Source organism: Chenopodium album, chromosome 12 (genome assembly GCF_948465745.1).
Source record: "Chenopodium album chromosome 12, dcCheAlbu1.1, whole genome shotgun sequence".
Taxonomy (NCBI): domain Eukaryota; kingdom Viridiplantae; phylum Streptophyta; class Magnoliopsida; order Caryophyllales; family Amaranthaceae; genus Chenopodium; species Chenopodium album.
Window position 1 is genome coordinate 12,568,911 of NC_137845.1, and position 144,179 is coordinate 12,713,089.

The 144,179-nt window shown below is 34.6% G+C and overlaps 10 protein-coding genes, 1 long non-coding RNA gene and 1 pseudogene across 15 annotated transcripts in view; 4 read left to right on the top strand and 8 right to left on the bottom strand.

The window, feature by feature from the left end:
* Positions 1-7,926: 7,926 nt before the first annotated feature.
* On the bottom strand, positions 7,927-27,021 carry LOC145570354 (myosin-6-like). The gene is made up of 39 exons (XM_081629404.1): positions 26,606-27,021; positions 24,979-25,107; positions 24,470-24,613; positions 23,478-23,623; positions 23,081-23,240; positions 22,873-22,931; positions 22,633-22,792; positions 21,766-21,915; positions 21,527-21,663; positions 21,276-21,422; positions 21,089-21,190; positions 19,232-19,289; positions 19,035-19,136; positions 18,679-18,716; positions 18,452-18,578; positions 18,196-18,366; positions 17,978-18,109; positions 17,771-17,880; positions 17,630-17,690; positions 16,597-16,774; positions 16,284-16,489; positions 15,718-15,837; positions 15,144-15,242; positions 12,788-13,000; positions 12,479-12,618; positions 12,242-12,356; positions 12,106-12,150; positions 11,918-12,001; positions 11,666-11,836; positions 10,845-10,991; positions 10,569-10,760; positions 10,220-10,348; positions 10,018-10,088; positions 9,840-9,939; positions 9,651-9,707; positions 9,407-9,463; positions 8,957-9,037; positions 8,626-8,708; positions 7,927-8,524 (listed from the first exon to the last, which is right to left on the bottom strand). The coding sequence occupies exons 1-39, from the start codon at positions 26,606-26,608 to the stop codon at positions 8,410-8,412; spliced, it is 4,539 nt and encodes a 1,512-aa protein (XP_081485530.1). The 5' UTR covers positions 26,609-27,021; the 3' UTR covers positions 7,927-8,409.
* An 8,308-nt stretch (positions 27,022-35,329) lies between these two features.
* LOC145570356 (uncharacterized) lies at positions 35,330-38,371 on the bottom strand. The gene is made up of 5 exons (XR_014096454.1): positions 38,027-38,371; positions 37,866-37,925; positions 36,118-36,238; positions 35,527-35,650; positions 35,330-35,428 (listed from the first exon to the last, which is right to left on the bottom strand). It is a non-coding gene; the product is annotated as an uncharacterized LOC145570356 (long non-coding RNA).
* A 1,466-nt stretch (positions 38,372-39,837) lies between these two features.
* LOC145570355 (small ribosomal subunit protein mS80 (rPPR6) pseudogene) lies at positions 39,838-41,911 on the bottom strand (annotated as a pseudogene).
* A 2,351-nt stretch (positions 41,912-44,262) lies between these two features.
* On the bottom strand, positions 44,263-55,980 carry LOC145572025 (uncharacterized). Its single transcript, XM_081631042.1, has 14 exons — positions 55,503-55,980; positions 55,338-55,406; positions 55,135-55,242; positions 54,255-54,323; positions 53,218-53,367; positions 51,802-51,831; positions 51,323-51,429; positions 51,053-51,124; positions 49,827-49,878; positions 47,047-47,642; positions 46,172-46,378; positions 45,420-45,540; positions 44,818-44,942; positions 44,263-44,721 (listed from the first exon to the last, which is right to left on the bottom strand). The coding sequence occupies exons 1-13, from the start codon at positions 55,827-55,829 to the stop codon at positions 44,871-44,873; spliced, it is 1,980 nt and encodes a 659-aa protein (XP_081487168.1). The 5' UTR covers positions 55,830-55,980; the 3' UTR covers positions 44,263-44,721; positions 44,818-44,870.
* Positions 55,981-91,739: 35,759 nt separating this feature from the next.
* On the top strand, positions 91,740-92,771 carry LOC145570884 (uncharacterized). The gene has a single exon (XM_081630008.1). It carries the CDS (start codon positions 91,740-91,742, stop codon positions 92,769-92,771), a length of 1,032 nt encoding a protein of 343 aa, XP_081486134.1.
* A 9,417-nt stretch (positions 92,772-102,188) lies between these two features.
* LOC145572026 (multiple C2 domain and transmembrane region protein 10-like) lies at positions 102,189-105,525 on the top strand. The gene is made up of 2 exons (XM_081631043.1): positions 102,189-102,692; positions 102,768-105,525. The coding sequence occupies exons 1-2, from the start codon at positions 102,189-102,191 to the stop codon at positions 105,306-105,308; spliced, it is 3,045 nt and encodes a 1,014-aa protein (XP_081487169.1). The 3' UTR covers positions 105,309-105,525.
* A 912-nt stretch (positions 105,526-106,437) lies between these two features.
* Positions 106,438-115,436, bottom strand: LOC145572027 (uncharacterized). 2 transcript variants are annotated; one of them, XM_081631044.1, is made up of 13 exons: positions 115,251-115,436; positions 115,073-115,115; positions 114,873-114,962; positions 113,485-113,562; positions 113,292-113,366; positions 111,026-111,078; positions 110,450-110,600; positions 108,884-108,994; positions 108,603-108,729; positions 108,376-108,473; positions 107,419-107,557; positions 106,956-107,008; positions 106,438-106,729 (listed from the first exon to the last, which is right to left on the bottom strand). In XM_081631044.1, exons 1-13 carry the CDS (start codon positions 115,337-115,339, stop codon positions 106,616-106,618), a joined length of 1,221 nt encoding a protein of 406 aa, XP_081487170.1. In that variant the 5' UTR covers positions 115,340-115,436; the 3' UTR covers positions 106,438-106,615. The 2 variants fall into 2 exon arrangements, with proteins under 2 accessions (XP_081487170.1, XP_081487171.1); XM_081631045.1 differs by having other exon boundaries at positions 115,231-115,393.
* Positions 115,437-116,465: 1,029 nt separating this feature from the next.
* Positions 116,466-117,461, bottom strand: LOC145570885 (uncharacterized). Its single transcript, XM_081630009.1, has one exon. It carries the CDS (start codon positions 117,459-117,461, stop codon positions 116,466-116,468), a length of 996 nt encoding a protein of 331 aa, XP_081486135.1.
* Positions 117,462-118,486: 1,025 nt separating this feature from the next.
* LOC145572028 (uncharacterized) lies at positions 118,487-126,062 on the bottom strand. 4 transcript variants are annotated; one of them, XM_081631049.1, is made up of 13 exons: positions 125,890-126,062; positions 125,710-125,764; positions 125,294-125,383; positions 124,414-124,491; positions 124,193-124,267; positions 123,408-123,460; positions 122,965-123,115; positions 122,078-122,188; positions 121,195-121,321; positions 120,871-120,968; positions 120,248-120,374; positions 119,057-119,109; positions 118,487-118,929 (listed from the first exon to the last, which is right to left on the bottom strand). In XM_081631049.1, exons 1-13 carry the CDS (start codon positions 125,994-125,996, stop codon positions 118,819-118,821), a joined length of 1,236 nt encoding a protein of 411 aa, XP_081487175.1. In that variant the 5' UTR covers positions 125,997-126,062; the 3' UTR covers positions 118,487-118,818. The 4 variants fall into 4 exon arrangements, with proteins under 4 accessions (XP_081487175.1, XP_081487174.1, XP_081487173.1 ...); XM_081631048.1 differs by having other exon boundaries at positions 120,871-120,971; XM_081631047.1 differs by having other exon boundaries at positions 120,248-120,386; positions 125,890-126,060.
* Positions 126,063-128,100: 2,038 nt separating this feature from the next.
* LOC145572029 (uncharacterized) lies at positions 128,101-133,890 on the top strand. The gene is made up of 4 exons (XM_081631050.1): positions 128,101-128,176; positions 128,305-128,481; positions 130,705-130,862; positions 133,643-133,890. Exons 2-4 carry the CDS (start codon positions 128,319-128,321, stop codon positions 133,748-133,750), a joined length of 429 nt encoding a protein of 142 aa, XP_081487176.1. The 5' UTR covers positions 128,101-128,176; positions 128,305-128,318; the 3' UTR covers positions 133,751-133,890.
* Positions 133,891-138,650: 4,760 nt separating this feature from the next.
* The window catches only part of LOC145570357 (receptor-like serine/threonine-protein kinase ALE2), a 12,572-nt gene continuing 7,043 nt past the window's right edge, over positions 138,651-144,179 (bottom strand). The window contains exons 4-9 of the mRNA XM_081629406.1: positions 143,986-144,087; positions 142,440-142,808; positions 142,111-142,362; positions 140,874-141,263; positions 140,461-140,701; positions 138,651-139,624 (exon numbers count right to left, since the gene is read on the bottom strand). Of these exons, the coding sequence (XP_081485532.1) occupies positions 138,913-139,624; positions 140,461-140,701; positions 140,874-141,263; positions 142,111-142,362; positions 142,440-142,808; positions 143,986-144,087 (2,066 nt within the window). The 3' untranslated portion in view covers positions 138,651-138,912. The remainder of the gene's footprint in view (positions 139,625-140,460; positions 140,702-140,873; positions 141,264-142,110; positions 142,363-142,439; positions 142,809-143,985; positions 144,088-144,179) is intronic.
* Positions 142,741-144,179, top strand: part of LOC145570358 (WD repeat-containing protein WDS homolog) — a 20,613-nt gene continuing 19,174 nt past the window's right edge. The window contains exon 1 of the mRNA XM_081629408.1: positions 142,741-143,096. The gene's annotated coding sequence lies outside the window, so the exon portion shown is untranslated. The remainder of the gene's footprint in view (positions 143,097-144,179) is intronic.

Sequence of the window (144,179 nt, forward strand, 5' to 3'; positions counted from 1 at the left end):
AAAGAGTTTAACACTTTATATTGTAAGCCTAAAGGGTAAAGGGTTGTATTCCTATAACCATATATTGTGACAAAACTTTTTTAATTGGTCTTGTAAAATGGACACTCTCTCTTTATGACGGGTATGGTTTAACTGGCCCAACCCGTGTTTAACAAATACCTGTTGGATTAAAGAGAGAAAAACCATGCTTTTTGATAGTTGATCAGTTTACTCCACAAGCAGGTTGTGGCCTACAATGTTTGCCCACAAGTGGATTGTGGAGTAGACTTTTTATGTTTTCTTTATAAAAAAACCAGTCTACTCCACAAGCAGGTTGTGACCAACAACGATTGCCCACAACCACAGGTGGGTTGTGGAGTGGACTTTTTGATGTCTACATTCATTCATCTTTTGACATTCTTCTTTCATCTCTTGGATTCTCTTGTAAACTCCAATTAAAGTAGTTGTTTATTGTGATTTAATCAACTTCTTCATGATTCAATCACCCCTTGATGTCTAGATTCATCCTCTTGAAGCTCCATCATTCCCTATAAAATTAGCTTGGTTATTCTTCATTGTTCATACACATCATACACAAAAATTAGCTAAACTCATTTGTTCTTTGGGCATAAGTTTACTTTGACTCCACCTCTTACTTTAAAGTGGATTAGTGTATGAGTGGTGTGTAACCTTAGGGAACGAGCCGGCGATTACAATTGTGCACCCCAGTTACGCCGGAATTCGTTTTCATAGGCAGTGATTTATCACACCACACTGAATTTCCTCCATACTATTTTACTTGTTTATTTCCTTTGACTTTTTGTATTAGACCCCTCTTATTTACAAAAATACCTAAAATAGCTTTTGTCAAATATATTAGCTAACTCTCCAATCAACAAAATAAGCCTACCTAATCAACCTTACCGGCTACAATTCTGCATCTCCATATTCTTATAGAAAACGCATCTAACTAACTTTGCAACTAACTAAACTAACTGTAAACCCTTAATTAATTTCAAAGCGTACATTATTTTATACTAATTAATAATGTGGCAGAACAATCCTCAACGAGGGGAACAATTAGAACCTGGTAACTACTGATTGATGCTCTGATAATGTTCTAATTTTTGTTAATTAAAAATTGAAGAAAATTAATTTGACCAACAAATAAAAATTATAATTATGCATAGATTGAGAGATTTAGAAACACATGAGACCACATGGTTGGATAATTATTATAAAATTTATAAGGCTAGAAACTTTGAGAGGGAACAAAAAATTAAGACGACTTTATAATTTATATAATACAAGTTGTTAATTAACCTTGAATTAAAATTTCTTGAATATAACTATCAAACTAAATTATCTTAATTAATTTAATAACCATCTTACTAACAATATTCTTGTATATTTATGAATTATGTGATTGCAATTCTTAGCTATACGTATTGTCAATAATTTGGTGTACCAACCCGCTTAGTGTTTCTTCTCAAGAGACGGCTACTAAATATCATTATCTTACTTAATATAGAACAAAATCTAGAAATAGTTTTATTGTCTTTATTCAAAATTTGGCAATTATATATAAAAAGCTAGTATTGATTTATCTTATTAAATTTATTTAATAATTTAAATTCTGTCACGGCGGCAAATCAACTCAATTATTACATATATACTAAGTGTTTTGACATCTATTATATTATGTGCGACCTCTCCTATCTATTGGCATTAATGACGCAGGTAAAGTGTAGAAAGGGCTTGTGAGCACGAAGCAGCACAAGACTCTCCGCAATCTAGGTATAGAAGGGTTTTTTAGCACAAAAGAACACAAATAAGCATTGAGTTAGACGACACTCTTGCTTATTCGCGACAAGATCACAAGTGTACACACGTATCACAATTCCTCCACGATTGCACCCCTCGAGAGAGAGAAGGGTCCTCTAACTTCGATTGGTACCTTACTCTCACAAAAATGGTACATAAAAAAATAATAATTGGTAATACAATAACATCAATGTATAGTAATCATTTGTTGCCATATAAATTCCATATACTTGGCATACACTTGACCATATATATAAACTAAAAGTGTGATTAGTTGCCATAATAAACTAATATAAATTTGAAGATAGGTATTTTGACTTGGTAAACTAATAATTTAAAGTAACAAGTTGTTACTAGAAATGTCAGTGACTGATCAGAAGAACATATGCAGGCTTATCATCGATCTCATTTAATTGAACATACACTACAAAATATATGCATGAATTAGGACAACAATACGTTATTTTCTTGTCTCATGCATGCATTTGATTAATGCTTAATATTTGATTTGCAGTCTAATTACTTCAATTAATGTCATTGATTTATATAATAAGTTAATAACATGCATTTTGACAAAAAAATTAGGTCAGAGTTACATATATCTGGCAGGTGTTCTCTGCTTGGCTCAGTATATGTCATTTTATGTTTATTATGACTTCTATGATTAGTTACATACAGCATTGCATGCTTCAATTTATAGGTACTTTATTTTTCCGAATAGTTATATACAGCATTGCATGCTCCAATTTCTAGGTACATATCATTTGTCTGAATCATCTCATTATCCCTACAATAATTATGTACTCAGGTTTGACAAGTATAACAATTAAGGATATTACATGATTTTACATATTACTCTGTAATATTCAATAATAAGCCAATCATCATTATTATTTAGGATATGTGAAGAAAAATTTATCTAAATATTTGTTTGTACAATTGTACATGTGACTATTTATCGTAATACAAGTATATATCTAAGATAAAGAAGATAACTACATATTCAACCCAAAAAAAAAAAAAAAAAAAAAAAAAAAAAAAAGCCTACTTAGCATATGAAATTTGAAAAGAGGGGGACATTTACACATAATTGAAAGGTTCATCAGTTTTACGTTAGGGTCGGATCTTTGATAAGGTTGGCAGGGGCCCAACCTTTCTAAGTATTTCGAAATTCTTGATTATAAGTAATATAATATGTAATAATTGCATATAAAAAGTTATGGCATATTGACTTATTAGTGTTATTATGTAGTAATATTTTTAACCAAAAGGTTAGGGGTTACGGTAAGACGGATGTATGATAAATTAATGTGAGGAATATAATGAATCATTATCCTACAAAAAGTTTGAAGTCACCACATCATTATAATACATGTGTCTTGTACAAACTTTCAAGGTTAAAGACGTGCTATAAGAAGATGGGCTCACTGCAATTACTTGATATTCAAAAAATATTGCTACCAAGCTAGCTAGCTAGCTTATCTTACGGAAGGCTCAATTTCTCAAAAGGATCATTGAAGCACTTTTTCAATTGAAACTAGTTAGTACGAAACGAACAAAATTGATGAGTTTTAAGCTATAAATGCAAATAAGTGTCCATTTCAAATATGCCAAAATTGTAAGTAAATCCACACCTCCAAAGAGCTTAACACCACAAATTTGATCTCAATTTCTGTGAGCCAATTATGTCTAGAAGATCATAGAAGAATAAAACTCCAAAAACCTACTATATCTTTTTCATCATATTATTAGGTATTATTATTATTATTATTATTATTATTATGAGCTTACAAGTTAGTCTCCAAAAACAAAGAGTAGTACATTCGTAAAATTGATTACTTTACAACTCTCTTTATCTAATCGCAATGGATATTATACGAAAGAAGACTAAAATGGACAGTTTAAATTGATTTTCTAAATTCAAATATCGCCTTGTTAAACAAAGAGAGCGACTTATTCGCCTAATTTGATTGGAATCAAATCCATACAAGTTCATCCTCCAAGCAAGTATAAAATCAAGTAGGGTAACAAAATTTGAGTGTATCAAACTCAACCACACCTTACCCCTTGTAAATAATTTGTAGTCCTAATTTTCTTAAAACACTTTTAAAATTAAAGAGATTAAATATCTCAATAATTGGTTTAGTGAAAAGGAACAAATATTTAAGAAAAAGATCTCCACAACTTTAACATACATGGGAATTTAATGATAAGGTGAGGGATTAGATTGGTACAGTTCGTTTGTCATATGCCGGAATATATGCATCAGAAAACGATTGAGTTGGACTATTTACATTAATTTCCATGTCATCATTGAGCTGGCAAATAACATCAAATTTTATTTTTAATTTGTAGCAAGACAAATTTATTATTTATGATATGATAGACCAAAAATTTTAATGAGCTACTTAATTGAAAGAATAAACTCACAGTTCCCCTTCTTCAGTCCCTCTCTAGAATTTAAGTACTCCCGGTTGTACGAAAACGACAACTTTAGTTTTGTTTGTATCCATGGTAATGTACTCCTCCGTCTCCGAAAGAACAACCTTTTGGGTTGATTTTGCGGATATTAATAAGGTTAAACAAAAAGAAGTAAAAGTATATTGGAAAGATAAATTTGCATAGGGTTTGTAAAAAAGTAGATAGCAAAAGTATTTAAAATACATGAAAAAACAAAATTTAATATGGGGAAGCTAATTTTATACAAATTATTGTAAATTGGTGGGTATTTTAATGCAAATGGGTCGATCATTTTGGGACTAAAATTAGGTCAAAAGGGTCGAATTTTTGAGGATGGAGGGAGTATGAGATATAATATCTCTTAGGAAGAAAGATAATTTAGATAGTTATTGGAGCCAACTAGAGGGTACTCCATCTTTATATACAGTATATTGTTTAAACTATAAAACATTTGAGGTTTTCAACGTGATTTATGACACACACTGCACAATTTTGTTCTCACAACCTTTATTAGTGTTACCCAAATAGCTTCGGTTTCGCCAGGCTGTTTGGTCACCAGAATCCATTGTCCACTTAGCTACTAATTGGAAGACTCGTAGTAAGCGTGCTCAATGCTGGAAGGCTTCAATTTTATCTTCCAATGTGGTTCCTCCTATGCCAAGTCAGTCAGGGCAGCTCTTATCCTTACAGGGTTTACCTGCTATCGATCCCACTGTCTGTTTGGTTATAAATGGTGCTTGGGATTGTTTATCGAATAGAGCAGGTGCAGGTTGGATAATTCGGGAGGTTGATTCTTCAGAGGTACTTGGGGGTGGATGCCGTGCTTTTTTTGCCGCCTCGGCGTTGCAAACGGAGTTACAGGCTTGTTTATGGGGTTTGGAGTATGCTTTGCGTAAGGGTTTTTTGAAAATTCGTATATATACGGAGTGTGCTGCTCTGTTGGCTGTCCTTCCTCATAAGGGGAATATGGACATTTCGGTTTTCTGGCTCATTCAGGAATTGTGGGTTTCTATTCACAGTCTCTTGGTTTGTCAAGTCCGTAAGGTTCCTCGTTCCTGGGTGTCTCCAGCTCACTGGTTGGCGGGTTGTGCTCTTCGTCGTCAGTTACTGTATTTTGTGTTTTAATTTTTCCCTAGGTTTGTTTGTTGTGTTTTTTTAGCCCTGTTGTCAAAAAAAAAAAAACCTTTATTAGTGTGCAGCGTGTGTCATAAATGACGTTGAAAACGTCGAATTAAAGTCATTTATGACCTGCGTCAAAAGTGGTACTACTCTAAAATTAATGTCACTCACAACCCTTAAAATGATAATAGTTGAACAATTTCCAAACTTTATTTTCCATCACTTAATTTTAGTGACATAACTAATTAAAAACTACTCCGTACTTTGTATTACATACCAATTTAAAAATATTAATAGCATGTAATAACTTTTTTGAATATTCAAATATCATATACGAATTACATAACTATTACTCCGTATATCTAGACAGATCGGTCATCATCATTAATTAGAGAATTTATTTATGTTAACAAGTACATTAATGATGTCCTTTTCATGTTAGTTAGTTTCATAAATATAACATGGCCAAATTAAAGGGATAATAGCAAGTGCAGATCAAAGGAGGACAAATAGAAGACTCCCCTAAAACATAGGCAAACTTAATTATTTACATTCAAAGCTAAAGCCCCTTGGCCCTTACCCCTTACCTAGCTGCTGTCAAACACAGCAATAACCACAAATCCAACCTTGTCCTACATCCCATTCCTTAAATAATGTTACTTTATTTAAAGCACATGTAAGAATATTTATCTTTGATTTTATCAGCTATAGAAGAATTCTTTCTTTTTTGACCTAATATTGAGTTTGAAATTTTGCTTTTACAAATTCTTATAAGTGGTTAGCCACATGTTATTGTCAGACATCATGAGAGTTAGTTCATTAGTGTTATAGGGGTTACTCAATCACAGCTACAGGGATTATTTCATCAGTGTTATAGGGATAACTTTGCTTTCTTATAAGCGGCTAAATGGTGTGGTGAGCACACAAAACACATTTTGCTTTTTAAGTTCTCTTTTCTTCACAAGATATTCACAAAATTTATATTATTTTTACATATTAAAACTTATTTTTACTAATTCATTATTTAATTTGTTCTTTGAACTATGATTAAAATTTATATTTACTAAACTTAAATTGTTAAACTGAAATTTTATTGAAATCAAATTATTTTTACCGAATAGTGTTTTTTAAGGTAAATATTGTAGGCTCCGATCTTAGTCTTTTTATATTTCTTCTCCTCCATTTTTCTTTCTTGTAAAATATGATAATCAATAAATATAACTATAGTTTTCACATGTTGAGCAAATGAGATTATTTTTCAATGATATTAATGAAATTAAATCAAAAATCTTGGATACCACTTCTATCGTTTTTAGATGCTTATATATTAATTAAATTGCTTAAAATTACTCATACTTAAACACATACTCATATACATCTTTTGATGCCAAGAAAGGTGCGAAAATTACCCTCCATATGTGTTTTGGCTAAACATAACTCCAAGCTTCGTTGAGAAACCATTATTACTAAGATGATCACTCATCCACGAAATATGTGGAATCAAAGCTATAAAGAAGTTGGCAATCCAAAATTTTGACCAATTTTAACAAGTTGAGCAAATCCATTCTTAAAATTGGATAAATGGATATATAGTATAGGGTCAAAATCACAACTATAAATGTACATTAATAATGAATTGCATATTATTTTTATTTTTATAGCCGAATATACTAGTAAATGCGTTGAAATAACATGAGCAAAATCAAGGACTATAGGGTGGTCCAATATTAGAGATTTTCTTTTGGGTCCTCAAGTCCATGTGAAGTCCTCATGGCCACTCAAGTCAATTTGGGGCAATAATAATTTTATAAAAATAAAAGATTTTAAAATTGAAAAATTACAAAAAAAAAAATTAAAAAAAAAATAATTGGCGTTTGATTAATATCAAGGGTTCAAGGGTACATGTCTTAATCTTTTTTTTTTTTTTTTTTTTTACACAAAAGCAAGAGATTAAATTACTTGATCAAATAAACGCCTTTCATCATGTCTCAATCTTTTTACTAAGTGTTTGCAGTCTACAAGACTACAAAGTCAATGACTCAATTTCCTCAAAGGTCCTACAATCACTTAATTGTTTAAATGTATTTATATCCCACGTTTTTGATCTTTTTATCATATTTCATAAGACTTGGATTGTGTTTGATTAAATTTTGTTTAAATGGTAATGTTCAATCACAGTATACGAAGTGTATTGATGTTTTTTTTTTGAGGAAACGAAGTGTATTGATGTTCTTTCCGTCTTATATGGTGTTTATCACAAAAGTGTCACGATAAATTTTAGCTTAAAACTACTATTATCCAGTATAGACGATTTAACAGGTTACTTAGAACTGTAGAAGCGTCCAAGAAATTCACTTGTTTTCCAACGCAAAAAAGACATTACTACACAATTTAACAGATTGAAACCACCTTGAAGAACAAATAAAATGTCATAGACAAGCACTTGATCATGCGTGTTTAAGGGTAGTCAATGACCACACACGACTGCACGAGTAAGACGTTTTCTGCAGAAATACAAGATCAACAAATCCTTCTCAATAGGAGTACGCAACAAAAATAATAAAATGCATATTCCATAGCTGATTAATTGTCATTACAATTGCACATTTTCGATATAAGCATTGTTTCTTTGTACAAAAAAGAAAATTTAGGGAGTACACTCTTCAACAACATCTCACCCTAATTAACATGATCAAAATAACAAAACAAACTTGCCCCCGGTACTAATAAATATTGGGAGGCGAAGAAATGAATTGAAGAAATTTGTAATAAAAAATATATACTTGTATGAAAAATAAGCCAATATTGGCAATACAAAAAAAAGGGAGAAAAATTATAACTTTAAGTTTCAACCCTTCCTACACTATGAGAAAATTTACATATATATGATGGGTGTGAAAGAATCAACTAAATCTAACACCACGCGTGAGGAGACTTCAAACAAATAAATAAAATAATTGCACCGTCACCTTAGGCGCCAAGAGAGATGGAAAAAAGGAATGTTCTCGAGTTCTGAGTTTCTGTAACTCATTCATGTAAAAACTGGAACTCGAGGTTCTCAAGAAGCTCCTCAGCTGGTCTTACATCAACAAATTCTTTTGAATGCATTGAACCAGAAATGTCATCGACTGAGAATGGAATGCTGCATCCAAAGATCGTACATAAATTTCATGATTCAGTCATTTTAGTGAAATTATTGATAATACAATATCAAAACGGTAACTTATTTTGCAAAAAAATTACCTGGAACTATCATCTAACAAAAAGGAATTGCTATTGGCACTGTTGGAGTCCTCAGTCATTAGGACTCTCATGCTTCCAATAACCTGCGGGCAAAGGGAAATGGTACACGAGTTTGATGAGCACCTAAGTGATCAAAGAACTATGGAATAGATTGGCAGCTATGATACTCAGACTCTTCATTCTAAGACTCTAAGTATCCGTGTCCAATCCTAAACATTCTAAAATGGGTATGGACACTTGACACTTTTGACTTAGACTCGTGACCACATGAGCACGCAAGTCCAAGTAACACAGGATGGTTATATGAGTACCACAAAGAGAGAATACTTACATCAGGAGATACACTTCGAGTATTATAGTTGTCATCCCAATACAAGGTACATATTCTGTACAGTTGCTGGACACTCAATACCTGAAACATAACCAAAACCACATATCAGCACTGAGCAAATCTGTGCATTCAACATATTTATCTTTTCCCTATCTTTTATACAAGTATATTTTGAAAGAATAAGTCCATGATACAACTTCCAAAATCTACAGGAAATCATTAAAACTCCTAAAATAAAAGGCTATCAGTTCCTGTAGATCAACAATGTAGAATGTTTCCATGGAACGATGAATAGCAAAATTCCAAGCTTTATAAAATATCTATATATCTGGCCAGAATATTTGATTTCTACTACTGGAATAACAAAGTGACCCATAAAATATCCTGTGCTCCTGAGCATTAGACTCATCAGGATATATCCAGATTAGAACAAAGATAGAAGAGACTTACAGGGCAGAGATCGTTAGTTATTTCGTCGTAAGATATTCGGTACTTTTGATGTATAACCTATGATTAAAAAAGCACATCCTTGCATAAGTACGAGACTCGAGCTTCACCAATCAAATAGTAACAAACACAGAAATACAGAATGATAGAGCATATTGCAGACTCAAAGAATTAAAAATAAATTTTATGTATTATATTCTGTTCCTTAAACATAATGGCAACTACAGGTATAAATAAATGAACATACCAGGAACCCGACAGCTTGTCTTATGTGCTTGAGTTCATCCCAGGATGAACCTGCATGCTGTGAAAGTAATAGTATTCTGATATTAGATCTTAAATTTCCACGTAATTAAATTAGCAAGTAAATACATGAAGAACCATGACAATGGCTGCTGATTATTAAAAAACAATTGGTGAAAGATAAGAAGGCTACCTCTTCCTTTGCTTGGGCACACCAGAGTTCTAACTCAGCTAACCCAGATTTCACATACTCTCCATTACTAAAAGTACAGCACTCGCGACGTAGTAACAGACTGAACATTACAGACAAGCTTGTAAAACACATGTTGCAGAAAATCTCATTTACAGGAAAGTGCAAAAACAGGACTTACCTGTTGAAGAGTTGTACGTTGATATATGAGAATATCTGTGTGAAGATTTTCTGACAGAGAACTGGAGGCACCTGCATGAACACCAATTTCCAAAAAAAATGAAGACAAGGCCCCGAACAATACACAACAGATTCTGATTAAGATAGCAAGGGTATATAAAAATGAGAGTATGAAACACAGCAAAGAAGAGTGCTCTGCTTACATAATTTTCTTTCAGCGTGTTGAGAAGTGAGTTAAGACTGTCAATGATACCCTGCCAGTGACTTGGGGCAGACTCTTTACTAAATGATCGGCCTGACCTTAAGGCACCTCCCTTGGATGTTCTAGGAGCCTGAAAAAGGGCAGTGCAAATTTGTGACAAAATTCACTCCTGGACTAAGGATTTATAAATAAATAATAAACAAATAACGAAAGATTAGATATAGAGTGTGAAAGTATGCAGCCTTTCCCCCGTATAATAAGTGTAGTTCATAAAGGCCTTTTTCTAGGCAAACACATACTTTACATAGATGAGTAATATGGAAGAACTAGAAGAAGTTTTACAAGAATACCTGGATACACAAGGAAAGTAATGATGACAGCTCCCTCTTCAAGTTGTCACGAATAATGCCATAAATTTTCTCCACATACGCAGTGAGCTGCTGCTTGAAAAGCAAAGCTGGATATTTGGCTTCCACTTGGCGTACAGTATCAAGAGCTGCAGACGCAGCAAGAGTAGAGGAGGAAGGAGAGGAACGGAAACCCTGAAAATTTTTCCATATAGGTTAGCAAGGAAAATATTCACTCCAAAACAAAGGCTCGGATCACTAGTTATCAGAACCAGGTACCATAGTCATTCTCCCAAAGAGAGATGTAGGGGGCGGAGGTTTCCGCTGCGCCGCACCAGGTGCTTTGAGGCTCCGTTGCAAAAGGAATAACAAAGCCGATGTATTTGATAGCCAGTAAGCCAGATGCTCATTATTATCATCTTGATTCTACAAAACAGCAAACTTATGATGAGCGGGCCAAATTTACTGGTACAACTTTTAAAAGGAAAAAAAGGCAATTATTTTTATTAAAAAAAAAAGTAAGAATAATCATAAGAAAGAGGAATCATAGTTAAAATAACCTAGTATTGTTCCTACTGCTGGGAACTGTTTCAAGTATCTATATGATGGTTGATCACTAATTGTCATTATTATTTACTTCGTACTCAATATTACATTTACATTTTACTGTAAAAAAATTACAAAAGCTCCTTCAAATTTTTTTATTTTTATTTTATTCACCTAGGCCAATCTCAATAAACAGAATACCATAAATGCATAATGCGAATCTAAAGATACCGAATCAATAAAAACAGCTGTAGCAGAGCGATTTCCCAGCTTCTTCACTAAAATCTCTGAGCAAAATTTTGACCAATGAGAAGAACAAAGGAGGGAGTGGGGAAGATACAAAGAACATCGTACACGACACTAGTTGGGTTTTCAAAACATAATTGCAGATAACCTTTACTGATGACAATATAATTGACAACAGAAATTCGAATAGCAACTGAAAGAAATAACAGCCTCACACGATCACACCCTTAATACTCTGCAGCCTAATAACAGATTCTAAAGGCATTTACATGTTTGAGCATCGATCAAATGTAACATAACTTAATTACCTCAATGGCAGAACCAAACATTTGAATAAGGCGGTCAAACACACTAGTCCTCTCTGCTTCAAATGATTTCCAATGAAGGAGACACTTGTAAATTGTAAATGCAGCCACAGGCTTTCCTTGATTAAAGCCAATATTTTTTGTCACACAATTTATTAGAGCATCAACATTCTCCTGCAACAAAGATACATTCTCTGAATTAGACTGTCCACACAAATGACTATTCCTAAGCAGCCAATATTTTCAATATCATACTTGTTGACGCTCAAGCTGAGATCGTCCAAACTTCTGTTCAGATTCAAAATCTAATTTTTTGACAGGAGTTACACTTTGTGGTTCCTACACAAATAATAAAGCACCAAATTTAGAATGCAGTTGACATGACATTAAAAAACATATACAGTAAGAATCTAGAAAATACAACAAACCAATTTAGGCCTTACATTGACTCTGGAATCTTCATTGACTATGTGACCATTTGGCAATTTCTACAGCAAAACAAACATAACGATTTTAAGACAGGACTTGAGAAGTAAGATTGCACAGATACACAGATGAATAGGAGACAAGAGAAAGTACCGGAGTCACAGCTATTGGAGTACTTCCTGAACTTAAGTTTACAGGTGCAGATAACAATGATTGTTGTCGAAGGACCTTATTTTCAGATTCCATGTCAAAAATTTTCTCTTCAAGTCTGTAGAAAAGGACAACCACTCCATAAGCATATTCAAACCACATAGTAGTATGAGTATTCAGTATAAAAAAAGTTCTAGGTGAAATCAAACATGAAAAAAAAAAAAATAGCACTCAAATAACCTTTGCATGTCTGTCTTCAGCTTTATCATTCTTGATTCTGCATCAAGTGCCTGTTTCAATCGTTCTTCGCTGAGTTTACTAGTTTCTACAAATTTCTTCTCTGTTTCATCAATTTTCAGCTCCAGCGAACTAACTAAGGCCTGCCAATAACAAGATTGTACTGAATTAAGATACAGTAGGCTATATCATAAAGGGATTTCAGACATCACTGCCCAAAAAAAAAAAAAAAAAAAAAAAAAAAAAAAAAAAAAAAAAAAAAACACCAAGATAGTAATCGAAAGCAAAAAAAACATAACACGACCAATTAACCTTTAGATTCTCATTTTCAGCAGTAAGCTTCTCCACAACAACACTATCAACAACTGGCACCTCCTGTATAACAGGTACATGTTCAATTACTTTCTTAGCAACCTCACGCTCCTTTGCAAGCAACTCCTTAGTTTCTTTAAAATGAAGCTCCATCTCCTGCAACGCGGTTTTAAGTTTTGTATTCTCTTGTGTTTTTGTTTCTTCCAGATCAGACTGCAAACAAAAAATCCCAACTCAAGAAAAGGAACAGGATAAACTGCAGTAACCACATAATAAGTTTTCAAAGCAGAAAAATATAATAATCATCAAATTAGTCTTGTAATTTTTTTAGCAAGTAAAACCTGAAAGCAATTCATATGTAATAATTCTTCACAAAAACACCTAACAGATACAACCCACAATTGCTAAACTTGATAGGATATTAAGTATCGTTACTACTGGTAATAGTATAATGCACACGATGAGAAAGGAAAATGGAGTAATGATGATGCATGCTGAAGGAGGAAGCTCTTAAGCCTGCTTGATACAACAGGATAAACTTCTTCTAAACTTAGTAAGATGAAGGCATATAAAAGCAATATTTTTTTTTCTTCAGCAATAGCCCAAATATTATCTATCACTTTCGAATAGTCAGCAGATGAAGTGAAATAATTTTCCAATGTCATCCTACATCATTAGAGAACTGCATCTCTTCATCTTTCTGCTACCAGCAAGCAGTAATGAACAAGGATTCTAAAAAATGGATAGCATGATACATTTACAGTTTACATTTACAGATTGAGCAGGCCCCCTTACTGCTCAATCTTAAGTAATGCAAGGACACCATGGGCTCACGTCACATGTCTGTAACAGTGTGATGTTTGATCAAGTCTTTTAATGAGGGAAACATTATTTTTGTTCAAGCATTAAACATGTCTATGTCACTACTCTTAGTGAGAAACAAAGAGAAGTTTGATTCAGATCAGTATTAAGCACAAAGAACATTTCATATGTCCTATTAATATCTACCATACTTTTACAACTCTCTCTCTCTCAACCAGAAGTTAATCTAATGCTAACAGCCAAATCTCTTTCATGATCAATCCTGCTTCTATAGCTTCCTACAGGGCTACAGGATATTGAACTTCAACCGCAAAAACATTTTTCCCCATGAAATATGTAAAATTTCTTTATAATAATTACTAAGTTGATTTAAGCATCTGGTCACTTCTCAAAGTTCACCACCAATACTATGCAGATACGAATAGATAGTAAAAATTACAAGTTACAACATCTTCCCCATTAGTGTTGCTCAAACTTTTTTTTAATAAACACAATCCTCTTTTACCTAACAATATGCTACCTTTTGCCTATATCTATACAATGGGTAGATACCCCAGTAAGAGCCCTAATCGGCCCCAATTATTTCAGGGTCAGACCCAGTATCTTTTTATTTTAGGGAGCCCTAAACAGGCTTTGATGGAGTGGGCTTTTCACTGCCCTTCTAGCTCTCTCCTTTGAATTGTAACCAAGAGTTTCTCCTCTACAGGCTACATCTATTCTCTCTTCTATCTCATTCTCACCGTCACAATCTATAGTAGTTATAGCATCAAGATCTAAAGATCAAATGGCTGAGAATGAAGATGGAGGCAACAGGCCAAAAACAATGTCAGAAGAGAGGGAATTGAATTTGATTATCTTACTGAAGAGAAGATAGACACATGATGACTATCCTTAATTAATGAAGTTTGACAATAATGTTAAAGAAAAAGGCATGTGATCTCACTTCATGAAGAAATAGGATGATGTTTAAGAATGATGCAAGAACTGATGGCTGAACATGGAGTTGATTACAGATTTTTCATCTTCTTGAGCCAAATTATAGTTAGGCCAGACTGAAAAAGATGACCCTTACCATGCCCCACCCCGCCCCGCCTTACACCAGGTTCAGCATGCTGAACAGCTCTACCCTTGCCAACCTTGAGGATGTTAATGACATGAAGCCCATTCCACATATTATAAATGTACTCGGTATCTCAATCAGAATTTAATCTTTATGTCAGTGTTACCAACACAATTCAAATCTTACTAGAATAATATTGAGCTGAATCAGAAGGTTTTTGAAATTGAAATATACTTCATTTGTTCCATAGATAGTGCAACATCGCCAACATGTAGGAGGTGCACAGATTTTAGGTAATGTGAGAGATAGAAAGAAATTAAACACAAACCCATGTGATCATATCATGAGATGAAAAGAAAGCATAAGCAAATAAAGAAACGTTGCAATAATTATGACCTTAACATGATAGGGACACTTCAATATTTAAGGAACAGAAAAAGTACTACACAGCTAGTAGAGGAAAGAAAAACTAACTCGCATGCGTTTCTCCAGTTGTAAGCGCCAAGTAAGCTCCTCAACCTGCTTTTCCAATTTATTTTTGGCAGCTTGAAGAGCACCTGTCTCCCGTGCAGCCTGCATTGCCAGAAAAAAATGTTGGTATATAAACAAGGATCCAACTAGCACCCAATCTATAATAACAGATTAAACAGCACTAAACGTAATTTATTTTTTCAAAACCTTTAAGAAATCACAGAAGAAAAATACAAATGGCTTTAAGAAATCACAGAAGAAAAATACAAATGGCACAACAAAGTTGAAACAAAAGCATTCTGTAAGACACCAGTAACATGAGTGAATCTCTCATTTGTTTTACAGCTTCTCCAATCCACCCACAAAAAAAAAAAAAAAAAAAAAAAAAAAATCTAGAAGTTACAAGCAAGTTTCTGTATTTCTTTTCTTTCAAATGCGATATAGGCCAAATAATTCAGGAAAAGTTCCAGGGATAAGGCAGACAACAAGAATAGGTAGTCATTCAGAAAAAGCAGCAATACATCAGTTACTATAGCAATGATAAATGTTACACTACAGAAAAAGGAAAACAAATCACCATCTTGAGTTTTCGCAATTCAGAACGAGCAACTTTGCATCTCCATGCACATTGGGTGCTGATGACTGCTTTCTTCAATCTCAAGAACCGTGTGCGAGCCAAGAATTTGCGACAGTGACTCTGGAAGTAAGAGATTAAATCAGCACTAATATAAATTTTACAAAGAGCTAAAGAGATAAAGTTAGAAATCTTCTAACTATAATCACAGATAGTTCTACAAATCTACAATGGAAGTTAATAAAAAAAAATCTCTACATTATCTGCTTATGAATTTCACAATGAACTGCAACTAAACTGGAAATGTAAATTTAATACTCCCTCCACTTTAGAATAAACAGTTTGACCGGGCACACATGCCAACGAATAAATTTGACCATTAATACACGAAAATATATGTAAAATAATAAAAATTTGATATTGTAAAAATATAAGTTAATACTGATAACATTTGAAATTTTTATATTAGCATAATGTGCAGTCAAAATTAATAGAAGAATAATGAAAGTTAAAACAGTGCCAATTATTCTGAAATGAAGGTAGTATCAAATTATACTATCTTCTTATACCTGAATAAATATGGCAGCTCTAGTCTGTCTTCTAAAGCGGATTTCATCACGAGAAGCCATACCACGCATACCACTTTGGATGGCGACAGCAGAACAGTAAACTTCCCTGTATGCTTTTTGTGCAAGATGCATCCGCAAAGCGGTTTGTATTCTCAAGGATGCAGATTCTTGCCTCATGCCCTCATACACATGACGGGCAAGTTGTCCTGTATATTAAATAGTGAAGTTATAGCAGATATACATGAGTTGTAGATACAAAGACGTTCATCAGAGAAGCTTGGAATGCAAAGCTTGAAACACTGCTATAATATACCTCTACATAGAGCTTGTACATGTACTGCTGAACGACGAAGCAAGATAAAGCTTCTGCGGGCCAGATAAGAACGGATCTTTCTCTGGATGATACTTGCTGATCGTCCCAACACCTCGCTTCTTCGAGCATCTAAATCAGCCATCTGACCAGCCCTGAGGAAAACCTTCGTCTTACCTATCTGCAACAATTTATCGCAATTAAGGTAAGTAACCAACATATTAAAGTAGAGTAGCAAACCATAACAGAAGACTACATGATGAAAACAAATAGAATTTTTTTCAAGGAGTAGCATTCACAATTTCAAAGAGCTATCAGATGGGGTTTTTCAAACTTTACAATGTCAAAATTCATTAAGAAGTCCAAAATCCTTTTTTTTTTTTTTTAAACAAGTTATTGGTCAAATTTCTTGTGATTATAAAGTGCTAATAGAGTATCAAGGAGCAGCTACAAGTCTACAAGGCTAACTATATGATGAAACCTTAAATCAGGCCAGCCAATTTTACCACAATGAATAGTCAGATATTGTACAACCGAGATTCGCATATCATCAGAGATTTCTAACATACATAAGATGATAAGATCAAAGATTAAATAAACACTTATTCAAACATTAAAATTCATGCAAGGTAATAGATTTAAAAATCATGACAGCAGCAAATGGTCCTGTATGTCATCGCAATTCACAAGTACTAAGAAGACAAAAACAGTCATAAACGTTATGAAGAAGAATAGATTTGTTATCAATCCCATAAGACAAACAGAGCTCCTTTGAACCAATGCCCCTTTTTACGAATTAGCTACCACACAGAAACAAGATACTGGTGTATAATGGAAAAGAGACATATAGAACCAGTATTAAGCTCAGGTCGGTGTAAAAATAGTGAAGATAGTTTGACAGGAACATATGGACTTGGAAAATGCATGCTAGGTCTATTGCTAATGTCAGAATCACAAAGAGTACACCTAACAAGACAAGTAAATAAAACATTTCATCCAGGTAAGTCACGATGATTTCAAAACATAATTCTGGTACCTGGTAGCCTTCAAGTCCCACTTTCTCAAGAAGCCTTTTACATGCTGCGACTTCATCAGAACTAAAATCAAAAAATAAAAGAAATCAGTTTCATACTTTCATTTCCAAGCAACATCACACACAGGAAAAGACATGGTTTACCTTCCATCTAAGACTTCTGGTGCAAGAATTCCAAACCGATCTAGAAACTCAAAAAATGGTTTTCTAGTGGGATACCCAGCCATGCTTATCCTAATAGCCTCCAAGACCCCCTAAAACAGAAGATACAACAAGTCAGAACAAACAAACGGTGCACTTTCAGGTGATGATGTCCAAAAGAAAAGTAGGACATGTAATCCCAATCCTCACCCCACAGCGTAACTGTTGAAGGACATTCTGATTCTCAAAAATTGCCGGCTTAAGAAGATTGTTTGGCTTCACACAGCGAATGTAATGTGGTTCAGTTGCACTCAGCGTTTCAAGAAGTGAAACCAATTGTTGCTACATAAACAGAGAAAAGAACATCACAAAGACAAGCTTTAAATAAAATCATACATATAAGGCAATATAACAAAATATTTGCATACCTTAAAGCGAGTACCTATTGATGAAAACTTTGATGACTTAGAAGACTCTTCAGGTAAAGGAGGAAATAAATTTGCTACAAAGGAACATCTGGAAGCACTTAGAAGTGCTTGGTGTTCAGCAACAACGTAGTCCTTGTTCTTATCCAGGAACAGTTCAGTTTGATAGGTAACCTACAGAAACGTAAAAATCCCTCAAGCTACAGAACTTAATAACTAACGAAACCAACCTACGTATGCAATGAAAACTTTGACTTACATCACCAGCATAATGGCAGATAGTGAAATCACTACGAGCTAATTTAGGCTTGCTGAAACGCTTATGGTTTTTGAATGTCTGGTACAGCTTTTGGGCAAATGTTTCATGTGTAGATCTTGGGAACATACTGTCCAAGGGGGGAAAATCATAAAAAAAAATGAAATATATTTTATCAAGAGAATGCTAAATTCCTGTGTCTATAAAAAAACATTTATCACTCTGCTTACCAAGCTTCATCCAGAAGAGAAATGATTCCACCAGGTTTCTGACACAGAGAAGTTCACAGATGAAGAAAAAGAAGTTACTTGCGAGAACACAGTATAAATTCACAGCAGTGCAAGATAATCAACAGGCTATATCATATACTGCCTATAAAGCAAAAGAATAGCCAAGCATTCACCAACCAACTGAACAGGAGGAAGATAAATCAAAAAAGAGTAACCAAACATTCACAAAGCGACTGAAGGGTTTTGATTGCGTTCTCAGTTTTTAGGACTATCCCTAGTTCCCTACTCAATAGAGAATAATTTAAATTTTAGAAGTACAAAAAATTACAATACCAGGGAACATTCAGCAAACCAACCTTTTCAATGAGATCCAGAACATCTTGATTATCAATGAATTCAATGTAGCTCCAATTTATTTCTTCTTTTTCATATTCCTCCTGTTCCATCTTGAAGACATGCTGCATGAAATATTTTCGATGTGTTACCAAAACATGAGGGAAGGAACAATTCTCAAGCAGGAAAATGTTCGCTTAAATGCTTATTGATACAAAACCTGGTTAAAATGTTGCTGAAGCTTCTCATTGGTTAGATTAATGCAAAATTGCTCAAAACTGCAAAGGCACCAAACTTAGTGGTCACAATGACTAATCATCAAAATTTAATATCAGGAACAGGTAGAAAAGTAAAGAGTAAGACTTTACAAGCTACTCTCTTGAAAGCAATTTCAACTGACAGAAGAATGATCTAAACATAATTTCGTAATACCATATAATTGAATACATACATTTAATTTAGATACTCAACTAGATAAAAAGTAATATCCAATTCTTTCCTTCCCTGTCTTACACCCAGCCACAATGTCATGGAAAGGATAAAGATATAGAAGGTGAGCTAAGAGTTCAGTTTCCCAAAAGAGCATAAATCATCACAGTAACAATTTCAATAATAATCACCACAAAAAATTTCTGAAAAGATAAAACAAATAAAATGAACAAATTAATGATGACATGATCAGCAACAAAGTGGCTACTACCATCGATTTCCATATATGAGTTAATAAATGCATAACAAATCTTTGATTTATGAAAAAGTAGTCACTCCATTCAGAATATTTTATCAACATCACATAAAGAAATCATAAAGTTCACTTTTACTCGCAATATATCCAACAAGGTTTTATGACTCAATTATGTATTGTTTTCCTTGAAATCATTAACCTAATTTATTCAAAAACAGTTAAAGTGAGTTAACTCCTTCTCCATTAAGATGAGCACCATTAATCCAACGTAAACATATAGTGGCTAATAGGACAGTATCTTTTGCACAGAAATGATACTGTTACTAGATAATCTCATGCAAAGCTGTAGTCTTTTCAGAAGCTCAGCTTACAATTCTAAGCTTCTGTTCAGATTTTTGATTTATGAAAAAGTAGTCACTCCATTCAGAATATTTTATCAACATCACATAAAGAAATCATAAAGTTCACTTTTACTCGCAATATATCCAACAAGGTTTTATGACTCAATTATGTATTGTTTTCCTTTAAATCATTAACCTAATTTATTCAAAATCAGTTAAAGTGAGTTAACTCCTTCTCCATTAAGATAAGCACCATTAATCCAACGTAAACATATAGTGGCTAATAGGACAGTATCTTTTGCACAGAAATGATACTGTTACTAGATAATCTCATGCAAAGCTGTAGTCTTTTCAGAATCTCAGCTTACAATTCTAAGCTTCTGTTCAGATTTTTCAATAAACAACAGAATGACAGTATTACTGCAAGTCCAAGTAAGATTCCATACCAAAACAGAACGACAGTATTACTGCAATGCTCTTTCTTGATTAGGAATTCAAATCTCGAAACTTCAGCCACATATGGATCAAATTTGATATTAAAAAATTACACACGGCAATTTTTTTTAATAGATTTTCCATTTCTAATTGGCACAGTTTTTTAAGAATAATGGGTCAAGGGTGACAATTCATATGATTTGACAAGCATCGCTCATGTGATAGCACAGCCCATGTGACCAACTCATAAAACTTACCAAACGGACAAATGAAACAACTATTTCGAAATAATCAAATAAGGGGTACAGAACAACTAAGAAAACAAAAATTGTAGTAATAGAAACTTTTCACATTCTCTATTGTCAACATGATCATTTGATTTGACAAGCATAACTGCAAAATGAAAAGATGCAAATCACTATGAGAGAAAGTAATTGCAGCAAGAAAATGTTAGTAGCTTCAGGGCTGAAGATCTATCGGTCTACTTTACTTCAGAGTAAGTCATTGCATAATGTGCACCATGGACCTCAACTAAACAAGCACGTGTTGCTGCCCCCATGCTCCATCATACATATTCCCATCAACCATAAAATGTAAAGGCATACCAGTTAAGCACCTGTTTGTCTTGAAACTCTCAAATCCATAGATGTCCAGCACTCCAATTATGAACTTTGAATTAGAATCTTGACCAATTGATGTGTTAATATTATCAACAAGCCTACAGCATAAGATGGCAGAGGAATTTATTTGAGCAGAATCTAATAATACCATGATACTAGAAATCACAAGTCTTAAGTTTTTACCAGTCAAACAGCCTAGAGTATACAATTTTAGCCAAGGCATCTCTACTAAGGGCAGCAGACTCCGGATCCAAAGATTTGGTAATGGTTTCATCACGAGTAACCATTATGCGTTTACAAAGAGAATCTTCTAGTGCTTTTGGATCACACCTGAACAGCATAACATGTTATAATACCTGTTTGAGGATAACACTGAAGAAATTTTTTTCTTCCTGAATTGGTGTTCAACAAAATCAACAAAGTGCATGTTTTACATGAAAAGCTCAGCAGCCGTTTGCAGATGGAACCGAGACTTCTCGTCTTTGGGCTCGGATGAATCCATTTCCTTCCCCTTTGCAAATTCAATGTTTCCTAAATGAAGAATTGCTGCCACAACTCGAAAGATTCCATCCTGAAAATTAAAAAAAAAAAAAAAAAAAAAATTTAACTCATGAAAATTTCTACAGTGTGGGTAATCACACTGGGGGAGGGGATGTGGAGGAAATATAAATACCTGCTCATCAGGACTAAGCCCAACCACATCCATAGCTCTTCTGGTTGCAAGATATTCTTCGCCATCATCAACCCCCTCCAACTTGATACAATTCGTTTGATTCAGATAATGAAATGTTTTCGGATCTCCCAGCTTGTATTTTTGAACAACCTGCAAAGAAGAGCCATTACTGAACATAATTTACATATAGGAAAAAGTAATAATGCACAAAAATTCCTCAGCAAATATTTTTCGATAAAGTTTCTAGAGTAGCACACAGCAGCATAGCATGCTTCAAAGAAATTGACCGTATCAATTTTCTGATAAACCTATGATCTAGTTCTTACAAATGCACAGCTGCATGCTAATCAATGTGTTTCTAATCAAGACTAAAAGAAATGACAGACTCTGCAATAGCTGAAATCTTTTTGCACAGAGACAGTGGTCAGTTTGGCTAGATAACCTCGCCCAAACAACAGGAGGTCAAACAACAAAGTGTCCTGGCAGGTCTTACATCATACAATTTTGGTCCAGTTATGAATAAAAGAACAGAATATGGGCCAATGATAAAATCAAGACACTCTACGGCAAAAATCCCTCTCTCTCACATCAAGGTATTACCAAGGAAAAGTGACACAGCAAGGATTAAACATCTACGACATCATAAATAGGACAACTACCTGGCATTCCAAAAGGTGATGTAGAATAAATCTTTTAGACATATTTTTGTCAAATGAAGACAAGAAAGAAGCTCTGGATAACGAGGAGTATTCGCCAACAATGAATTTACCAAACTGATATAAGTCATTGGAGTTTTGCCTTCTACATTTTCCTAACTTATATTTCGACAGCTAATATTGAAGAGGGAAGCCATTGCAATGTACTTACCTCTGTTGGTGCGGCACAGAGCATGTAGAAACAATGATAATTTCTCTCAGGATCGGATACTTGACAAACACGAGATCTTTCCAACAAATATGTTCTTATTGCTGCTCCAGAAATCCTTCCTTTCTGGTCAAATTGGAGCTCCACAAACTTCCCAAAGCGACTACATTTTTTACTCGTTAATCAAACAAATGCTGCTTCAAAAGGTTATAGCATCTCCAGAAATCATTTAAATTAAATTACCTGGAGTTGTTATTTCTGACAGTTTTGGCATTGCCAAATGCCTCCAGAACAGGATTAGACTGCAATATGCAAGGATAAGAACAGATTCATTAATAAGTCAGACAAGATGAAGTCAAACGGCAAATTACCACTTCATTTTCCACTCTATAATAGATATGAGCTTAAACCTATTAAAGCTATACTTGATTGAGGGGGAAAGAATTATTACCTCCAGAACTTTCTGTTCAATACTTCTTCCCTCAGATGCAGCAACTCGACCCCCCATATAAGCGAGATAACGCATCAGCAATTTTGTACTTTCTGTTTTACCTGCCCCACTTTCCCCACTCACTAAAATTGACTGGCTGATTCCCTCCTTCATCATAAGCCTGTAAGCAGATATAACACAATGCTGAGCTTCATAAACAGGTACTGAAGTAATGTCCCATAAGCCATAACTCATCACCCAACAGGTTTTATTTTTCAAAAGCATCCCAAATGAGTAAGTAATAAGAAGTTGCAGAGAGAAACATGTAGGTTCAACTCCTATTTCCCTCTTGATATCTTTCTAGGATTGAGAGCAATAAGAAACCAATATCTTATACAAGCTAAACAGTATACAGTACCTGTAGGAAGCGTCTGCAATCGCAAAAGGATGTGGACTTAGCTCACCAAAACTTGCCCCCTTGTATTGTTCCATCATATGTATGTCATACAAGTGAGGCAGTTTTCTGAAAGGATTTACAGCTATCAAAATGTTCCCAGTATAAGTCTGTAGACACAAAGTTGTTTATCAGGACCAATGAGGTCAAAAATCACCAACAGAGTTTCAACAGACGTGTTGGATGCAATGGAAGGGATTAAATCACACTATAGTTGACAGCATTCTAAGGTTATGCTCTGTAGCTTATTTTAGGTCCTCAATATTTATTGGAAATCAAATCAAACTACATAAAACGATCATATCAAATAATAACAAATTATAGCATCTAATTACAGAATAATATTAATCTCATCATCAACAATTCAACACCATTGTTATAATATAATAAATCAATATTCCCAAAAAAAAAAAAATTTGTTATCAGGACGTCTAAACAAAAGGCAAAATAGGCCTCCCTGAGTATAGCTTGGGTGCACCCAACACCCCGTATTTTAACTAATCACTAGCCACCACCAACTATTGATTGAGGCGCAAAGTGTGCAATTAACATTAATTACCAGAAATGTCTCAATGAGCAATTAATTACCCTTTAATTACCAGAAATGTCTTAGTTTGAGTGCCAAAAAATACCCATTAATAGCACGTGTTGCACCCCAATCAATAATTGGTGGTGTGCAAGCAACTAGTAGAAGTTCGGGGTGTAGGGTGCACCCAACCTATATTTCAAGAGTGTTGAGGCTGATTTTGCCTAAAAAAAATGGTCTAAACATTCAACAGAGATCGTATTAGATACATTCATAGAAGTGATCACATTCACATCTCATTAAAGTTGATACTTGATAGCATTATTCATCAACTACTTCACCACAAACGTGAATGATACAACTAACTATTATTACATGGTAGTATGGTATACCTATAAATTTACACTTATACAGGAAAATATACACTTACGTATATTTCATTGATGTCGTATCTAGATTTCAAATTCTGCAATACCCCTGGTTCATGTAAATAAGCCAGCTTTGTCATGTCATCTACTCCACACGGAGGGGCTTCTGGGTCCTTAGGGTAAACATTTGAAGCGTGAACTACAACCTGCATATTACAAGAAAGCACAAACTCATCATAAAGGATACTATAGAGTAATAAAATTACAGAATTTACAAAAATTAACATTGCCCTTTTTTTAGTCAATAAAACTCATCTAACAAGACAAAAATCATTCTTAAAATTGAACATGAACAGCCAGCAAAAAAGAACTACAAACAATAAGGAACACAAAAAATATTAAAGTGGAAAGTAAGCAGCCGGGTGCACATGCACAATTGAGTAGAGCTCATGGTTCACGAAAGTAGAGAAGATTCATATACGATACGCCTACTTTAAAGAATCATTTATGCTGTAATCAAGGCCATATACATTAAGATATATGCCATGAGACCAGGCAATTCAGCACTCACCGTTTTCCCCGAAGTACAAAGGACCTTTAAATTTTCACCATTAATCTCAACTACTTCGCCATCTATCCAGACAACATCAGGGTCCTCAATCCAAACAAGAGATCCGACAGCTAAACTGACTGAAGCAGCCTGAAAATACAAAAACAATGTTTAGTTCCATTTGGGTTATAGCTCCATCTCAACTTGAGCATCAGTTTATATAGCATAACATTTCTATAAAGTATGCAAAAAACATAAACACCAAAGTAAGAGAATAAGAACATACGATTGGAATGTCAAAGAGGTAAGAGTAGGCTTGTTATATTTAGATGAAGGCTATTTTATAGTCACTAAAGCTTTTCACATAGCATTATAGCACATTAAAAGTTTAAAATTTAGTTGAAAATAACTGTGTATTACATTTTATATTTTATATCAAATCATGACTCAAAACTAATGACCCTCCATTAATCACCGTTCAGATATAAATCAACTATAAGGGGTAAGAGTAGCCATGTTATCTACAGAGGAACATTATTGAATAGGCTAGTAAGACTAATGCCTTTCATATAGCATGTTAGCACTAAATGCGGATCATCCTCTTTTAGAATCACGATATCAGGCATAGCATTTACTAAGTCCACTGATACGGCACGTTCTCAAATGGTGACCGAAAAGATACAGTTCACTACATGATCGGCACATTCTCAAATGGTGACCGAAAAGATACAGTTCACTACATGAGACACAAAATCAGGCAAAGCATTTACGAGGTGCACTGATACAGCACGTGCTCAAATGGTGACCGGAAGTATACAGTTCAATACATTAGAGACTGATGACCCAATCATAAGGTGCAGGGTGGGAATCTAGGAATTTCAAAGCCTTAACTCTTGGTTCAAAAAGGCCCCCGAGCCCCCAAAATGTAAACTTTTACAATGAAAAGTTCTGCCTTCCACAAGTTACGCGCAAACTCTAACACCACCAAAATGTAAACTTTTACAATGTATAGAGGGGAAACAGTAAACTAAGACCAGGAATAATAATAAATTCTTCTCTATTTCATCCTTTCTATCATACCATCATATCGACATCATAACTTCACAAGCAATATAGAACTTCGACAAGCTCGGGAGTGAATGCTGATCAAAATTCCAATTAATTCATTAGGCAGCTCATCTAATCTCAAGTACTCAACCTTCTACGGAATAAAATCATAATTTGAGTACCCTTCTTAGTCAATAAATACTAAATGCACACAATTCAGATATTCTTCGTTTTCTACTTGGTAGGAAAAAATCATTCCATATCAAGTTACGGAACAAACAAAAACAAAAAAACGGAACAACTTTAATAAGCATACTAAAATCGAAAAAGCAATACTACAAGCAAATCAAAATGTATAAATAACTAAATTTAGCAGCGTGACATTAATAAAATAAAATTCAAAATAAGCTCAAATCATTCTCAAATGTAGTAAACACATTTCTCAAGTGAAGAATAGATCAGTCAAATTAAGTCAATAAACAGTATAAATCAGTCAATTGATCAACAAAAATTAAAACAAATGCAACTAAAATTAACAAAATTACAAAAATTCAAAAAAATATTATAAACCCAATAATTAAAAACAATTTTTAAAAATTACCATTTTGCTTTAATTCGGATCGAAGTCCCCTAGTTGCTTCTCGATCTGGGTTTCTTTTTCCTCCTCCTACCAATCAATCCCACTTCATTAAAACTCCAAATTTCCAATTTTTTCCCAAAAAAAAAAAAAAACCCAAATCAAAACTTCAAAAATCCCTCCTTTTTTTCTCCAAAAATGCCAAAATCAAATCAACCTAATCGCTCCAAAATCTGTTTGCTGCAACTCCAAACTTTTCTTCAATTAAAAATACTTTCTTTCACTTTTTATAAAAAAAAAATCCAAAAACAATTAAACCCAAATACTTCAATAAAATGCTGGACCCAAAAAGCTTAAATCTTCTCCCAAATTAATTACTCAAGAAGAGAGAGAAAATTTGATAAAAACCCTGCTATAAGCAAAGAAAAGTTGGGTTTTATTTATTTCTAATTTATATTTTTCCTTCAAATTGCAGATTTTTGGAGTTTTAATTAATAATGAAGCTGCTAATTAAAAGGGAAAATTAAGTGTCAAAAATTAACAAATTAAGCAGCCTTCAACAAGATTTCCGAAAATACCCTTTATTGTGGGACCCAATTTTGTTGTCTGAATCCAGAAATTGAATTGTTAGACGCGGGTCTGAAAACCTATTTCACATTTTTTGGGTCGGTGGTGTTTAGTTGTAGCCAAAACCGCGTCGTTTTGCATGTGTCTTGAATCTTTATTCTATTTTGTTTATTTATTATTTGTTGTAATGCACCAAAATAAAAAATAATTAAGGGTAGATCTTATATTATTAATAATTTTTGGTATATGCTAAAGTCTAGGTCCAAAGATTTTGGCGTCTATTACATCATCATTTAGGACTCAATCTTGATGCATTCTTTTTAATCTTATTAAAATATATCTTAATTTGTACTTTGATGTAAATTGAAGACCTTTTAAATTAAATGGGTGTATACGAAATACTCCGTATTGTATAATAGACGTTACAAACTCATAACAGGGGTATCCAATGTGCACAATGTGGCTAATCCTTTAGAAAGAGTTTATGCAATTAGCCATAATGTCTTACGCCAATATGTATGAAACTTTATTATAATTATTTGCATATATGCAATAAATGTGTTGGATCTTGTGTAACTGTGCAATGTTCGAAATTATAGTAGAGTTTTTTTTTTTTTTTTTGACGCATAGTAGACTTAATTTGGATTTAATGAGGAAGCGGCATAAATTATCAACTTCAGAAAAAAAAAGTAAATGTTTGCTATAATTAAAGTACTTATTAAGACGAATCAACAAAACAACTAAGGCATCACACAAAAATGGAGATATATGGAATAGCTTTGAATGTAATCGAAATAAACATAACTTTTATACAAGAAAAATTAAATTAGGTTACAACTTTTTTTTTTGGTCTTAAAAAAAAGTTACTTTTTTTTTAATGCACAAAAGAGGAAAATATGTAAAGGAACGAACGTACTTAGAGGTATAATCAAAAGTTAACTTGATAAACTTACTATATCTTATACTCTGTAGTCCGTACGAAGTAGAAAAAGTTTAACTTTCACAAAGAACTAGGTTAGACCCTGTGTCATGCATGGAAATTTTTAATAATTAATTTTAAGTTAACATTGTATAAGTAAATTTACATATGTAAATATTATAATGGATTATAAAATAGTCTATTTGCCAAACAGATATTTTATAATATGCATTTGACTATATATTGTATTGTTAATATGCATTTGACTATATATTGTATTGTGGAAGGATACATCAAATATTTTATTAATATAAATTAGTAATTTTGGTTTATACTGAAATTTATAGTTGGCAATAAATATAAGAACGCATCAAATCTTTTATTTATCTATAAAATTTGTTTTTAATATGGATTTTTTTTTAAAAAAATAATTAAAAATATAAGGGACACATCAGAAAATGACACATGTCGCTAGTTTGTCTTTTAGTATATAGTATTAGCGTGGTACCCGTGCGATGCACGGCTTACAAATCTTAATACTTATATTCCTTTAACAAATTTTAAGATAAAACGATTAATTAGTAATAATGAATTTACTTGCATAGGTGTCTTAATCATACATTTTTCACCTTGTTGGTGTGTCTTTTATATAGTATTGATTGATTGATTTGATAAGGTTTTAAAAATATTATGAAATATTAATTTCGAAATTAAATATGTTATTTAATTTGCTTCCATATCAATAAATGTAATCATGATTTTGTCCATTTTTATGTCTACACTAATTGGAAAGTGTATGATTCTTGATTTTTTTTCCAAAATTGACAATTGCTACTAGAGGGTATCATAAATTTAACAGGCAGACATTATGAACTTATTCATTGGCTTATAATATAGTGATAAATGTAACTAATTTTATAATTTTTTTTTTTTTAAAAAAAAAAAAAAAAAAAAACCCCTTAAAAATCACCTCCTAATATACAACTAGTTTTTGCTTCCATATCCATAAATGTAATCATGATTTTGTCCATTTTTGTGTCTACACTAATTGGAAAGTGTATGATTCTTGATTTTTTTCCAAAATTGACAATTGCTACTAGAGGGTATCAAAAATTTAATAGGCAGACATTATGAACTTATTCATTGGCTTATAACATAGTGATAAATGTAACCAATTTTATAAATTAAAAAAATAATAATAAAAAAAAATCCTTAAAAATCACCTCTTAATATACAACTAGTTTTTGGGCCTAGGCGATGCCCCGTATTATTACATGGAACTGATCAAATATATGTTGTAATTTATGATTCAATTTTTTGTAATTAAATTTGTTGTTCATATTATCATTTGTTACATATTAATATTTTATATTCAAAAGATAACATAAAAAATCACATAACTTTGATGGTAAGACACGTAACTCTCTATTTTACATATCTTTGAAAATATATTACATTTGAATTTTTAAATTTTGGGTTTTCTACACATATTATGCTATTTACTTATTTACGAGTTGTTAACAATAGTTAATAATATAATTTAATTGAAATTTCTTAATTAAATATGAAAATTATGCACTTTCGGGAATTGTATATTCATATTTAATTAGAAATTAGTTAGGAAAAATGAGGAAGTTATTTTCTTTCGTTACGCGTTAAAAGTCTAAAATTTATTTCTTATTGTAAAACCGTACATCGCACGGGATTAATCTTCTACACCTAAAACTAAAACAATCACCAAATAAGACACTTGGCACAATTATATGAAATTTTTTCCCTCCAAAATGCTTTTTTTTAGTCTGAAAAAAAAATGCTTTTTTTTTTTTGGATAAAAAAAAAATTAGTTTAACATTAAAAAAAAAAAAAGTTACATAAGATTTTTAAAGATGTACATTAAATAAATTTAAAAAATATTTTACAAAAAGTTACATAAATCATTGCTAATGAATCTTACCTTTATTTATTTATTTATTTATAACAAGAATCTTACCTTTATTAATCTGCCAAAACTAGTCAAGTATTTAAAACTAAATAAAAAAAAAAAGGTTTTCCAGGCTTATATTGAGATTCTATTTACAACCCTTTTTTTTTTTTTTTTTTTTGTAATTGCATTTTCATATTTAAAAAAAAAAATTATTGGATTATGGGTCATTAAGCGAGTTAAGACAACAATTGGGTACTCAATTCTTCATTTTTTCACCTTTTAGGTACTCAATTTTTTTTCTTCACCTTTTAGGTACTCAAACTAATTCTCAGGCTAATTAACTCACCACTAACTCACCACTAACCATACCTAATAAAAAATAAAAAAAAAAAGTTTTTTTTTTTTAAAAAAAAACCCATTAATTAATTTGACTGTTTCAAAAGTCAAAAACTAGCCATTATTAGGCTATTAAAAGCGTTTGAAGCAGCCAAAAAAATGGCATGAATACACCAGCCAAACTAAGAGCAAAATAGTAAAACTTCAACTAGTTCTGTTAGGCTAAAATCATCATCCACGAATTTTCCAAAATTATTAATTAAAAAAAAAACTTAACTCACATACAGGTATATATACTCACCTTGAGCATGTTGATAATCATCCGAAATACCAGACTCTCTTTGGCGTAAGAATATAAGTAAATCATCTGATGATGATCCGTCTTCATCGTCTGATACGTCTTCATCGTATGTGTAAGTATGTGAGTAAGCTGGCAAAGTGGCAAATCATACAACGAAGGGAGGCTTAATTGAGCTTTAGTAATAGGATTAAGCGACTTAACATTCTTGTTGAAGTCTTGTGTCACAATCCACCCATAAGACGACCCCCAACATCTTTTCTCAGTTATCTCAGGAATCACCATGTCGTAGCACTTGTTTTTGTTGATGCTGAAAAACGAATAACTTCCTCACATAAATAACTTCCTCCAAGGAATCCAATTTAATTTCAAAGCAATTCCAGCAAGAATATCAGAGTGCAACAAGGACCAATCACCCATCTACGACATTATCACATAAATAATTAAGAGTCTCAAAATCAAATCAATTCATAACAAAGAATACACAAATTACATCCACCCCGTGCGAGAAATTCCAAATCAACCTCCTACAATTATATTAAAAAAAAACATGGAATATTACATTAATTGAAAAGATAAACAGGTAATAAACCTTTATTAATCGAATTCTTATTATATATCCTTGTATATTTGTCGATTTCAGCCTGCCAAAAGGAGTCTATTCTTTTTTGAGTTATTGAAAAAAAAAAAAAAAAACTCATTGAGTTATTGAAAAACAGCGATTACACCAATTGAGTAATTAATCTCAAAATCAAAGACCAAATTTGGCCCCGCATACCTTAACCAAAATTGGCCCCACATACCTTAACCAAAGGTACTAAATTTTTAACCCAAGGTACTCAATTCTTTGGGGGGAATTTATTTTTTTGGCCGGAAATTGGGTCTCAGTACCCAAATGGTGAAAAAAATAAATTCAGTACCCAAACGGTGAAAAGTTGTAGAATTGAGTACCAATTTTAGTCTTAACTCGTCATTAAGCCCTAAAAAATTGCATCGCATTTTAATTTGGAATTTTGAATCAGATTCAAATAACTAAATTTTATTTTGGATTAAATTTGATGAGAAATTCAAATTGAATTGAATTGAAAAAAAAAACTAAAACATACTTCTATATTTTATTTTGGATTAGATTGGATTTGTCCTTACGCCCAAATCCAAATGTAGTGATACAAGTATTTTCAAACAAAAGCTAGGTAGTATGAAAAATCCCTTTTAATTGCCACATTCAATATGGAGCTGATCTGAGGTATAAAAAACACATCCCTTCTCGACCCAATTTTCGTTGGATAGTTTAATAACCATATTCATATGTACCATAACTTAGTCCACACGGATTCATTTTCAAATTACCAATGGATCAATGTGGGTGACATTACATGTGATTATATATCGAACAATAATGTGGAAAATAGGCTAGGTAATGCATGTGTATTGTGAAAGCTTTACCTAATTAGGATTTGAACTCATGGCATGCATCTTTATTAATTAAGAAGACAAGCTAAAAATGTGAATTCAATATCTCAAAAGACTGACGGTTATTTTACCATATCTATTAATTAAGAGATCTCATGTGATTTTTTTTTTTCCTTTGTTTTGTTTCAGACAAGGAGTCATTCACTCTTTATAGATTCATTGCTAGTATTCATGGAAAAAAAAATCTAATGTGATTCTCCTCAATTAATAACCTTTAATTATATGTATAATGATTCAAATTATTACAATGTTCATTTCCATAAGCTAATCCATTTGTCTTATTTGCAAATAGGTGAATTAAGTTTTCCTAAAAATTGCTCATTTTATCAAACTAGCAAAGCCAAAACCCCTATTCCACAAATTCAAATTACAACCTTCCATGGATTTTAGATACCAAAAATGGTACGGACTTCAAGGCGACGAAGATAGATTGAGCTCACTTCCGACATCAATTCTCATCGTTATTCTCTCACTCCTTCTATTAAATCCGCTATCATTACCGGCATATTATCAAAGAGATGGTGTCGCCTTTGGACTTTCATCACCGCTTCTCGCTTTGACAAATCAACTAGTAAGGCCTTTAATTCATCTTTTATCATTAACCATGTTTTACCTCAACATTTATCCCCTGAAATCCAAACCTTTGTACTCCTTCTCGATGACCACCCGTACCAAGCCCCCGAGTTTGGTTATTCTTACTCCTTATATAATCTCTACACTAGTCAAGAGACTATCGTGGTCCGGTTTTTCTGGAGATATTACTAGTGAAGATGAAATTTCAACCACATTATCACCGTGTCTCTTCTAATGCAAGTCATTGGTATCTCTCATTTTGGGCATACAACTTAATATAATTACTTTGCCAGATGAAATTAGTGTTCCTAATCTAAAAATTATTAACATAAGTCATCTTAACGATAATCACGAAAATTTGTTGGCCAATCTGTTTAATTCTTGCCCTTGTCGATCTTAAAGAGTTAAGATTGTATGGGAATTTTGATGAAGATTTTGATAGTAGGGATGGGGATAGAGACATTCATGTGGTTGTTTCGTAATCAAATTTAAAGTCATTGTGTATTCATACACGCAATGTGAGGGGAAGAGTTGAGATTATACATGTAGATATTGATGCCCCTAATTTGAAGGTGTTTGAAGCTTCAGATTTAAGTCACTTGGAGTTTAGGTTTGTCCGCGAACCAAGAGAGTTACAAAGTGCACGCTTAACGTATTCCCAAGGGGCCAAGATCTAATGAGTAGAGGCACAGAGCTATTTTGGGCATTTTCGCGGTGTTAAGGCTATTTTGTTGTGTTTTACTCTGGTAATTGCTTTGAATGGCTTGAATGGTGATATTCAATTGCCAATATTTCATAATTTAAGACATCTTGAATTTACGAAAACATCTCATACTTGTTGGAAAACGTAGATGCGTTTTCTTAATTATGCTCCCAATTGAGAAACTAACTATTAGGATGAGCTCAATTGATGAGGTATTGGAAGTTATGTGTTCACTAAGTTTAATATCTACAACCCCTAAATCAATTCCTGTAGATACTCCACCTCCGTGCTCGTTGCAACGTGTCAAAGAGATAACTATCTGCCTTAAGGGGCTAGAATATGACCATAAGGCGATGTATTTGTTAATGTATTTATTGAATAATGCAAGTGCCTTAAAACTGCTGGTTGTTGAGGTTTTTGCTAGTGATGCTGATTGTCAGAGTGTTGGTTACATATTCAAGTTGTTTAATATATATTAAACATTGTGGATGCTTCTACAGACTTCTTTGTCACGTTGTATTCAAGGTATTTTGCAACGTGTTGAAAAGGAGAAATTGCCTTGTATGGATTTTCATGACAGTGAATTAGAAGAAAGCTCCAGTGAATTAGAGGAATAAATGTGTACCTTTGTTATGATGTAAGTGAGCTACATAGTAAGAATCATCATAAATAAAAAAAATTGTCAAAAAAATTAGATAGAAATATTTTTTTCCCCTCTTATTCGCTTTTTTTATATAATGAAGATCATACCTAAGGACACCAAATGAGATTCTCTGCACTTTATTTTACTGAACTAAAATTATTTTTACCGATTATCAATTATATTTATTCTATAAAATTACTGACATTTACATTTAAAACTTATCTTTATTGTTTCTATATTATACTCGTATTTAATTTTTAAAACTACTGATTTTTACATTAAATATAAACCTTATTTTTTGTTAATAAATTCATGCATATAAAAAGGTTACAAGTGACATTTAAATATTTAGAGCAACTATATGCCTAGAGTGGAAATTAAGTACAATGATGGAAGTAGCTTGGATGAGTAGAGGATTATCAAATCAAAGTGCATTTCCACCGCCGTGATAGATGGAGCCAAACTCTACAAAGTTGGCTTTGAGCTCACGTGTTCAACTTGTAAAAGCTACTAACCAACTGTCAATTGAGTGTTTCTCTTTGCACCCAAAACATAAAAAAAATAAAAAAAAAATTATTTCGTACTTCGTTTTATTCTGTTAAGTAAACGAAATTAGCCACTTTATATTACGAATAATACCAGTAATCCATCAAACAGAGTTTTGTAAATTAGATTAAATAAATACAATAAAATACTAGTAATTAATATCCAAAAAATTTCAAAAAAAATTGGTTTATAAAAAACATTGAATGTACTTATGTACTACTAAACATACAAATTTTGACCTTCTCTTTAGCAATTCAAGTTATATTATAAGAATTGCTTGATATGAGATCATTGAAATTGAGTCAAGCCTTGATCGAGTCGAGCTTGGGAATTATTTTATAACATTATGACCTATAATATTGTGGAAGAGCGAGAGAGAGGGAGAGTTTGAATGGGTATTGCTGATACAATCGTCCGAGGGGAGATAAAGGGTGTATGGGAGGGGGTAGAGCAAGGATATAAGAAAAATTACAATATGGCAATACTCATACTAACTATTTATTGGCAAAGATTGGTACATTATCTAACTTGAAACCCTCAAAATAACTGTTATTCGTAATTATCAAACAATTCACTATCGATAGGTTGCACTGGATTGAAAACTAGTATAATAATATTTACAGCTGCATCATGTACTTCACAGTTAGCAATTAGCAGGATCCCCTAGCCTCCCGCGAAAAAAAAAAAATGGTTAGTGCACTCCACTTATAATTCCTCGCTCAATGGCATGTCTTCCCATCCTCAATCAAGCCCCCCCCCCCCCCCCCCCCCCCATCTTTTTAGCAGTACTCAACAAGCTCTATGGCTTTCTTCACCAATTGATAACTCCACGTCTTCTTGCTGGACAATATCAGCAGCGACAAAACTGCAAGGCTCTCAGCATTTCAATTTGATGAACATGTAGATCGGGTTGCAGATAAAAGCACAATTATATCAGTATCATAACAGTACAATATCATATACCTGGTATTCTTGCATCCTCTACAACTACATCGTCTTCAAAATAAGTTGACGGTCATCTAGGTACTCCATCGCCACTTTTTAGCACCCAAGCCCCTCCCTTTGATACACATAATTCAGTTATGACCTACCACAATAAGAAGAGAAAATAATTAACAGAGATAAAATTAAGCCAGTGTCGTAACCAACTTCCTATTCAGATACAGAGTATAAGGCACAAGGCAGACAGAGTAAGCAAGACTTTGCTACGATATGGAATTAAAAAACAAACGATTCAAATTTTATTAGAAATACTCCACCATCAGCAAGGGTCATATCGATTTTGTATACGAGTAGATTTTGTATGTTGAAAGTTGGCAATGCTGAGTTCCTAATCTTAAACTCACATTCTATAGTTTAGATTAATTGTTTTTTTTCCTATGCCAATTTTCCTAATAACAATGCTTGTTCCATTCATTTTATCTTCCCTACTACATTAATGAATATCTCTTCATAAAAACAGACTGTAATCATACTTGTATAAGAAATCACTATAGTCACAAATTGGTAAAGCAGGATCTGAAATATTATTTGTACAAAAAGAATAGCACTGACCTTCTGAAATTCACTATTACTGGGCTCCTTTCGAAGTCTGATTTTAGCAGCTTCCATAAATTCACCTTTCTTAAGCTTTGCATTAGGCCCGCTTCCAAGAAAAAGGTCAACAACTAATTTTCTGCAGGGAAAATGAGAGGATTCTGAATTACTACTAAGATTGATGCTCAAAATAAAATGAAATGCCGTCTTTTATAACAGCCAAATGTATGTTACTTACAAATCTGTTAAAGGGGTAGATTTTGTGAGGACTAAACTGAAGGGAGAAGCTAAACAAGTAAAAAAGAATGCCTTTTGATCTTTATTGGCAATGCAAAGAAATTCTTGAGAGTTGACACTGCATGGCCAATTCATATATTTTAAAGAGCCCCTTCTTAAAAGGTAAAAGCTCACAGGTGGCCACAACGCCCACAAGTCCACATCACCCTAATGGAGGTGGAAGGATACCAAACAAATGGTGAGAATAAGAGGAGGGGGGGGGGGGGGGGGGGAATCCCCTGTTTTTCCGTCCCCAACTTCTTGTCTTTCCCATCCTCGTCTCTCGATCAATCAACCATCAATATTACAGGCATATGCTAACTTAGATGGATGATGCACTCACTAAATTCAGCATAAAAATTTGACAAATATTTTTCCAATGTTACCAAGAGATAGGCCTTTCCAGAAGCCTTTTTCCAAAGGACCATGCACATGGAATACCCCCGATAATTAATGTGATCTAGTGACCACGAAGCTTCATGCCATAACAACTTCTCATACTATAGTTCCTAGCTTCAAATAAAATATTACATAATGCAAAAAGATGAGAAAAAGAAAACAAATTAATTAGGAATCAACAACCTATCTGAAGAGTGAAGTACACAACATACAAATTGACTGCTGGCTGGCTGAATGCCGACTGCTGCAGCAAAATCGTTCATACAAGCTTACATCTTTGAAGAGCCCTCCCCTAAAGTATCCTCTTCACTACACCTCCAAATATAATCTATGTGATATAGTAAGTCAACACCATTCTAATGCTTGGAACTTGGAAGAGTAATGATTCTTTTTAATATAAACTATTAATCATTTACTTTGGAGTACACACTTTGATCAGGTCATCAGTAGTCCTAAAATGCATTTGGTTATAGAGAATGGATGACTAAAGAGAGACAGAAGAAGAATAATGGAAATGAAGCTCCTTATAACTGAACAAATGTCAGAGCTATGGTACTTAGAAGCAATAAGCCAATAGAAGATTGGGTGCCTTGAATTAGAAAACGCAACACCAGGAAAGTGGACAATATCTGAAATTAGGATCATCAAAATGTTGCAGAACAAAATTGACAACTTTTTTTTCAGGTTCTGCTTTATCAAAATACAAGCCACAATAGCTTTGAATTAACATCCAATAATTCAGCTTGCCAGTAAGCAACTTACTACCAAGCCAATTGAACATAGCTCTTAGTCACCCAGTGCCACCTCCAAACACATACTACGTATATGGAAGACAACAGAAACTACATAATAGCTTCAGCTAAAACAGGACAAAAAAACCCTTTTAAATGATAAGGGTATCTCTTTTAATCAGCACGACAAGTCTTTTGATGCTTTGTCCAATTTTTTATAACTATTGTGTTTTGCTCAATTGCAAATTTGCAACAGAGCATGCCCAAGTAATTTTAAAATGTTTGATCAAGTACAACAGTCACCTGACGGCCAGCGGGGTAGGGAAAACTAGAACTTAAAAGATTATAACTATAGTATACCTCAAAATGCCCCTTTAGACATTCGTTTAGGAAAACCATCCAAGAAGAGCCAAATTACTCCTGAAAGAAGAAATTGATAATAATATTAGGAACTATTATATAAAATGCATGGATAAGAATTGCATAAAGAAGGCAAGAGATAATTAATCATAAAATCTAACCTATAAAAACTCTTGTCGAATGTATGGACAACTTAACCGGTCAAAGTCCCATATCCCCTCCTTTTCTTCTTGAAAGCAAACATAATTCACTCATTGGAGAGCCCCAAGAATGCTACAACATGCTAAAGAAGGCATCTTGGTGGTATATTAGAAGATATCTAAGAAGATAATTAATAAAATAACATTAAAAGTACATACACAATGCAGGTGAAATTTGATCTTGTATATCCAGCCATACAAAAAAGACAACACATGATAAGATGTACTCCCTCCGTGTTTTGATAAGTGTTACACTTACAAAATGCGGCCGTATTATAACAAGTGTTACACTTCCTTTTTTTGACAAAAAGCTACATTTAAATGTAATCTCTCTCCTCTCACTGTCCCCACCCACCCAAACCCACCACTACTTTTTTTTAATTATTTCATTCCTCTCACATTCATTACTTTTCAATAAACTATTAACCCCACTATCTTTGTTTTACAATTTTTTAATACTTCAACTCACTTACCTCTTATTTTATTTTAAGTTAACTAAATTGCCCAAAACTATGTGCCAGTCAAAGTGTAACACTTATTAAAACACGGAGGGAGTATAAAAAAAAGATTCGATCAGTATAAAAAAAAGATTCGATCATCAAAATTTGAGAAACAATTTGTAAATGATAAAAATAATCAAAAATCAACACCAATATTTTAATCAAAAAAATACTTAAATCAAGAAAATCAGACTATTTCATCACAAAGTCTAAAGCAGCTTTGTTTCTACATCAAGCTTGATTAACATATCTGATTTCTTTCCAGTTTGTTGACACTCTAATCAACATTTAGGTCATACTTGTTTATCACACTATTAACCTTTTGTCATCTCAATTACCATTATTCTAAATACATAATATGTTCTGATTGCTCGTTGTCATAGCAGCTATAATTTATCGTTGATCTGACCATTTCTTTCCTTCAAAAGAAATCAATGTATATTCTCATACATGGCCATGGATACTCAGAAACCATTATACACTAATAAGTAATAACATCAAATACTCAAACATGCCTTGACTCCTGTAGAAGCAATTAACATGGAAATGTCAAGGTCACGAATCCTTTTTATCATTAAGATAGTTCAGTCAATGAGCTTTTCACTCCAGTTCGAGATGGTATTATTTAAGGCAATGGTTACTGTCTTAATGGAAATAACAAATAAGTAAGCTACAATTCCCAAAAAATTGATACTTAAAACCTAATCCTGCTCCAAATTGTAAAGTCAATTAGACATTAAACGATCCTAATCAAATAAATAAATAAAATCCTAACTTAAGAATGCATAGAAATAAAATCCTTTTTTTTTTTTTTTTTTTTTTTCAAAATTGAATCAAAGCCATCTGAAACAATTGAATTGAATTAGAACAACTCCAGTTTTAAAACGAATTGAATTGAGTCAAGAAAACCCCCTAAAACTTAAAGAAAACCTGCTTGACCAAATAATAAAAGGCTTGGTTCTTAAAAGCAAAAGAAACGGGATGATTACAGAGTTTAAATTACATACCTCTACTACTACTGTCCAACTCTCAAACAAAGGCTGGTGAAAACCCCTCAAAAATATATCCACCCATGCACCCTTAGCCAAAAGAGAAACAGTTAAAAGCCACAACCTTAGCTTCCATTGAAAAGGAAATCATACATAGAGTTAGTGATGTGATTATTTTGCTCACTGGAAAAAAAAGAGCAAACAGTTTTGCACATATATATATATAAGCACTAACTTCCTAACAGATCCAGCTACCACAAACGAAATGGCATAGCCAGCCAAATGAAAGAAGATGTACTATTTGATCAACAGTTCTGGAATCAATGCCATCCAGATTAATGCCTAAGAGCTCCAAAATTTGATAACCAAATGAAAATGAAAAGAATAAAACAAAAAGAAATACTACCACAAGAAAAAGAACAAAAACGGCTTCAGCCACTTCATGTTACAACACTGATCATGGTCCACTAACAATCTATGGTTTGGCATTATCATCTTCAGATCCAACTGCCTCTTGCTCCAACTCTTTAACTGCACTTACAAGACCTCGCGTAATACCAGGTAGATACAAACCTTTCTCTTTCATTTCTTCCAGAAGCTTCTCTGCTGATTTCCAATCTAAAGCCTTCAAACAAAGTGATTGGATAAGCTTATTGTACTCATCTACATTAGGCTCAACCCCGGAGTCCTTCATCTCACTCAGCAGTTTCATAGCCCTGTCAAATTCTCCAAGGTTGCAATATCCTCGAATGAGTGAATGGAAAGTAGCAGGGCAGAGCTTAGAGTGTTTCCTTTTTGCCATTGACAAGACTTTGCGAGCTTCTTCCATCATACCACCCTTTGCATAACCACTAATAATGACACTATAAGTATAGACATCAGGTTTCAGTCCCCTAGTCTCCATAAGTTTCAGTAACCTCTTGGCATCTTCCATATCTCCAGCTTTGGAAAGAGAGTTAATGATAATATTAAAGATTGCATTCCCAGGAGGCGGACCTTTTCCCATCATCTCAGCAAACAACTTCTTAGCACCCTCAATGTCATTTTTCCTACACAAACCACGGATGACCCATGAGAACGGATTGATAGCATGTTTACGAACTTCATCAGAAAAATCAACCAGCGTCTCCTGTGCTAAGTCCACAGTTTCATCCACCTTCGACAGACAACTTATCAAAAAATTAACTGCCTTCTGAGGAGGATACTTATTATCCCTTTTGGCAGCAAGATAGACAACATGGGCCTCCTTGGACTTGTATCCTTTGCATAATAATGATATGATCTCACCAACCTTCTCACTCTCTGGAAGCATTCCAGCATCAAGCATTTTCTGAATAACTAATGTAGCCCAGTCATAAAATGACCTCTTGCAAAGTGCCTCAATTGTAAGATAATAACTGTCTACATTCAGGACGCAGCCAAATTCCTCAAACTTCCCAAATGCCTCATATGCAGCCTTTCCCTTACCCAATCTCGAAAACGCCGATATCAATTGATTTAGCATTTCAGCATTAACAACACCACTCTCTTTCTCACCCATTTCCTTCACCAAATCCCACAAAGCATAAACATCTTTCCTCTTGGGTTCAGAATCATTGCAAATAGCACGGACAAGTTCACTTAACAACAAAGTATTACCTTTAAATTCATTTCGACCCGAAACCCATTTGTAAAACCTAATCAAATGATCCCCAGGAATAAGCGGTGATTCGAGCACTCTCACCACACACTCCTCATTCAACATCAAATCCATACTATCAAGGCTAGACTCTAAAGACCCATCTACATCATTTAGAAGCAAAGACAATACATTTTCCAATTGTTCAACATCAACCCCAGTAATTTCCTCACTATCCCCTTCTAATTCCTGATCATTTAACCCAATACCACTCATCTGGGCATCATTAATTTCATCAAAATTAGGGTTCAAACCAAGTTCTTGAGAAGAACTAACATCATGGGTATCATCAAAAACCCCACCATTTTCCAATTCAACTTCCTCAGAAGAAGTGGAATCATGATTCTCAGTTTCAATTTCACTTATTGAAGAAGAATGAGAGAAAAACCTGTGATTCTGATATGAAAACTTGCTGGGATTCTCGATAACTGTAAAATGTGATGAAATCAAGGGTTTATGGATTACCTGAGATGGTGGGGTTTGGGTAGAAGAAATCAATTTTCGCCCAAAACTTCTGGTGAAGGAAGATCTTGATGCTATGGATCTCCACATCTCTACTCTCTACTCTCTACTCTCTACTCTCTTTTCTCTCTCCTCTTTCTCTCGATTTCTGCTATGCAACGAGGTTCAACGTCGGAGTAGGGTTTTTGGGGGTAGTCCTGTGTTGGCTGTGTTATTGAATTGCCGTTTACTTTGGTTAGTGTAGGGGCATTAAGGCCTCTAATCCAAATTTTATTTTACGCGTAAATATAATTGTCGGGTTACTTTTACGATTTTACCTCTAAATATTTTATCTGTAATTCAATGTGATTGTGTATTAATCATGGTAATGAAATTTTTAAATGAGTTCTTTTAAAAAGGTAGTTTGGTTTGTATTCAACCTTGAGATATTTGATTCTAATTTGCTTTATATATGAGTTTTCTTCAAGTTTATGATCATTTTATTAGCTTACCATGAATCATGAAATAGTCTATAAAATTAGGGCATGTTCATGTGAGCCTATAATTAGATATAACCAAGTGAATTTTGATAATGATCACATTTGATAATAACAGTTTTGTACAAACATAAAGTCACTAAAACCAAAAGATTCATGTTCAAACCGTGTAAAATCTTAAATTGAAGCTAGGTTGTAGAGAATCTTAATAAAGAATTTATACCTAATCAAGGTTGATAAACAAATGGTAGCCAAGATAGACCCAATTTTGGATCAAATTATAAGGGGTAATGGGCTTCTGCACATTCAGATATGGATTCCAAGCTTTGTGCTAGCACAAGTCATCAACGGGTAGACAACTGAAAGAGTGGAACATCGAAACTTCTTGAAGAAACTTAGAGAGTTATTTCCGTCTTTTCATTGTATTTGTCTACCTATGAATTCTAATGTGATTCAATGTGATTGTGTATTAATCACGGTAACGAAATTTTTAAACCGGGGGAGGAAATTCTAATGTCTACCTATGAATTCATTAGACATTCAAATAAGTTTCATGGGTCAAATGATTATTTAATGTCAAATGTTTCATGAAGAATAACAACTAGATGAGAAGGAAAGGGAAATTTGGAGAGAATTTGAGATATATAGGACTATTGGAGAGTGTAAAACCACAATTAACTAAATAATGCAAGAAAATAAATAAAATAGTTAGTTGGAACCACAACACAATTATATTGATACTCCTTTGGAAGCTGCTTTTGAATGGTTTGGCACTCAAAGCCAACCTCCACCATAGGGGTATTCCAGTACAGTTGGGGTGCGATTTCTGTGAGGCGGACGAAGAGGACTTCCAACACTTATTTAGAGAGTGTGCGGTGGCACAGTATGCGTGGAATAATTGTTCTCTTATTTTCAACTTGAATCTTGCTGAATCTACTCCTTTGCAACAATGGATTCAGAGGTATATCCTGCTCTTTTATAACGAGGATGACATTCATAGCGATAGGATCACTAAGTTGATAGTGACCCCGTGGTGCTTATGGATAACTAGGAATGGCCGGGTCTTCAGAGGGGAAGTTGGTGATGGAGTGGTGTGTGGCTTCATCATATGGGTAGGGCTACGAAGGAGCTTGAAATATTCCATGATAAACAGGGTAGGTACTCTTACAGGGCAGACGCTGAGGTTTTAGTTGCGGATAATCGACCTCTAGGGTTTCTTTACGCTTCTATGGGAATAGAGGACTATACTCTAATCCAAATGCTGATTGAAACACAAGGGGTAACAGTTCTTCTTGATGGTTCGTGGAAGAAAAGCACTGGCAATGCAGGGTTACGCTTAGCCTTTTCTTTAAACAGAGATATTTTCTAGGATGGGGGTGGACATTTTTGTAAGGCTGTTTCGACTTTACATGCGGAAGCTCTTACTTGCTTGATGGCTGTTAGATGGGCTATTTCGAAAGGCTTTCCTCAAGTCTTTTTGTTCTATGATTCTTCTAATCTGGTTCAAATGCTTGGTAATCAGAAAGCAGCGGACATCAGTATTTTGTGGACTATCCGGGACATCCAAAAGTTGGCCTCTACTATTAAGACTTGTGTTGTTTGGAAGGTAAGTAGGGACCAAGTGGTTTAGGCCCACGATCTAGCGAATGCCTGTAGAATTAGTCTTTATAGCTTTGTCACTTAGTTCTTGTGTTTTGCTGTTGTAAAAAAAAAAAAAAATTATATTGATACTCTGTAATTTTGAATACCATTGTAAGCATTGCGTTTCTAAGTGTTATGCAACTAACATGCCACGTGACTATAATTTGTAAAAAAAACTAGTTGTTAAGAGCACCCACAACGTGGACACCCCTCTCCCAAATTTGTGAACCCCAAATTTGTGAAATTAAATGGAAAGTATAAAACGTGATGGTGTGTTGTCTACATAATTTATAAGTTTCTTCAAGAAGTTTCTTCAAGAATATTACAATACTGGGAACATTTGTGAACATCGAAATTGAGTCAAGCCTTGATTAAGTTGAGCTTAGAAATTATATTATAACATGACCCATAATATTGTGGAAAGTGAGGGAGAGGGAAAGGAAAATTTGATTGGGTATTGCTGATGCGACCGTACAAGGGGGAGAGAAAGGGAGTTTGGGAGGGGGTAGGCAAGGATATAAGAAAAATTACAATAAGGCAATACTCATACTAACTATTTTTTGGCAAAAATTGGTACGTTTATCAAACTAGAAGCCCTCAAAATAACTGTTATTCGTAATTATCAAACAATTCACTATCAATAGATTGCACTGGATTGAAAACTAGTATTGTAATATTTACGGCTGCATCATGTACTTCCCAGTAAGCAATTAGCAGGACCCTCAACCCCTACAGCGAAAAAAAATGATGATTAGTGCTTCATTTATACTGCCTAGCTCAATGGCCTGTCTTCCCATCCTCAATCAAGTCCACCCCATCTTTGCAAGGCAGTACTATATGAGCTCTATGTCTTTCTTCACCATTTGATACCTCCAAGTCTTTTTGCTGGACAATATCAGCAGCGACAAAACTGCAAGACTCAGCATTTCAATCTGATGAACATGTAGACCGGGTTGCAGAGAAAAGAACAATTAAACCAGTATCATAACAATACAATATCATATACCTGGTATTCTTGCATCCACTACAACTACATCGTTTTCAAGATAAGTTAGATAGTCAACTGGGGATTCCATCGCCACTTTTTAGCACCCAAGCCCCTCCCTTTGATACACATAATTCAGTTATGACCTACCACAATAAGAAGAAAACATAATTAGCACATTGATAAAATCAAGCCAGTGTCGTAACCAACTTCCTATTCAGATACAGAGTATAACTGTATAAGGCACAAGGCAGACAGAGTAAGCAAGACTTTGCTACGATATGGAATTAAAAAACAAACGATTCAAACTTTATTAGAAATACTCCACCGTCAGCAAGGGTCATATCGATTTTGTATATGAGTAGATTTTGTATGTTGAAAGTTGGCAATGCTGAGTTCTTAATCTTAAACTCACATTCTATAGTTAGATTAATTGTTTTTTTCCTATGCCAATTTTCCTAATAACAATGCTTATTCCATTCATTTTATCTTCCCTACTACATTAATGCATATCTCTTCATAAAACCAGACTGTACAATCATACTTGTATAAGAAATCACTATAGTCACAAATTGGTAAAGCAGGATCTGAAATATTATTTGTACAAAAAGAATAGCACTGACCTTCTGAAATTCAGTATTACTGGGCTCCTTTCGAAGTCTGATTTTAGCAGCTTCCATAAATTCACCTTTCTTAAGCTTTGCATTAGGCCCACTTCCAAGAAAAAGGTCAACAACTAATTTTCTGCAGGAAAATTGAGAGGATTAGAGGATTCTGAATCCCGACTAAGGTGGATAGCTCAAAATAAAAATGAAATGCCCTCTTTTATAACAGCCAAATGTATGCTTGCTTACAAATCTGTTAAAAGGGTGGAATGTGTGAGGACTAAATTGAAGGAAGAAGCTAAACAAGTAAAAAAGAATGGCTTTTGATATTAAGTGTCAATGAAAAGAAATTCTTGGAAGAGTTGACACTGCATATCAGGCTGAATAGCCAATTGTAGTATTTTAAAGATCCCCTTTTCGAAAAATAATTGCTCTAAGGTGGTCAAAAGTCCACAGCACCCTAATAGAGGTGGAAGATTCCCATCCTCCTTGTTTCTCTATAAAGTATCAACCATCAATATTACAGGCATATGCTAACTTAGAAGGATGATGCACTCATTAAATGCAGCATAAAATTTGACAAATATTTTTCAATGTTCTATCAAGAGACAGGCCATTCCAAAAGCCTTTTTCCAAAGCACATGGAATACCCCCGATAACTAATGTGATCTAGTGACCACAAAGCTTCATGCCCTAACAACTTCTCATCACTATAGTTCCTAGCTTCAAATAAAATATTATATAATGCAAGAAGATGAGAAAAAGAAAACCTCAATTGATCAAACTCTGGATGCTCTGAAGACGACTTCAACATATAGACACCGTGGACATTATAAGCGATTTCACATATAGCAGCTTTAAGCTCTTCCGGGGCATCAACACCCTTTGCAGCAGCTACAGCAGCTCTGGCATCAGCCTTTGGGAGGGCAGACATAGAAACTGCCATGTCCCTCAGACCTCGGCAAATTGTTTGAAAGCTGTCAAAATGGTATAGCATTCATTATCTAGCTCTGTTAATAAAACAATTGGTGATGAGAATGATGACTACAATAATGTGCAAATCACAATAAACTGAAAACTAGGATAGTGGTCTCAGTATGCCAAACTGCATTTAATTGTATTTAAATAATAAATAGATAATGAGGATGATGGTCAAAGTATACACATAGTTTTATACTGTAATTCTATTTATGAAAACAAAAACTTGATTTCTAAGAAAACAAAAACCCTCAAACCTTTGAGAGATTTTCAAAATTATGTCCACTTATGACTTATGATTGCAACCACCTTCAATGTGTGAAACATGCAATATTACAACACTTTTGTTGCGAAGGACATAACTGGCGGTTTAACTTCTTTTTAATAGGCACAAGTTAACCAGACTTAATATTAGAGTAAAGTTCCAACTATTACATAAGTTGGAGGGAGGATATACACATAAATACTCTCACTACTCCGCTAAGTACCATGGTCATCTATGTTTTCTGAACTTCTGAAGCAGTGACATAGTTAAGAGAAATAAAATGACCTGCACAGCATCTACGCACCCTATATAATTCTCCTAAAATTCAAGCAGAATCTAATGTGTCACTTACAAAAAAATATTAGGAGTTTAATTCAGGTCACAAATATAGGAACTCCTTACCTGCAAACTTTGTGAGATTGGAAAAGCTTTTTCAAAACCTTAGGTAGGGCTTCTTGAGTTTCTTTTGACATGGAAGTGCTTGCAGAGCGTGCTACAGTTGTTTCTCTTACAGCACCTTCATCAGAAGGCAGTGAGGATCCAGGTCTGATGAAGCTTCTCGAACCTTGCCCTGCTTTACGACTGGCAAATTTTTGTTGTATCAGTTGCTCATTAACTTCCCAGAGCTTCATTTGTTTCTCGACAACATCTGGATGAAGTTTCATAAACAAAACATCTGTAGCCTCTTTGAACTTCCAATCTTTACAGGATGGTCTCTCAACAGCTAATTCTCTTAGTACTATTTTCCCAGTAGATTTCTGGGATCCCAGGACATCTAATTCTATGTCTTTTATGAATGGACTCTGGCTGAACAGAAGAAGAGCATAATCTCTTGCTAAAATTTCTGGTCCACGTGCATTTGGATGCCGGATGCTAGATTTTGGAACCCAGAGACCTTGTACTAAATGAGCATATTTTTGAAGGATTTCAAGAACTTCTTCAACAGGGTCATCAGGTGCAAGATGCTTAATGACTTTAAATCGTTGAATAGAAGGTCCCTGAAACATTTTGAAAGTTAAAGCTCAAAATTTTTTTTTTTTTTGAATTTTTATTTTCTCCCAGATTGTTTTAGGTTGTTTTACCAAAGAGGAACATAAACAAAAAAACAGATATAGTGCCCAAGTCAACAAAAGCAGGTGCTTGTTTTGCATGCAAGGGTAACATGTACTCCCTCATTCCATAGTACTTTTCACCTAGGGCCGTTTGGTTGGGGGTATTCATCAAAGGGAATGGGAATCATCTGCCCTGATTCCCTTTGTTGTTGTTTGTTAGGCCTTTTTCCCCATTCCCCCAAATCCTTCCAACTAGATTCCCCCCTCCCCCCCCCCCCCTCCAGGTTTTTTCATTCCCTTTCCTTAGCCACCATTACACCACCATACCCACACCAGCCACCACCTTCCTAACCTACCCCCACCACACAGCCAGCACGCTGCCCCTACTCTGCCCCTCGCCACACCTCCCCCGCCCCTCACCACCCCCTGAAAAGCCCTCCCCTGAAAAATATCCCTCACCCCCGCAAACCCTAGAAACCAGTCCCCATCCCCCCAAAAGGCCGGCCACCCCTCCCCCACCCTCAAAACCCTCTTCAGAGGGTGGTGAGGGGCGGCAAGCCGGCTAGGTGATGGGGGAGGGGTAGCGAGTGGTGGGGTGGCCGGAGAAGGTGGAAATCAAGGAAATAGGTGGTTGTGTGGTGGTTGGATTGGTGGCTTTGATTCCCTTTCTTTTTTAAAGCAAACAACATAGCAAATTTCAGGGATTTTCATTCCATTCTTATTATTTCCCTTCATTCATTCCATTCTGTTTACCCTGTGCAAACCAAACGGCCCTTGATTATCACCTATCACTGAAATGTGAATGCTTTGTTACAATTTTACTAATCTATTTTCAATATCAATAGAATACTTACAAAATAAAAACCCTCTAATATGTGTGCAAAACAATAAAGAAATATTATAGCATAAGAAAATAAGTAGACATGCGTAACACAATTTGCCAGATTGATTCCCCCCCAAAGCAAAATATATTTTTCTATTATAATGATTACTTGACATTAAATCCACCTCATCTGGTGACAAGAATCATCATCTCAGAGTCCATGACCATAGAGATTATCATGTCTAACAAAGTAAAAACTGGCATTATGTGCAAGTGTGCAACTCCACAATCCAAATTCAAAAATACATTTCTTAAGGTTCTGCTAGACATAAGCTCACAACATCACCTGGGGCACAATAGAGCAGTTCAAAATGCTCTACATGAGTTCTTGTGAGGTGTCATATCAATCTTTCATTGACCAGATCTATTGACCCAGGCGAAACCGTCTCAAAAGAGCAGGTAAGCAATTTTATACCAAAAATCAAGGGCAGAAGTGGACTAAATTACCCAAACAATAATGTCTAACCTTTTTTCTTATACTTATTTATTAAAAGATAGACCCACGTCATTCTCTTTTAAATTTTTTTGGGTATTATACTAGTCAGCACAATCCTAGAGTGTTACTCTATAATCCCTAAAAAATGGAATCCATACCAAGTTCAGAAAAGAAAACAGAAAGTGCATCTTTCTAAACAAATGGAGAGGGGACTTTTAATGTCTCAACAAAGGCTTTTTCTTTAGCATATATTTACTTTCCAGTGTCAAAAATCAGCTCAAAATTTTTTTATTTTTTTTTTCCAAACTGAATAAAGCAACTACCATTTGTTAATTCTCATCGTCAACCCCCTCTCATGACTATAACAGATGCACGTCTCAACTCCAGATTCCCTGCCCTACTTCTCAAAATCCCTTGTCTATACTTACTTTCTCAAGAATCTTAGCAATCTGATTTGTTGCAAGCAGAATTTGGAGGGAGAGCTTATAAAATTAGGTGTAACTTCCTGACCGGTTTACCATAATTAAATTGCAAAAGTTGTAATCGGCGTCATTGTCAACACCACAAAACAGAAGTTATATCACCAAAAGCATCATCATTCATCAGTGAGCAGTCATGCGTAGAGAAAATGGGAGAAGCAGCAAACAGATGCATGGAAAGAAATCATTAATAAGCAGCTACTTGCCAAAGGTCGTGCAAGTTCAACAACATGCATTGACACATACAAGCAGGGTACAATAACCTAGATAATAATGTTACTGATTTGAGCCACAGAAAATATTCAATTTATAAGATGGATAGCAGATCAAACCTCAACAAGCAACATCTTTATTCGTTCCTCCAGTGGAAGGGAAAGCAAAAAACTGCATCAACCAAAACCTCCACATTACCATAAGTATAACAAAAACATATTGCTCATCACTTTGCAGGGAACCAAAAAAGATAATAGCAACAAACCAATTATAAACTCAGAAAGACATTTACAACCAGCACAAGCAGTAGCCATCAAAAAGTAGCCCCCCCACCCCCCCTCTCTTTCAACATCTTTAAGTTTTGTTTTCTTCCTTCCTTTTTTTTTTTTTTTTTTTTTTTCAGGTAGTGCAATAATGGGGACTAATAAGATGTAACTTAGCAGCTACCCAAGTTTACCTTGAACAGAAGGAGTAGTAGAATCCCGTCAATAGATGTAGTCCATGTAGATTGTTGAAAAGACCAAGATTGCTAACTTCATTAAATCTTGTTGTTTTAACATAAAAACTAAGTCGTCTAAATGCATGCATACCAGCCCAACTACAATTTTCCACACACACACAATGACAAAAAGTATCAAGGTGTGGGCACGTGTATACTATAATTGTGATAGATCTAAGAAAGCCACTGGGGACTTTGTAAAGAACTTAGTTCGGTCACCCAGCGAAATTAATGTAACAGCAAGAATTTGTGATTTTAACTAGCAAACTAATAAAGATGGAAGCTTTAGATTGATTGATAATGGTGGACGGGTTACAAAGATAGGCTGAAAGCTTAAAGCTATCAATCTTCGATAGTGAGTTTAGCTCACAACTCTCCAATAATGGCTTTAGGCCATAACTCTCCAAAGGTTCTCACCAAATTTCTGCCTACCTATTTCCTTCCCTTACCTCTCTATTTATACTAATAAAACTAGAATACCTATACTACCCCTCCAAGTTAGTCTATTACAGACTTACAGATAATTTAGTTTCACTGCCTCAGGATTCTACTTCACCAACTTTTAGTACATATGTTGCAAATGGAAGAGATGCAGCTTGTGTTTAAAAAACATCTTCCTCGGGGGTAATCAACCAGACAAAACATACCAGCTTAAGTAGTAGATCTTTATACCTATCTATAATTGGCAAAATCCAACTTAAAATTTTCAAAACAACAAAGTTTAAGGAATACATTTTAATGCACAGGCCATGAAAATCTCAACATCCAAGAGCTTAAATAATAGTATATCAACAAGACACCAACCACAGAATGTACAAAAGGAAGACCAGAGTTTTGCTAGCATACCGTTTGGATGGTCCTCTTGATGTCATCTTGTTGATCACCGCTCTAGGACACAAGGAGTTTAAGTAATCATACCTAAAAGGAAACTTGATTATCATCCATATAACAAGAATAAAAACATGAGGAAAAAACGAGTTAAATGGCAACCCAATTTATTCTCGCCATTGGATGTAATTATTGAAACTTAGGTTTTCTCTGTTAGCCATATTAATAAGCTCTCAATTAAAGGAAAAAAAATAACAGAAAACCAACAGTGGGAAGCAGAAGATATACGGATTCATCAAAAACTGTAATGGATCCTTCTGTTCTGTCACCATCTTCCTCAGATATTTTTCTGCAAGTCCAGTAGCTGAGCTGTGATACTTGAGGGAAATCCAAGACTGCATTTAATCAGGCAGAATAATCCATAAGTTGTACTTGGTAAAGGAACAATGCTCATTTCTCAAAGTATAGAAGCCTATCATGCACACATACTAACAAATGTTAAGCAATAACATAACAGAAGTCAAACAGAGCTGTAATTAACCAATAATCGAATGCTAAGAGAGGACACACTACAATATATACCAAGGAATTACTCTCACTTATATATTATACTCAGAGTATTTCCAAACTTTCAGACGACGTTAAGTATCATGCTAAGAAGTATAAAAAATCAACGAATACTTTAAGTCAAAACATGTGCCTAAATTGATTGGTCTCTACATGAGGGTAAGCTTTCAATTGAAATAAAGGACAATCATTCTTCCTACCTCCACAGCTGCTGGATCCGTTTGTTTCATCTGCACATCAGAACAGCCCCAGAAATTATAACGTAAGCATGTATGTGAAAATAGATAACAGAAAACTTGCTTGACAACATAATTCAAACTTTATATTGTCAGCACATAATACAGGAATCAACCAAATATAAACAATTTTTACCAGAATCTGTAATGAAATAAGAAACCTTTGAAATCAACAGACATATCAAAACTTAATACAACATTAAGCATAAAATGTGGAAATCATCAACACCAACCAGGATAAAGCCATGGGTATTTTTTCCCCTATATGCAAAATCCATTCCGGAGGAAATTGTGCTCCTCAATCAGGAACAAATTCCAAAAGATCGAATGTTAAATTAATTATAGGTATCTCTCTCTATCCGTTCTAAGTGAACCATCAAGCCACTTAACCTAAGGCACAAAGGATACAGCATAATTTTGTTAAACTAGTTTCAAGTGGTATGACACAAAGAAACATCAATCAAAACCGACTGTCGCCAAAGAAAAGCTATTCAGAAATTGAAGGATCAGAAGTACTCTGACCTATACTTTCCCAAAGCAATTATATAAAACACAGCATTGTATTAACTTATTCACCATCCATATGCACCCTCTTAATTTTTTCCCAATCTTTCCCTTGTAAATAATTCAACATAAGGAACCCAATACTGTAAAAAACCATTAATAATTACAAGTTAAAAGAAAGCAAAGCCCAACTTCCCCATGTATAAATCTCAGTTCATTATGGTCCATGACATATCGGAAAATATCCAACAGCAGAAGTCGTTGAATCTCCAAACCAACTCATAAAATTCCCATATTTATCATTAAAGAAAAGGAAGAAAGAGGAGATAGACACAGAGGCAAAGGGAAGAGAGCGAGACTTGAGTTTCAATATTTATAATAATACAAAGTAACGAAAAAAGCAAGCACAAAAAGATGGCCTCAAACACTAAACTTATTAATACTCCATGGGTTTGACATTAAAATCTAAATACCCATCCAATCCATTCCGAAAACCAACCTCAAAACCAATAATACCATACTTGACCTCATTACCATATAGATGAAGATTAGAGAAGCATCAGAAACCAACATCCTCAACTTAAAGAACTCCATATTTATAATCACTTGTTCTTTCTTTGACCAAAGTTATAAGCTCCTTTAACGAATTAACACATCTAAGGAATTTACATCTGTACTCTCCACAGCACAAATAAAACCACCTAGATTCTCAAAAAGAAAGAAAGGAGAAAATAAAGCAGGGTGAAATATATCAATAATTTTTTTTATACTACATACGTTCCAAAGTATATAGTTCTATACATGCAAAATAGAGCAGGATTTTGGGCTTGAAAGAACCTAATAGTCGACCTACCAAATAATAATATAAATCAGTACCTCCTTCCTTGATGGCCCAGCAACAGCACTATTATTAGATCCTTCTTCTTTAAAAGTAACATTTGGTTGTTTTATCTTTGACCCACTAGAATCTAAAGATTCCATTGACGGTCGTAGCTGCACAACTGCATGAATGGGGTTCAGATATAGCTGCAAAATCAAAAAAAATAATAGACCTTGCTTTAAAATTATATCACGTTGCATCAAAAAAAAAAAAAAAAAAAAATGATGCGCAAAACTTTTTTTGATTCAAAGAAATCAAGTCATATAGGACTTTATAATCATTTTTTACACTGAAAATATTTGTTGAAATAATCTAGTGAGAGCATGTTTACATTGTAGATTAATTTATTGCTTCAGAAATTAATGGCCAAAGTCTACAAAATTTGAAAGTTAAAAGCAGCCTATAACTTTGGGATAAAGAAAGTCTATGTAACAGCTAGAGAAAAGTCTAAAAACCACATTATAATATTATATGCACAAACACCAAGTCACCAATCTGATAGCAGACTACACGGCAGGGAGCCTACGCAAATGCGGAGTCCAAGTAACCACTGCGCTCATCCTAATATAGTTAAAACTCTTAAAAGCTACACCATAGTAATAACTATTAATGCCACAATTTATTTATCTCTATTAAACTCATCTCTTCCTTTCCCTCCCCTTCCCTTCCCTCTATTTCTCTCCATCCAAACAAGCTGTTAATGATAATCCATCTTAAAAAAAAAAAAAAAAAAAGTAATGTAGACAAGTTTATTCAAACCATGAGCTATGCATAGATTCCAGTAGAATAGCTAGCTGCAGGAACTGGGAAGCTATGCATAGCATTTTTACAGTAATACGGGTCCCTACCATCAATAAAAATGAATCTGTGTTTCTTACAAGTAATAATTTAAACCAAACAGTAATCCACAGCAAACGTGATCCTAGTGTCTTATTTGGATTAATTAGACGATGAATATCTTCCAAAATTGTCATTTAAAAAAACCTAGTGCAGTTAGAAAACTGTACAGAGTCTAAGTATAGAAAAAGCATACCTTCTTATCAAACAACACCCCAACAGCATAACTAGTTGTTTGAGGCGGCTTGCATGAAGACGACAAAGTCTGGAAGCATGAAAAAGATCATGGGAAAGATATCAGATACTTTTCCAATGATAAAAAAAAAAAAGAAAAGAAAAGAATCAAAGCAGAATTAGGGCTTTTGACACAGGAATGAACTCCTGAACATTAGTAGTTTAATACCCTTGCCTAGACAGCCTTTGACATAGATAAAGAAAATCTTGATACAAGGTGCACTCATATACAGAAAACATGGATGGTAAATACAAACTCATCCTATGAAAATATTACTAGCTGGTTTTAAGAACAACATACAAGACCATAATTTAAGTGCATATCCTTAAAGCAAGGTTATTATTGCATGAAGGGAGTATATGGCTACTTCTAGTGAAGCATAAGTGCTAAACTGCATTTCTCAATCCTGGCAATAAAAAGCACAAACATCTTTTCATTGCTATAGGCTCGTCAAAATATTAAATAAAATGAGCGACAACCATTTATATTTGGCTATAGGCTCGTCAAAATACTAGATTCACACCAACATGTACTAAATCGTGAATAAATAGCAATATAAGTACACAATAATTGAACTTCGGACTCATAGATTAAAGAAAGTCATCTACCGCAAAAGATTGAACCCTAGCGTGATTATATGTGATTTTTATTCATATAGTGAATTATTGAGTGTTTCAAGAAGCCAAGTCCATTCACACATTCAATCAAGTGCTAGCTCATTAATCCGAAATCAAGCACTCAACACCATTTATATCCAATAACCAACAAAACTCGACTCCAATAACAAATAACAAATAAATTCCATGATTTTCAGTACAAAAACACTAGTCAAAACACCAACCTGCGTGACCAATTTTCCATCATCCGTATCGGATTTGAGATAATTATCAGAATTTGTATCAATCGACAAATCGACCTCCACCTCTCCACTCTTCGGCTTATATCTCACCTGTTCACCATTACAATACCAACATAAACATCTCCAAAAACAAAACATACTTCAATTATAACAACATCAACATCAAAATTCCTCATCAATTATACCTCAGTACATCGCTGCTCCAACTCATACGGCCGCCACGACGGTCTCAACGGATATTGCAACACATACAACTACAACAACCATCATCAAACAAATAATTAATTCATCAAATTCAACACAAAAAAATCAACAATTCAATTCAAATTAATCGCAAATTTTTCTTTCACCTGAGTAGCAGGATCACGAGGAGTGTAATAAACATCATACTCAGCAACAACACAATCTTCCTCAACATCTTCCTCCATAGAATTGGAAGTTTCTGGAATTTCTCTCTCCTCCATTACCTCTTCTTTAAGCTCCACACTATCAACCTCCATTTTCGCCTCCGCAACAGGCACCGTAGTATCCTCCTCCTTCTTCACTTCCAATTTCGGCTCCGATTTCATCCCACCGGAGTTCTTCGTCTTCGGTTGAAACCTAGCATTTTTCGGCGCAAATCTTGACGGTTTCGGCTTCGGTGCTTGAAACGGATCATCCAAATCTTCAAAATCCATCTTTCTCTCTCTAAAAATCACAGAACCTTCAACAATGGCGTTAGTTTTTTCTCTCTCTAAAAACACACTCAAGCTTCAACAATGGCGTTAGTTTTTTCTCTCTCCAAAAAAAGAAGAGAAACAGAAAAATGAGAGTTTTCAGTATTTAAGGGTTTTGGGTTTAGGGGGAAGTGAAGTAATTATCCCACATCGAAAGATTGAGTAAGAAATGAAGGATTTATAAAGGTAAAGTAGGTTGATTAGCTTCAATTCGAGTTTGAAGGTTGAAGTGAATGGGCTGTGGGCTTGCTTAATGTGGGTTCAGGCCCAGGAAAGTCCCCGGGCCAATTACCACAGAGATGTGGGCCTCGGAAACGAGTGTGCTCTACGATGGAAGATTTCAGATTTGCATTCGTGTGAATCGGGGCTAAGACGAGTGTGGAGCTCTTATGGATCTTCTACGGAAGTATTTGTGGCCGATTGTTACAGTTATTCACTTGGGTTCTTCTGATCCTACCTGAACGGGGCTTACAATCTTTAAACTCTACCCTTTTTGGCCAATTGTCGAAATTAAGTCGTATTGTTTTAACTTAGTACCTCTGTTACATATTATTAGTCCTATTGTTTTAACTTAGTACCTCTGTTACATAATAGTAGTTGTGCGTTGACACACAAATGACACAATCATACATAAGCACTGTCTTTGTATAAAGCAAGATGTCGTTGAGCATCATCGAGCTTAACCCTATGCAGCTTCAAAATGTTTGGTTGAGGTGTTTTAACTTGGCTTTCAAATGCTTCATTTATAGTTTCATACCTGCTCTTAGTTACTGAGTTTTATAACCATTATTTGCCATGTATAACATATTAACATAGCTCGTGAGTGGTTATCTGAGTAATATTTCTAGTAACAAAGGAACAGTCTAATAGCTATTACCATACATGCTAATTGAGTATCATCCACAATCTTGTTTTCTTTTCTGAGTATTATATACAAAAAGACTCCTTAGCCGTGAGCAACAATACAAATAAAACCTGCTTAATTGCAGTAAACAATCATGTAAATGCTAGAAAGATCCTGACCATCCTGTACTGCTTGCTTATTATACTATATTCTCCTATATTTACTTCTGACTTCCTGTAAAAAATTTCAGTCAACTCCATCTATTAGCATTATAACAGTATGAAATCGGCTAGAGACATAGTGATAGTGACATTCAGCAACAAATATTTGAAATACTATCACCCAATTTAGATTCCAAGAAATGAAAATGATCACTGAAGAATGCCTCAAGATCTTCATCTTCTGAAATATCATCGCAGATTGGCAGTTCATGGAGTGTTGCCTTTTTGAGGAGTATCAACACTCTTCGTGTAACCTTGTAATTCGTCTGATTCTGTTGAAGAACTAGATCTGTCTGTGTCAATTGCAGATAATACTTGCCCTGCTGTACTGACGACTGGTCTGTTGGACTCATCATCTGCAGTGATATTTCCTGAGGTCGAACCAGGACCACTCGCAGTTCTTTTACCAAAATCACCTTTGTTTTCACCATATTTAAAATCTCTCGCGAGCAAAGCAAAAGCATTACTTGAAGTACTTCTGCCTCCCTGAAGAAAACCTACTACACCAGTAGAAGGCAATGTATCAACTGCAGCAATAGATTTTTCCGATTTTCTCTCCTGCATTGGAAAACATGGATTTGGTCTTGGTTCTGATTGCACCACATTAGGTAACTCGAAGTTTATCCACTGAACTCGACTTCTTTTTTCACCACCTTGATCAGCTGCCGTGAGGAGAACATTAGTTGAAGTACTTTTTGTTGCCTGCACTCTTAAATTTGGGCACATTGATAACCTTGACAGCCTCAAAGCACGTAACTCAACTTCCACACTATGACATCGAGCTATGAGATCATCCACCTCAGATAGAAAACTCCTATCCCTTTCTCTATTCTCCAGAAAAACCTTAAGCTTAGAATTCCAAAACTGCCATGCAAAACACAAGAAAGTAACAGAAACGGATTATCCTCGGCTAACCTTTCTATATTAGTGCATTGCATATACAAAGTAGCACAGGATTCGGATACAAATTTCATGAGTGACATGTTTTCATAATGGTGCATTGCATAGAAAAAGACTACATATGTTCACAAGGAAATGCATCTGTACTAGAAGTCTAGCATACATCTGCTATTCTTCATTCACGTTCGCCTTTTCAACATTATTAAAACGATAATATTATACTTGTTTTTTACTCTTAATATACTTGTGTCAATAATAAAAAAAAAACTGACCGGCGTTTTCATCAACTCAGTGTGAGGCCCTTGAGTACTGCTACATGGTGGAAGGGGATTTTGCTGCACTTCATCAGTCCGAGAAAAAATATTCCATTGTCGACCTACACATTTAACCTATACCATAAGATTCATAACATGCATAACTTATTCATAAGCAGAAAAACAAGTATTAGTCGCTTAAAAGCGAAAATATGAATTTCTTGCTACCACCATATGCTGTTAAGTGTATGCCTAGTAGCTTCCTGTTGAAAATTAAGTCGAATTTTAAATTATTAAAGTGCATAAGGCTCTCAAGCATACCTGAATCAGGAAATACAGATCCCAACTGATTAACATTAGGACTAAATGGGTGATGCTGTTGCAACTGATATGCTGCATCTCGATTAAAAGCAGGATTTGAAATCGATCCTGGTTGATACAGAGAGCCAAAACGCAGTAGCAACTGATATGATGTGGCTTGGTTAAAAGCAGGATTTGAACTCGATCCTGGTTGAAGCAGAGAACCTATACGAGGCCTGCCACGCCGTGACTGACGCAATGGGGCTCGATTAAAACCAGAATTTGAACTTGCCGCGCTAAGACCTTCAGTCCAAGAGGATGGTAAATTACTCCCCTCAGCAGTTGCTGTCCTACTTTGAAAGAGACTGCATATCCGCAGTCAAATTTCTGATGAATTGCTCCTACTACTGGAGTGCCCAAGGGAATAGAATCTGCATATCCGCAGTCAAATTTATTTTGTAAATTTAGACGTCATCATTTATCTGTACTTATTAGGCCTTATCTGAACTTATTGACTGTTACCTAAACTTGGCACTAAGAAAGAGTGACAAATTATAAAGAATTTGACATGATATCATTGATTACTTATAGTAGCTACCTCTACCTTCAGGTTGAACTTGAGCTTCTCTGTGTTCCTCCATCCCTAGCTTCGACTCGTCTGCTTGATTCAATAACACCCATTGTATTCGACTAAAATACCCAGAAATCAAACAACCTTCAAGAAAATCAGTAGCTACAAAAACAACCAAGAAATAGACAGAATGTATGTCTCATTAAATGACCCAATAATCAAACACCCATTTCACTTTTTCCTCTTAATCCACCATTATTAACTAGTTCAGAAGGTATAAGTAATCCATTAAATTAGAATACAGTAATCAATTTCATAACTTGTAACCAAGATTTATACATTACACATTGAAATTAATACCAAGAAATTGTTCTACAGTATGACAAAGTTAAATGAACCAATAATTTTAAAACCCTCTTAATGTACTCTCGTAAATTCATAATCCCGCATTAATAAATAAGCAATTAAAAATGTATAATCAACCCAGAAAATAAATGAAGAAAAACAGCAAGATTCCAAGAAAATGAGTAGAAAATCTTACAGCAAAGGTGATGGGTTCAGATACTTGATCATTGTTGTGGTCGTCTTCTTCCAACTTTCTCTTCTTGCTTGCCATGAAATTTACAATCTTCGAAGATGAAACTTTATGGGTTCAATTCGTTTTATCAGTCGAAAGAGTGAATTTTTATTTGGGAAAACAGAGGTTTCAATGTTTTTTGAGAGCAAGAGAATTTTTTTTATTTTTTAAGGTAAGGAGAGCAAGAGAATTGAATTTCTGTTTTTGAGCGGTAAAATGTATGCACGAATTTCATTATACTCTGCCTCTTTTTTTTTTTTTTTTTAAACAAATAAATAATAATAATAAAAAAAATCAATAGTTACCCTTTATTTCTGCTATACTGAAATAGTGATCTTCCTTTATTTTCTTTTATAGTAAGACACAACAAAATGCTTAATTATCATGTAAGATAGTCAATTGGAAGTGCACGCATTGTACTAGTTCAAGAAAAAAACAGTCACATAAAAATGATAACAGTAACAAGGTTTTGTTTGGATATAAAGTTCCAAGTAATGAAGTAAATGGAGATAATTGTGTTTTGAGACAAACAAAAAATGCATTAACACATAGATTGCTTTCATGAAATTAAAGCAGAAAACCAGAAATTATGCAAAGGCGTACATATTTGATGTTTAAACAAAGGCAGGAGCTCAGTTTTTTACCATACATACATGCTAATTGAGAATTATCTACATCTTTGTTTTCTTTTCTATGTATTACATTCTAAAAGACTCGTGTTTCCTTGACAAACAACAGTACTAAAAGACTCATTATTCCTTGACAAACAACAGTACTAATAATACCTGCTTAATTGCAGTAAAAAAAAAAAACATGTAAATGCTAGAATGATCCTATACTACTTGCTTTTTATACTGTACTCTCCTATATCTCTTTGACTTCCTTCTCCTATATCTCTTATGACTTCCTGTACAAAAACTTCAGCCAATTCCATTTGTTAGTATTAGCGAAATATCTTCGCCTACTGGACCTTTTCTTTCGTCGAATGTTGCCTTCATGAAATATATCAGCATTCTTCTTGTAGCCTTGTAATTCGTCTGATTCTGTAGAAGAACTAGATCTGTCTATATCAGTTGCAGATGAAACTTGTCCTGCTGTACTGACTACCGGTCTGTTGGACTCATCATTGGCAGCGATTTTTCCTGAGGTCGAACCTGTAACACTCCCAGTTGTTTTACCGAAATCACCTTTGTTTTCACCATCTTTAATATCTCTAGCGACCAAAGCAAAAGCATTACTTGAAGTACTTCTGCCTCTCTGAAGAAAACCTACTGCACCAGTAGAAGGCAATGTATCAACATTAGGATTAAGTGGCTGATGTTGCTGTAAGGCCTGCAACTGATATGCTGCATTGCGACTGAAAGCAGGATTTGAACTTGATCCTGGTTGATATGGAGAACCAAAACGCGGTGGCAACTGACTTGATGAGGCTTGATTAGAACCAGATTTCGAACTTAATCCTGGTTGATTCAGGGGATCATAACAAGGCAGAAACTGATTTGGTGGTTGGTTTAGATCAAAATGTTGCTGATATGATGGGGTAACTGATACTGGTTGATTTAGATCAGAACGTTCCTGATACAATGGGGCAACTGATGGTGGTTGATTTAGATCAAAATATCGCTGAAATGGTGGGGCAACTGATGCAGGAATTGAACTCGATCCAGGTTGATTCAGAGAACCTTTACGAGGCCTGCCACACCGTGACTGACACAATGGGGCTCGAGTAAAACCAGAACTTGATCCTGGTTGATTCAGAGAACCTTTACGAGGCCTGCCACGCTGTGACTGACGCAATGGGGCTCGAGTAACACCAGAACTTGATCCTGGTTGATTCAGGGAGTCAAAACGAGGCGGCAACTGATATGATGGGTCAACTGATGCTGGTTGACTTAAATCAAAATGTTGCTGATATGATGAGGCCTGATTACTTGTAGCAGCTGCCATTGCCGCGCTTGGACCTTCAGCCAGAGAGGATTTCTTATCTGCAGGATGGTAAATTACTCCAGTCAGAAGTTGCTGTCCTACTTTGAAAGAGACTACATACACACAGTCAAATTTCTCATGAATTGCTCTTACTACTAAGTGCCTAAGGGAATAGACTCTGGACAACAGGAGTCAGGAACAGTTAACTTTATTTAGTAAATTTAGACGTCATTTATCTGTACTTATTAGGCCTTATCCGAGCTTATTGACCCTTACCTAAACTTGTTTTAATTTATAAAGCGATATTCACAACATATACTAAGAAAGAGTGACAAATATTTGACATGATATCATTCATTACTTACAGTAGCTACCACTACCTTCAGGTTGAACTTGAGCAGTAGGAGGATGATCGTCTTTCCGAGTGTTGGCTTCTTTAAGTTTCTTCTTCTTGGCTTCCTTTCGTCTGTTAAATTCATTAACACCCTTTGGAGATACGATTTTCTTCTTCTTAGCTTTTAATCGGCTGCTACATTCATCATCACCCATTGTATTTAACTGAAATACCCAGAAATTATAACACCCTTTAAATTTATTTCAAGAAAAAGACAGAATGTAACTTCCATTTATGCTACCCACAAATCAAACACCAATTTACTCTTAATCCGCCATTATTTAGTAATTCAGAAGGTATAATTAACCCATCAAACCAAAATACAGTAATCAATCTCATAAAATAGAACCAAGATTCATATATATTAAGCAATAAACTGAATATTGTTTTACAATATGATAAGTTTAATGAACCAATAAAGTCAACACCCATTTAATTCTCTGTCATTATCCACCATTAATAAGCAATACAGAATGTATAATCAACCCAGAAAATCGAAAATGCAGGAAATAGTTGAAGAAAAACAGCAAGATTCTAACAAAACGAGTAGAAAATCTTACAGCTGAGGTGATGGATTCAGAATCTTGATCATTCTTGTGGTCATCTTCTTTCAACTTCCTCTTCTGGCATGCCATGGCATTACCAATCTTCGAAGACGAAAAATGAATGGGTTCAATTCGTTTGATCAGTCGAAAGAGTGAACTTTTTTTTGTAATTTTTTCTTGGGAAAACAGAGGTTTCAATGTTTTTTGAGAGCAAGATTTTTTTTTTTTTTTTTTTGGAGCAAGAAATTGAAAATCTGTTGTAGAGCGGCAATATAAATGTATCAATTTCGTTATACCCGGTTTTTATAATTTTTTATTATTTTTTTAAGAGGGTTAAGTTGGGAAATGTAGAGTGCTAAAATTGAATACTGCTAGTCTCATAAGAAGATATACCATGCTTAATTGCGTTGGATCCGGGTCATTCACCTCTCCTTTATAAAGAAGTCCTCTCTTCCTTATTCTTTACATGTGGGACTTGGATTGCTTACTAACACATTGAGTTACTTGGGATTAAATGCAATTTAAACCCCTCTCACACAAAACTAACACAATCATCACGTACATGGTACATGGTATCAATCTCAAAGTGCCCTTGGCATTTGGAACATTAACTGATTAGCTACATGACTGGCATGTAACCAGCACACATAGCTCCGTTTCAACCAACCAATCAATATATCTAGCATAACCAATTGGAACCGCACACATTATGCTAGTTCAAGAAAAAAAAGTCCTACCAAAATGATAACAATAACATAGGTTTTGTTTGAATATAAATTTCAAGTAACAGATCAGAGGTAGTAGTGTTTTGAGACAAACAAAAAATGCATCGATGCATACATTGCTTCACTGATTCATAATATAAGGAATAAAAGCAGAAATTATGCAAATTAAAGGCTTACATAATTGATGTTTAAACAAAGGCAGGAACTCAGTTTTTACCATACATGCTAATTGAGAATCATCATCCTTGTATTCTTTTCTATGTATTACATTCCAAAATACTCATTATTCCTTGACAAACAACACTAATAACACATGCTTATTTGCAGTATAAAAATCATGTAAATGCTACATAGATCCTGCACTACTTCTGTTAAAAATTTCAGCCAAATTCCATCTGGTAGAATTAGAGCAGTATAAATTCTGTTCGAGCCTTCATGAAATTTAGCTACAAAATTGAAATATTATCACCCAAGAAAGCCTCAATAACTTCATCTTCTGAAACATTGTTGCGCACTGGAATTTCCTTGAGTGTTTCCATCTTGAGAAGTATCAGCATTCTCTTCCTCATCTGTATCAGTTGCAGAAAACACTTCCCCTGCAGCTATACTGACCAGTCCCTCGGACTCATCTTTAGCAGTGGTATATCCTAAGGCCGAACCAGGACCACTCCCGGCTCCTTGAGCCAGAAGAGCACAAGGCAGCTTTACATTATCATAACCACCATCTTGAGCTCTCTAAGAGCAAAACATTACTTGAACTAACTGTACCAGTAGAAGGCAATCGATCAACTAAAGGAATCATTTTCTGCATATTATCTTGGAATTTCCTACTATCTTCTGATTCTCTCCTTTGTGTTTACTTCGAATTAAAATCAGCATTTGTCCATTGAGGTTGACTTCTGTAGTCACTGCCACCTTGAAAAGCTCCCGGGGGCAGAACATTGGTTGAACCAACTTCACCAGTAGAAGGCGATATTGGCTGCACTGTTTGCTTCATAGCATATAACTCAGCCTCCAGAGTTTCAACATTAGCTTTGAGACCATTCACTAGATCTAGCATCATATTAATCCTATCTCCCATATGATTCGAAGACTGGCATTCCAAACACATGAAAGTATCAGAACATGATTATCCTAAGCAAACATTGTATATTAGTGCATTTGATCGTATACAAAATAGCACAGGATCAAAGTTAGACCATTTCAACGAATAAACTAATAACAACTTTCGTGAGCGACAGAATAGTGCATTGTATATACCAAGTAGCACAGGATCAAAGATTTCTAAGAAAAAACTTCTAACTACTTTCGTGAGTATGTGACAGGATAGTTCATTGCATATAAATTAAAGTAGCACAGGATATGATTATGAATTTCACAAGTGAAGAGATTTCATATTGGTGCATTGCATATAAGATACTACGTAAGTTCATAAAGAAATGCATCTCGATCTACTAGAAGTCTAGCATAGATCTGCTGCTTTTTCTTTATTCATGCTCACTTCCCAAACATTTTTTACATCAGTGTAAAAATTTGATTTTCACTCTTACTAAGCATGTGTCAAGAATCAGAAACAAACCTGTTGTGAAGACATCAACCTGAACTTAGTGTTAGACTCTCGATTACTCCTACGTGGTGGAGGGGGATTATGCTGCACTTCATTACTCCGAGGAGGCAGAAACTGAAGCAATGGGGCTCGATTGACAACAGGATTTGATCTTGACCTCGGTTGATTCAAGGAACCACGATGATACTGCAACTGATGCAATAGTGCTTAATTGAAAGCAGGGTTTGAACTTAACCCTGGTTGATTCAAGGAACCCCGAGGAGGTTGTGACTGATGCAATGGCGCTTGATTTAAAGCAGGATTTAAAATCTTGACCTTGGTTGATTCAAGGGACAACGAGGAAGCTGCGACTAATGAAATGGGGCTCGGTAGATAGCAGTATGCAATGGGGCTTGATAAAAAGTAGAATTTGGACTTAACCCAGGTTGATTCAATGAGCCATAAGGAGGCTGCGACTGATGCAAATCATGCAATGGGGCTTGATTGAAAGTAGAATTAAGACTTGACAAAAAAAAAAAAAAAAAAAAAAAAAACCAAATATTAGATAATGATAAGATAAATAAAAAAAAAAATGCAGAAATTAAACTATAACTTTTAAAATGTTCAAATTAAAAAAATATTACCTTCTAATACTAAAAATAATCATCAACAATGGAAACCGAAGGTGGATCAACAAGAGACGACAACTCTACAAATAAAACAATGAAAATACATTAGTAAAACAAATTTCACATGGCAATCTAAGTGTAAAATATTCAATTAAAAAAAAGGAAAAAGTATAACCCTCTTCAATTTGTTGAATGTCATCGATACTTTCTTCAATCATAAGGGGCCCACGTGTAGTGCGCATCCAATCTTGTGCACATATCAAAGCTTCAACCATATGTGAAGAAAGTGAACTACGAAATGGATCAAGTACTTTTCCACCGGTGCTAAATGCAGATTCGGATGCAACCGTGGAAACCGGAATGGCTAATACATCCCTAGCCATAAGACCAACTATAGGATATCTCTCAACCCCTTTTTTCCACCATCCCAAAGCATCAAAACTCTTACCAATGATATTTGGCTCTCTATCATCCATCAAATACTTGTCCAAATCACTTTTTTTGTCAAAAACTGTTTGTCCACCAATATCCCTCTCAAACTCATAATCAGCAACATCATGCCAATCATTATAGTTTTCCAAGTCTTTTGAAATCAAAGCAATATTTTCAGAAACATTTGGCACATTTTGAGATTGTATAACAGCATAATGTTCATACAAAGAAGTCAAAGTTTCCATCACCATATTATACAACTGTGTAGCCTTGTCAGAATCATATTGATCATTAATAGCCCACTTAACATAATGCATTTTACGTCTAGGGTCAAGCACAACAGCAACATACAACATCAAGTTAATGTTATCCACATTTTCCCAATATTTGTCATGCCTTTTCTTCATCCCAGAGGCCATTAACTTTTCACCAATATCAACACTTTCACACTTTTTTTTTATCATCTTGCCAATTGCCACAAGTTCTACCAGATACACTTTAGTAGTAGCATACAAAGATCCCGAGAGTCTCAAAGTAGCATCATAAAAAATCTTAAGAAAGGGAATAAAAGAAGCAACACGATACCAATCCATATCAGTAGGTACACCCGACATCTTTGTTAACTCAGAAAAAAATTTCCCACCATCAGAATTTTCAAGCAAATCAAAAGCCTTATGATAAATCAAAGCATACTCCAACATCAAATAAGTGGAGTTCCACCTAGTTTCAACATCCAAGCAAAGCTGGCGTTTAGATTCAATTTGTTCTTGGTTCACACAATTTCTAAATTTTTGCAATCTAGCGGGGGAAGATCTAACAAATCTGACAGCATTACGTATTCTTTTTATTGATTCATCACATTCTTTCAAACCTTCTCTTACAATCAAATTAAGAATGTGAGTTGCACACCGCATATGCAGAAATTTACCCTCTAAAACAGTCCCATCTTTCCATCTTAGTAGCCTCTTCCTCAAATATTGGACCCCTACATTATTTGAACTTGCATTGTCTACGGTAATGGTCATTACCTTAGTGATACCCCACTCAAGCAAACATTTTTCTACTGCTTTACCAATAGCCTCACCCGAATGGCCACTAATTGGACAAAAATTTAAATTTTTTTTATGCAAGTTCCAATTGTGATCAATGCAATGGGCTATTAAACACATGTATGACAGATTTTGGCAAGAGGTCCATGTGTCAATAGTGAGAGAAATACGAGAAGAACATTTGCTAAAATAACTTTTCAGATTTTTTTTTTCATCTAAAAACACACGATAGCAATCTCTAGCTACGGTAAAACGAGAGGGGATAATGAAATTTGGCTGAACAACAGACATAAAGTAGCGAAAACCTTCACGATCAGCAAACCTAAAAGGCAATTCATCCATTATTATCATTTTAGCAAAAGCTTTTCGACCCTCCTCTTGCCTAAACTTCCAGAATTCTAATTTACCCTTGTTTTCCCCACTTGCATTATCACCTACACTAGCATCTCCTAATATTTGCTGAGTTTGCTCAATTTGAAAAGCAAGAAGCCTTTGGGATTTGTCAACATTAGGGGGGTATTCCTTGCACCTTTCTAAATGATTTCTCATAACACTTGTACCACTTCTTGAGTCACCACAAACATCAACTTTACAATACACACATTGTGATCTTTTATCCCCATCTTTTACTATCAACTCAAAATGATCCCAAAGCCAAGATCTTTTCTTCTTACCCTTTTTTTCAGCTCCATCACTAGTCGCGGTTGAAGGCCTTTTTTTTGTAACGGGTGGTTTTTCAATTATGGCATGCTCCTCACTTTTTGGGGTAGCAGATTCTACAGTAGCATCATCCATCTACAACACATATTTCGGAATGTAAATTTGTTGACAAAATAAAACTGATTGTATATTTTTTCAATCACAGACTAAATCAACATAAGCAGGAGCAAAACATAACAGAAATTTCTCCCAACATGGAGCACAAGCAGAGAAATTTCATAATTTAAAATTCCTCCACATTTTAATCAACAACAACAGAATTTTCAAATGAAGCAGAACAATCGAAATTTAAAATGGAGCAAAAGTAGAACAACAGTTAATTAACAGTTGAAAAAGCATAACTTATTAACCTAAACCCAGAAAAATTAAAACAAGAACAAGTATAAAAACCCAGAAATTGGTTTCCAAAATCAAACCTAAAAACCCGATTAACAAAAGAGGAAAGCATAGCAGCGCAAGATATTATTAAATTAGTAGCTTTTTGTTAATTAAATTACCCCTGGTGGAGGAGCGAGGGAACTAGCCGCCGTGGGTGGAGTGAGGGAAGCCGCTGGTGGAGGAGTGAGGCCGTGAGTTACAGGGAGATCTGAGAAAAGAGAGGAGAAAGAGGGGTAATTCTCTTCCCAGCACAAGGTTTATTGAATAAACAAATGTGTTTGTGGGGTTCAATTCGGATAATCGGATCGAATTCGGATAATCGGATCGAATCCGGACTCTAGCACATGTTATTTCAATTAATGGGTTGAATGTGTGTGTATTAATTTATTTAAGGCTGGTTTATGAGTTGAATGATTGCATTAATTTGCTTGATAAGCGATTAAACTGGTTTATGAGTTAATTCATAGCATTCATTTGTTCGATATGGGATGAATCTGTCCGTATGTGTTGGTGTTGGTGTTGGTGTTGGTTTAGGTGTATATTCCAAATATTATCTTCATATGTATTATTTATTTCATATTAGTTGAAACTTGAATGGTCTAGTAACTGTTGTTTCTAGTTTGGCAAATAGTTTTGGACACTTCTTTAAAATGGACTATTATTGGAACTGTAATGTTACCAAAAGTTTTGTTGTTGTATCTATTTGAAACTTTGAATGAACTGTCAACGATCATATACTTTGATCCTTGGATGTGTTCTTTGTCGGTTTTGCAAGTCCGTAACAAATAAGACCAATGAAAGAATAACTCTTTTTTATTTATTTCCTTTAAATCTTTGCTAACTTCATTAATTTTTATACTCAAGTTCCTATCCTAAAATGATTTGTTGAGAAACAAACAAACATAAATAGTCGATAATCAATAGAGAAGGATAAAAAGAAATTAGTATATACTTAGAAAATGTAGTAAAGACAAATGAGTTAAGACCATAACCAAATAGATATTTATTGGAAAATTTGCAAAAAAGCACCTTTTATAAGACATTTTTTACCAGAAACCACCTTATAAATTTTTTTTTACAATAACATAACTTAATCCAATTTTTTTTTTTGCAATGCCACACCTTTGGCCGGAAAAGAGGGTTTGACCCAGTTTTCCGGCGTTGACTCCACCACGTGCGACTCATGTGACCTCTTAAAACCACTCTCCAACTATGCCACCCACCAGAACGCCCAACGCCCACCCACCCTAGCCACCGAGACCGCCTTACCCACCCCACCACCACCATATCTTGACATTCATCACCTCTTACATGGTGTCCATTGTGGTTGCAGAAATACCCCAATAAGGAAGTGCGATTTCTTTCACATAAACCCTAATTTGATGAACTTATGCCCCAATTCAACTCCCAAACTATGTGCACACGAGAATGTCTTTTAGAGTTTATCAACTATTTCCAATCGAAAATCTAAGTTGCTCAACCATTACTTCAATTCGACTTCGGAAACATTCTTAGCAATTTAATGCTACTTAAATTTTAAGGGTTGAAGTTAAATTCACTCGAATTCACTCATCAACAACCCATTTTAGCCTGTAAATCATCGATTAAGGATACGACGAATTCGAATAATGAAGATTTTGTGACAAGGGTTTTGAAGGAAAACCCTAGCCAAGTAGAACCCAGGTTTCGAATTGGGGATGAAGTGCTTACTTCGACTGAAATATAAAATTTGAAGAACAAAAGATATCGTTTTGGAGTTTTTGAGGTGTTGAAAAAGCTGATTTCGGTGGTTATGGTGGGGTGGGTAAGAGGTGAATGTCAAGATCTTGTGGTGGTGGGGTGGGTAAGGTGGTTTCGGTGGCTAGGGTGGGTGGGCGTTGGACGTTCTGGTAGGTTGCGTAGTTGGAGAGTGGTTTTAAGAGGTCACGTGACTCGCACGTGGTGGAGTCAACGCCGGGAAACTGGGTCAAACCCTCTTTTCCGGCCAAAGGTGTTGCATTGCAAAAAAAAATTTGGATTAAGGTATGTCATTGCAAAAAAAAAAAATTTATAAGGTGGTTTCTTGCAAAAAATGTCTTATAAAAGGTGGTTTTTTGTAAAATTTCCTATCATAGAATATAGTCTTATAAAAGCTACCCTTTAGTTACTATTGTCAAAGTTTTACATTATTGTCACCATATATTATATATGGTCAATTGGTCATATGTCAATAAAACCACACTAGTTTGCGGCCATTCATTGAAATTGAAAGGTACTCTTACTAAGCTGCCCTTATACTCCCTCTGTCCTAAATTTTTTGTCCCATTATCTATAAGATATAATATAGTCATATACGTGAGATCTTGTTGGATTCGTTTTTATAATTATAACCTCCTCCGTTTGTATTTGTTAGTCCCATATACTATTTTGGACGTGTCAATTATATCTACCCATATTGAATATATTAATTTTAACTTATTTTTTCTTCCTATATTACTCATATTGAATATATTCAAACCTTGTAAATTGAAGGCAGATTGGTTAATAAACCGTGAAAAAAAAATGGTTGAATTAGTTGATTGTGGATTGACTACATGGCTTTAAGCCTCTAAGGAATTTACTCACTTGAATTATGCAATTATGGCTCTAGAAAAAAAAAATTCAAAAAACTTAAATAAGACTGTAGGCATGAAAATTTGATATAAGTGCCACACGTTGGATATTATATGGGCCAAAAGTCAATTTGTTGACTTGATGCTAATTTGACTATTAATTAAAATTAATTAAATTGGGTGAATAAATCAAATTAGCCCATTTTAGTTATTTTAATTAAACTTGCTTATTTAATAGTAAAAAATGGGTTATAAACTTATAATAATCAAACAGGCCCAATTCCAATGTACATCTAACCCTAACCCTAGGAGTCCCTCACTCTATAAATAAAGCTCTCTTTAATTCATTTAAGGAGAGAAAAACCTAGAGTAAACAAGGAGATCAAAATACAGAGAAAGTCTCTCATATACTTCAAACCTTTCCAAAGAAAACCTCTTGTCAAATACCTTTTTAAAGAAAACATCTTAAAACTTAGAAGAACAACAAGCATTCAGCGTGCCGTTCTATTCTAGAAGATCACTCGTGGAAGAGCTGAGATCAAGCCTCGACGGCCCTCAACATGAAGGAAAGAAGGAATTCAAATCATCGAACACCAGTTCAACCTCTACATCAAATAGTCATTAATTGAGATCAAGACGCGTTGGCCCTCGAATCAAGAATTCAATTCAAAGGTCTACATCAACAATAAGTCAAAGTTTTGCATCAAATCTTCGATCAAGATCAAGCCTCGACGACCCTCGTTCGAGAATCATTCAAGTTAATTTGTGAATTACGTCAAAGTCAAAGTGGAGATCGAATCAGAGGATCAAATTAGAGATTATACCCAAAATTATCAAATTAATAAAATTAATACTTTGTTGTATTTGTTTTGAATCTATATTCTGCAGATTTAAAATTTGTGTTTACAAAGACAAAACTAATTACGAATTGTTTTTGTACTTTAATGTTAGATTCCTAAATTCTTATTTTTCGTAATTGATTCCATATAGAACTATCATATGGAAACGGAGGGAGTATATGATTATAGAAATGGAGATATATACATTTTCACACATGTCTTATAAATCGTGAAAAACCAAATGAAGCAAAAAGAAATAGGGACAAAGCTAGTACTATACTTCATTTTATAAATTAATCGCACCTTAAAATATAAATATTGTCATATATCCCAAACTATAGTCATTTGAACTATAGTCTCTGGTCATTCACAGGTTAGAAATGTACTCCTATTAGCTACCCTTAAAGTTACTAAATGGTGCAATTTATCAACTATTGTCAATATATATATATATAATGCAATTTATCAATAAAATCAGTAATGTTGTCATTTGAATTATAGCTTTTAGTTACCCTTATACTCCGTACTATATAGTGTAGTTTATATATTACTGTAATTTATCAATAAAATCAGTAATGTTGTCATTTGAATTATAGCTTTTAGTTACCCTTATACTCCGTACTATATAGTGTAGTTTATATATTACTGTCAACTTACAAAATATATGCTCACTAAAATCAGTAATGTTGTCATTTGAACCATATCTTTTAGCTACTCTTATACAATACTATATATTGCAGTTTACCAATTATTTTCAACTTATAAAATGTATGGTCACTAAAATCAGTAATGTTGTCATTTTAATTATAGCTTTCGGTTATTCATTGAAATTGAATGGTGCTAATATTTACGGTTATTTCACAATATGTCCAAGTTTTCAATTTTTCACCATATATCATTGAGTTTTCACAAATATGCACCAAATACCCTTAATGACTATTGAACGTTAGCTTTGCTAGTAATTCATTATGCCCCAAAACCAATCTATCAGATCCATGTACAACTCAAATGATTAATAAAGCATAAAATAATCTCTAAAGATTGTACCTTTAAAGCGCATTTGTTAGTTTAAACAGAACCAAAAATTGCAAGTGCTATCCCAAAGTCCACCTGCACAAATCAAACCCATCTTGAGTGTATTAGCTTAGAATAGCGGACAATCTAAGATCCCTTAAGTGTATTTAAATTTAGGTTCTCACTTTTAGGATGTATAATTAATTGTATGATCATCTAATGATCTTGGGTTATATATATAGTTATTTAGGAAATAACCTCCTAAGTAATCGTAGCTAGTAGGAATACGATAGCTATTTAGGAAATAACTTATTCATCAAGCTCCGTAATTAACTGAACCATATATTGTAATAATACACTTGGCTATAGGGGTGTAAATTCGGATGATCGAATCGGGTCTGATATGGTCGGGTCGGGTAAATTTTTAAAGTTAAGTCAGACTAAATTGTTATGTCCACGCGAGTCCAAATCCGAATCGGATATTTTTCGGATAGGTTTCGGATCAGGTCGGGTCGGGTGTGCTTTTGACACCTCTATTTGGCCACTACAATATTGTCCAATTTCTAAATTATTGTCCACTAATAAAGTATATATTACCATATAAAACAAACAACATTGTCATTTGAACAACTTCCTCCAATTTTATTTAATTGACACGTTCATTTTAGGCACACATATTAATGAGAGGAAAGAGTGTGAGAAAAAATGGTAAAGCAAGTGGGGACATTAGTAAATGCAAGGTATAAAACTTATCCAAAAATGAAACGTGTCAATTAAAAATAAACTTCCTAAAAAAGATGAGTACGTATCAACTAAAAAAAGCGGCAGTAAGTATAATTTTCAGTCAGTCAATCAACAACGAAAGGTAAATCAAAGTTGTTTATGCTTCAAAATAAGATGATTTAATTTTTTTTAGCATCATTTAAGGATATAGTTCAAACGAAATTATTAAATAATTTTGGAATAATGAGTAGCTTCACATAACGAGTAATAATATAATTATGCCACTAAAGAATATGATTTATATCAACAAATGGAATACTTTAATCTACACGAATTAATTGTAACAAAATTCATCAAATTTCTTAATTATATTGTCAATTACACCACAAAATAGTGTTCTTTGAACTACATCTTACCAACAGATGATAGTCTTATATTATCTTTACCCTTATAATATTGTCAATTTTATACACCGCAAAAATCATGTAAATGCTAGATAGATCCTGTACTATTTGCCTTTTATACTCTATACAAATATATAAATAAGACTTCCTGCTAAAAATTTCAGCTAATTCCATCTGGTAGAATTAGAGCAGTATGAATTTTGTCAGAGACATCATGAAATTCAGCTATAAAATTGTAATATTATCACCCAAGAAAGTCTCAATAACTTCACCTTCAGAAACATTGTTGCGCACTGGAATTTCCTCGAGTTCTTCCATCTTGGGAAGTATCAGCATTCTCTTCCTCACCTGTATCAGTTGCAGAAAACACTTCTCCTGCAGCTAAACTGACCGGCCCCTCGGACTCATCACCAGCAATAATATTTCCTGAGGTCGAACCAGGACCACTCCTGGTTCCTTGAGCCAAAAGAGCATAAGGCAGCTTTGCATCATCATAACCACCATCTTGAGCTCTCGAGAGCAAAACATTACTTGAACTAACTGTACCAGTAGAAGGCAATCGATCAACTGAAGGAATCCTTTTCTGTATATTATCTTCTGATTCTCTCCTTTGTGCTTGCCTCGAATTAAAATCAACATTTGTCCATTGAGGTTGACTTCTGTAGTCACCGCCACCTTGAAAAGCACCCCGGGGATGAACATTGGTTGAATCAGCATTACCAGTAGAAGGCAAAATTGGCTGCACTGTTTGCTTCATAGCATATAACTCAGCCTCTAGAGTTTCGATATTAGCTTTGAGACCATTCACTAGATCTAGCATCATATTAATCCTATCTCCCATGCATATGATTCGAAGACTGGCATTTCAAACACATGAAAGTATCAGAGTATGATTATCCTCAGCAAACATTATATATTAGTGAATTTGATCATATACAAAGTAGAACAGGATCAAATTTAGGCCATTTCAACGAATAAACTTATAACAACTTTCTTGAGCGACATAATAGTGCATTGTATATACAAAGTAGTACAGGATAAAAAATTTCCTAAGAAAAAACTTCTAACTACTTTCGTGATGAGTACGTGACAGGATAGTTCATTGCATATAAATTAAAGTAGCACAGAATATGGTTATGAATTTCATGAGTGAAGAGATTTTATATTGGTGCATTGCATATAAGATACTACGTAAGTTCATAAAGAAATGCATCTCGATCTACTAGAAGTCTAGCATAGATCTGCTGCTTTTTCTTTATTAATGTTCACTTTAAAAACATTATTTACATCAGTGTAAAATTTGTTTTTCACTCTTACTAAGCATATGTCAAGAATCAGAAACAAACCTGTTGTGAAGACATCAACCTTAACTTAGTGTCAGACTCTCGATTACTCCTATCGTGGTGGAGGGAGATTATGCTTCACTTCATTACTCCGAGGAGGCAGAAACTGAAGCAATGGGGCTCGATTGACAACAGGATTTGATCTTGACCCTGGTTGATTCAAGGAACCACGATGATACTGCAGCTGATGCAATAGTGCTGGATTGAAAGCAGGATTTGAACTTAACCCTGGTTGATTCAAGGAACCCCAAGGAGGTTGTGACTGATGCAATGACGCTTGATTTAAAGCAGGATTTAATCTTGACCCTAGTTGATTCAAGGGACCACGAGGATGCTGCGACTGATGCAATGGGACTCGATAGATAGCAGAATTTGAACTTAACCCTGGTTGATTCAAGGAACCACGAGGAGGCTGCGACTGATGCAAATCATGGAATGGGGCTTGATAGAAAGTAGAATTTGGACTTAACCCAGGTTGATTCAATGAACCATGAGGAGGCTGCGACTGATGCAAATCATGCAATGGGGCTTGATAGAAAGCAGAATTTGGACTTGACCCAAGTTGATTCGATAAACCACGAGGAGGCTGCGGCAGATGCAAATCATGTAATGGGGCTCGATAGAATACAGAATTTGGACTTGACCTAGGTTGATTTAATGAACTGTGAGGAGTCTGCGACTGATGCAAATCATGCAATGGGGCTTGATTGAAAGCAGAATTTGGACTTGAACCAGGTTGATTCAATGAACCATGAGGAGGCTGCGACTGATGCAAAGCAGAATTTGGACTTGACCCAGTTTGATTCAATGAACCATGAGGATGCTGCGACTGATGAAAATCATGCAATGGGGCTTGATATGAAGCAGAATTTTGACTTGACCCAGGTTGATTCAATGAACCATGAGGAGGCTGCGACTGATGCAAATCATGCAATGGGGCTTGATAGAAAGCAGAATTTGAACTTGACCCAGGTTGATTCAATGAACCATGAGGAGGCTGCGACTGATGCAAATCATGCAATGGGGCTTGATAGAAAGCAGAATTTGGACTTGACCCAGGTTGATTCAATGAACTATGAGGAGGCTGCGACTGATGCAAATCATGCAATGGGGCTTGATTGAAAGCAGAATTTGGACTTGACCCAGATTGATTCAATGAACCATCAGAAGGCTGCGACTAATGCAAATCATGCAATGGGGCTTGATAGAAAACATAATTTGGACTTAACCCAAGTTGATTCAATGAAACACGAGGAGGTTGCAATTGATGTAAATCATGCAATGGGGCTTGATTGCTAGCAGAATTTGGACTTGACTCAAGATGATTAAATGAACCATGTGGATGTTGCGATTGATGCAAATCATGTAATGGGGCTTGATCGAAATCAGAATTTGGATTTAACCCAGGTTGATTCAATGAACCATGAGGAGGTTTTGACTGATGCAATTCATGTAATGAGGCTTTATTGAAAGCATAATTTGGACTTGACCTAGGTTGATTCAAGGAATCAAGAGGAGGCTGTGACTGATGCAATTGGACTCGATATAAAGTAGAATTTGAACCTGACCCTAGTTGATTCAAGGAATCATGAGGAGACTTAGACTGAGATTGAGACTGATGCAATGGGACGACTTGATTGAAAGCAGAATTTAAACTTGACCTTGGTTGATTTAAGGAACCATGAAGAGACTGAGATTGATGCAATGGGACAACTCGTTTAAAAGCAGAATTTGTGCTTGACCCTGGTTGATTTACAGAATCACGAGGAGACTGAAACTGATGCAATGGGGCTCGATTAATAGCAGGATTTAAACTTGATCCTGGTTGATTTAGGGAACCAAAATGAGGTCGCGGAGCAGGATTAAAACCACCAAAATGAGGTCGTGGCTTAAACAACGTATCACGGTTAAAATCAGGATCAAAATGAGGTTGTGGCCTATACAACGAAGCACGATTAGGATCAGGATCAAAATGAGGCGACAACTGATATGGTAAGCCTTGATTACTTGTAGAAGCTACCACTAACTGCTGTTGCTCTACACCAGTATCATCATCAATAATTGCAGGATTCAGCTGAAATTCCCAGAAATCAAACAACCTCTTAATACTGATAATATATGAATTTCAAGAAAATCAATAATTACAAACTAACCAAGAAGAAACAACATGTATATATGTCTCATTAATTTGTTCTAAAATATGCTAAGTTTCATGATCCATCAAACTAAACACCCAATTATTTAATTTTCCTTCTTAATCCTCCATTATTGAGTAATTAAAATTAAATGGGTATAATGTAATAATTTTATGTATAATATAAGCCTTAATTTATGCCAAGAAATCAGTGTAATTGATAGTGATTGATTTTGTAATTAAGTGTAATCTTGTTTTCCATATATAGCGGATACTATAGGCTGTAAGGCATAGTAATTGATTTTGTAATTAGGTGTAATCTTGCATTTCCATATATAGTGGATACTATAGGTCTGTAAGGCATAGTGATTGATTTTGTAATTAAGTGTAATCTTGTATTTCCGTATATAGTGGATACCATAGGTTGTAAGAGTAAGTCCAATGGTTGTAACTAGGGACTTGTTTGTAATTTAGAAAATATCCTAGCTATTAGCTTAACCATTGGAGTTAAAAAATTAAATTAACTTGGTCAAGCAAATTAGCTTAACTAAGCTAATTTGCTTGAGAAAAAAACTTGCCAAAAAGATAGGTTGATACACTAATGAAATTAAATGTATTATGTTAATTAACAAATTAAGGCTCAATTAAATCACAAGCTACTAGCTAATTATTGGAGCACAAACTAGCTACAAAAGATATTAGCTTAAAATCTTATGTGGCATAACAAGCTAATTTGCTAAATAGCTTACAATTGGAGTTGCTCTTAGACACTTTTATATAAAGGGAAGGAAGGACAACAATCTCCTCAAGGGAGTATTTCACCTATTCTTACACATATATTAAGCAGTAAAATTTATACCAAGAAACTGTTCTAAAGTATGACAAGTTGAATGAACCAATAAATTAAACACCCATTTAATTCTCTAGCATTAATAAGCTGTACAAATTGTATAATCAATTAAGAAATTGGGAAATGGAAAATGCAAAAATTAATTGAGTGATAAACTAAGAAAAATAGCATGATTTTAATATCAAAATCTTACTTGGTCATTGTTGTAGTCATCTTCTTCCAACTTTCTCTTCTTGGTTTCCATTGCAATTACAATCTTCAAAGATGAAAATGAATTGCAATAAGTTTTATCAGTAAAAGATTTTTTTTTTTTTGAGGGGGGTGGGGGAACAGAGGTTTCAATGTTTTTTGAGAGCAAGAGAATTGAATATCTGTTTTTGAGCGGTAAAATACATTTATAAATTTTATTATAGGCCGGGTCGGGTTTTTTTTTACAATTAGGAGGCGTTTGGCTAGGTATTCATCAAAAGGTAAGAGAACGGAGGAGAAGAGAAGAAAGTTTAGGGTAATAATTTTATTTATGACCGGATTTCGTTGTTTCGGTATTTATACTTTATGAAAATTTAGTATAATATATAATTTTACTTATGATCGGATTTCGTTGCTTCGGTATTTATACTTTATAGTTTGTGTCGTGTATTCTTATTAGTGGCCTTAGTTATTTATACTATGAGCCCTCAATGGAAATATTTTATAGATTTCAGTTTTGCAACATCGAATATTGCTATAGTTTATGTAATGTACGTCCATATGTTGAACTATGTGGAGTTTAGCTGATACTTTTGCACAATAAGGGTTCACTTGTTGTATAGTGTGCGTATAAGAGTTAATTACTCATGTCTCTGTGAAGTTGGGAAATGTGGGGTGCTAAAATTGAATAATCTCCTAAGGAGCTTGCTTTTTTATTTAATAACCCCAACATATTGAGTTATTGGACAACTTTTTTTTTTTTTTTTTTTGTTTTCCCAATATATCCTTTTACAAATTTGCAAGTTTGCTTTTTCATTTATTGAATGTAACATGAACCCCTCTCTTACACAAAACTAACATGTATTTATAACAAGTAACAACACACCATTGTATACCATATGTGCTAAATATCAATCTTCAAATTAAAATGTCCTTGGCATTTGGAACATTAACTAATTAGCTACATAACTGGCATGTAAGTATGTAACCAACGCACATAGCTCTGAAGTCTGAACCAATGTACCTAGCATAACCAATTAGGACCGCACGCGTTATGCTAGTTCAAGAAATTAAAAAAAAAAAAAAAAAAGTCATACCAAAGTGTTTGGATATAAATTCAGGTGGAATCTGATTGCTTCAACCTGGTTAATATGCTATGGGAAAAGGCTAAACAACTCTCAGCAACTCAAGTTGCTTCAGAATTTTTATTTTTGCTCTTTTTGTTTTGTTAGTGGGAATTGTAACAAATTGGCCCATTCCATGGCCAAAGCAGCTTTTATATAATCTTCCTTTGCTCGTTTGTCAAAAAATAAATAAAATAAACTAAAATAAAATCAAGTAATGGAGGTAGTTGTGTTTTGAGACAAACAAAAAATGCATCAATGCATAGATTTCTTTCACTGATTTATAATATGAGGATTATCTACAGCCTTGTTTTTATTTCTCTGTATTACATTCTAAAAGACTTATTATTCCTTGACAAACAACAATACTAATAACACCTGCATATTTGCAGTAAAATATCATGTAAATGCTAGACAAATCCTGTATTACTCACTGTACTACTACTTGCTTTTTGTACTCTCCTATATACACTTATGACTTCCTGTTAAAATTCTCAGCAAATTCCATCTGACATCATTAGAACAGTATGAATTCAGATAGAGAAATCATGAAATTTAGCCACAAAATTGAAATATTATCACCCATTCAAGGTTCCAAGAAGTGAAAATGATCACCAAAGAAAGCCTCAATATCATCATCTTCTGAAACATTATCGCGCACTTGAACTTCGTCCAGTGTTTCCATCTTGAGAAGTATCAGCATTCTCTTCCTCACCTTGTTTTTCATCTGCATCAGTTGCAGATAACATATCCCCTGCAGCTGTATTGACCTGTCCCTCGGACTCATCACCAGTATTGATATTCCCTGAGGTCGAACCAGGACCACTCCTAGTTCCTTGATCCAGAAGAACAAGAGGCAGCTTTGCATCATCAGAATGACCTTTGTTTTTATCATCTTGAGCTGTCGTCGAGAGCAAAACATTACTTGAAGTACTTCCACCTCCCTCATGAGAACTAACTATACAAGGCATTGGATCAACTGAAGGTAAAGACATTCCCATATTTTCCATAAATTCTCTGTGTTGTGTTTGCATCAAATTTAACTCATCATGTATCCATTGAAGTTGGCTTGTGCAATCACTTTCTAGAAAAGCTCTCGTGGGCTGAACATTGGTTGAAGCAACTGTTATCCCCATAGCATGTAACTCAGCATTCATATTTTGAATATTAGCTGAGAGAACATTTATTAGATCTTGCAAGGATCTAACCCACAAACTTGGATGCGAAGACTGGCATTCCAAACACAACAAAGTATCAGAATAGGACTTTTATATTAGTGCATTTCGTATACAAAGTAGCACATGATCAAATCCATTTCAACGAATAAACTTCTAACAACTTTCATCAGTGACAGGACAGTGCATTGCATATACCAGTATAAACTAGAGTTGCCCAAATTTCATGTGTGACAAAGTTTCATATAGTACTGCATACAAGATACTACACATGTTCATTCAGAAATGTATCTCTACTAGAAGTCCAACATAGATCTGCTGCTGTTAAATTTGTTTAATTCCTTAATAAGCTTGTGTCAAGAATCAAAAACAAACCTGCTGCGAAGTCATCAATGTTAACTGAAGGTCAGGCTCGGGCTCTTGAGTACTCCTAGATGGTGGAAGGGGATTTTGTTGCACTTCATCACTCCGAGGAGGCAGCAACTGAAGCAATGGGGGTTGATTGACAACAGGATTTGAACTTGACCTTGGTTGATTCAAGGAACCACGAGGAGACTGCAACTGATGCAATGAGGCTCGATTGACAGCAGAAATTGAACTTGATCTTGGTTGATTCAACGAACCATGACGAGGCTGCTGAGGCAATAGGCCTGGATTAAAACAAGGATTTGAACTTGATCCTGGTTGATTCAGGGAACCAAAATAAGCCTGCGACAAAGGGGCACGATTAAAAACAGGATCAATACGAGGCGCCAACTGATATGACAAGGCTTGATTACTTGTACAACCTACCACTAACTGCTGTTGTTCTACACCAGTATCTTCATCTGTTCTGCTTCGGCTGCGAACTTCATTATTAACTACAGGATTCAACTGTATTACCCAGAAATCAAACAACCACTTAATACATGAATTTCAACTGTAATACATGAATTTCAAGAAAATCAATAAGTACAAACCAACCAAGAAGAAACAGCATGTGTATATGTCTCATTAATTTGGTTTACAATATAATAAGTTGTATAATCCATCAACTCAACACCCATTTACGTGTTTTTTTTTTTTCCCACTTAATCCTCCATTATTGAGTAATTAAGAAGGTATAATATAAATAACCCAGTAAATCGAAATGCAGTAATCAATCAAACAAAGGAAGAAACAGGAATTTCATAATGCATAACCAAGATTCATATATTAAGCAATACAAGTTGAATTAACCAATAATTTTTTTTTTTTTACAAGAAATTAACCAATAAATTGAATACACATTAAATTTTCTTGCATTATCATCCATCAATAAACTGTACAAATGGTATAATCAACCAAGAAAATGGAAAATGCAAAAAAGATAATCTAAGAAAAATAGCATGATTTTAATAATAATAAGAGTGGAAAATGTGATCAAAATCTTACTTGATCATTGTTGTGCTCATCTTCTTGATCATTGTTGTGGTCATCTTCTTCCAACTTTCTCTTGTTGCTTGCCATGGCATTTACAATCAGAATTTTTCTTTCGTTTTTTAATTTTTGAAAAACAGAGGTTTCAATGTTTTTAAGTGCAAAAAATTTTAAATTGTGTTTCTTTTAGCGGTAGAATGTATGTACGGATTTCACCATACAGTATACGCTATACAATGGCAATGGATTGGACACCTTGCTAAAAGCTAAATTTGGGCTTAATAAGCCTTGATCGTGCCTCGAGCCTTGAGTCAAGCCGAGACGAACTTGCCTTTAGGAGTTCACAAGTGGAGCTGAGCCTACCTAGTCTTGGTCTTGGCTCGACTTGTGAACATCCCTTCGGTATACACTAGCTTGGCAAGAAATGAATTAACTTATTCTAGACTTAATCTAGGGTCGGGCTTTAGTGATATAAGTTGGCTCATTTTGAGTTAAACAATTGGGCCAAGCTGAACCCAATTTTGGCCAAAAAAACTTGTGGTCAAATCCGCTATTTAGGGGTAAAAGTAACTACCTTTTCGGATTGAGCCAAATATATGAAATTTTAGATTTTAGAAAAAAAAAAATGTAATATAAAAAAAAGGGCCATGTTGGCCCTAGCCTAAACGATTTTCAAGCCAGGTCAAACATTATCAACTTTACTTTATTCCCTTCGTTGTTGATTGTTTTGCTTATTCTTTTTTAAAAGTATGGACGAATTTTTTTTTTTAATGCAATTTGGTTCAATTCATTCAGTTTCATTCATAACTTGGTTAACAGAGATAAGAGAGGATAAATAGGGATAAGAGAAAGGGGTCTTGACATTCTTTGGTTTGTTTAAGGTATGGAGATAGTAAGGGAAATGGGAACAAATATTGTAGAGAGGAGAATTTAAGTCAACAAAGTTGGTGGTTTTGAGACAAACAAAAAATGATCACCAAAGAACAAAAAATGATCAATGTACCTAGCATAACCAATTGGAACAACAGGCGTTGTGCTAGTTCAAGAAAAAAAAAAAAAAAAAAAAAAGTCATACCCAAATGATAACAATAACATAGGTTTTGTTTGGATAAAAATTTCAAGTACTGGAGATAGTTGTGTTTTGAGACCAACAAAAAATGCATCAGTGCATAGATTGCTTTCACTGATTTATAACATAAGGAAATTAAAGCAGAAATTATGCAAAGGCGTACACAATTGATGTTTAAACAAAGGCAGGAACTCAGTTTTTACCATACATGCTAATTGAGAATTAACTACATCCTTTTTTTCTATGTATTACATTCTAAAAGACTCATTATTCCTTGACAAACAACAATACTTATAACACCTGCTTATTTGCAGTAAAATATCATGTAAATGCTAGACAAATCCTGTATTATACACTGTACTAATACTTGCTTTTTATACTCTCCTATATACACTTCTGACTTCCTGTCAAAATTTTCAGCAAATTCCATCTGACATCATTAGAACAGTATGAATTCAGTTAGAGATATCATGAAATTTAGATACAAAATTGGAATATTATCACCCAATTAAGGTTCCAAGAAGCGAAAATGATCACCAAAGAAAGCCTCAATATCATCATCTTCTGAAACATTATGGCGCACTGGAATCTCCTCGAGTGTTTCCATCTTGGGAAGTATCAGCATTCTCTTCCTCACCTTGTTTTTCATCTGTATCCCCTGCAGCTGTATTGACCGGTCCCTCGGACTCACCACCAGCAGTGACATTTCCTGAGGTCGAACCAGGACCACTCCTTGCTCCTTGATCCAGAAGAACAAAAGGCAGCTTTGCATCATCAGAATGACCTTTGTTTTTATCATCTTGAGCTCTCGAGAACAAAACATTACTTGATGTACTTCCGCCTCCCTGATGAGAACTGACTATACTAGGCATTGGATCAACTGAAGGAAAAGACATTGTCATATTTTCCCTTAATTCTCTCATTCGTGTTTGCATCAAATATAACTCACCATTTATCCCTTGAAGTTGACTTCTGTAGTCACCATCTTGAAAAACTCCCGCGGACAGAACATTGGCTGCACCAACTGTTTGCTCCATAGCATATAACTCAGCATTCAGACTTCGAATATTAGCTGAGAGATGATTCACTAGACCAGCCCAAATTCTTGAACTCGAAGACTGGCATTCCAAACACAAGAAAGTATCAGAATAGGATTATCCTCAGCAAACCTTTTACAGTAGTGCATTTCATCATATACAAAGTAGCACAGGATCAAATTCAGGCCATTTCAACGAAAAAACTTCTAAAAACTTTCGTCAGTGACAGGACAGTCCATTGTTAACTGAAGTATAAAAAACAAACCTGCTGCGAAGTCATCAATGTTAACTGAAGGTCAGGCTCTTGAGTACTCCTAGATGGTGGAAGGGGATTTTGTTGTGCTTCATTACTCCAAGGAGGCTGAAACTCATGCAATGGGACCCGATTGAGACCAGGAGTTGAACTTGACCCTGGTTCATTCAAGGAACCACCAGGAGTTGAACTTGACCCTGGTTCATTCAAGGAACCACCAGGAGTTGAACTTGACCCTGGTTCATTCAAGGAACCACCAGAAGGCAGCAACTGAAGCAATGAGGGTTGATTGACAGCAGGCTTTGAACTTGACCTTGGTTGATTCAAGGAAACGCGATGAGGCTGCAACTCATGCAATTGGACTCGATCGAAAAGAGGCTTTGAACTTGACCTGATTGGTTGATTCAAGGATCCACGACGAGGCTGCAACTGATGATGCAATTGGGATCGATTGACAGCAGCCTTTGAACTTGACCTTGGTTGATTCCAGGAACCACGACGAGGCTGCAACTGATGCCATTGGGATCGATTGACAGCAGCCTTTGAACGTGACCTTGGTTGATTCAAGGAATCACGAGGAGGCTGCAACTGATCCAATGAGACTCGATCAAACATAGGCATTGGACTTGACCTTGGTTGATTCAAGGAACCATGACGAGGCTGCGACTGATGCAATTGGGGTCGATTGACAGTAGCCTTTGAACTTGACCTTGGTTGATTCAAGGAACCACGAGGAGGCTGAAACTGATCCAATGGGACTCGATCAAAATTAGGCATTGGACTTGACCTTGGTTGATTCAAGGAACTACGACGAGGCTGCTGAACTTGATTAAATGTAGGATTTGAACTTGATGCAGGTTGATTCAGGGAACCAGAATAAGGCTGCCACTGATACATCAACAGGGCACGATTGAAGACAGGATCAAAACCAGGATATGGTAAGGCCTGATTAGAAGCTACCACTAACTGCTGTTGTTCTACACCAGTATCTTCATCTGCTCTGCTTCCGCTGCCAACTTCACTAATAACTACAGGATTCAACTAAAATACCCAGAAATCAAACAACCACTTAATACATGAATTTCAAGAAAATCAATAACTACAAACCAACCAAGAAGAAACAACATGTATATATGTCTCATTAATTTGTTCTACAATATGCTAAGTTGAATGATTCATCAAACTCAACACCCATTTACTTTTTTTTTTCCCTTCTAATTCCTCCATTATTGAGTAATTAAGAAGGTATAATATAAATAACCCAGTAAAACAAAATGCAGTAATCAATCAAATTAAGGAAGTATATAACCAAGATTCTTATATTAAGCAGTAAAATTTATATCAAGAAAAAGTCCTAAAATATGACAAGTTGATTGAACCAATAAATTAAACTCCCATTTAATTCTATCGCATTAATAAGCTGTACAAATTTTATAATCAACCAAGAAAATGGAAAATGCAAAAAATAATATCAAATTCTTACTTGATTCTAAGAAAAACAGCAAAATTCTAAGAGTAAGAGTCGAAAATCTTACTTGATCATTGTTGTGATCATCTTCTTCCAACTTTCTCTTCTTGCTTTCCATTTCATTCGACTGAAATACCCAGAAATCAAACAACCCACAATAATCAATTGTTCTACCATTATTCACTAGTTGAGAAAGTATTAAAAACCCATTAAATTAGAATACAGTAATCAATTTCATAATTTGTAACAAGATTTATACCAAGAAATTGTTCTACAGTATCACAAAGTTAAATGAAACAATAATTTAAAACCCTCTTAATTAATGTACTCCCATAATCCACCATTAATAAGCAATACAGAACGTTTAATCAACCTAGAAAATCGAAAAATGCAGAAAAAAATTGAAGAAAAACAGCAAATTTTTTTACAAAAATGAGTAGAAAATCTTAAAGCAGAGGTGATGGGTTCAGATACTTGATCATTGTTGTCGTCGTCTTCTTCCAACTTTCTCTTGTTTCTTTCCATGGCGCTTACAATCTTCGAAGATGAAAATGATTGGGTTTAATCAGTTTTCACTTTGCAGAGGAAAGAAAGAATTTTCTTTGGATTTTTTTATTTTGAAAAACAGAGGTTTTAATGTATTTTGAGTGCAACAAAATTTCAATTGTTTTTTTTTAGCGGTAGATTGTTTATACGGGTTTAAATTGTATTTTGAGTGCAACAAACCTTGATCGAGCCTTGAGTGAAGCGTAGCCAAGCCGAGCTTGCCTCTAGGAGTTTCGAGCTTGAACTGAGCCTACCTAGGCTCGGCTTAGCTTGTTAGCACCCCTACAATACACACTAGCTCGTCAAGAAATGAATTGACTAATTAACTAGTTAAATATCAATAGTATCCCTTGTATCATACTGCTTAAATCTGTTATTACATTAAGCTTTGTTTTAAACTGTGCAATGCATGAAGCTAGAGCCTATACTTGATATATTCTTGTATTAAAGAATCACCCTTTTCGAGGGTGAACCAGTGCCGGGTGATCAAATAGGAGCACCAGGATGTCAGATGCCTGAAAAATGTGGCGATTTTGGAGTTTGCTAGAGGACTCTTGGGCTGGAGCGAAAAGTGTGCACAACCAAAGTTAGAATGCAATGGTGGGGAGATCAATGCCAAGTACTACAAAGTAGTAGGCGTTCGACATTTCAGTAGCATGTGCACAGAATATGAGGCTAAGAAGATATGCTTCAGGGTATGAAATATACAAATTAATGGCTTGAGTACTCATCCTATCATGTAAAATAAGACTAATACTTGTATTTTTCAAGAAACTTCTCATTGGGTTTATTCCTTTAAATAAACATGATATGAAAAAACATGATGTAACTGCACTTGCAGTCTTGCACATTTGGTTTACCAAACGGACCTATCTTTCCATTAACATGAATTTGCAGATTTAAACATGTATTGTTTTCATTGTATTCTCAAGTAACAATAAGTACATAAGATAGGTATGGACTGAATTTCAAATAACAAAGGTAGTTGTGTTTTGAGATGGACACTAGCAAAAGATGCATCATTTCATAATGCATAAACCCACAAATTGCTTTCACTGATTTATAATATAAGGAAACAATTGGCAGAAACTATGCAAGGGTGTACGTAGTTGATGTCGAAACAAAGGAAATAAATGGTAGAAATTATGCAAGGGTGGACAACAGCAAATTTCATAATACTCAGTTTTTACCATACATGCTAATTGAGAATTATCTACATCCTTTTCTATGTACATTCTAGACTCATTATTCCTTGACAAACAACAGTACTAATACCACCTGCTTATTTGCAGTAAAAAAAAATCCTGTAAATGGTAGATAGATCCTGTACTATATATATACTGTACCACTAGCTACTTGCTTTTGTATACTCTCCTACATATACTTGTGACTTCCTGTAAAAAATTTCAGCCAATTCCATCTGGTAGCATTAGAACAGTATGAATTCGGCTAGAGACATCATAAAATTCAGCTACAAAATTGAAACATTATCAACCTATTAGGGTTCCAACAAGTGAAAGAGATCACCCAAGAAAGCCTCAAGACCTTCTACTGAAATATTATCGCGCGCTGGAATTTGGTGGAGTGTTGCCATCTTGGGATGCATCAGATTTCTCCTTGTCACCTTGTATTTCTTCTGATTCAGTAGTAGACTCTAACATGTCTGTATCAGTTCCGGATAACACTTCCCCTGCAGCTATGCTGACCGGTCTGTTGGACTCATCACCAGCAGTGGTATTTCCTGAGGTCGAACCAGGACCACTCCCAGTTCCTTGAGCCTGAAGAACAAAAGCCGGTTTTGCATTATCAGAATCACCTTTGTTTTCACCATCTTGAGCTCCTGAGAGCAAAGCATTACTTGAAGTACTTCCACCTCCCTCGTGAATAACTATACCAGTAGAAGGCAAACGGTCAACTGAAGGAATCATTTCCAGCATATTTTCTTCTGATTCTCTCAAATTTATCTCAGCATTTATCCATTGAATTTGACTTCTGTAGTCACCAGTCTCACCACGACCATGAAAAACATTGGTTGAATCAACTTTACCAGTAGGAGGCAAAAGATCGAAAGGCATCTTTGCATTATCATTATCACCTTTGTTTTCACCATCTTGAGAAGCTCTTGAGTGAAAAACATTAGTTGAAGTACTTCTGCCTCTCTTATGAGTGCCAACGCCTATACCAGTAGAAAGAACTAGGTATGCAGTAATGAAGAGAACATATTCAATAGATATTCTGAAAATAGAGAACACTAGTACAGATCAACTATCAAACAGATCCCAAGAAGTAAAACATATATATGTGCATACTTGCTTAAATACAAATATAAATCTCTAGCTACGACCATGTCCTGTCAAGCTATAATCTATCTGCATCAGGAGATATAGTCACAGATCCCAACTCATTGATAAGTGACCGAAGCTTTAGGCAGCCTAGTGGTGAATTTAATACTCCAGGTAGGTTTAGAGAATCCATATGCAAGAGAAACTCATTTGCTGCAGCTGGATCAATAACAAGTTTTGAACTTAATCCTGGTTGATTCAGGGAACCATGATGAGGCAGCAACTGATGCAATGGGTCTGGATTAGAAGCAGAATCCGAACTTGATCCTGGCTGATCTGTATCAGAACGAGGTAAAAACTGATCTGATGTGGCTTGAGTACTTGTTGTAGGCCTTGTAGCTGACACTGGCTGCTGTTGTGCCTGATGTTTCTCACTACCATCAGGTTTTAAACCAGTAACTTCATCAGTTTGGCTTCGGGTTTTAACTTCATCAACAACTACATGATTCAACTGAAATACCCAGAAATTAAACAACCTTTATAATTGCTATATAAGTAATTCAAGAAAATCAATAACTGAAAATCCAACTAAGATAAGACAGCAAATGTATCATCAATTTGTTCTATAATATGCCAAGTTAAATGATCCAACAAATTAAACACCCATTTACTTTTTTCTCTTAATCAACCATTACTTAGTGATTCAGAAGGTATAATTAACCCATTAAATAAGAAAAAAGTAATTTGTTTCTCTTAATCAACCATTATTTAGTAATTCAGAAGGTATAATTAACCCATTAAATCAGAAAACAGTAATCGATTTCATAATATAAAACCAATATTCATATATTAAGCAGTAAAACTAATACCCAGAAATTGTTCTAGTGACAAAATGAATGAACCAATAATTTTAAAACCCTCTTAATGTACTCTCATAATCCTCCATTAATAAGCAATAAAGAATATACAATCAACCCAGAAAATCGAAAATGCAAAAAATAACAGAGAGATAATCAAAGAAAAACAGCAAGATTCTGAGAATAATAGTAGAAAATGTCAAAATCTTACAGCAGAGTTGGTGGGTTTAGATTCTTGATCATTGTTGTCATCGTCTTCCTCCATCATTATCTTCTTGCTTGCCATTGAATTTACAATTCTTCAAGATTTTAGAACACAGAATTTTTGTTCTTTCTTTTGTGTTTTTTGAGAGCTAAAAAAAATTGAAGTGGGTTTTTGAGCGGTAGAATTTATGCGTATATCAGTCCATATCATACACTTGCTCGCGCTCTTTTTTAAAATAAGAATAATAAATTTAATTTTTTACCCCGTTTCATAATATTAGTCTCATTTATCTATAGTAGGGGGTTGCGCGTGTACTAGTTGGTGTGCTATTTGGAACATTACTTAATTAGCTACATAATTGGCGTGTAACCAACACTCATAGATCTGTTTCAACAATGTACCTAGCATAACCAATTCGAACCGCACTCGTTTTGCTAATTCAAGGGGAAAAAAAATAACAGGCATACCAAAATGATAACGAGAGTAAAAAGGATGAAGAGAGAATTTGAAAGGTGGTTCATCTTTTTACAAAAAATTTAGTATGTGGGGTATGGATTATTACTTTAGTAAGTGAGTATACTTAGTGGGAGGTTAAATGGTACCGTTTTGTATGGGGATGTAGGTAGAAGATCGTACACTAGGGTTTAGGGCTCAACAATTAACTCTTTTTTTTTTTTTTTTTTTTTTTTTTTTTTTTTTTTTTGAAAGCCACAATTAAGTCACTTATTGTTATTTTCTGATTTTTCCACCCATTGTTGATTACCTAAAAAAAAAATAAAAATCATCTGTCCTCTTTTTCTTTATCTAAGGGTCTCTTCTTTTCAGAATATTTTCAGTTCAGTGCAGGCCAATAAGTTCAATTCAGTTCAGTTTTTAATTTCCTTCTCTCATAAAATATTCAGTTCAGTTCAGCTCCAATATGTTTAGTTCAGTTCAGCTCAATTCAGTCAATCAGAATAGGCCCTAAGTTTTCCATGCACTCCACGAGTCCAAGAGGCGATATATTTATCTTCCATTGAAGCATATTCTGAGGTATGATGATGGTTATTCGAATTTCAAGATATTCTTAATCAACTTAGATTATTGTCTTACAAGAAATTATGTAGTATTGTTTGTAAAATTGCCCAGTATATGAATCTGAGGTACCAAGTACGATGATGTTTTTTATCTTCCACGAGAAACTATCGTTTATTGAATCAACTCTAGTATTGTTTATATATCTAAATCTGATAATCAAAATTGTAGTATTGTTTGTAAATTTAAATCTCATCATACTTTATAATTACTCCGTATTAATTAAGGTTATAAAATATCATAACACTTCTTTTATTCACTTGTTGGTTGAGAAGATATTATTTTGAATAAAATTTGGGTTTTAATGTTAGGACTTAGGATATGTGTTAGGATATAATTATATTAAGCTAGATATATTTTGCGAATATATTTGTATATATCTTGTTAGGAGTTTTGACAAGTTAGGTTAATGTTGTAAGCATATATATATGTGTGTGTTTAATGGCAATGGCTGATCAAGACGTTTTATCCTAAATTTCTTGTGAGTTTAATGTTGTGTATGGCACTATAAAATTGGACCTTTTCTCCCTAAATTATGATAAGCTCTTAACCCTTTAATGTTAAGATTGAACCATAATTCTAAAACCCTATTTTTGTTTGCATTTTGACAGGAATTGAAGGGCTCAAAGTTGATTAGGATTCAAAAACAACCTACTTTTTAAGTCGTTGGTAATTATCTTTGCCAATAGTTGCTTCGTCTTTGCTTGTTTTTAATTCAAAGTTTTCAGATTTTTCTAATGTTTGTTTTAAATTGGTAAAACCTTTTATTTTATATACACCCCGGATGCACATAGAAGTAAGTGCACCCAATGGTGTGTTATTTTATTTTTATTTTTTTCTCATTCGATATTTTTTTTAGCTGAAAATACCCTTTGTATCCAGGTACATATACAGAATTTTACGAAACTGATTGCAGATATAAATATAAAATTACGATTAATTTTTTATTTTCAGATTTAAAATGGCAATTACAAAATTAGATTAAATTTGTGTGCTGATAGATTTCTAGTTGAATGGAAGAATACATATGCTTTAATTTGCAGTGAATTGACGAATTTATTAGTGTATTTGTGACTATTGTACTAGCACCCCGGGCTTACTAGTTCAGATAAAAGAAGTGGTATTTTAATGAAGAGAGTAATATTGTGCTTGTCCTTTTTATTTGTTTCTCTTGATTATTTATTTATTGTGATGTTTTTATCTATTTTTATGTATAATCACTTATATAGTTGCAAATATATATTTTTGGATTCTTATTAGATTTGAGTTGAAGTGTGAATCAAAGATGAGAGATTGGGGTAACTTGCTAGAAGAGATTGTGACTAAAATTGTAGAGCATGTGGAATTCTACGAAGACTTTGAGACTTTACAAAAAATTTGTAGCCATTGGAGACTAGCCGCAAAGGCAGCAAAGTTCAGAGCTAATGTCAAAAAATCTCATACACTTCCATGGTTGATGCTACCAGAAAATGAAAAAGACGCCTACTCATCAAGCAGGCGTCGTTTGTACAGCTTATCTAAGAAAATGGTTTATCACGTTAACCTTCCTAACTATTTTTTAAAAATAAGACGTGACCCAAAAAGGTTGTTATCTTCATATGGGTGGTTGCTTGTGTTATCGGAAAGAGGCCATGTCTCTCTCTTGAACCCTTACTCCAAAGCCATAATAAAGCTCCCAAAAATTCATAATTATAATCATGTTGAAAATTGTTGTAAGTTCACCTTATCGGCCAACCCCTTAACCACTTGTGATTTCATTGTCTTTGTAGCCTTCTTTGAGTTTCTTTGCACAGCTCCGCCTCCTTCGAATCTGGTTTACTGGAGGAATGGTGATGCTAGTTGGATTCGTGTAACAAATCCATATGCTCCGTATTTTGGATTGGATGCATATGGCCTGGACTCCATTGAAAAATTTCTTTTCTCTGTTTGCCTTGGTGTAACTTTTTACCAAGGAGAGTTTTATGGCACAAATGTTTATGGTTGGATTGTGAAATTTGAGACAGCCCAAGGCAGTCCTCATTTTCAAGTCGTGACTAATCTATCTTATGACAGACATTTGCAAGCCAAGTCAAATGGCTTGATTACCGTACTTGGTAATAAATGCTACTATTACCTGGTGAAGTCTCTAGGCCAATTGTTGATTATATGTCAAGTGGTTCGATATTTTGAGATGAACTCTAAACAATGGCGCTGCACTACAAGATTTGAGCTAGTTGAGTTGAATGTTAATAATGGAAAGGTCAAGGAAGTGTCAAGATTGGGAAATAGAGCATTTTTCATAGGTCCAAATAACTCTTCCTTCGATAATTTGATATAGTTTATGATTAGGAAAGTTTATACTACATATAATCTATCTATCTATATATATACTAAAATAACAACCGCTGATGTCATTATTGCCTACGTGTCACTTTTTTATTTAATTTTTTCCCTCCAAAATGCAATGATAATGTCATTTTTTTTCCCCTTTTTAAGCTACCCTATTTAACATTACTATGAAAATATATTCCGTTTGACTTTTTAAATTTTGGGTTTTCTACACATATTATGCTATTTAGTTATTTACGAGTTGCTAACAATAGTTAATAATGCACTAACCGTCTTTCAAAAAAAAAAGAAAAAGTTATTTACAAGTTGTTAACAATAGTTAATAATATAATTAGATTGAAATTTTTTAATTAAATATGAAAATTATGCATTTTCGGGACTTGTATATATATTCATATTTAATTAAAAATTATTTAGGAAAAATGAGGAAATTATTTTCTTTCAATACGTGTTAAAAGTTTATAATTCAATTATTATTTTAAAACATGCATCGTATGGGGTTAATCTAGTAGAGTTTTATATTAGATTGCGTTTTGATGGCTATAAATATTGAGAAAATACATATTGGTAACATAAACATAAACAAAAGTGTTTATAATTCAAGCTTTTATCCGAGTATCTCCAAAACCCCATTACAATTTTTGTTTGAATCGTGATGAATTCTTCTTGTCCAGAAAAAGAAAAAACCCCTTCTCCAGAAAAATCTCCCGACATGTATAGTTCTCTGGCGCCGGCGGACGAGGGTATCGCTGGCCTACCAAAAGACGTGGGGGTGGGATTCATGTGCGGGTTGACGGGCGGATCAGTGTACCACTTCCTGAAGGCCGGGCGTCGCCACAAAACACTCTCTGCCGGAATCAATGCAGCACGCGCTAATTCGATTCGTGTTGGTGGGCTGGGTGCTATATTTACCATACTGACTAATGTCACCGCCTACACCATTGGTCGAGTCGGAGGTCACCAGACTCATGCATGAATGGAATGATACACCCTCCGCGGCTATCGCTGGCTCCATCATGTATGCCCCTCGTGGCCTCCGATCTTCTGCTCGCGCCGCACTCGGCTTTGGAGCTCTCTTTGCTACCATCAACCTCTACTCTTTCGGGATTCATAAGCTGCCCGATCTCAATCATATTTTGAACGACCAAAACTAAACCGTTTAATTCTACTTTTTATTTTCACTATTGGTGTTCATCTTGATCATACTTTACCCTTATTGTTTCTTGCTGCTTATTTTTATATTAATTTTCTACTTTCGATGTTATATTTGTCTATTCGCAATCTAATTTCTGATCAAACCTGTATTTTATGCCATATTTTGTGATCAAAACTATGAATGTGGCAATTTGTCATTGTCGCTTCTATGCTGCAACACCTAATTGGATTTGTAAGTCGTCAATGAATCAGCAGACAGACTGTAAAACCCCAAAATATGCAAATAATACAAAACCTACTACTAATGACTACTACTGGCTATTCAAATAACTATCCGCTACTCGGCCTCTAAAAGCTACCCACTATCGTTAATTTTGCCCAACATACCTTCGTATCCCAACTTTTAACTCTCTTCCTCATATCATACTTCATACAAACCCTGACACCAAAATAAAAAAGTTTTGGCAAAAATAGATTTACAACTATACAGAATATATTTCCTGAAAGTCTATAGATTTACTAAACTAAGTTGAACATTCATGCTAAACTGATACAAAAGCGACACCTCGCCACTAATGAATATGTTCCTTATAATGCATGAATTGCTTTCACTGATTTATAATATAAGGAAATAAATGGCAGAATTATGCAAGGGTGTACCTAATTGATATCCAAACAAAGGCAGAAACTCAGTTATTACCATACATGCTGATTGAGAATCATTCACATTCTAGTTTTCTTTACTGTGTATTACATTCTAAAAGACTCCTTATTCCATGAAAAACACTCTTATTTGCAGTAAAAAAATGTAAATGCTATATAGATCCTGTACTATGTACTGTACTATTAATTTTGTATACACGACTATATACTATATACTTATGACTTCCGGTAAAAGAATTTCAGCCAATCCCATCTGGTAGCATTAGAACAGTATGAATTCGGCTAGAGAAATTATGAAATTCAGCTACAAAATTGATATCACCCGATTAAGGTTCCAAGAAGTGAAAGAGATCACCCGAGAAAGCCTCAAGACCATCTTCTTCTACTGTAATATTATGGCGCACTGGAATTTCTTGGAGTGTCGTCATCTTAGGAAGCATCAGATTTCTCCTTGTCACCTTGTATTTCGTCTGATAACACTTCTGTAGTAGACTTTAACATGTCTGTATCAGTTGCAGATAACACTTCCCCTGCAGCTATGCGGACTGGTCTGTTGGACTCATCACCAGCAGTGGTATTTGCTGAGATCGAACCAGGACCACTCCCAGTTCCTTGAGCCAGAGGATCAAAAGGCGGCTTTGCATCATCAGAATCACCTTTGTTTTCACCATCTTGAGCTCCCGAGATCAAAACATTACTTGAAGTACTTCCACCTCCCTTGTTAATAACTATACCAGTAGAAGGCAATGGATCAACTGAAGGAATCAAATTCTGCATATTTTCTTCTGATTCTTTCCTTCGTTTTTGCCTCAAATTTATCTCAGCATTGGTTGAACCAACTTTACCAGGAGGAAAAAGATCGGAAGGCACCTCTGCATTATCTAAATCACCTTTGTTTTCACCATCTTGAGAAGCTATTGAGGGCAAAATATCAGCTAAACTACTTCTGCTTCTCTTAAGACCAACGCCTATACCTGTAGAAAGCAATTAGGTACATAATAGTACAGATCAACTATCAAACAGATCCCAAGAAGTAGAATATATATATATATATATATATATATATATATATATATATATATATATATATATATATGTACATACTTGCTTAAAAACATATATAAATTTCTAGCTACCCAGCATATCCTGTCAACCATAACCTTACAGAAAGCCGTGACAGCCTCAGATTAGTTGTAAGGCGAATATAAAAGTTCATAAGGCTCTAAAGCATACCTGCATCAGGAGATACAGTCACAGAACCCGACTCATTAGCATAAACATCAAATGGCTGAAGCTTTAGGCTTGGTGGTGAACTTGATACTCCAGATAGTTTTAGGGAATCAAAATCCTTTAGAAGCTTATTTGCTGCTGCTTGATTAATAACAGGTTTCGGACTTAATCCTGGTTGCATCAGGGAACCACTACGAGGCTGTAACTGATGCAATGACCTTGTAGGTGCCACTAGCTGCTGTTGTGCCTGTTCTAAACCAGAATCTTCATCAGCTCGACTTTGGGTTTCTACTTCAAATGTAACTGTAGGATTCAACTGAAATACCCAGAAATTAAACAACCTTTAAAATTGCTATATACAGTAAGTACTACAAGTAAATCAACAACTGCAAATCCAACAAATTAAAGACAGCAAGTATGTTTCATATATTTGTTCTTCAACATACCAAGTTGAATAATCCAACACATAAAACACCCATTTAGTAATTCAGAATGTACAATTAACCCATTAAATCAAAATACAGTAATCAATTTCATACTATACAACCAAGATTCATATATTCAGCAGTAAAACTAATACCCAGAAATTGTTCTACAATATGACAAAATGAATGAACAAATAAATTAAACACCCACTTAATTTTATCTCATAATCCGCCATTAAAAAGCAATAAAGAATGTATAATCAATCCAGAAAATCGAAAATGCAGAAAATAATAGAGAGATAATCAAAGAAACGACTAGCAAAATTGTAATAATAAGAGTAGAAAATGTCAAAATGAATGAACCAAATTATTAAACACCCACTAAATTTTCTCTCATAATTCGCAATTAATAAGCAATAAAGTATGTAAAATTAACCCAGAAAATCGAAAATGCAGAAAATAATAGAGATAATCAAAGAAAAACAGCAAAATTGTAATAACAAGAGTAGAAAATGTCAAAAACTTACAGCAGAGTTGGTGGGTTTAGATTCTTGATCATTGTTGTCATCGTCTTCCTCTATCTTTATCTTCTTGCTTGCCATTGAATTTACAATTCTTCCAAGATTTAAGGACACCGAATTTTTTTTTTTTTTTTTCTTTTGTAATTTTTGAGGCAAAAAAAAATGAAGATTTTTTGAGCGGTAGAATTTATGCGTATATATCAGTTCATATCACTCACTGTATAGGCTCGCGCTCTTTTTTAAAATAGAAATAAAATTTTATTAAATCTCTTCATTTTATTTTTTGGCAATTATAAGGCGATTAGTCGAGGGTATTTATCAAAAGGGTAAAAAATGAATCGATTATTGTCATTGAGACGGGTCTGTTTTTATTAATGAATTAATTTTACTATTTCGTACTTGTTTGTTTAGGGGAATGAAAGAGGAAAGATAAGGTAAGAAATTGGAATTATTTTTTTGTTTATTAAAAAAAAAAGAAATAAAAGCCATGTCACTTACGAGTAATTCACAATTCACCAAAAAGAACGTAGAGTATGTGAATAATTCTTTGATTGCATTATGTTTTTTGATTGGTTTTCTTCAACTGTTTATAGTGTGCAAAAACTGCAAATGGCCAAATGTGCAATGCATGAAGCTGTAGAGCTTGTACTTGAAAAATTCTTGTTTAGATAACTTTATTTTCATTATGAATCTCTATATATGTTGCTACTTTGGGAATATGAAGTTGTATTCATATGTCGAGATGATAATCATACGCTATGCGTATAAAATTTGATGACCACATAGCATTCGCCATGGTGTAATAAACAATAAGCTGAAATAAATGGTCAATAAAGGTCCATAATTACATCAATCAGAAAACTAATAGGTTCAATATTTAGTCTATCAAAAAGAAAATTTCAAAACATATGGTTCGATTTTAGACCTGCACACAACCTATTCATATTTCCCAAACTCTCTACAAATATAATAAAATTATACACGATTTTCGTTTCTTATTATGGCTATGTTTATATATCAATACCAATACTTGATCTCGTGTTCGGATCCTTCATTCTCTATGCATTTTATTTCCCTATGGAGTGTTAACAAATTTTCTAAGCTCTACAATTGTTGTACTTGCACCTTGATGGACAGCTTGCAGGCCCAGTAAAATGAGAGAAAAGGCCCAGGAGAGTATTGGGCAAAGATGGTAAATGGGTAGTCCATTTCTGAAGCTATAAAAGAATTTTATAAATATGAGATGTAATGATGGACTACCCATTAAAGAAGTTAGGCCCAATTATGGAATGTATGATGGACTAAACAAAAATATGACTATCAACCAGAATTAAGGAATGTACGATGGATTTGATAGACTATAAAAACATGTTAGGCTTATATATGTCCTTAGGGGGTGTGGGTGGATATATTTAAGCTTATAAGCGCGATAAAAATAAAAAAATAAAAAAAATAAAAAAAAAAAAAGTCAAACACAGATTATAAACAAAAGATATGTTTGTAAGAGTTGTTATGTGTGTTTTATAATATGAAATTAGCATAAATGGATATAAAAAACATGGAAATAATTAGAATGGATAAGCAATGTAATTGTGTGTCATGTAGACTTACACGGTCATACATGTTTTTATTATGCACACAATACAATTTTCAATTTATCATAACAAGTTTAAATGATGACTTAGCTTGGAAAAAGTTTTTCTTTTGCAAATACAATTACTCGTGTGGTACATAAATTTATTTTGTAGTATAAGGTGAATTAAATTTTTTAATTTCGATTACTCTCTCTAACTCCTTTCCTCATTCGAGTATACTTCCTCAATTACTCAGTAATTGCACCATTTGCTTTTTGATGATCTTCAAAATAGTACTTCAAGTATACTTGAGATTTTTTTATATTGTTTATAAAACCAAATTGTCACATGAAATTCCTTTGTTTTTTTTGTTTAATAATTTTGTGGTATGAGATTATTTATCCACCAAATTGTTGGAGTTTTTTTCTTTTACCAAATTGTCAAAAAGGGTTAATTTTATTTACGGGTGTAGTCGATAGACCTATGGTTTATAAGTTATATATAGACACAAAAAAAAGGAGTCCCAATGTTTGGTAGGAGAGTATCCGTTGGGGAAAAAAAGGGTCCGTAAAACACGCGCCTCGAGGGAGCTGAGACCAAACATAAAATCTGGAAAATAGGAGAAGCTTATTGAAAAGACAATCCCAACATGAAAACCCAGAAACTCTTTCTCTTTGCTCTTGTCACTTTTTATAACAACGCTCTTCCCTCGACCCTCGTACTATGCACGCCTTTTACCTCACCCTCTTTGGATTCTCTGCAGATTCTAGCACGCGCGCTTTGTCTTCTTCCCTTACTTCTCCTCTCTCTTCTATTTTTACTTCATATCACGCGCACATTTAATCTCTTCCTTCTCTACTTTACTACAATGCTTTGCAATTTTGCATGCATTTATTACGGAGTGCAACAGATTTTATTTCTATTTTACCCAGTTGTACTCTAGGAGAGAAGTACTTCCCTGTGTTACATACGAGTACTTCGGATTTTTTTATTTATTTATTGATACTACAGTATTATTAATACGTCGGAAATTAACTTTGAACATAATGCTACTTGCGTTTCAAGGTTTTTGGGTTTTGTTCCAATCAAGTTATCGTGTTGGTTTAGGTGTTAATAATTGAACTTATCGATGTAATCTGATTTCATTAAACGAGTCTAATTTAAATTTCGACTCATATAAACACAATAATTTAACATAGTTTAACTTTAAAATAGACTTAACCTCATTGAATCCGATCCGATCTCACCGAATTGACCCCTCTAATCGTCAATGAAAATATGCATTTTATACTACGTCTGTTTTTTTTAGTTGAAACGTATTCTTTTTTAGGAAGTTTTTTTTTTAGTTTACACGTTTCCTTTTGGGGTAAGTTCTTTTACCTTGTATTTTCAAGTTATCCTAGTTGCTTTATGATTCTCTCTCATTTTCTCTCCTCTTCTTAATATATGTGCCTAAATCAAATGCATTAACGAAATAGAAACGAAAGAAGTATGTACTCCCTCCGTCCCCTTTTAATATTTCTTTATGGCCATTTTTCACGGGAATTAATAAACACAAATAAGAATAGTTAAAGTACATTTAAAAAGTAAATTGACATTGGGTATGCAAAAAAGTAGAGAGAGGAAGTAATAAAAGTACATGGAAAAACAAAATTTACATGGAAAAGTTAAATATGCACAAATATTGTTGTAAATTAGAGGGAATTTTGATAAAAAATTAATATTAATAGTTATTAGAAAAAGCAAATGAGGTGAATATTTTGGGATTAAAATTTGTCCATAAGGGACTATCAAAAAGGGACGGAAGGAATATTAACCAAACTGAGTATATAATTTAAGGATATTGGAATTGTTGATATTCATTACACTTAAAACAATATTTGTCAAACACAATTTTCACTGTTATCTTTGAAATCTTTTACAAATTACGGAATTCATATAAATGAATTTTACCAAATTAAGAATTTGAAATAGTAGTCGTTAGGATTAAGAGAGTATTATTAGGAGTTCACATTTTAATTGTGATCAAAGAAGCAGTTTAGTGCTCGTAAAAAAAAATTAAATGTATTTTCTTCAGGCTATACTTTTTTTTCTTTTTTGGGAAATTGTTTCATGTACCCTCGAGGTTTTAAAAAATGTACCGTATACCCTTGAAAACTTTTAAATGCACCGTGTGCCCTTGAGATTTGTATAAAATTGCATCAAATACCCTTAACACTCACAATAAATGTTAATTTTGTTAAATTGAGACTCTCTAAGCATCAAATTATTACTATTTAATGTTACTTTAATGCTAAATTATTTAAGTACAAGTAAACTTAATTAATAAAGCAAATTCTAACACCCAAAGATTTAGGTTTTAAAATGATCAACAGAGTTTAAATTTTGATTTAATTTATGCTTTTAGGCGGTTTTACTACATAAGTATAAAGTACTAAAAGTGAGTCAGTGTGTGGGTAAGATTTTAGTTTGATAAGTCAATGATATGTGCATTTGTTAGAGTTGGTGCATTTATTTACAAACGTCAGGGGTACATGGTGTATTTAAAAGTTTTTAAAGGTACATGGTGCATTTTTTAAAACCTTAGCGATACACAGAACAATTTTTCTTTCTTTTTTTTTTTTTTTAGAAAACTCTTCACGCTATACTTGCACTAGGCTGTCAGAAAAAAAAAAAAAAAAAAAAAAAAAAAAAAAAAAAAAAAAAAAAAAAAAAAAGCTTAGAAACTTAATTAGAGTATCATTGGTCCAACAGCTGATCCAGTTGGATTTTTCTACACTTATACAGTTTGTAATCTTCTTCTTCCACTCCCTTTTTTCTTATGAATTAAAAAAGAAGACAAAAGTGAAAAACAGTGAATTGTTGTATGTACTTCATGCACAAATGGACTATTATTAGTCCATCATTAACATATAGCTTTACTTAAACACTTAAGCAATTTTTATAGCTTGTTTAAAGTAATCATAGCTTCAATAGATTTAATTGAATACTTAAAAGTAAACCTTATGTATACATATATGCCTTATAAATTAATTTACTATCATATGTTTTATAACTTTAATTATGAATAAAATTAATTTTTTTATTGATTAATAAAAATTGAATAAAAAGGTTGTACAAGTAGTTTTCCTTTTTTGAAATAGCCCTAATTTCATACCATCAATACAATTATTTAACATACACATTTTACTCCCCCTATTGTTTTTTAATTGCAATAGTTTGAATAGGTTTGACTACTAATATTACATGACAAGATTTTGCTATACATTAGTCAGTTATACAAGTCAAAACCACTATATGAATGGTAGAAAACTCTAATGATTGCAAAAAAAAGAAAACGAAGAAAATACTATACAGAGTAATATGAAATAATTTAAAGCGAGATTTGATTTCATGCCTATACTTATGCAATTAATCCGTGATAATTACCACAACAATTAATAACATGCGGAGTAGTAATTTAAAACAAGATTTGATCTCATGCCTACACCGGCTAACTCCATTATGCAACTAATCCGTGATTACATCACCAATTCCCCATAGCAATTAATAACATTGTAACAGTAACTAACACCAAAGACCAAACCACAAAAAATGTCAACTACATCCACACACAAAACTTTACCATTGGTTCTCCAACTCTCTCACGCGCTTGGCGCGTGTACTTTACAGTTTACACTCCAAATATTTTTTTCAAAATCCCATCCATTTTCTCTCTCCTACCCTCCCTCCTCTTTCTCTCTCTACTGTCACAAGCATTCTCTCCTCCTCTGTTACACCAACAAAAACACCCCCATTTCATTTTCTCTCTCCTAAAAAAAACACCCAAAAAAAAAAGATGAACAACAAAGAAAAACTCATAGTAGAAGTAATTGGAGCGCATAATTTAATGCCAAAAGATGGAGAAGGTTCATCATCTCCATTTGTAGAAGTAGAATTTGAAAACCAGAGACTAAAAACCCAGGTTAAATTCAAAGATTTAAACCCTGTTTGGAATGAAACCCTTGTTTTTCACCTCAATGATGTTGCTAATCTGCCTTACAGAACGTTAGAAGTGAATGTTTTCAACGAGAAAAGGTCGAGTAATAGCAGGAATTTTCTGGGTAAAGTTCGGATTTCGGGTTCGAGCGTGGCCAAGGAAGGGGAAGAAATGGCGCAGTTGTATAGTCTTGATAAGCGGAGTTTGTTTTCTCATGTTAGGGGTGAGATTAGTTTGAAGCTTTACGTTTCGTGTCGAAATGACCTTGTTGTTAATACCAAACAACTCATTCATTTAAACAATTCGAGTGATAATAACCGCTCTAATAATGTTGGCTCTATGAAGAATGGTGGCGAGAATAACGTGCAAATTGTTGGGGGTAACAATGTCAAGAACAATAACAATGGTAATAACAATAATGGAAATCATAATAGTAAGGGAAAGAAAAAAGGGGGAAATTCTTCAATGGCGGCGCAGCAGCAACAGAATCAAATGGGGGATAACAATGGCGGAAGTGGTAGCGGAGTTCAGCAGAAAGGAGGGGAGTTGAGTGAGTTGAAGCCGGTTGTCGTAACTACCCTTCCGAACCCACCAATGGTTGGGGGTGTTGGGAGGGGTAATTTGGGGATTTACCCAAATGGGATGTTAATGACAAGTGAGTATTCGTTGAAGGAGACGAGACCACATTTAGGAGGGGGTTTAGAAAGTAAGGATAAGACGAGTTCGACGTATGATTTAGTTGAGCAAATGCAGTATTTATATGTGAAGGTTGTGAAAGCAAGAGAGTTGTCTTTGTTTGGTGGAGGAGAAGTGATTTGTGAGGTTAAATTAGGGAATTATAAAGGGGTTACGAAAAGGGTGAGTTATAATCATGCTGAATGGGATCAAGTTTTCGCGTTTTCAAAGGATTGTATTCAGTCGTCTATGGTGGAGGTTTTTGTTAAAGAGAGGGACAAGGATGAATTTATTGGGCGGGTTTGGTTTGATTTGAATGAGGTGCCGAAAAGGGTGCCACCGGATAGTCAGCTTGCGCCGCAATGGCTTAGGATGGAGGATAAACGAGGGGATAAGTCGAAGGCGGGTGAGGTTATGATTTCAATTTGGTTTGGGACACAAGCTGATGAGGCTTTTGCTGAGGCGTGGCACTCGAAAGCGGCTAATGTTCATTTTGATGGGCTGGGTTCGATAAAGTCGAAGATATACTTGTCTCCTAAGCTGTGGTACTTGAGGCTGAATGTGATTGAGGCGCAGGATATTGTGTTGGGGGAAAAGGGTGGTTCGATTATGAGGTATCCGGAGTTTTATGTCAAGGTTCAGGTTGGGAATCAGGTTTTGAGGACTAAGGTTTCGCCTGCTGGTGCTAATAGAGCAGTGTCTAACCCCTTTTGGAATGAGGACTTGATCTTTGTGGTTCCTGAGCCTTTGGAGGATTATGTGTTGATATCGGTTGAGGATCGTATAATGCCGGGGCGTGAGGAGGTTGTGGGGAGATTACTTCTTCCGTTGGCGGCTATTGAGAGGAGGTGGGATGATAAGACGGTTCCCTCTAAGTGGTTCCATGTTGACAATCAGAATTTTGCATTCAGTAACCCTTCTGATCCTTCCAAGAGTCGGTTTGGGTCGAGGATTCATATTCGAGCTACGTTGGATGGAGGGTACCATGTTCTAGATGAGGCGACGATGTATAGCAGTGACCTTAGGCCTACTGCTAAACAGCTTTGGAAGCCTCACATTGGTGTTCTTGAGATGGGGATATTAGGGGCAACAGGGCTTATGCCAATGAAGATTAGGGAAGGTAAAGGGGGATCGACGGATGCTTATTGTGTGGCGAAATATGGTCAGAAATGGGTTCGGACAAGGACTGTGGTGGATTCGCTTTCACCTAAATGGAATGAGCAGTACACTTGGGAGGTGTTTGATCCTTGTACTGTGATTACAGTTGGTGTGTTTGATAACTGCAGGCTTGATAAGAACGTTGCTGCTGCCACAGGAGCAAGAGATTCGCGCATTGGGAAGGTTCGAATAAGGCTCTCTACCCTGGAAACTGATAGAGTGTATACTCATTCTTACCCTCTTTTGATTTTGCATGCTTCTGGAGTGAAGAAAATGGGGGAGCTTCACTTGGCTGTGAGGTTTTCTTGTGAAAATATGGGAAATATGCTTCATATGTATGCAATGCCTTTGCTTCCTAAGATGCATTATGTGAACCCTTTATCAGTGAACCAGCTAGAGAGTCTCCGGTACCAAGCTATGAATGTTGTAACTGCTCGATTCAGTCGAGCAGAGCCTGCTCTGGGCCGTGAGGTGGTGGAATACATGCTTGATCATGACTCTCACATGTGGAGCATGAGGAAGAGCAAGGCCAACTTCTTTAGGCTTATGAATGTGCTTTCAGGCGTGATTGGGATGGCTCGTTGGGCTGAGGCAATCCGGTCTTGGCAGAGACCTGTTTACTCTTCCTTATTTGTGTTGGTGTACCTTCTGCTGGTCACTTTTCCGGAGCTCATCATCCCTACAATGCTTATTTACATGGCACTTGTAGGGGTATGGAGGTACAGGTCTAGGCCCCGGCATCCTCCTCATATGGACACTAGACTTTCACATGCAGAAAACGTGTACCCTGATGAACTCGATGAAGAGTTCGATACTTTCCCCTCAACCAGAAACTCAGAACTCGTGAGGATGAGGTATGACAGGCTTCGAAGTGTAGCAGGGAGGATACAAACTGTGGTGGGAGATATGGCAACTCAAGGAGAGCGATTTCAGGGTTTGTTGAGTTGGAGGGATCCAAGAGCCACTTTCTTGTTTGTGATATTGTGCTTGTTTGCTGCCATCGGGTTCTATATGGTTCCTATTAAGGCGGTGGTTGCTTTGTGGGGGATATACTATCTCAGGCCACCAAAGTTCAGGAGCAAACTGCCGCCGCAGGTCTTCAGCTTCTTCAGAAGGCTGCCTTCCAAGGCAGACAGCTTGTTGTGAGAAGGTTTGGCTAGTTGATAATTAACTGATGGTGTTCAGCTATTTAGTAATGTGTAATCTGGATATTTTATAGGCTTAATTTAGATGAGGGTAAAAGCTGACTATTATTTATATTTTGTAATTTGGCAGTACTTAGAATTAGTTGTGGTTGGTGGTGGCTTTTGTTTAATGATGTACTAATTGCCTACCTAGATATTGTATGTAATTATAATTATGCTTTAAGGTAATGTTATGCTTAAACTGAGAATTAGGCATCTAATTTTAAGCCAGTAAAACTTTGTTATACAGTTTTGCTGTTATTTCAGATTTCTGGTACTCTTTAGTCCCCTCTGCCTCCCTTTTGCTTGCTGAAAATTAAGCTATCGTACTTTTCAGGATATGTATAATTGTTGCTACATAACCTACATCCCTGTGATTTCAGAACATGTTTTAAGGCCTGTTCAGTTGAGTTACTAATTCATGCATGATAAATGGTAAGCTTAGTGTAAACAAGTTGGTAGTTAGTTCATCTACAAGTTTAGCGTCTGGATAATTTTCTGCTTCATTATGAAAAATTCTCCTTAGAATTTTGTAACCTGGCGACGTCTATCACAAGCAGTTGCATGCTCATCTGCAGTAGTTGTGGTTCTGTTTCAGATCGATGATCAATTAGGCTTATGCAGAGATGAACATATTCCTTGCGGTAGTAGCAACTTCCCTATTACTCCTGCTTGTATCGCCTGGTTTTCAGTTTTTAAGCACTAGTTGGCTAGTTGCAAAGGTGGGATGAATGAAAGATATGAGCAGACTGTCACACTTTAAGCAATCAAGAGAAAACTCTTGTTGTAAGCCTAATTTTAGAGTTCTGATGTAAGCCAATTATGAACGAATTGCAGATAGAAAGTACCAGTAGTATGTATAATGGGGAGACTACATGAGTATGCTATCTTAATAGATTGGCTTATTATACATTAATGATACAAGTGAAACTCACAAATCACAGTTACATTACTAACAAGGAAAAAATTAGTACCTAGTGTTGAACTAGAACTGATAAGAGTGTTTCCAATGAATAATGACGATCAACAAAAAATAAGAATACCAAAAGAATTCGTAAAAGAATCGACAAAAGGAGCACAAATGATCACCGTACAAAATCAGCCAATTCATTCATAATAGTCAGTAATTAGAAATGCCAATTTGGGGCAAGTTACAAAGTTATACAGGGTGGAAATGCCAATTTGGGGCAAGTTACAATATTATACAGGGTAGAAATGCAAATTTTCTTGTAAGGTAATAAGGTATATACCAATTTTGCTTACGCACACTCATGGCACCAGACCAGTAATTTCAGAACCCTCGTGTAAAAATGGTGCAAGACGAGTATCTGAGTGATGGGGGAGACCTGACCGAGCTCCCAATGCTCTACAGCTACAGGCAGCCTAGTAAGAGAAATGGAATGCAGGGTGAGCATGTAAGTTCTGTTTGGTAATTCTAACTTTACAGTATGTTATTAAGTCAGTCTATTATTTCAGATGTATTCTTTCCATGTTTTTGACACAAAATAACAAGTCAGATATTAAATTGTTGAGACAACATGAAAAGTCCAAGTAACAGCTTTGTCTACCAGCTTGTAAATTTGAGATACACATTTATCAGTCTACTTACCACTTGCGAAGCAAACGGCAACATCTTCTCTGGAGGCAACTTCACACATGAAGCTGTGAATTTGTAAAAATTAGTATAACTCATATTAATGTATTAAATCATATTGCAGTATGATGAATGAGACAAATTGCCGTATGCTAGGGGTTTGGGGAAAATGTTCCTCAGTGACTCAATAACAATGGAAGAATAGTTTCAAGTCAACCAATTTAAATGTAGCCTGACATGTTTGTTCAGTTTATGTCCTACTTTACATTTTGAAACTTAAAAAAGCCAGTCACAGTAGTTTCCAGCATATAAATCCAGAAAGTCCAGATTACTAGTTAATTGGAAGAATGGACATGTATGAGAGTGTGCATATGCTGATATGCAATACAAATGCAGACTCAGAGAATGCGGCTGAATGATCCAGATGACAAATGAAGCTGCTTTTATAGATAAATATATATAAGTATCATATATATACCATAAAGAACTGCTCCAATAAATGCATCTCCAGCACCCGTTGTATCAACGAGTTCAGAGGGTGGAATCTTTTCAGCTGTCCCCACGTGTAGCCTCCCACATAGTGTCCCAATCCCATCTGCTTTCAATGTCACCACAGACTGGACATTGACACAACAGAGGACAAAAGAGTTCTTATCAGATATCAGCCTTGAATTGAAAATATCTACATGCAAAAGAAAGAATGAAAACGTATTAAGTTAACTGAAGATCGATATCATGGAGCTTTGATAATGCATTGTTCATCACTAAGAATGGCCAATCTGAGTTGCAGGCATCCTCACATCTCCACTCGAGGTCCTAACCCAAATAAACAATAGAAATTGGGGGATAGAAATTGAATCCTGAAATCAGACAGGACAGAGATACCGGGTTTTTGGACTGTTGAAATTTCAGAAGCAGGTGAATGTCAAACAATATGCCAGGATTGCCAGCACAAGAAGTTTTCCAGAAGGGCAGGGAAATTGTGCAAAGCTGAGACTTAAGTCATGCCACAGATAGTGGGTGCATATATCGTACTTTTGGTAGTTCAATAAGTAGCAAGGTGGCCAAGGTCTGAAGGTTGGCCTGGGGCAGCCGGGCAGGCAGTACTATGTGCATCAACAATAACAAACAAAATACTTCATTCTTTATTACTTGACCTAATTTGACTTTTGCACTATTTAGCATTTTCTCTTTTAATTGTCTTTTGTTTGTTATAGTTAAGGAAAAACACAATCATGTAAGATCTTGCTAGAATATCTATCTTACATAATTTTTATTTATTGAAAATTAAAGATGTTATGTTTAAAGTTATGCATCGACAAATGTGATAAATGAAACAAGTCAAATACTGAAAAAAAGAAAGGAGGAAGTAATACACAAAAAGATATGACAAGCAATTGCATAAATTTTTGTGTAACAGGAACATCATTGATACCGATGAGACACAGGATGGCCTGGAGTTGTCACTGGGTGCCTTTCGCTTCAGAGATTCAAAAACTTCGTCGATACACATTTCCTCTGAATTTGAAGCTTCTGCATGATGAATAATAAAAGTGAAAGGCCAAAAGCCACAAGTCTAAAATATTATATGTTGGTTCAACTAATATTCATGAACCCAATTGATGAAGACTTGTTCTAAAATGTAAGAAACAGAAGACTCACTGTTGTGACTTCTTTCAAGCATGATACATCCATCTTCACCAAGAGTCACAATCACAAACTTAACTTTAGGTAATCTCAACAACATGGAAAGAAGGGCTGTTGGTACAGAAGAAGCTTCTGTCCATACCTGTAAAATTGGATACAGGAAATCTCCTAAAAAACAATTTAATAACCTCAAACAATAAACTTTTAAAGTGGAAGAAGTCAATGTGAAGGCCTAAAATAGTTTTTTTATGAGAGAGAGAGAGGGGGGGGGGAGGGGTGGAAGTCACCAGTCTTGCCTGTGGAAATTTCGCTGTGCACACCACATATGTGGCAAAACTCAAAAGCTCATCCAGCCCATCTCTCTTCTTTTCTGCATCAACTAGAATAGGAATATTTCTACGAGTTGCCTGCACTGGAAACAGATCAGACACAATGAAATGTTTTATTTTGGAAGAGATGAAATGTTGATTTCATTCATCTTATGTGAAATTTTTGAGATTTGGGGGATGAGAGAGGATGCTAGTTAAAAAGAAACAGTCTTTACATCACATTTTACTTCAAATAGAGGTAGCACATAAACTAATCCATTCCTACCCTCCTACTAAATTGCCGAAGTCTACTTCTATGACAATAAAATGAGCTCTACACTAGAACTGAAGCAGCAAGTATCCTCAAGAAAGTAGTAAAAAGCACATATGACCAATCTTTTGTAGCTCAAAGCATGGGCACTGTTCATTCTATTAAAAACTAAATATTATATATTTCGATATTATAAATCCTATATTCAGAAAACTGTGTTAATAACTCGGATGTATCGAATTTAGCCTCCACTTTTTTCATACATAAACATGCTGCCACTTCTTTTTTTTTTTTTTTCCTTTTTTTTATTAGTTAATGTCTTTGGACTCTGACTCATATTTTCTTCTCCCCCTTGTGTCTTTGTATGCATGTGTTATCAGACCTTGGATTCTTAAATTGCATCTACAATCTTAAATTGCATCTACAATCTTGCTTCATTCCATTTGTTGCTTTACTTTTGAAAGCAAGCTGCAACGAAGCAACTATGTAGCCTGTTGTGAAAGTGTTCATCTGTAAAGTCTCAACAGCAAGGATGGCAGACAAATTTCTCCAAAGACCTTCAATTTTTCTCAAGCAAAAGTTGTGCATTTAAAAGATGTATATCGGTCTATTAAGAAGCCACAGATAGTGATGTTAAGTACATCCTACCATACCATCGTTTTATGAGCAGTAGCTGCGAATGCAGTATGATACCCCCATTAGATTTATCTGGAAGCAGCTCATCAGCTTTACGTGTTACGATGTGTGATATCACTCTGAAAATTCAACTTGACATCACATAGGCCATGTGTCTATTGACTGACATGTAACAAATGTCGCAGACAGGAAAGGATATGTTTAGGATTCTTTACCTAAGACCTGATTAATTATTAATAAGCACCCTTATGAAATATGAATCCTTAGCCCTTTTTAATTACCATTATAAAATTTTAAACAGGCTTTTGAAGGAGTAGAGCCCAAATATACCAATGATCTTAACATTTGGAACACTAAACTCATTAAAGATATCCTTGAGTAGTGGGAGGAAAAAACAAAAAAACAAAAAAAAAACAAAATCAAAAAGAAAGAAAAAAAATGAAAAGAATAAATGAACATCTAAATAAAGAATACTGATCAGACATTACTAGTATATACTAAACCAAGCTAAATCCTCATTCAGGACCACAATTTCAGTAAAGTATGCATAGCCCCTGTAGCTGAATAGCATGAGGCTGACTATCCACATTCCAGAATCCATTGATAAGGACAAGAATGAACTAGAAACAAAACAATTTTGTAATTACCTCTTTCGCAATTACTATAGCAGTTTCATGCAGTCTAACATCAAAATATACAAGCCCTGCTCCATCTATAGCAGATTCTAATCTTGACTGGGAGAGTTCTTCTGGTACCAATGGGGGGTATCCAGGAGTATGAATGCACGTGCGAGTCTTCCTGAAAATATCAATATATTGGATATTTAGATATTTGATAGAGTAGATATTACAACTTACAAGCACATCAATACATAAAACATATACAAAGATTTTCTGCTGACCCGGTCATTTAAGTTTTTATAATCAGACAAAAAAAAAAATTTAAAAAAACCTGCAAATAGTCTTGTTATTGCTCAATTTTCTCATCAGTATATACTAACAGCCTATAGGCAATAGAATATTCAGAATTATATTTGGATTCAGAAAGGAACGAAGAATATGATTTGCTGTTTTTACCATATAAATTTATAAAAATAAAGCTACAAAGTTCTATGTCAGACTATAGATATAAATAGCTGGTACTTAATAAGTCAACTTTTCTATTTTCTCCTAATATGCAAACAAACATTGCCAAAAGATTAAAAATTTATGACTAGAACTTACGTTTCATTGTCGACAATGATATAGGTAAATGGTGAATTACCCTCTGGTGAGACCTGCAGAAATGAGGGGTATGAAAAACAGAAACAGTATAGAAGGGCTTAAATGTTTTTTTTTAGTACTTTCATACAAAGTATTATGAGCGTAAGGTATAATAAATATAATTATAATCATGATTTAAGGGAACATTTACCAACAGTCAAGACTTAAGAGAAGGGGAGTTACAGAAAAAAGGACCAAAAGTTCTCCAGTCTCTAGGAAAGTGAAATTAAGAGGAATTCTAATCACATTTGAAATTAGATAAAGATGATCCCAGGATCTCTCTGTGATTCTGTATGTATGAGAAGCTACAAACTCTACTCTGAACTTTTTACCCAGAATTTAATTAGACACCCAATCTTTGTCAAAAATCGCAAAAAAAAAAAAAAAAAAAAAAAAAAAAAAAAAAAAAAAAAAAGTGCCTAGATTTATGATTATGTTTTTACTTTTTCCCTCAATAGGGATTGCTGCCTCGATAGAGGGAAGGGGGAAAAAAAAAAAAAAAAAAAAACAGTTAAATGTAAGTTGCCTGTACTTGTACTTCGAGTCTCCATAGATATAATGGGAGTTTCACCAACATTTGAGCACAACAGAAAGCAGTTTCTAGTCCTCTGATAATGAATACATTATACTACCCTTGGGTTGGACAAATTATCCGAAGAATATTGGAAAGAAAGCATACATATAGCTGAAAAATGTAATAATTCCAATACAAAATGGGACAGAAGTCACAGAAATGCATGAGGGATTGAAAGGACAATTCTTTTGTGTGAATCCTACTGACAGTAAATATGATGATGGTGGAACCTAAGGCTTATCCTTTGATGGTTACCAATAGTTGATACTTGATAGCACTACATTTTCACAGGCTTTTACCTTAATCACCCTTCTCGCCAAAACCATTAAAAAACTGATACCTTTCAAGTTGATAGCACTATACTTTCTGCCTTACAACTTGGGCACCCAAACTATTAAACTTGAACCCTTAACAATACTCATCCCTTGAAAGAAAAATCTTTTTTTCTTTTTAAAGATTGGGAACAGTGTTTGAAAAGGCACATGCGTATGCCCAGGTTTGAAGCCCAATCACTTATCCTGGTGAGGCATTTTCATGAGGCGTAGTGGTGCAGTGGCTGCATAAATTTCACTCAAATCCACTTCTCCAGGCTGTTTTTACACAGAATCTTCGATGAGGCATGTACTATCGATCTAAAAGTGCATTTGCACCTTGTCTCTACAACCCCTATTGCCTAAGAGCTTTTTGAGCCATTTCAAACAATGATCAAGAAGAGCAACAGTAGATACATGGAGATATTGCAAACATCAAAGATTAACATTTTGAAACACGGTCGATTTAGGAGCCTTTTAAGAGAGAATAATACAAGTCTATTTCCTATAGAGCCAAAAGATTTACTATTCTTTCTCCTGCTTCAAATTTTGTCGGACTAAATTAAAAATGGCTCATAATTCATAAAGCTATTTGAACTGCTTATTTAACTGTCAATTAGCATTATTTAGTTGCATTGGTGAAGTCTAAAGTCAGATCAAGGAGACAAGGACATCATAAACAAACTCTTTTCCATTATTGTAGCGGTAAGACCCCTGTTAATAGCCCAAGCCCCCACTTTAACTCACTCCTGATGGAGCCTCTATAAAGTTGCTGGGCAATGTTGACTTTTACCTTGGGTTTAGAAGGATAACAGGAGAAAGAGATGATAAATATAGCAACAAATTGTTTGCAACAAGCCAAAGACTGATCGTAGTAGAAAGATATAGTTTTTTACTCTTTTTTTTTTTTTTTTTTTTTGGGGGGGGGGGGGGGGGGGGATGAGGTGAGGCAAACTTAAGAGGAAGAATATCAATGAAGCAGTTTGGATTTATATATTTTTTTGAAAATGTCAATTTGGGGAACACCCCCATCAAAGACTTAGATATTTATGCGGATTATATTCTTCATTTTTATGCAATAATAGCAAAATACGTAATTAAGCAAGCAAAAATGTAATTAGTAAAAAGGCAGTAACTATTAATAGCAGGATAATAAGATTTATATCAGCTTCAATCTGTATAACCAACAAAATTTGTAAATCATGCACCCATTGGCCCTTCTTATTAAGCTACGCTATCAAAATACCAATTATTGATATGGGCCTCTTTATTTATATGCAGTTATCTTACTACCAGAACACTCGATTTAAGAAATTGAAAAGTAGCAAATTAATAAGCTTACAACAAGGAAAGAAGTATCAACACCATCAGCTTCAAGCTCCTCTAGTATTCCTCTACCTTGAGCATCATCAGCAACCTAAAAATAATATGTTACGAATGCATTAAGATTAATGATAAGATAAAACATCTGCTGAGCTAATCTAATACAGACAACAATTTGAATGAAAGAAATGTAGCAAAAGCACATTAAAGACCTTGGATATAAGCCTTGGATGTAACCCCAGTCGAGCAGCGCATGTCAAAGCATTTCCAGCATTACCACCTCCTTGAACCTATGAAAACATTCACCAGTGCATTCACAATAGTATCAGCTGGAAAAATAGCATAGTAAATATTTTAATATAGACTATTATAAAATTTTAGAAACAGTCATGGCAAGAAATTATTCCTTGACAAAATTGTCGTGTATGAGAAAGCAAAATGAAGCAGAATAAAGAGATTAATTGAAACACCATTTAGATTGGCATGTATTAAAAAACAATACTAGTATTTCAGTTGCAACTGAATGTTCTTCTGCCAAAGTCTGGGCAATGTAATAACAAATTAACAAAAGATCAGACACTAAACAAGGAGAGAAACCAAGCACGTAGAAACCAAGATATGATGCAATTGACCATGTATATGACTGGTAATCACTTTTATGATGGTTCAAAGTCCATAAATACTGTATTCTCTCTTCCTTACTATATAAGCCCTCCAATGGAACAAACCATCGTCATAGTTACTCTCAAAAGATGTCTGCTGACTTTTGTTGACCGTCAAGTACCATATTTTAATAATATTCTAGAAAATTGTAACTTTAACTTTTGCGGTGAATCGATGATTAAAGAAAGTGCATATATTCCCAGACTTATCTTCTGCTTAGTGGAGTGATATGTATGTCCACTGAGTGAATAAATATGAAAATAATTAGGAGATACACAGCATAGGGAAACCAGAAATTTGCTTTTGATTTCTCACAGAGTCACATTCAAAGCTCCCTATTATAACAGAGAAATTAAGTGAGAATTTGTTCAATCTTTAATGTACAGCTCAACTTGATTTTGCTCAAGATGTTCTATCTTTTATGTACACCTTAACTCGAGTGTGGACAATGTATAGAGTAACTTGTCTCAAGTGATTGCTACTTATTGATTTCCATACTAAATATTTCCAGAAAAAGACTTGTACAATTTGTCCACAAAAAGGGTTATGCTTACACTAATCTACTATCCTCTAATATAACTCCCTCCATTCTGCAGAAAACCGACTTCCCGTCGACTGTCCAATCATAACCAACCAATCAAGCATAAGAAATACTACTTGATTCAAATTCCACAATCTACATCAATTTCCTACTAATTCATTGTCCATAAATTCAATTTCTTGGCATACTTCCCAACTTCAAATTTACTCTTAAACAGTTAAAAGTTAATTAAATCTTAGTCTTACCATAGTCCACAACTCCACAATCCATAATAATATTCAACAGTAAATCACTAAATCAACCAAAAATCATGATCACAATCTAAATAAAGGGAGCATTTTAGCATTCATAAATATACAAGTCATCAAAAATTGCATAAAAAAAGTCAATAATTACCTGAAAACTGGTGCTTCTAATCTTGTCATCTGGCTTAGGATAGCTAGCAACAGCAGCTAACAAGTCCACAACTACACCTCCACAACCTAGCTGCTAACATGAGCATCAGTCTTAGTCACACTATATCATTTCCAGATTAATTTTGCTAACATACAAACCCAAAAAAATAGAACAAAAAAAAAAAGGGTGAAAAAACATACAACAATGCGATTCTCTGGTAAAGAAGAAGACATCATTTTAGCCCTGCATAAACAGAAAAGTTTGAATTTTTTCAAGCAATTTTTGCTGAATTAACAAATGGGTATGCACAAAATTGATTGGAACACAGAAATTAAAAGATAATTATTGGATTATTGACATAAAAGGCAGAAAATTGACCTGGGATTGGAGGTGGGAGCTTGAGGAGAGAGAAAGTGGGGGATTCTGAGTGAAGTGTTGGGAACTGAATTTGTGAAATAAGTTAACATTTTTGCTGGATTTTTTGTTTTGGGAGTTGTTAGATAGGCAGAGAAAAAGAGAGAATTTTTCCGCCAAGGTGCAATAAATTATTGTGCAAGAAGATTGCAATGAAAAGAGCCAAGGGAGAAAATGCTACTTTAGCCACATTTTTTTGTTGTTGTCAATTATCGAAATGTTGTTGTGAAATATTGTACTCCGTATGTACATCGTAATAGAAAGAATTAAAGTTTTACTCGTAACTAATACAGTTTGATTTATTTATTTGATCCCGTAATTAACATATTTTAATTAAAATATTTAAGTGCCATATAGTTTATTTGTTTTTTTTAGTTCACACCTTTCTATTATCACGCTTGCCAACGCATGTTTTTAACGATTAATATCTCCAATTATCAACATTGTAAAATTATAAAAAGTGGATATAAATAAAATATACATTGAAACAATTCAAATAAGATCTCACATGAATATGTTTTATCGTATCTATAAACCATAAAAACGAGTCAAAGTGTGTTGTGTGAATAGTGTAGAAGTCAAATGGTGTCAACTAAAATAAATAGAGGAGGTATAATTTAGAAAATTCTAGTGGTATACAATTTATTTTATAGGAAGATTATATAGTTGTAATCAATCAAATAAATTAAGACAATAAAGTAACATAAGTAAAATTTTAGAAAAGGTAAAGGAAAAAAAACTTAAAATAAAGTCAGAGATTAAGATATCACTTTTTGTATTAAAAAAATAATTAAGATTAAGATATCACTTTGAATATACAAAATGTTAAACAAAAATAATTCTATAGAAAATATAAAGTGACACCTATACTTCAACCTATATCTAACAATTTTGAGTGGAAAATAAAAAATTAAAGGAACACAATATCATTTGCTAATATAATTACAATAATATGAATTGCAATATTGAACTAAATTTGATTATTATTATTATTATTATTATTATTATTATTATTATTATTATTATTATTATTATTGTGTTTTTAGACTAGGGCAATAAACAACCCCAGGGGTCTCGTCCCATAAGGGTGGTGTAGATACACTAAAACGCGAAGGACCTTTATAACAAGAAAAAATATCTTTGGTAGATAAACTATAAACTCCTATATCATGTCCGCCTTCATTTAGATAATAATAATTCCAGCCAATCATCGGTGAAGTAAATGCAATTAGGCTCACAATAAGGTATTTTGTTCCTAAATAGATATGATACTGAAGGAGATTGTTCCACAGAAAAGGAAGAGTTAAACCCTACAAAAAGTGCTCTATTACCCAAGTCATTCACCTTTGTTAGCAACCCATCCATGACATTCACCTCCCACACATCAAAGCATTTAGTCTTGTAGGTGTTTCTTATCTGCTTCTTATCGAAAACCACTTTCGTGTAACGACAGACTAGTAGCAACATGCCATCTGATTCCACCAAGTAGTATGTTTTAGCATAACTGTTTCCTGTAGTTCTGAGTTCTGAAACTAACCTTGGAGTCCAAGGACAAGTTTTCCCACAAGCCATTACCTGAACATGACTAATATAATTAGAATCATATACATAAACAGCATATAATTCCTTGTTATAAAATGTGACATCCCTGTATGCACCACGGTAAGGGTTTCTGTCGAGTGCAGTCCACTTATTATCACTGCTCTGCCAGATAGCCAGAGTATTAGTGATAACCATTGCAACAGTATAGTCCTGAGTTACTGATGGACTTTCTGACAGCGCGAATTTATGGAACATATGTAAATACTTCCGATCATGCCATAAAAGATCCATGGAACGGAAGATGTTTCCTGGTAAAACAGGTGTTTGAACTATTTGCCCTGATAAGGGATGCATAAGACTGATGTTTAGACCGATTTGCGTTACACAAATCAACCATCCACGCGAAGAGAAGTACCTCCAATCACTCTTTCTAATTTTTTTGCACTCCTTGGGTGGATAAAGAAACCTCAATAAGTGTTGATTGTACAAGATACTATCTGGTGGTGGTGTAGGTGGTGTGGGCAAATCCACACGACGAACCTTGCCATTGTAGAGACTATAGAACAAACGCTTAGCAGTATAAGGTATATACAACATAAGACTATAAAGAAATACAAATCTAGCAAAACACATCTCCTGAAATTAATATCCTAATTAATTAAACCTTGCCATATTAATTTTGCATGTTTGTTTAAATTATCAATCAAATTGAATCATACAGTATAAATCAATTTTCAGTAGCATCCAACTTCAGAAAACTATATTGCAGTTTTTTTTTTTTTTTTTTTTTTCTTTTTTCTTTTTTTGAAACTATATTACAGATTTTAAGTTAAACAAGAACTTGATTATACTAATATTTTGCGACTGATATATACGAAGTACAAATTTACCATACCCCCTAAAACGTAAAACCCCACATAAATTACATTAGAATTTTTAAAATTTCAGTACAACTAAATTATGTGCACAACATAATTGTCCGCCATAAATTATACTAGCAATATAATTTGCAAACTTGATCAAAGCATAAATATTATATATGTGTAGAGACTTATAGATACAATAGACGGAATTTCTAGAAACAAATTTTTTAACGTCTAATGAAGTTAGATGTAATACCTTTGATGCGTGTTCTCCCTTACACGTACGTTTCGTAGTTCCTCGAAAATCAAGAACCTCAATTGTGTCTCCAAAACTAGGGTGGGAGTAACAATTGTAGTATTGTTCTCAAGAAATATTGTAACAATAATACTAATCGAGTATAAACATAACCTTAAAACCTATTTAATTGTTAGATAAATAGGTTATGCGTGTCAAAAAAAAAAAAAAAAAAAAAAAAAGATAAATAGGTTATGGAAGAATCCTATTTGCCCTAGCCTACTACCCTTTGGTCAGCCACATTAATTATATAGGACCTGGTTATAGTTAGTATTTAGCCCAAATACAAGGCCCGCATCAGATGGTTGATTCAAGCAAAACACTACGACCCCTAAAATAACCGAATTAATAATGATTCAAGCAAAACACTACGACCCCTAAAATAACCGAATTAATAATCTATTTAATTAACCCTATTTATAATGCATCTAGATAGGCAAGTAAATTCCTTCAAAAAAAAAAGATAGGCAAGTAAATCATAATATGGAAAGGCTTCAATGGAACCAAAAAAATCACTAGTATAATGTCTACGAACATACAAGAAAAACAGTACAAAGTGACTTCTTATGACTTCGCCGGAGCATAAAAACAACAAACCCTGATGTATTTTCCTTTAAAATGAACATGACCCTATTGATCATATTAATATACAACATTACAACGTATCAAATACATAGTCTTGAACAATTTACAACCTAGCCAGGATGATTTGGGAGGAATATACATACATACTAACCGTGCTTAGCTTTAGCAAGCAAAATATACAAAAGGTGCAGGGCACATATTGCATACCAACCATTTAGGGAATCGGCTGAAGGCCAGAAGTTATACTTCATTGTACTGGTGATGTACTTGGATTCTGATCTAGGAAGGGTTGCAAGCGTGGCTCCGTAATATGTGGAAGACCTGTCCGAGCTCCAAATGCTCGGCAACAACCAGCCGCCTGTGATAATACCACCCAAGCAGAGTCATAACATACACTTATCTTCTCAACAAAAATATAATGACAAACCCAACTTAGTAAATCCTGACTACAAATTTATGTATGGACCGATTAAAGTGCTACTCACCACTTGAGCAGCAAATGGCAGCATTTTCTCGGGGAGCATATCTGTACACAGAGCTACAAACAAAAACAATTTAGTAACTTGATTGTACTTGGGGTGAGACATTTAACAGACGTGTTTCCATTACGTGTTTAAGATACATTAACCTAAAAAAAACACACTGATAATCATACTATAGAGACACATTAACATAAAGCAAGATGGGTGTTTGATAGTGCAATCCTACTCCAAACTAAATAAATATCTATGGATATTTAGTTCAACTAGTCCAAAGCAAGTGATTTTGGTATCAGATTTGCAAGGAAAAGACCATATCAGGTAGCTTACCTTAATCGTCAAGTTTCTAAGATCGATCAAGCCATTTAACATGTATATGCAAAACCCAATAAAACCTTCTTCAACAGTATTAATCCAGTGGTCCATGTAAAGTTTGCCTTAACTTGGTGGCACTAAGCAAGGGAAGAGTTAAATGTAGTTGACGTATCACAAATAGGACTTTTCCCCCCTCTCAAGCCAACAATACCTTTTTTTTAATGCGAGGAAAAAAAAAAAACATTAGGAGGCCCTCCTTACGACAAAAACGCCTAATGCAACATATTCACAAATGCCTTCAGATTTTTTATACGAAGAAAATTGATACAAGAATCTTGAACATTATTCACATACGCACTTATTTAGCAGTCACAAGGTCTTCCAAATATTTTTCAGTCTGTTTCTTAGGATCAATACAAGAAGAAGGATACAGATTGCCTTCTTCTGCACCATTTTGTTTTAACTAGGAAGTAAGAGCCAATGTGGCATACTGGTTTACCCTACTAATAAAACATTTTCATAGGCCAGGATATTACTTTTATAATTGAAAAAAAAAAAGATCACAAAAGCAAAGGAAGTTGCATAGCTTTTCAAGCAGTTTAAGGCAGGCGTGAGAGATAAGAGATGAAGAATTGAACAATTTTTCAAGAGTTTCAGTCTTTCAAAGCATCTGCTCTCCTCCAACTCTTCTCTCATATCTACTGTCTTGTTTCTTGGGGCCGCTCTAGAAGTTGCCTTTCATTTTCTAATGATGACTAGCCTTATATAACATTAAAATTCGATACACAATAATTCATATTGAAACCTAATTTAGCAAATGACATATCAATCAGCACAATAAGCTTCTCAAATACTACGCACGAGATCTATTATTTTACATACCATAAAGAACTGCTCCAATGAAAGCGTCACCAGCTCCCGTTGTATCAACTAGCTCCAAGTGTGGTATTCTCTCAGCTGTTCCCACTAGCAACCTTCCACTCAGTGTTCCAAGTCCAGGTGCTTCCAGCTTTAAAACCGGCTGGGAGGCAAAGCAGAATGCATACAAACAGAAAAAGAAAAAATAAGTATCAAACATGAGGGTGAAGCAGTACAACTGTAGCTATCTAGTGAAAAGGAAAATTTCATGGCAATACTATCAGGTTCTCTGTTCAATATACAGCTCGTCAGCTCAAGATTAACTTCAAAATCACTCAAAAGGTAAAGATGAAGATGATAATTCGCACCACAATCAATGCTATCCACCAATCTCAAGAAGCATGGGCGCAATAATAGTAATTTTTTTAAAAAAAAACGCTGAATAAACTTAATAACAGACAAAACATGGCAACTAATGACATCATCAATATATGAATTGTCCAGATAAGGACAACCCTAAACCATGGTCCATTAAACAGCCTAATTAGTAAAATACAACCCCTTTGATGATATAAAAAAAAATATTGCTCTAGTAAATTATCAATAAGAAGTACAATGTAAACATATATCAGAAGACAAAAACTAACCGATGAAATACATGTTGGATAAGTTTTATGGCTGTCTTTTTTCTTGTTTAATGATGCTAAACATTGGTCCACATTCATTTCTTCTAACCGAGCATCATCTACTGCAGAGAGAAATTCAATGAGGTATCCATGACACCGTATGCATATTCAATTAAATTAACAAATTTGCAAGCCAAAATATACCAATATACTTCCTAAACACAGCATACAGATCATGCATCTAGAATTCTAGATAGTGATTAGATCAAGAATGTAAACACATGTATATATATATATATATGCTATGAAGGGAAACAGTAGCAAGTGACTTCTTGTATTCCTCACCTTTATGACTTCTCTGTAGCATTATGCACCCCTCTTCACCAAGGGTAACAATCACAAATTTCAACAATGGCAATCTTATTAGCATAGAAACAAGTGCAGTTGCCATAGATGGTGCATTTGTCCAAGCCTATCACAGCAAGAGCAGCAAAGCAGTGTGTTATTCATATAGTGTCAAGATAGAGTTTATGAATGATAATGTTTCATAAAAGAGAGTGAAAACTTCCAGTGTGACATTGATGGTCATATTGTTTTACAGTAGATGCAAAAATGCATAGTATCAAAATTTTGGAGAAGAATAAGGTTATTTAGGAGGAAACGTAACCAATAGAATTAATTTAAAGTTGAGGAAAAGACCCCAAATAATATAATATAGTCATATACAATGTGCAAATTACAAGAACAGAACACTATTCAAGCTCTACAAGTACCCTTAATTCTTCACATATCAAAGCGGCAATGAGAGGTGCCAATAAACCTGATCTATGTAAAGCATCAAATCCTTAAAGCAGCAAATAATTACTGAATCCAAATAAATATGCAGCAATGGGTAAAGTTCATACTCCTCGGCCCACATTAACAATAAAAAGGGAGAAATTATGCTCTGGTCTCTAATCTAATCCCAATTCTCCCTTTCCAACTAAAGGAAACAAAAATATCTTAACTCTGGCAAAGGGATCCAGATTACTCAAGACCTTTTTGAGCATTCAAAGTGTAAGATACAGGAATATCTGCCCTTGTAACTAGTTTCAATGTATCTATTACATGACTCACTCTCTTTCAGTTAGCCATTTGTTACAATTCTAAGAAGGGAAAAAAGGAGTTCATCTTCAGCAGGAAAAGGTAGAGAAGTTGCAACTGTGGTAATTGGTACAGCTAGTCTTACCTGAGGATATTTTGCTGAGCAAACAGCATAGTCTGAGATTTTTAAAAGATTATCAAACCCTTCCTCTCCCATTTCTGCATCAACCAGAATTGGTATACCTCTACGACGTGCCTGCAACAGAAACTCACAGCAACGTTAGTAAGTCAGTCCACCTCATTGCCAGAACCTTCAGGAGGAATCATGAGGGAGAGAGAGCGACTATGTTTGTGTGTGTGTGTGAAAGAAAGAGAGAGAAAGATCACGGCGCCCCATGAAAAACAAAACTGCAAACAAAACAAGATGTTTACAGCACATCGAGTTGACAACAAGTTATGTATGAACATAAACATGTATTGCAGGCATATGCATGTATCTCTGTATCTGTATACATATATGTTAGGAACATTTTCATTGCTACCAATCTACCATCACCAAGTGACCAACCCATATGCATTATCAATGCTAGAACAAAGATAAATTTGCTTTGAGTCATTAAGAGTGAGCAGCTGGTGAACCCACAGTATCTTCATATAAGTCCCTTACAAAAATAAAGATTATCTTTGACTAAGATCTTCTAGAACTCAAGGCCTAACATAAACGTAAGTAATAGTAATAATAGGTAGTCTCTTATCGATATATTAGAATCTGGACACCAGAGCACAATGTTATACAAAGATATGGTAAGCCACAGAACCTGCACCAAGAAACTTAGGCAAAAGAATTTCCAGAGTATTTAGGTTTACAATACCAACCTGTATGGAGTATGGAGTGCTGCAATAGGCAAAAGTATTATAAGAAATGTAAGGATGAGAATGACCGTATATCTCTGACTTAAGCACATATACTAACCAGACAAATGAGAGGAAACTAAGCTAAGAGAAAATTAAAGAAAAATACAAGATATATACCTCTCTTGCAACAGCTGAAGCCGTTTTTAGTGAGAGTCCATCAAAATACACAAGGTTGGCACCATCTAAAGCAGAAGATAAACTAGAGTCGGAAAAGTCAGTAGGTGTCATGGGAGGATATCCTGGATAATATATAGCAGTCCGGGTTTTCCTAGAAGCATCACAATAAGTTTAAATTCAACACATATGAAAAAGCTAAAGTTTAATCATGAGTCAAGGTGGAATTATGAGAATAACAAAGGAAAAAAATCTGAGATTCAAATTAAATTGTGCCATTGAAAGAGAAAATGAGGATGACGATAAACTTAGGGGGAATATAAACGACAGGCAACTGGGCAAGAAGCATAAATAGAAAAATATGAATGAAAATCATAAGTAATATTCATGGTCATGGCTCATGAGAAATTGACTAAAGATGCAAATATTTTAAACAGGAATCTCACATCTTACTGTCAACAATCACATAACTGTACATAGAACGACCCTCCTCAGAAACCTGCATAGGTGAATGGATATTTCTTAATATACGACTCTTTGACACATAAGAAAATGTAACATTTATGATAGAGAGTAAAGGCATAGAAATGATATTGAGCATAAACTAAAGGTGATAAAATTGTCAGACAGTTGTTGATGATTCTACAATGAATTATCATAGTTTGAGCAGTTTAGCACCATGGCAGAAAATAGGAAGATGATGGTGATTTCTGATTAATAAACTGAATTACAGAAAGATGAAAATTCCACTTTCGAGAGGTGGATTCTTTCTCAATTTACACTTCTAAATCTAACCCAAAACATTCAACAATATTCTACATCCTAATCTGCCTAATTAGCTCTATTATCATATCCCTAAAAAACTAACTTCTCCTTGAAGCTACTAACAACTTTATTATAGCTCTACTCCCTAAATTTCCCCTCTTCCCTAACATCAATTCATTGCAGATTTCTCGTGGGAATTGCCTAATATCCAACAAAGGATGCAAATTTATATACAGGGCTACTATTAAGTTTAAGATAATAGTAGTGAGAAATAACTATTAAAAGGGTAAATAAACATATTTTGAGGCCTAAAACAATTCACATAATTTTCAACCAGAGTTCCAACTGAAGCTAGCAGAATCACATTTGCAAGTAATAAAGCACTTGCTTATAAACCCCTAATTTATACTTCTTTTCTCCTAATATCTAACAGGAACATCTACAGTTACAAAAAGCAAGTAATCACCACAATAAAAGAAGTGTCCACACCATCAGCTTCAAGCTCTTCTAGTATGCCTCTTCCCTCAGCATCTTCAGCAACCTAAAGCAATGAAGATATGTGAACCAACAAATTTTCTGGAGTTCTTCATTTGAATAAAACATATCTCGAGTTCTAGGTTCCCAATTTTTATTGAAAAGTCACAAAAGAAGAAGAAATTTTTAGCTACAACAGAGGAAGACCTTGACCTTGGCAATTATTCTAGGTCGTAAACCCAGACGAGCAGCACAAGTCAAAGCATTGCCAACATTGCCGCCCCCTTGAACCTACAATAATCATCAATCAGGGTAATATAATAAGGCCTACTGATAACTAAAATTACCAAATTTGAATGCAGAATTTATACTACCTCCGTAAATTATTTATGGGCAGTTTTGGAATTTTTTATATCTCACGAATGATACCCCAAAGTTGCCCACAATAAATAACGGAGGTAGTATATATATATAAGATGGCTGGCTTGTGGCTTGACATAAATGAAGAACCATAAACTTTGAGGATCAAGTTTTTTCTACTTCCATTTTTTTCTGAAAATAGAGTTAGATCCCCTCCCCAAATCTGAAGTCCACATTTCTCACATCATGAAATAGTAAAAATAGTTTGGAGCAACAGTGTGCTTTAGATGGAAAAATGGCAGTGCACTGTCTCATGTCCACATGCATGTTTGTGTCTTAAAAACTCCTTAAAAAGGCAACGTGTTCTAAAGATGGCCAGTAGCTGGTTATATGCTGTTTCATATGCATGATAGAGTTATCCGACATGTCCCAACCCCTCCTCCACCTTCAATTTTACCACTTATCCCACTTCCAATATCATCTCCCAACTTCCTTCAACAACTTAAGCTAATCAATTCAATGTGTTCACATCATCATTTAAACGTCCATATCTCATCATACATCATCCAAACATTATAAATACATCTTCTCCTTCGTCATTAAAAATAGAACTTGCACAGATGTAATTAAACAATAGTCATTGAACTTTAAAATACATAAGTTTTAATGATCTAAATCAGTATACTAAGACAAAATTAACAAATCATCATTTGGCTCATACACAATAATGTACCTTGGAGGAAGTGCCTCTGATCTTTTCATCAGGCTTAGGGAAGCCATCCACCATTACCAGATAGTCCATTGTTGCACCCCCACAACCCACCTGCCATCAGCCGCAATTACATTGATGAAGTTGGTTTTCGTGAATTTTGACTCAATTTCAATCATTGTTTAAGATGGTTTAGGATGAATTTTGAGTCATTGATGAAGTTGCACCACTATTTGTAATAATCTCCTTTATTCGGAACTAAAAGTCGTGTTGATAACTTAAGATGAATTAATAATGTGACAATTAAATCCGAATAGAGTATATCAATTATCAATAGCAAATTACTGTATGAGTTAATAATATTGAACCTTAACCATTAAATAAAACAAAACAAAATCAAATTTTTAATTAACATTAGGAAAATAACAAAAGGGTCTCACTACGATGCGATCATCAGGAAGCGGAGAATTTGAAGAATAAGCAGACATCATGATCCTGCCAAAAAAACCAAAAACAAAAAATAAAATCAGTGATTAATATAAAAAAAAAAAAAAAAAAAAAAAAAAAGGAAATGTAAAAAGGGGGAGAGAAATTAAAAAAAAAAAAAAAAAAAAAAAAACCTGGTAATTTTGGAAGGAAGAGAGAAATGGAAACGAATAAATGAAGAAGAAGATGGAAATGGAGTTGGACATTGTTGGAGAGAGAAGAAATTGGAATTTGACAGCATTTTTGGCAATTTTTAGTTTACAGAACAGAGTGTAGTTGATTGACTGTGAATGAGGATGATGCTGTTGATGCCCAGTTGACTCTTATTCGTTTATTACACGGATATGGATGCCCACCTAACATTCTTCCTGAGATCTTGTCAATAATCTTGCTAAATTCGTTTCGATATATGCTTTTGTAATATAGAGTACAGATTAATATTTCGACAATATTTTGTTAGAGTTTGTGAGTTGCCGTAATACCTTGAATTATTTTGAATTCGAAAATTTAATTGAGTCGGCTTTTCAATCAAAAAATTAAGTTTATGATAATGTATTTTAAAGATAACCGCAATGAGTAATTCCGATTTTTTTGAAGACTCGTTTACTTGGTTACTTCTTAGCCAAATGAGGAGTATGGCTCAGCACATTTTTGGGGAGCATACCACCAAAATAAAATTTAGATGTTCTCCTGACTAAAACCAATAATTTTTTTGGAAATTGTAATACTATGCTCCTCTAAAGAAAATTCATATACAAGTCTTTTTTTGTTTTTCTTTCTTCTAGAAACACCTTGTTAGAGGATCATTAAAATGGGGTGATACTCATGACTAGGGTCAACGATATACACTATTTCCTTAATACCACCCCCTGCTGATAATGCTATTTCTCCAATGAAAAGATACTTTGCCAAGCTCCTCCATCCAATAGGCATGTTAACATTTGATAACTCCCTTTGCTCAAATGAGAATTCAATTTCGATTTCATATCATATCCTCTTTGGCGATCTTATACTTAAGGACATCAAGCTTATTCCATCTAATCCAAACAAATGAATCGTAATCCTCCTTGACGACCTTATACTTAAGGACATCAAGCTTATTCCATCTAATCCAAACAAATGAATCGTAATCCTCCTTGACGACCTTATACTTAAGGACATCAAGCTTATTCCATCTAATCCAAACAAATGAATCATAATCCTCCTTGACGACCTTATACTTAAGGACATCAAGCTTATTCCATCTAATCCAAACAAATGAATTGTAGAAGCTTAGGTATTTTTGATAGCATTAAAGGATTGCACTTTTTTGAAATAAAATATCTTATAGACAATCTTTATGTCATCAACTCTAATCAACAAATCTACCATGTATAACTAATTCAACAATTTTACTTAACCTCATCAAATACGTAATCATCATAACTATATACTTAAATTACTTTGTTTCTCCTTATATTTTCCATGCTTTTCCCAAATAATTTTTCAAAATAAAAAATCTTATCAAATACTCCATAAAATACAACTCTTTCAAACAATTTTCAAATTACATTGTTCTTGCGCCATGTTTCACTTTCAATCATAAAATAAGAAATTTTCATCTCTTTTTCACCATTTTCATATCAATTTTAAATAAATTTATTTTATCTATTTCTCAAAAAATAAAATAAAAATAAAAAGGATCTTGCTAACGAACACCCCGGGGTGTTGGATAAACATTTAAAATACTACCAAAAGTGGTATAAATTTGGGAAAGCATGACAAAATCACGCGTCGATCGATGTAATTAATGTTCATTTTAATTTAATCTTTCTACTTTTAGCTAGCTTATCGAACGTCCCCAGGTGTTCGTTATCTTTTGCGAAATAAAAATAAAACATAAACAAACTTGGAAAAAAATATATAAATATTATTAAAATAACAACCGACATGATTACTTTTTTTTAAATTATACACGTGTCAGCTTCTCATTTAATTTTTTCCTACCTAAACTTTTTTTTTCGTTTTAGGTTTTTTTTTTTTAAAAAAAAAAAATCTAACTATTGATTGCAAAGTAGTTTAATACAGTACATTAAACTTTTTAGTTTTCAATACCTTTTCTTTTAAAAATCTTGAGGAAAACAAATATCAACATTTTATATATGTGATTATTCCATCTAATTACAAAGTTTTGCAAAATTTTATTGTAGACATGAATTTTCTTTTATTTATAGTATTTTAATTTTTATAGTTTGGTTTATGTTAATAATATCGTATGTAATACAAAGATTTTACCTATTTTGAGTGATATGTATTTGAAAATTACACAATTATAAATTCTTTTATTATATTGATGAAGCCGTAATCGTTTTAATTTCTCACTCTCTGACTACAACTCCTCTTCCCACTCTCGCTTCCCGCCGTCAACGCCGCCGTCCGTCGGTAAACCTCTCCTTTTCTCTCTCTCGTATTCGAACATTCTTCATACTTTTCTTCTAATTATCTTCATTTTCTCAATTAATTTCAGTTCAAAAAAGTTGCTGAATTTGTTGCATTGAAATTGTAATTAGGGTTTATCTTCAAAATGTTTCTGCGAAAAATTGGTGGAAGAATTTTTTCGGTAGCTGCAAGATATGAACACACCAATGCAGGTGGAGCAGCTGCTGCTTCAACATCAGTGCGTAATCCTCTTGAGCAGTTTTTTGAGGTTGATAGATCAACTGATGATGATAAACGTGTTGTTTATGGTGCGTTTAATTTGTCCCCCTTTTAATTATCTAATTCAATTTGTTTTATTTGCGATTATGTTATGATTTAGATGATAATGTGAAGATGACCCTTTTGATTTTTGACAAAGTTGGTTTTTTGTAATTTGAGGGTTTGAATTAACTATGTTGACATTGTATTTTGTTGGTGAATGTAGAAACACTTTTTGATGTATATCAGTTGATTATTTTTGTACAAAATACAAATCGGGTTTGTTTAATTTGATGATATATGTCATGAGTATGTTTTGATGAATGGGAAATTGCTTGATTTTGTGAGAATGGTATGACATGGCATGCAATTTTCTCAGTTGAATCCATGAAAACTCTATGGTTTATATTTATTTGTCCTTGATAGATAGATGAGAGTGTGCTGGTATGCTTGTATTGCATTCGTTTTGAATCTTGAACATATTTAATAATATAATGTTCTTGCTTTTTGTCTGGGTGGGGATGGTTCAATTGTTATAATTGAAATGATTTTTTTTTTTTTTTTTGTGTGTGTGTGTGTGTGTGTGTGTGTGTGTGTGTGTGTGTGTGTGTGTGTGTATGTGTGAAATGACATTAGAGATTTAATCCATTTAGAGATGTGAACTTGTATCTCATACAACGTTTACTAGAGAAGAGATTTATCTCAGAATATTGATTTGAGAAAATTACCTGATAAGTTGTAAAATAAGCGATTACATTTTTTGTGGGTAGGACCTTAGATTTGATACGTCATCCCAAACTATTAAAAGCTGTCCATTGGCACTTCACTTAGCTTCAGTGGACTAATGATTTTTGCTAACTATTATCTCGTCTTAAAATGAGGACCTCTCACTTTTAGACTTCAAGAGCTATATTTTAAAGCTAGCTTGTTCTGTGCACGTGTTTAAGAATGTGAAGCAACACTGAAGTAATAGAATTGTCTCCTTCGGATCTCAATAAGTACTGTACCTGTTGAGTGTTGATCACCTTCTATCTTGTGCAAAAAAATATATAAAAAGCAACCTCTCCCCTATTTGTGATTCTGTTAAAAAGAAAAAAGCACTTTAAGACTGATCCTAGTTGAGGCCAGAGAAAGCTAATTCATGATGTAGTCATCTCTAATACGGGGTAATGGTTGGTTTCCATATTATAATGTAATTCACTTGCAGTTTGTCTGCTGTGGGGTAAGATAAATTTTCTTTTATTAAGTTGCTCTTTATGGAATTTTGTCTGCTTATACAACTGCCAAGATTAGGTTTGTGGGATTTTGCTAGTGTATAGGGGGTTGGCCCTTACCTGCTTAGGCTTGTACGCATTATAATGGTACAACTATTTAGTGACAGGAAGTAATACATATTCAATTAGTGTGTAATCCTGTTTTGTACAACCTTGGTTTCAATCATAATGGAAACAGATCATCATTTTGTATGCCCTAATCAGTGTTCCATGCATGACATTGAACCTTTAGACAAAGTTAATTTTCGACAAAGATAAAGAAAGATGAAGTAATGAAAGAAGTAATGTTCTGGAGCTTACTGACATGTTGACATTTAGGAATGGTCTTAATGGAGGATTGACCCACCATCAGCAAGCTTGTTTATCCTTGTTGGTGCCCCAATTTAGTTTTCATGGTCTGTTCCTCACTTCTTCTTACAATATAAGTGCAACCTTTCTCCATCCCTCCTCCAATGCCAGCTGAATTGAACTTGGCTCCTCTAATCCTCTGTGATTTCATCTATCCGCAGAAATACTATATTTGGCACCTCCTTAGTTTTTGGACTATGTTGATGAGATGGTTTTTGTAGTACAAGTCCTGGCAGTATCTGGGCTTCATGGTTGATGGTTGGCATCAAAAGTTGGTACTGAGTGTTGGCTCAATCAAACCAGCAATTCTGTGATCTCCCTCTTTCTATGTGCAGAGGGTGGAGTTTGGTGGTGAGGCTTGAGTAGGGTTCTAATCAAGGGGAATAGAGTTCTCCATGGATAACAAAAGTACAAACTTTTATAATTGATAGATAGTTAGGAAATTAGGGTTTCTTTCCTATCTGGCACTGGATAGACTGCAACCATATGCCACCGTAATGTTTCTCTACAGAACTAGTTACTTGCTTATCCTCTTGGTATTATTCAAACTTTGTGAGTCACTAAGTGATCTGTATTTGTATTTAAATTGTATTTGTGAGTAAATAATGCTTACTTGGCTGATATCTGAGGTAAATCATGAATGGATCTTAGGACGTGGTTGGAAAGCTTCTGAATTGCGCCTCAAGTCTTGGGATGATCTCCATAAGCTTTGGTATGTACTGTTGAAGGAGAGAAATATGCTGATGACACAGAGACAGATGCTCAATGCTCAAAACCTGCGGTTTCCTAATCCTGAACGTATATCAAAGGTAATTATTGCCAAACTCTTTTGGTAATCTTAATGTGAAAGTGACTTCCCAGTTTAAGCAAAGAAATTCTCCTATTTGATCTGATGTTACTAGTTTGGAAACTAAGAGTCTAAGACAATGCTATTTAGGATTCCGTGAACATACGTCTGGCAATACGTTTTTACTGATGCGTGACTGTGGTTTGTTGTCCTGTTTCTGCTAAGGATTATTTTAAGAAAGAAATATACACGAGAATTTTCATAGGTTTGATTAAGTGGAATCTGCCAGTATATCTGGTTGTGTGTAAAAGAGCTGTTAATGCAACCATAATTAAAACCTAGCATAGATCCTGTGGTGGTTGGGTGTTAGAGCTATAGTCATTAGATTTAAAAGGCACAAGGTGTACCGAGGCTAACCCTTTCGCATTTGAGGCACACTTTTTCTTTCCTTTTTTTTTTTTTTTTTTATAATTTATTTGTTTTATAGGTACATTCAGTGAATGACTTTCTCAAGTTAAAATAATTCACTAAACAAATAGAACAAAAATGTTGATTGTAAATTATATATAGGCTTAAAGCCCGTTGAGTATATACATGATTGAAAATGGAGAAAAAGTGTACAGGGAACTATTTGAATATAGATCTGTCTAGTCAGGGGGGAAAAGGTGGGGAAAAAGAACAATGGATGCTGGTAATCTGGAGAAAGAGAGAACAAGAGTAAGAAGGGGAATGGGATTGAAAAAGAAGGAATATTAAAAAGACTACATAATTTAGTGATGGGTAAAGAGGGAACAGGGGGAGATTGAAGAACAAGAGAGACAACTTTTGAAAGTGTACAAATGTAAAATGAACTAATATAAACAGGTTTAACAGGAGATGGCCACTGGGGCAGATAGTGCCGACAACTTCTAGAGAAGTCTAGCTGGTAACTTCTTTAAAACCAGCAACAACTAATTTGCCTATCACTTCCCAACTCGTGATACATTACGTTTTTTTTTTTTTTTAATTTTAAATAAGGCATTTAGTAGTATATTTATGCAATAAATTGAAGGCTTTTACTTGAATTCGCATCTCGAAGGCTGCTTAGGTTTTAATTTTGCTCTTTTTCTTATTTTTTTTCCTTGATGTGGTGAGGCGTGCGCCTTCTAGAATGTGCTTCGCCTTACAAGGCTAATGCATTTTGTCCTGCGGCAGCGCGGCTAGACATCCTAGTGCAAAGCGCGCTTTTTATAACTAAGATGCCTAACTAGTCTAAACTGTAGGGAGACTGTCTCCAAAAGACTTGAGTACCATTAAATGTCAAAATAATCTTTTAAGCTACCAGCATTTTAAATTATCACTGCTTCATGTATTGGGAAGCTCTGCATGGTTCCATTCTGTTTTGGACTTTTGAGCTTTGTAAGTGGTTTTTTGTCTATTTCTTTTTCTTAATATCACATGATGGCATGGCGCTATTAAGGTTACAATTATACTTAAGTGTATATTTACAGTTATATGTCATGTTCTTCCTTTGTCCCACTGTCTTAGTGTTAAAACCTGTTGTCTTTTAGTGTGAATGCTTTCTTGATAGTGTGGCGGGTTTTCAGTTGTAGGGATCAGCTGTGCAGAGTTGCAGACACTAAACAGTTGTGATTTGTATTTTAATATTAGGTTCAGTCCTGTATTTTTTTTGGCCATAGAAGAAATTTTAAATTGTGTAAAATTGGGTTTGCACATAACATAAATTGATGAGCACTGAGAGCATGTGTATGGCTTACACACTCAATGGTTCTTGAGGCCATTGAAGGAAAATGTTAATTAGGGGCTGGTCATAAGTTCAGTTAGTTGCTTGCAGCCACATTTAATGTTAATCCACCCCGACAGTATCGAAGCTTCTAAAATTCTCATTTTTTTTTTTCCTCCTAAGAAAAACTTGAGAATAGTCTGCTCAATGCTTCACAGTAAGCTTTTATACCTCATATGGATTAGCATAGAATGTTAACATTAATATCACTAGCCTTAAGCTATTTATTGCTTTGCAACATTTTGTTATTTCTAAATTTTCTTTGCTGCCTAGGAGGGAAATGATAAACGTGACAATATTTTAATATTTCTTTTTGCTTTTTACATGGTTGAATTTCTTCTTAAATTCACTAAATACCCTTGATAGTAGTTGCCTCCTCTCCATCTTTTCTCCATTGCTTCATAGAATCTAGTTCCATATAAGATAAAATGTGACAATTTTTAATAAATATACATGACCATTATTTATATTGTGTGATTCCTTATGACGATTCATGTTAGCCGACCCCAAATCATTTTGGGACTAAGGCTTTGTTGTTGTTGTTGTAGTTGTTGTATACAAGACCATTATTTCTGGACAGAGGACTATTGTTTTAGTTGTCATTGCATCTTTTGCAAGAATGGTGTAATTATCTAGTTGAAGCCATTCAATGTGTGCCCCTTGAATATTGTTGCCTAACATTTTGGTTGTGCTCTATTGATGTATACAAGACTTCACATGTGATATGAGGACCTAAATATTTTTAGATTGCTATTCTCTTGTCTATAATTTTTTTTTTCTTTTTTTTGAGACTTTAAAATCTTTACCTGGATTCTTTTCTAGGGCCTCTTGGTCTATCCTTTTCACTATGGTGTTTTTACTTTTTATGTCCTTATTATGTGCTGTACTAGTGTCTGTATGTGGAACTTTCCTTATTTGCATTTTAATTGTTAAACACCCACCATACAACATTATATTTCACAAGATTGCAATTTCTGCATTTTACGTGTCCTCAATGATTTAACTTCATTTGACTACAGGTAAAAAAATCCATGTGTCGGATCAAACATGTTCTGACAGAGAGGGCCATCGAAGATCCAGATCCCCGCAGATCTGCCGAGATGAAAAGGATGATAAATGCCCTTTAATTTGTCCTGGTCACTCTTTCACCTTCTTCCTCCCACCCTTAAGAAAAAAATTGACATGAAATTGATTAGTGGAATTGAATTTTTTGCCTCTAATAATAGTCTTTGAGTTCATCTATGAATGCCAATTTTATTTTCACTCCCCTATTTTTCTATTTTGGTCATATTTTTGTTGTCAATTATCAATTTCAAATTACGAGGTTTTTTTTATCAGGTAACTATTGGCCTATTGGGAGAGGGGTGGGGTGGACTAGAGTCCATGAAAAATTTACATTTAGATGTACCATAAAATTTGGAGGGTTCTGTATATCCTTTACGCTTGAAGGAGCCGTGAGCCATCTTCGGTGATGGTAAGAGGAACCTACGTCTTTCGGGTGGCTTGAACATGTCTGTCATGACAGCTACCTGATTCTGCCCCTATAGCTGTCTCTCTTTTTGTTTCTCTTGGTGACTGAACATCACAATTTCTGCATGTGCTCTTGTGTACTGATTTCTCATTTTATGCCATTTGAATCTTAGATGCTGATGATCTACATAAACTTCAGTTACTTCTTCCAAAAGATTTAATTGTCACATTGCTAGTTTGATTAAATTTCACCGATCACATGACAACTAGTTTCGAATAGAGGGAGTTGTGACTAGTGAGTATCACATGACAACTAGTTTCGAATAGAGGGAGTTGTGACTAGTGAGTATCACATGACAACTAGTTTCGAATAGAGGGAGTTGTGACTAGTGAGTAAACGACATTCCTGAATGTTACTGTATGTACATTCTCGTGTGTGAATAGTTGAAGCACACAGATCTAACTCCACGTTGAGATGCATGGAACATTTGGAGTAACTCTGTGCACATGTGACTTTGGGATTCGTGTAATGATGTGTACGGATGCATGAATTTGCGTGCTACTCTTTTCTGCGATTGCCACCTCTTGCATGTGTGATGTATCTACAGTTGTTTGATCCATTTTAGTCAAATTGTTTGACTTTGGTAGTCAATAATTTTTGTCAACTTGGAAATTATTGAAGTGTAGCAACAAAATTGAGAGTTTATGTATAAATGGCTAGTTTGTCCTTGTACCCTTTTGAGGGAAATGCATCCTTTTGATTATTATTTATCCCTATAATGTTGTCGTATTTTAGTTAGATACCCGAAATTTAGGTTGTATGGTAGGTATTTTCCTCACCTCGTGGTATGGAGATTAAATTTTATAGGACTCATTTGAGGGATTTTCTTTATCTTTCACTAGATTCTCTTTCTTCTTACCTTCAAAAATGAAAAGAAAGATTACCTACGAGTAATTGTGAAACTTGTTGTAGTAGACATATTCGTGTTATTATGTCATTGTTAACTCGATGTATAGTATTAAATTTGATGACAAATGCATCATTTGTTTGTTGGATACATACATTGCATATACTTGCTCTGTTTATTTTTATTTGTAATGTTTTGATTTTTGCACAATTCACATTTGAGTATTTTACTTTCCCTATATTTGGTGATTAATATTTGATGATAAAATTAACTTCTCTATATACAGAGTATATTTCGCAAAAATTCAGTTGTGTTATTTTAACATATTGATGATTAAAGATATTGATCAACAAGTGTAAAAAGCAATTGAGAACCACTCCTTGGTAAATACAATATGATTTTTTTTTTTTTTTTTTTTTTTGTGTGCTTAAAGAGCCACAAGGGTGGGGGTGATGAGAAGCGATTCCAGGAGATCTTGAAATCGGGAGGAAAGCTCTAACCACTTAAACTATTTCTCACTCTCAAATACAATATGAAATTATGAATAGCAGTCCAAAATGGAAACAAAAGATGTTACATCCAAAATAAAGTGCACGTAAAACCTAAAATAATACTTATGTAGTTATGAGTAATTAGAACTTTCTAAGGAGAAGAGACTTTTAAAAATAATTACGAGTAATTAATAATCAAAAATCTATAATGTAAGGCTGTAGTGGTGTGCTACATCTACATCAATCCCTAGTTCCCTACATTTTGTTAGTTGTCAATTACTGTTTTTCTTGTAATTTCTTTCATATGTAATTTTATCCTTTTATTTTCCAAAGCCTGTTGGTTTGACCTATTCTAAGATGAGATCACTCCTTATCTGTGGAAAAGTTAGTGAATACATTTCTTTTGTTTAGAATTAGTTGTCATATTATCTAACCTTCGAAAATAAACATCTCCAATTGAATTAATCTCATCCCTTGATTTTAACCTTTTATCATTGATCAGCCATTACATATACTCTCTACTTGTTCTAATAATAGCGATTATGAAAAAATATTCCAAACGTCCCGAAGCAGTCGACATGCCTATAATATTCTAAACAAAGAGTGGAATTCAATGAGTAATCATAGTAATATAATCTGTATTATAATTTATAAGTAAAACAAATATTGTATGGACAGATATCCCAAGTTGGATGAGTTGATCTCCATCTATTGAATTATTATACTAGGACGAGTCAAGGAGTACATAAAGATCTCAGACATGACATGTGTATTAGATTAATTTGATGTGATCTCCTCTCCTCGATATGCAAATAAATTTCCTACAATCTTGTATGAGACGAAATTACAATAATTTATCATTACTCAAATTATAAGGAGCAAACACCTTCCTCATACTTTTTTTAGTCTAATTTTTTTTTTTTACTTATGATAAGCTTTTATAAGTCTGCCTTATCTAAGACGTGTAGTTTTCCGATTATACAAATCTCACCATCCCATTCCTACCGTTGTAATTGTGGTCACTTGTCAATGACTCGATATGTCCCCCCTTTCAACTTATTTAAATTTCCCATGTCTTTACCATTAACTCCCTCATTTCCATCCCCTGAAATTCAGTATATATATAATTTTTTTCCTGCAGCATCTTTGTTTCAGTCCACCCTCAAAAATACAGCTGTTGCACAGTTTCACTTGCTCCACCATCTTAATATTTCCCACAAATTTAGGTCCACCCTACATTTCTTCATCACCCAAAAAAAAATAATCATATCCAAAAACCAAAAACCCCACAACCCAAAAAAAAGAAAATTAAAAAAAAGAATGAAAGGTTACTCAAAAATCAAGGGAAATCATCCATTCATCTCAAGATCAAAATCCAACAAAGAGTTTCTTTTTATTGATACAGATTTTGAATTATTATCTACAAAAAAATCCCAAATTCATGAACAACAAGAAAAACAACCCAGAATTATTGTTAATGAAGATGATAGTTTGCATCATAAGAAGAATGAATCTTTCTTCTTAGGGAAAACAGAGGATTATGAAGTTGGGAATGATCAAGGTGAAAAATCGAAATCGAATGGCGGTGTTTTGAAGCGAAACAGCTCAGTTTCTTACCAAAAGAAGAACAACAATGTTGATCATAGTAATAGTAATCATAAGAATATTAGTCTTGAAAGGCAGAGTAGTACAAGAGCAATACAAGCAGCAGTGAAAAGAGCATTTTCAGTTAATAGATCTTCGTCTGTTAATTCTGACAAGTACAGCAGGATTTATGATCAACCCATTTCAATAAATGTTGATGATTATGATAATAATAATCATGATAATGATTATGATAATCAAGATTATGACTTTGAAAGAATTGGATCATTAGAAACAAGATCTATCAAGAAAAACCAAGATAGTTATGGAAGAAGACATGTGGGGTCCAAGGTTGTGAGAGCCTGTAAACGCCTATTTAGCCGTTAGATTTTTTTTTTTTTTTTTTTTTTTTTTTTTTTTTTTTTTTTTTTTTTTTTAAAGTTCCAAGCTTAATTACTAGTGAAACTATCAATGAAAGCTGGGAGTTTTTGGTTGCTTTTGGATTATGGCTTTTGTTTTAATGGTGAAAATAATGTCTCTTTTGGCCATCTTTTTCTATGTCGTGGTCCATATTTTGGTGTTTTCTTTGCTTTCATTATCTCTACAACTAGATTTTTGATTGTTATGGAACAAAAATTTGGAAAATGTTGGTTTCCCTATGGTTTAGGGAGACGTTTATTAATGCTCAATTTGAGTATTCCTTGGGAGTATAGCTGTCAAAACTAACTCGACTTGAGATGGTCTATTCGAGAGTGTTAATTAATGATCAAACTCCTCAAGTTGTAATAAATTTTTTGATATACATAGGAGGAAAAAAAAAAGTATCAACTATGACTAATTTGATATTAACTCGACTTCAATTCATATAAATCGTGTGCGAGGACATGAAAGAAACAAATCTCCATTATCGAATAGCATTGGAGTAGAGGGAAACCGGAGAAGGATTTATGTGAGCGACTCCTTGGCATGACACCTTGGTTCATATAGCCATCTCTAACGTATTGTGATTTGGTAGAGAACAGTTGAGAGAAAGCTAATAGAGGTAAACTTTCGAGTTTACAGGGGTAGGTGCTTTCTTGTGCAGGCTGTGGATGTCTGGTGTGTTGAAGAAATAAGGGGGCAGTATTGGAGCTTTGAGAACAGAGGAAGGAAGATACTTAAAAAAGGAAGGCTGGACTCTGAAGTGAATGATAGAAATTTTAAATTTTTAGTACTACTTAACGTTTTAAAACAATACAACACAACTATACAAAGTCTGAAGGTAGCCGCCTCAGCGGCCAAGAGTTACAGAGTTTAGCAGAAATAATAATATGAATCTATGCAGGGCAGGATGATCAGAAGTTGCTACAATCACCTAATTAAGCAGGGTCCAAGACATTGTTGCATCACAGGATTGATTATTCATAATAAAGCCAAAAAAAATCCTACTAAAGTTATGTCCTGTTGATGCTGGTAAATACTTGTCAAATTGCTGCAGAAACACACCTAGGCTAAACGACTCAACAATAAAGCAAATAAAACAAAGCAATTCAGACTTTCTTGCAAAAATCCAATATACAAACAACCACCAAGCACTGATTAGGGACATCAACATCATAAAGAAATTAAGATGGAAATTTATATACTTCAAAGAGGGTCCAATCGACTTACAAATGCCAGCTCTGTATGGTAATGAATTGATTTCCAAGTTGAAAACCATGGTTTTCCTCAAAATATGGTTTACACAATAACACCGGATTCCTATCCTAGCTAAACCTGAAATACCATTTTCTGCGACAATCAGGTCCTCCAAACTGTACATTTAGGAAAAACCTTTTCTTTTGCATTATAAAACCCTCAAACCCAAAAGCCATCACTCCGGCCTCGTCTAGAGAGGAAACCTGCATGTTCACTCATACTACCTTTCAATCGGTAGAATGATGGCTTGCTTCTAATTGTTCTTAAAGGACCAGATCTATTACCATGAGTTATGGGCAAAGATACCCGTTCTCCGCCCAAACTTGAAGTTGATAATGGTCTGTTATCTATCTCGTCAAGGGGACCAGAACTATAGTCCATGGTTATGAATGATGAAGCCTGTCCATAAATCAAACGTGGTGTACCACCACCTGCATTCCACCAGCCGCTGTCTGACGGTCCAATATCACTCTTGGAATCCAAATCTGGAACAGAAGAATCCTTTAGACTACCACAATCTTCACAGGTCTCATCATTGTCATTGTAGATCAGTTTAAGAGCCTGTACGACTTCACCCATGAAGGGCCTATGAGTAACTTCAGGATGGACACACATGGAAGCTATTGCTGCAACCTTGGCCATATCGTCAAAATTATAGTAACCAGCCAAGGCAGGGTCCACCAACTGCTCCACGCCTTCTCTGCTGGTCAAAAGAGGCCGTGCCCATGTTACTAGATTCTCTTGTCCCTGAGGCTGGGACATATCCACAGGCATTCTTCCAGTAAGAAGCTCCAATAGAACAACCCCATAACTGTAAACATCACTCTTCACAAGCAAATGCCCAGTCATTGCATATTCAGGAGCAACATACCTGCAAATACACAGTCAAAATAAAATATCAAACCTCATGAGCGTTAGGAGGAAAATCAGAATATACAACAAATTCATGAAATGAGGGACCTAACAGTATTCGATACAACACCAACAGGGCCAGGTATTAGAGTACATTCATAATGAATATGAGAGCATCCAAATATGAAACATAATGATTCGAGTGCAGAATTATGGCATTTCAGAATCATAGATTCACTTTATTTTGGCTTTCTGAAGCAGAAAGATAACTAAGTCACTCATGCCTACGCTATTTATATATTGTGAAGTACGGAGTAGTAGATAGTCCATGCATACCGGATCAAGCGTTAATTGCAACAATCTTTTCTGGTAATGCAGTGGTAAAGCACCATACATCCCATTGGTTGTTATACATCATGGATTTTGGAGAAGGAATGAAACATATGCACCCAGTCTCAGTTAGCAAGGAAACTTCTACTTATGACACCAAGTTATTTAATGCATAGACTTCTCTTTGTTGAAATATACGATGCAACTCAGATGTCAAAAAAAAAAAAACAATTCAGGCTGGGTGATCGATAAGAAGTCTTTGCAAAATTCCAACATATGGACTCAAGTTACATGGACAAGGAGGGATTTTCCTAACAAAGAATGACAGTCAGAAGTGACAATCAATTTTCACACAGAGAGATGTCATAGTAGTGGCTTTACATAAGTGGTAAGACTACGACATCAAATCTTTCTATTTCTTTTTTTTGGTTGAATAATCTTATCCTCAATAATGCGGCTCAGGAATGAAGGAAAAGCTGATCCAGAGTTTTAGAACACTAATTACACAAGGAAAATAGTGCGTACCCAAAAGTTCCCATAACACGGGTAGATACATGCTGACTTCCTTCTGTTGCTTCTCTTGCTAATCCAAAATCTGATACCTTTGGAGTGTAGTCATCTTCAAGCAGAACATTGCTGGCCTTAAAATCCCGGTGAATAACTCGAGGATTAGAATCCTCGTGCAGATATGCCAATCCTCTTGCAGCACCCAAAGCAATTTTCAACCTTGCATCCCAATCTAGAGGCCCCTTTAACTTATCAACACCTGCAAATTTTTTTGTTTAAAAATAGGAATCACAACCTAAACACATATAGCTCAAAGGAAGCAATACCACACAAGGGTTGGGTTGGTCATTTCCTCTGTAAGAGACAGAAACCTTAACCCTTAGTAAGAAGAGAATAGACATAAACTTGAATGCTGATAAAAGAAACTGTACCATGCAAGTGAGACTCAACACTGCCATTATGAACAACCTCATACACCAAACAGCGTCTGTGTCCTTCAATGCAAATACCGATAAGTTTCACAAGATTTCTGTGATGCAATCGGCTCAGCATCTCAACTTCTGCAATAAATTCACGATCTCCATTCTGATTATCCCTAGTAAGCAACTTAACTGCAACCTCAGTTCCATCTTCTAGGATGCCATGATAGACGCGTCCAAAACCTCCTTCACCCAGAATTCTCCTTGAACTAAATTTATCTGTAGCCTTCTCAAGTTCAACAAGTGAAAAAGCTTTTACAGAGAGTGCACAAGTCGGAATTGATGCAAACAGTGACATGGACGTCGAGCTTGCAATGCTGCTCGATAAAGTTGAGCCAACACCTGCATATAAACAAGCAGGGAAGCAATAGCAATTAAGTTATAATGACTCCAGGTAAACAATAGCATTTGCCACAATCAGTTCTAAATTGCTGAAAAACATTCCAATATATAATTTGTTCACTGTATAATGGACATTCAAGGTTATGATTAAGCTAAAACAGAATCTACAATCTCAATATCAATTGCTAAAGCCTTATAAACTCGGTATATTGAATATGCATGTACTCCTCTGTTCGAGTCAAAAACTTCAGCTGTTAACTCCTCTCAAATATTGATAAATACTACCTCTTTCTAAAAAAAGTTCTTAACTTCCACTTTTTTTTTTCAGTTTTGGGAAATTTCTTACCACTTGACCCTCATATCCCACAATATTTACACCTTTCACTCACTCTCTCCATCTCTCTTTACTCTATCTGCCTTTTTTTTATACCTACCTAGCTTTTTACACTCTCTTTATCCACTTTTTTTCATACATCAAGTCACCACATCAACACTCTCTCTCCAATCACATTAATTTGCGTGCAAATAGTAAATGTTAAGAGCTTTCAGAAACAGAGGAAGTAAATGTAAGAAAATAAACCCTCCGTGTAAACAATAACGATAAACCAGTACTCCAGTAGGAGAAAGAGGCTAGTCAATAAGCAAGTAGCAATAAGCCCTTCATGAAAATTACACTGGTAGCAGTGATTGCCAGTGGAAATTATATACATTATTAGTCTAACTAGACTAGATAGATTAATCACTTGTAAACATAAAGATTGTAAACAGCTGTGAAACCATGAAAAGAAAAAGAATAGATATACAAGTAGAACTATATACATTGAAAAATCATTCTAAAAAAAATTACCAGATTTCTTATTGATAGAAGGTGTGAATACAGGTCCAATTGCATTGGATGACTTAGCTTTTCTCCATTTGATGAACACAGCAATTGCTGCGAAGCAAGCCACCAACAGAACCAATGCAGAAAAAACAATAACAAACACAACTCTGGAACTTAAATTCCGCTTTTTTTTCATAACTTCAGCAGTAATTGGATATTGTGGAGGTCCATCCCCAAGAATTTCACTTGGACTTCCCATAGGAGGAGAAGGAATCCCTGTTAAAACAATTTCCTCAGAAACCATCACTGCAGAATATATAACACTAATATGGCTCTTAGTAAGGGAAAAGTACCTGGATAGTTCACATATACCACGTCATAGGTACCAAAAAGAGTCCTATTTATATGAACCTTCTTATGCTTAAATCTATCAGAAGTCAATACAGCGGTGGTGTTATCAAATTTTTCGCCCAATGGAACCAAGTTAATATCAACTACTGTCCTTTCCTGATTCTGCGAATCAGCAGTTGCACCTACTATAATGACTTGACAATTATTGAGATATGTGCCAGATGCAATCTCATTTGCTAGCTCAGTTACTTCCGAAAAGAGAGCATAAACAGCTACACTCAGCAAAAGCCTGACTTTCATTGGCACCACACACCCACAAGGAGTTCCAATGGGAGTAGCAGTATATGGATCAGAGCATGTTTGTCCACAATCTGCAACATAACATGTGGTAGAAACACTTAACTGGTATTATCCAACAACAAAGGAGAAAGCAACCACAATGACATTTAACTGGAAATAAAGTGTACGGCCTGTCATGCACCATAGTTCCATCATCATGTCCTTATTATCTAATCACGGAGTATTTCATTATAGCAAGTCCAAACAGCAACAACAGTTCGTCACTTACTAAAAGGCGGAACACTAACTAAAAAGAATGCAGAGGGACAAAATTGATGCTCAACAAACATGAATGACTACACAGATTACACATTGACAAGGTAAAACTGTTCCAACATACTTCCTCCGTTCTTTTTTACTTGATGTACTTTGACTTTTACATTATTCACATTCCCTCCTTTTAAAATCTTTGTGTGTTTTATGTAAGGAAATACATTTTCATGTGGGATCTTATTGGAATCGTCTCAAAAAAATACTATTATAATATCTAACTTTTTAGAATTTTTACTTATCAAGATTTGAAGTTATTGATGATTAAAGTTATGCATTGGCATGCGTGATAAATGAAACAGGTCAAGTAAAATGAACGGAAGAAGTATAGTACGGAGTATAACCCAAAAAAATCGAGAATTTGTACGTCTCTAGTTCATGTAGCCAATCATAAAATCACCTTTTATCTGACACCTTGACAGTCTAGGATAGAGTCGACAAACATTTACTCTCTAAAGTCGATCAAAGTTCTAACTTTTTCTAAATTCCAAATTTTGTCAGAGTAACCAGAAAGTACCCACTTGCACTAGTTCAATCATTTTCCTTGGTACGGGGATCTATAGGGAATGGGAAGCAGTTTGTGGAAACGTAGAGAGTGCAAAAATTAGAATTGTCCCAAAAATCTCAACATATCAGCTCTTTCCCCTAGAAGCAAACATAACAACCATATATGGTTTCATTGTGGCTGAGATCTTTATATCTTTACTTTTATATAAAATTAAACATCTGCCTTCTACATATAGAAGATGCAACATGACGCTGGTGGCTTGTGGCAGTTATAAGTTAAAAATCACTAATCTTCTGATCCATAGCAGCACTTAGCTAAATGCTTTTGACTGGTCATATAGGAACAAATTTATCAGCCATACTGAAGAACACCTAAATACAGATTACTCCATTAGTTTACAGCCTTACAATACTTGATGGCTAATAAATTACCTGGTGCAGCCGCAGGGGGTGGAGAGGAGAGGTAGGGCCTAGGTTTATGATGATGCCCCCTACGTCTTGGGGTGGGTCTATGATGAGGAGCGGCAAAAGGTCCTGGAAAAGGAGTAAGGGTCACAAATTCACAATAGCATAGTAATAACTCACTCCGTAGTCACTTTGATATAGCATGATTAGCATCAGTATGT

Excerpts from the sequence above, each read along its gene's own strand:
- LOC145570354 (XM_081629404.1), bottom strand. Across the intron at positions 9,940-10,017 it reads AACGTACAACTCTTCAACAG|TCTGTTACTACGTCGCGAGT; the intron begins GTAAGTCCTGTT and ends TGTAATGTTCAG. Across the intron at positions 9,038-9,406 it reads TAACTAACGATCTCTGCCCT|GTATTGAGTGTCCAGCAACT; the intron begins GTAAGTCTCTTC and ends GTTATGTTTCAG.
- LOC145572025 (XM_081631042.1), bottom strand. The coding sequence starts at position 55,829 with ATGGATTTTGAAGATTTGGATGATCCGTTTCAAGCACCGAAGCCGAAA. Across the intron at positions 55,243-55,337 it reads TGGAGCAGCGATGTACTGAG|GTGAGATATAAGCCGAAGAG; the intron begins GTATAATTGATG and ends AATGGTGAACAG. Across the intron at positions 46,379-47,046 it reads CAATCTCACAAAGTTTGCAG|CTTTCAAACAATTTGCCGAG; the intron begins GTAAGGAGTTCC and ends CCATTTTGACAG.
- LOC145570884 (XM_081630008.1), top strand. The coding sequence starts at position 91,740 with ATGAGAGATTGGGGTAACTTGCTAGAAGAGATTGTGACTAAAATTGTA.
- LOC145572026 (XM_081631043.1), top strand. The coding sequence starts at position 102,189 with ATGAACAACAAAGAAAAACTCATAGTAGAAGTAATTGGAGCGCATAAT. Across the intron at positions 102,693-102,767 it reads AGAATGGTGGCGAGAATAAC|GGAAAGAAAAAAGGGGGAAA; the intron begins GTGCAAATTGTT and ends CATAATAGTAAG.
- LOC145572027 (XM_081631044.1), bottom strand. The coding sequence starts at position 115,339 with ATGTTAACTTATTTCACAAATTCAGTTCCCAACACTTCACTCAGAATC. Across the intron at positions 113,563-114,872 it reads TTAGAAGCACCAGTTTTCAG|GTTCAAGGAGGTGGTAATGC; the intron begins GTAATTATTGAC and ends ATGTTTTCATAG. Across the intron at positions 107,558-108,375 it reads GGCCATCCTGTGTCTCATCG|TCTGTGGTGACATTGAAAGC; the intron begins GTATCAATGATG and ends GTCAATGTCCAG.
- LOC145570885 (XM_081630009.1), bottom strand. The coding sequence starts at position 117,461 with ATGTGTTTTGCTAGATTTGTATTTCTTTATAGTCTTATGTTGTATATA.
- LOC145572028 (XM_081631046.1), bottom strand. The coding sequence starts at position 125,996 with ATGCTGTCAAATTCCAATTTCTTCTCTCTCCAACAATGTCCAACTCCA. Across the intron at positions 125,384-125,709 it reads TTCCTGATGATCGCATCGTA|GTGGGTTGTGGGGGTGCAAC; the intron begins GTGAGACCCTTT and ends GGCTGATGGCAG. Across the intron at positions 124,492-125,293 it reads TCAGAGGCACTTCCTCCAAG|GTTCAAGGGGGCGGCAATGT; the intron begins GTACATTATTGT and ends TGATTATTGTAG.
- LOC145572029 (XM_081631050.1), top strand. The coding sequence starts at position 128,319 with ATGTTTCTGCGAAAAATTGGTGGAAGAATTTTTTCGGTAGCTGCAAGA. Across the intron at positions 128,482-130,704 it reads TGATAAACGTGTTGTTTATG|GACGTGGTTGGAAAGCTTCT; the intron begins GTGCGTTTAATT and ends AATGGATCTTAG. Across the intron at positions 130,863-133,642 it reads ATCCTGAACGTATATCAAAG|GTAAAAAAATCCATGTGTCG; the intron begins GTAATTATTGCC and ends ATTTGACTACAG.